The following is a 144,179-nucleotide window of genomic DNA, read 5'->3' as shown; positions in this document are numbered from 1 at the left end:
TTTGTGAACAGTGGCCTATATGGAAAGAAATCACATTGCAGAAGTTCATGGAATTCTGTCCCCCATAGAAGAGACCCCACATTTGAGCAGAGGAAATACTCTTCTCCCTGGGCAGTGGCAGAAACAACCTGTGATGAACTGACTATAATCCCACTCCCTGTCTCTCCTGCACTGCTGGAGGAGAGGAGGTAGAACCCAAAATGAGGGAGGGGTGGGGGGAAGGTGCATTAAAGCTGCACTGACTCCAATTGGTAATAAATTCAATTAAAATCTGGTTTGCCCTTGATAGTAATCAATTTGTGATTTTTCCCTCTTCTTATCTTAGCTCTTGGACCTTTCATTGCATTTTCTTTCCCTTATCCAGTTGTGGAGGGGAGTGATAAAGCAGCTTGGTGGTTCCCTGGCTTCCAGACAGGGTCAGCCCACCATAACAGCATTTGTAGAACAGTGGCAATTGTGATTGTGAATTTTATAGAAAAATAGCAACCCGTATGTAGAAATTTACATTTGATTATTGCAGAAAGTGTTCATATTTACATATAAAATTATGCAGAGATAAATGTGCAGTAGAAAAAGCTGGGACAAGATGAACAGGAAAGGAACTGAACTCCAGTTTCTTATTTTAATTTAGTAAAACTAAAACTTTCTACAAATATAACAAAACTAACATATCTCCTTCTTCATGTTTTCATATTCCATTTTCTCACATATTGGTAATCCCAGAGCTATAGACAGCTGAAATGTCCGTTTAAAACTATCTGTTCATAATTTGATACTACCAGAGCAAGCAGCACCTGCTGACTCCCAAGGTACACCAATAAGTGCAGTCTGCAGGCTGAAACAGCTGGCACCACTTTTTAACACGATCAGGATTTACATCTAAAGTGTAATTGGTATTAAATTATGTTTCAGTAAGTACTTTTCATCATGTGACCATCTGTTTTTGCAGTTGCAATTTTGTGCTTCCCTCGATAGCTGTCCTCAAAAAACAAACAAACAAACAAACAAAAGAAAATCAATCCCAAATCAACTGAAGGTCATGCTGGGTATTCTATAGCAAACATCTTTACTGAACGCTAAAGAACACATTTGCCTAACATGGTTTAGTCCTGATGGGCAGCTCAGCACCACACAGCCATTTGCTCACTTGTCCAGTGGGCTAGGGAAGAGAATCCAAAATGTAAAATTGGAAAAACTCAAGGGCAGAGGTAAAGCCAGTTTAACAAAATAACAAAAGCTGCACATGTAAGCAAAACAAAATGAGGAATTTATTCACCTCTTCTCATGGGCAAGCAGGAAAGCCAGGCTCCATCACATTTAACATGTAACTATTACTTGGAAAGAAAATGCCATCACTCCAAACAACCTCCCTTCCTCCTTCTTCCCACAGCTGCACTTTGTGTCATGTGTCGCAGCTGTGATCTCTCTGAAATCCTTGTGCACCCCCAGCATGTGCAGTGGTGGAGCAGCATGAGAAGCAGGAAAGGCCTTGATGCCTTGTAAGTACTAGATAATTAAATAATGAAGACATTTCTGTGTTATCAGCACTGTTCTTTTGACAAATCCAAAACATTACATCATACAAGCTAAATTAAGAAAAATTACTCCTCTATCCCAGCCAAAACCAGTAAACCTAAGAACAGACATTGGCTTCTTAAATATTAGTAGGGGTAATATTTAAGTAACATTACTAATATTTTAGTAATATTACTAAGGGTACCATTAATATTTCACCAACAGACCCAAACAATATTAAGTAACTAAGCTGAAAACTGATATCTGAAGCTTACCTATTCATAACATCAGAAAATTTCAAAAAACCAAAATCCAGAACATTGGCCACAAAAGGTTGACAGACGGAAGTGGTCTAGTATTACTTATAAATTATTTTCTGACTATGACCCATGGATAATTTGGATATGTTATTGGGAAGTGGAAAACATGAATATGAATCCTCTTAGAAGATGATTTCTGTTACTGGAAAGAACTACAGTAGGTTACCTATTGGTCATCCAGAGTAAAATTATTAATTGGCAGTACCAGCACTTCAAAAGAAAAAATGTTTTTCTTATTTTAAAGGCAAGTCATTTGCACCAACTCTAAGAGTAGTATTACAGAGTAAAGGAAGTTCCAACACTCTAAGGTTTGAAGGGAAGATCACAACTCTAATTATGTCTTAGAAATTTTGACAAAATTCTGAAACTGAACAGAAAAAAATTGAAAACCCAATATATGGGTCAGTATGTTAGATCACATTTATTTAAATATAAAAAAACATTATATTTTTCCCAATGTTCTTTATTCTCTGGAAAAAAAAAAAAAGAGTATCTAAAATAATTCACTTTTTTAATGCAAAGCAGAAATGTAGTTTCCTGTACAGCTTCCATTGTTTGCAGATGACTAAGCTGGGAGCATGTGTCAATCTGTTGGAAGGTAGGGCTCTGAAGAGGGATGTGAAACAGTTGGATGGATGGGCAGAGTCCAGTGGGATGAGGTTTAATAAGTCCAAGTGCCACATCCTGCATTTTGGCCACAATAACCCTCTGCAATGTTATAGGCTGGGGATGGTGTGTCTGGACAGTGCCCAGGCAGAAAGGGAGCTGGGGGTACTGGTGAGCAGCTGACTGAACATGGGCCAGCAGTGTGCCCTGGTGGCCAAGAAGGCAATGGCATCCTGGCCTGGATCAGGAATGGTGTGGCCAGCAGGAGCAGGGAGGTCATTCTTGCCCTGTACTCAGCACTGGTGAGGTCACACCTTGAGTGCTGTGTCCAGTTCTGTCCCCTCAGTTTAGGAAGGACATAGGAAGGCTGTAGTCAGGTGGGGATTGGTCCCTTTCACCAGGCAGCACTGACAGAACAAGAAGACTCAGTCTCAATCTGCACCAAGGGAAATATAGGTTGGATATTAGGAAAAAAAAATTGCAGAAAGAGTGATAAAATTCTGAAATGGTCTGCTCTGGAGGTAGTGGAGTCACCATCCCTGGGTGTGCTTAAAAAAACATTAAATGTGGCACTCAGCTGAGGTGTTAGGGCATGTGTTGGACTCAATGACCTTGAAGGTCTCTTCCAACCTAGTGATTCTGTGAAATTACTTCACACAAATTTTGAAATTATTGTATTATTCCTGACAAAGAAACAAATAGCTATTCTGCTCTTCTGCAAGTTGGAAAAGGGAAAAGTTCTATCAGAGCATTGCACTCCTGTTCAGAGTGAGATATTCTGAGAGTAGCTAACCAGTGACAAAGTCTTGCTAGCTGCAGACAATTTGTGTTTTGAGGCAATTTTGGTGGTGCTGCAGACTGATGCAGACATTCCATAGCAGTAATTTTGTGGTAGCTCTGGTCTGATCCCATGGACTGAATGTCCTTTAGCAACTGGAACATTAAACAGTACTTATTGTTGAATCTTTTAATTTGATTTTAGCCATGACAAGTGGTGGCAGTTGAGGGATTTTCTTTGAAAGTACAATTCTGACACCAAAAAGAAAAAAAATATAACCAATCCATATATATGAAAATACCTTTAGTGCTCCTCTTATAAAGCCAGAATTTTCTTACTTTTCCTGTATTTTGATTTTTAGTGTCTGTAGCAGTATTCAGAAGTTTGTAAGTCTGATTAAAGTTGAGCTATAATAAAAATTGAAAAAAAATATAACTAAAGTTTAGAAAAAGAAAATAATCGTTTTACTGAATTGCTCTTTAAAACCCTATAAGAGGAAAATTGCTTCATGTTTTGATTATCGAAGTTTTAAAAATTTTTATAAGAAAACTTGGCTGAATCAAAGACTGATGGCTCAAAACATGACAGAGTAGTATAATCATCATAATGCCTATTTTTTATTGTATATTCTTCACACCACATTTCAAAGCTTCCTGTGGCAACTACATTTGTTATTTGCACAGCGGACATCTTGCCAGATTTAATTATAATCCACATGCAATTACGAGATAGTTGTTGAACAAACAGGAGAATCTCAGGGAATATGTAATCAAGTGTTTGATTTTATTAAAAGTTGGTTGTTAGGGCTAGTAAGTGATTATTTTCTTTATTTCATTACTGTGGTGATAACATTTCTATCTCCCTACAGTGAAATGTCTTTCATTGCCTTCTATAATGGCTCTTCTGCCACTTTTCCATTCTGCTACAAAGTCTTTAAAACTAAAAAGAAAATGTAAACATTTAGATTGCTTTAAAAAGGACCAAGAAAAAAAGAATGTGCAAATATAGAAATAATCAAGTCCCCAAGCAACAAAACTCATGCATGATTTGTCATACTGTATGCTCTCATGAGGTGCTTTGTTTGGAATTCAGCCTTCAAGACTGCAGAAAAGGGGATAAACAGAATCTTTCATTCAATGGCTAGAGATACTCAGGTAAGGAAAATAAATGTCTGCCTCAAGGTCATGACCACTTCTGCTGAGAACTAGAAGAAATAGTATTTGCCTAGTCTCCTCTTCCCAAAAGTTACACTTTGGGGCTTTATACTGAAAAGCAAAACGATTTGTAGTATTTAGTTTCTCTCTTTCCGTATTAGTATTTACTCCATCAGAAAAGTCTCCTGAAATGCTGCAACTTCTAGGCTAGCAGAAAATATCCCTTGAAGTTTAAAAGAAACATTAGAAGGTTGTTTGGTAGATCCAGATTAGTTCAGAAAACCTACATGGGTATTTATTTTAAAAAAAATTTGCAAGTAGGTATAGAATGACTCATAGAAGGTTAAGGGGTTGGAATGGACCTTAAATATCATCTAGTTCCAACCCCCTGCCATGAGCAGAGACACTTCCCACCAGACCAGGTTGCTCAAAGCCTTATCCAACCTGGTTTTAAACACTGCCAGGGGAACTCACAACCTCCCTGAGCAACCCATTCCAGTGTCTCATCATCCTCACAGTAAAGAATTTCTTCCTAATATATAACCTAAATTTTCATTTTTCAGTTTGTACTCATTACTCTTTGTCATTTCATTACAGTTCCTGGTGAAGAGTTCCCCTCTGAGTTCCCTACAGGCTTCCTTTAGATACTGGATGGTGCTATGAGGTTTCCACACAACCTTCTCTTTTCCAGGATGAAGCGCTGCACGTTCTTTAGCCTGTCTACATAGGAGAGGGGTTTCAGTGCATTTTTAAACATCTTGGCTCCACTCTGAACTTGCTCTAATATTAAAATTAAATATATCAGTGTTTGATAAGTAAACCTGGTTATAAGCAGACAGGCATTACTGTAAGCATCACTTCTGTGATGTTGTCTTGCCTTTGCAATGCTTATGAAGAATAATTTTCATTGCTTGTTACAAATTGTACATACATGCATTACAATGGAATGGAACCCTGCACACAGTGTTATTCTGTCCTAGGTGCAGAATCCAGTGTTTTGAGTTGTGAAGTTTTGTCGTATTATTAGGAATGTACATACAAGTTGAGAACCAACTCCTGATCCATAAAGCACAAAAATATTTTCCAGTAGCGGCAGTAATGTTCAGGGTTTTCCACAATGGACTTATAAGTGACTTGCAGTGGATTAACATGGTTTTAATTTTACATAAAGACTGTGAATTTTAATTCTTCAGTGAATTTTTGAATTTATAACAAGTATATTCTCAGTTCTACACAGAGCTGCAGAACAAAAACTTAGTCTACATCAAGTTAAAGGCAGTTTACCCACCAAGTAACATGATCATTTGGCTAAAAAAACATGCAAAGAAAAATGAGTCTCAGCCAGATTTAAGGCAACTAATTCAGGCAGGAATACTATGAATGAGTTACAGAACTTGTGATGCACACTATTCACTGGCTCCAGAGAGATGTATGCATGCTTTGGGAAAGGGGGTGAAGTGTATGCTTTTTACTTTATGCTAGGGGTGGGAGTGAGATTAATGTGAACCACTCTCCTGTCAAGAGGTTAGGTTGTTGAACTGAAAGAGTCTTCCTGAGGTGATGGTTGTAGTCCTCTTTTCATAATATTGTACAATGCAATTTGTGAACTAACCAAGTTCTTAACAACAGTTGAAGAATTGTCCATCCACTAGAAAACTTCCATAACTACTCTGATAGCAAATAAGGCATTTAATTTCTATTTTGTTTATTCATGTCCAATTGATACCCATTTATTCTTTTTACTTGTTGTTTAAATGGCTACCATATCTTCCTAGTGTTTCTTTTTTCTGCTTTTCCAGACCCACACCCAAACCCCATATATTTAGATTGAACAGTCATGTTCAATCACAAACAGTCGTGTAAGAATTGGATTGGACCTCCATTTTCCAGGTTTAAAGAGCTAAAGTTTTTATTTATTCCATCAAGAAAACTATCCATGATCCTTATTATTTTTAAAACATTCAGTGCACTAATTCCAGTCAAAATGCAGCTCCCTGAACAGAGGTGACCTTGGAAGTTTTTCCCTTTCTTGGAATGTTAGCTTCAAGTCATCACTCAATCACTGACTGAATCATATTGTCTATTAATTATATAATTAATTCCTTTAGCCAGGTATTTCATTAATCATTCTCTTTTTAGTATTTTTCCTCCTTTTTCCCTTAGTAAATCTGAAATATTTTCCAAATTTCCACTTGCTCTTGACCAAGGTCTAACCACATTTTCCAAAACTACTTTTTTGTCCAGCTTCTCTATTACAGTTTTGATATTTACCTACACAATGTCTAAATATGTATCACATTTTATTTTAGCAACCACTTGATAAATGAACATGCCAAAACACTGTGGAATATCTGGGCTCTACTATTTATTGACAGCATTTGTTCTTAATATATTGTTCTTATATATTTTTGAAACTGCAATTCTGCCCTGAAGGTAATTTCTGATATCATGTATTTCTCTACTAAATTCATATCAAAACCTGACCTTTGGGAAATTATAAAAGCTTTTACTCTTTAGGCTTCATCTGAACAGTGTTGGGAGCTTTAAACCAGGGAAATAAAATAAAATTTTAACAATGATCTTGGGTTTCTTCAACACGTGCACAAGCCTAAGCAAGTTGTAGAAATTAGCTCAGTGATAGAACTAAGCCAGACTGCACAAGTCTTTTCAGATTTCTTTATCTTTAATGAGGAACTGGACTGTGAAGAATGCAGTGAGGTAGAGGAACTTCTAAAGACATTTGTGTCTTAGTACTCTATTGTTATTCATATCCTCATCTTATTCAGGATAGATCACTAATATTCATAATTTCACAACATTTATTTTAGTGCTGTACCGTGTTTATATGGCAAAGTTTTGGTAGCAGGAGGCTGCAGCTGCATCCTGTGTGAGAAGAGAATATGAGCTACCCCTGTGTAGGGCACAGAGCACTCCAGCAGGTTCCAAAGCAGAGCCACCACTGGCCAAAGCTGATCCCCCTAGCAATGCTGATGGCACATTTCTGATAATATACCTAAGAAAGGGTAAAAACCCTGTGTGATAGCAGTGAAAGAAAATGAACAAATATTGTACCTTATATTTTTTTAGCAAGTTTCTTTGTCTTTTAGAAGGCTGATGTAAGTTTAGAAGAGGTTTCCTAAGCCAGCAACAGAAAGTGTTTCATTAAAGGGAATACCAACATCTATGCAGGGGACACCTGATCCAATTTGTATTTCTTTAGAAAGCTAGCTACAAAACATGGAGTTTAGATTGCAAACACAGCCTCAATTGGCAAAATTGAGAACTATCGCTGACTGTGCTAAGAATAATATATTAAAGCTAGTCCCATAGATTCCTGCAGTAATTTGTCAAACTTAAGTATGCAGAACTCTAATTATAAAAATAGTGAATTTCCTTCTAGGTTCCCTTTACCCAGCCATTATATTGGTTTGTATGTGAAATACCCTCAGTATATGCCACCATTACAAAATACATTAAAATCTCAGGAAACCAAATATGCATTGAAACTTGGATAACTATGATCAAAACCTAATGACTCACATATGGTTTCCAGAAATGCTCAACATCTAGGCTGAACTGAGAAAAGACTGACTATTTGAAAAATGGCCTCACATTTTATCTTCATGTATTTTATGAATCCTTAAAGGAAAACATGATTCATTTCCCCGAGCAGCAATTAGCTCAGGATGTCATCTTCATATGATTATGTTTTGCTGCAAAGGATAAGATGAATCTGACCTTATATTTAATTCTTTTCTTTGCTTGTATCCATTTGTTTGTCCTGGTGTTCTCTGTCAATGTCAAGTTGCTTATATAATTTTTAGTATCATGTGTGTTTCTCTGAATTAGGATTTCAGTAAAAAAGCTATCAGCCTATGGGAAGAAAAACCAATCTAGCTAAAGTCTTGTGTTTACCAATATTCAGAAACCCTGGGCAGCCTGTCAGATATATTACTTCAGATTTAATTCAGTTAGAGAATAACAATGTGTGACTTAAAATTAAAATGTGGTATTCAGTAAACATTAGAGTTTGTCAAAAGTTCTTATCCCCATAAAGGACAATGAACTCTGTGTCTTTGTGGATGTATTTTAAGCTGGAGAGAATCATCTTCAGCCATCTTCAGGACATTTCAGATTTGAAAATATGACTAAAAGAATAAAACCGACACCTTTATTTGAATGAACTAGAGCATCGCCTGTGTCTCTCCACCACTCACAGGGAGCTGAGATCTTTATCATACCCTGAACATCTTAATTTCTAGAAATTTGTAATGGAGTAAAATTGTACCCACATTTACTGTGGGTCATTTAAAACCATTCACCTTTCTTGCCAAAAGTATAACTTGAGAAGAACTAATATTCTTTGTGGTGATCTACGGTACCAAAAGTAAAAGAAAAATCACTTCAGATACACTGAAAAGACAGTCTAATACAAATAAGATATACATAATTCAAAGCTGAATATCAAGAAAATTTGTATTTAAAATTCCCTAGATTTTTTTCACAGCCCCTGGAGGTAACTTTGCTGCATGGCTCATTATTTAGAAAAAAAAAAAAATGTAAGAGGTAAAAAATGGGACAGAATACACAATACAAACAAATCCTCAGATCAAAGTCCATGGTGGATGAAAGATTCCATTTTCTAGATTAACAAAGAGGAATGGAACGCCTTATGTTCCTGAAGACAGAACTCTCATATTGGCTGAACTTTTCATAGAGCATATAAGCTCTAGGTCCTCAGGTGTAAGAAATCAGGGAAGGAAGGCAAAAGACCAGCATATCTGAGTCAAGACCTGCTGGCTAAACTAAAGGGCAGAAAGAATTGCACAGGTAGTGGAAGAGGGGCAGGTGTCCTGGTAAGGTTCTAGGGATACTACCTGCTTGTGCAGGGATTAGGTCCTGAAGGCAAAGGCTCATCTGGAGCTGATTTTGGCATGGAATGTAAACAATAATAATGATGGCTACTACAGGTATGTAGGCCAGAAAAGGAAGGTCAAAGAAAGCATACTTCTTCTATTGAACTAAACTTCATTAAATAATAATTGTTATTGGCTGAATTAGAAGTGTTGCAACAGTGACATATTTAGTCAATGACTTTTTTTTTTTTTTTACTTTTAGAGAACACACATACCATGTACTTTAACTATATAGAACTTCTATTCTTTGAGGAATTTATAAACCTGCTCAGCTTATAAACAAGCGCTCACAAAAAATAAAACCTTGATTTTTCATGTAAGCTTAGGATACTAGGTTTAATAAATGGATTTTAGGTGTAACAGCAGTAGACGCTCTCTTCTTGGATCAGATTAGAAGAGAGCACTGCATGTAGTTAAATACTGGTGTCCTAATGACTTTTCAATATATTTAATTATAATATTCTATTCACTTTATGTGCAAACCTATGTTTAAACATCAGTGTCAAAAGTAAATCTATGATCATCAAAAGTTACCTTCTGTGTATGGATATTGCAGAATGATTGCAAAAGTCAAATTTATGTTTCTTGAAAGCTATCTGATCTCATTTTAAATTTCAGTTCTTGGCTTATCCACCACCACCTGTGGTGAGGGTTTCAATGTTTAATTATCTTCACTGCTAGGAAATCATATCTTATTTAAAGCTTAATTTTATCTAGCCTTAAATTCAAGGCATTGGATCATGTCATCCCCTTATGTGCAAGACTTAAAAAAGGATTGTCATTGCTTATACATTGTAGATTGTGACCAAGTTATGTTTCCCATACTTTCTTTCACAAAATGACAAGTCTCACAGCTAAGGCCTTCTCCTGATATTTAAATACTTCTTAAATTTCATCTGTTGACTCTCTTCTGTATTTCTTCTTGAAGTTTTGTCATCTCAATCAGACATAACATTGTAGAAACAAGCTTTCCAATTCTCTTCCTCTTAATTTTTTTTAAAAACTATTCTCTGAAAGGCTATAGTAATCTTTATACCAGCTACAACAGTGAACATGGAATTCATGAGAAAATGACCATTTTTGAATACACTCAGATTCTTCTCTGAGTTGCTGCTAACCTTGCCTGAAGTTCCCTGCCCTAAAAATATGGTTTATGTTCTTTCCACCAAAAACTTTGCTATATTAATATTCTTCTACTAAAATATGTTTGGCTCAACAGTGCTCATTTATTGGGATAGTTTGGATCACACCATAAAATTTATAACTTTTTTTTATTTACTGGCCTATAAATGCATGGCACATGAAAATTTTATTGCGGAGGCATTTTATAAACTGGGTAGCAGTGAAGGTACTGGGAAGGATAAAAGAGCAGTGCCAACAGTACCAACACTGCATTTGGACATCTATCAGCAAGACGATTTTTAATCTAAAAGTACTGACTAACTGAGTTGAATAAATATATTAAAAAAAGATTACAATGTCTTTCTAATTAGATACATTTTGTCTTCACATTGTATTATACACCTTTATAATCTGTCCAGAAACAAACAGCAAAAAGAAAAAGGTACTTGATGAGACCTAATTTTCATTAAATATTTCTGAAAGCATTAACAGTTATTTTTCATTTTCATTACTTTGAAATAAAAATTCCTAAATTTCTCTTCAGTTATTCTGGTGTTAGGCTAATCAAACTGGACTTCCTCTGGACACCATTTTTCTATCACCTGTGCTCTGTTGTTTTTCTTCCAAAGAATAATATATAGAATAGTTTTTTCAACCTGTGGAGGACTTGTATATTCTACCTTTAATTCTTTCTGTGCTCTTTCTCCCCTTATGAAGAACACCATATATTTCATAAATGAAGGTGAAGGTGCAACTATTAATGGTGAAAGGTTGGATTAAAAGGTGTAATAGATTTGCAAAAAGTAACAACAAATAAAAGAATTTTAAAATAGTAGTAGCATATAAACGATCACTGAAAGGAGCTTCAGGATATCTCTGAGTCCTACTTTCTGCTTGAAAGGGTATTTTCACCAATGATTGCCACTCAAGATCAGTTCACCCAGGCAAAATCTAACCAAAATTCTAATTTTTACTAGACATTTTAGATGAGTACTTATAGCAAATGCTTTCTAGCCAGGACTTGAAAACCTTGAATTATGTGCACCTCCACAATCTCTCTGGCTAGCCTGTTTCAGCACTTATGCACTCACTTGCCAGTGAAAATTTTTTTTGTTTCTTAGTGTCCAGTGTAAACAACACAAACCACAAAATTTTCCCATTTCTGTTTTGCTTGTCAATAACAAGAAGAGTTTGGCTTCATCATCTTAATTTCTTCAAGATTTATGTAGCTTTTGCCTTGTCCCCTAGCTTCTGCTCACCGAGTTAAGTAACCCTCTTCCTTAATGTCAGGTGCTCAGGGTCTTAACAACCTCAGCAACAGAGCCTGGACACTCAACATCATTCTTACATCAGCCTGGGTATGAGGAAGTGATTTTACCTCAGGTATGGCTTCCCCAGAGTTATGAAGAGAGAAATGATAAAAATTCCACTTGCTGAACTGAAGTTCAATCAGTTTCTCTTTGCAGAGCCCTGAGATTGACCAGAGTGTCTCTGGATTAACACTGGCATTTTAATGGTTCCGTCTCACTCAGTGTCAGGACATTGCTGGGCTCCACTGAGGACTGCCAATCAGTCTAATCACTTAGCATTGCCTCTTAGAGTGGAATAGTTAATTCAATTAACAGTCAGTTTTAAATCCTGTTTACATGGGACTGCTTATCCATCCCAGTTTTTGAAATTGCCAAAAACCTCACTTAAACTATGTCTGCCTTGCTCCATTCATTAAATTAACCAATTTCTTCTTCACAGATGTCCTGGTACTACATATGTGTTGTACTATATCTATCAGAAACATTGTGAGATAAACCATGCAAGTGATTTACATCTCCTTAGAAGGGCATGTAAGTTCTGATAGTCCATTACAATTGAAAGACTGCATAAATTTAAAGAATATTTCTACATGCATTATATGTAAGTTCATGTGTCTCTAGGGGATATATTTATATTTTTAACAGTCACCAAGAATTTCCTTTAAAATCAAAGAAGAAAAATAAGCATTCTGGAACAATTTTTCTGATCTGCCTTAGGTTTCTACATTAGAATCAGAAACATCAGGCCATAGAAAGTGTCTGTTTCTCTCTTTCAATTGCAAAAGGAAGATTCCACAGAGGATTTTGGGACAGGTGACATGTACATGTTGGTCCTAGGTATCATCCAGGACATGTCATGATGGATGTCATCCATCAACTGTGACAATAAAAATTTTCTTCAAAGACAGTGGAAAAAAACCAAAACCACAGTCAAATAAGCAACACTATTAAACAAAAAAAAAAAAAAAAAGGGATAAGGGAGCAGAAATAAACCTTCCCTGCGACCAGTAAACAAAGACAAAAAAATATACTTTTCTTGGCCTTGACAACTTCCCTAGTCCAACAACCACTCCATCTAAAAACCTATTCTAAACTAACTGCATCATTTCCACAGCATCACACTCTTGTTACTCTGATTTCTTATAGTAGTATAGCTCAAGACGAGCATGCTTTGATCACTTGCAAATTTTGTGGAGCCAATTGATTTTTAAAGCTATAAGCATTATTGTGAAATGTTTAAGGACATTTCACTAATGCTGATCTACTGAATTTGGTTTGCTCTATAGTATAAATTTGAAAAATAAAAATAATGAAGCAAGGTCTGTAAAGTGGGGGATAAAAAAAACAACACAAGTGTTACTTGAAGCTATTTTTTAAAATTACAATCTAGCCATATTTTTATTTTAAACAGACACTTAGAATTTCCTTCTACTAGTAGGAATAGCAAAGCAAGATGGTTAAGTGTACTTTAGGATATGAGGGTAAAAGGCAGTTACAGTGGCATGCAGGTGGAATGTTATGAACTGAAGAGAGACACTGCAACATTATGAGCTAAAGAGATTGAAATTGAAACCATTTAGGTCAAAGCAGTTTTCCACAGGAGTCTAGGCAATTATCTTTGATGTATGCCTACTCTTTAGTGGTCAGAAATTGGAGGGAAGAATCCATGATTCTCTCAGTTACTCATTTAAAAAGCATGACAGTCTATTTTTTCCCTTTTATTTCCACTTTTGCACTTATCAAGGCAGCAAAGTTGTCTTAATCCTTCAATGTTTCTAACTTGAAGCAACCTGCTTATAAAAAAGAAGTCCTTAGCACTTTCACACCATTAATTAATACAACTTTTAGCCCTGTTTTAAACTTACACTCTTTTTAGATAAATTCATAGTAATCAAAGTGAAGAGGAAGTAATGGTTTATTCAAAGTATTTCTCATTATTATATACTCAGACTAAACCAAAGGGTAAAATTTTGGCCTTTTTAGAATGACGGAGAAATAAGTTATTATCTTAAAGAGCAAGTAACAATACAAAGACTATTATTATTTACCATCTTGTAGTCTATATGAATTTTCCAACAGCTTAATGAAGAGACAATAGCACCTCAAGTTGATATAAAAAATGGAAAGAAAAAAGATCTCAGTTTTTCACTGAACCACTAGCTGATCTCCACCATATGAGAAATACTTGGAATCCAAATAGCAATAGGATATGGTCTGTTGAAGAATCAAAGATATTTTGAATTTGTAGGGTAATTTTGTTTTGTTTTGTTTTGTTTTGTTTTGTTTTGTTTTGTTTTTAATAACGTATTAAAAACTTGTTCACCTAAAAGACAATGAATAAGTGAATAATCATGCTGCTACATTTTTACTATGCTTTCACTGCAATATAAGCATTCCATTGCAGAAGGACAGTTTTTAGTACCATCATTAAGAAGTATTGTACAAACAATTTCCCATATTACATTTGCAATATTGAATATGTAATGATGGGATGGCTACTAAATACTTTTCCCAGAACTGAGCAACAGGCAGAATAAATGACAACGTAAGGCTAAATGACAATTAGTATCCTAAATGTTGACATTTATATAGTAAATAAAAGCAGCAGCATCCTGATTTAAAGACTTTGGTGCATATAGGATTTACACAAAGTGCCAATATACTTTGATATCCTGCTAGAATGTTTTTGAAAATTATGTTCATCAGTTAATGTTGATGTTAGAAAGAGTAGAACAATTCTTAATCTTATCCTGTGGTTTCTATTAGTATCTAAGATTTGTGTCTCTATTGCTGAAACAAAAGGTGCAATGCATCTGCATATGGTGAGTTTTGATTACTGTAGATTGAGGGTGCATGCACATACATGCTTTGATTAAAGCCTCCAAATTTTGTAAGTAGTCAGAGCTTTTGTTTGTGAAAGAACAACAGTTACATTAGCTTTCCAATGGTTAAGCTGGAAATTTATAGTTTATAAATTACTGTTTCAGATGGGAGGCAACTTCAGAAAAAGTTTATAAAGCAGGAGAAAAAATGAAATCAAAAACAAGGACAAAAAAGACATAATTAGTATAAAGGATGGGGACAGAGTAAAAAAAATATTGCAAATATGTAAACAAGTTTGTTCATTTCATTGAGGAGATAATGGTAAAGGGAGAAAGTAAGAGAATAAGAGAAAAGCTTATAAATGATGAGGGAGATTAAAAACAATGCTCTATTTTTCATCACTGTGTTAGAATATAGGTAACACTAATACATAATATATTAAAGGAGACACTTCACTGTGGCACAGTCAGTGCTTGTCAGTCTTTTGCAATCCTTTGGACAATCCCACACCTAGTGTGTGGCACACACATTGGCTGTTTTCACAAACTGCCCCCAGAGTTCATTCATCCAACAGCAAATTTACAGTAAAAATGAGAACTCTACAGTCTCAATCCAAACCTTACCAAAATTAACAGGAACAATTCAAACAGAGGTGTTCACAGAACTTTTCTAAAGTATTTCCTGGAAGAGGCGGTCAGTGACAGACTCAAAGCCAGATAAGAGCACTATGTCTAAAGAAAAATCTTGATAAGTCCTTTCCTATATAGTGTCATGAAATGTATTTCTAACTTGGAGGGGTGGTGTGTTGGTGGTGGATGATCAGTTTCATTTGGAAGCATACATTTGCAAAAATGACAAGTAATATTAAAAAGGTAACATATAAAGGATTAAGTGGATTGAAAGTATATATATTGCCTGCTAAAAAGTATATTTTATATTTTTTTCATTTGTTTAGTCCTGCATTGCCATTTTCCAATATTTTTAATAAATAAGGCTGTATTTTAAAATGTAGACTTATATTCCCTCAAAATTCCTAATAAACCAGAGGGTTATATTCTTAATTAAAAAAAAATCAAATTATAATGTATGTCCTGTGCATTTTGCTAGTATATCTGGCAGAAAGATTAAGGTCCACAGAGAAAAGAGCATAGAGGAATGGTGACAGACACATGAGGATGCCCAAACTGTGCCCTACTCTATCTTTCAACTGTGCACAGTGGCAGAAGCCCTGGAGGACCTGAGGTGAAGAGGAGAATGTGTTCCAGGGGCACCTAGGGAGAGTTTGAGCTCCATTGCTAGAGGATCCACACTGCACCTATGGGTGCACAAGTGTGTATATTCCCACTAACAGACCTTTACCCTGAGCAGACAGAGAGGGGAACAAGATGAACCATCGGTGCTGTCTGTGTTTGAATGCTGACTGCTCCTGTTTGTGCTGTTCTGTGGGGTGGGTGTGTGCGGCTCCATAGATATGTTTTGGTGTGTTTGTGCCTAGTGGGACGTGCTGGACCCAAGGATAATGATTTGTGGTATCCCTGCATCCACTTGACTACCAGATTTGTGATTCCCTAGCACATTCCTGAAGAGCAATTTGTAAAGGATTATTCAGGGGATGTTCAAATTTTATGAAATGTTGCATGAAGGTAAAGTTCTGACCAAGCTTTCAGAAATTCTTTGTACATATGGTTAGTGTGTTTGCACAGTACCTAATGACATTTAATAAAGCATATCAGAATCTGCCTGAAGCAAGGATCTTCACAACAAAAAGGCGGTCTCGGTGATAAAAAATATACTGATTAGGCTTTTCATTTTGTGACAACATGAATGTACAGTCCAGAAAGTTCAAAAGTTCATGGAGGTAGACTAGGGCTAGAATCTTTTAACTATAGGATAGAAAAATTAATTCAAGCAATGAAATAATAATTTTAATTATAAATAAATATGGTCAGAATTTCTAAACAGTTAAAAGTGGAAAGTCTACCAAATTTGATGAAATTGTGGAAAAAACTATATACGAAGTAAAAACATGCTGATATAATTAAATAAAAATAAACATAATGTGCTGCATTATCAATTACTGTGTCCAGTTGTTGGGCCATCAATTCAAGGATATTTTTGTGCTGGAGCAAGTTCACAAAAGGGCGACAAAGCTGGTGCAGGGTCTAGAGAGCAAATCCTCTGAGCATCTGGTGGAGCTGTGGTAGTTTAGCCTGACAAAAGGAAGCTTATAGGTGACCTTACTCTATAACTACCTGAAAGAAGGCTGCAGCCAGGTGGGGGTCTTCTCCTGGGCAACAACTGACAGGATAAGAGGACACAGTTTCAATCTGCACCATGGGAGGTTTAGGTTGAACACTGGGTGGAATTTCTTCATGGAAAGAGTGATTAAATGTTGGAATGGACTGTCCAGGGAGTCACCATCCCTGGGGGTGTTTAAGAAAAAATTGGATGAGGCATTTACGTTATGGTCCAGTTGACACAGAGTGGTGTTCGGTCACAGGCTGGACTCAATGATCTCAGAGGTCTTTTCCAGACCAGCTGATTCTATGATTCCGTGATACCGTGATAGGATGCTTAAAAACTATTTTCTCCTTTCCAGACTCTGTTACCTGGTGTTGTGAAAGACAGCAATGTTCCACAGAAACATGTATTAACACTTTTTGACCTGTACAGCTTCACTGGAAAACACTCTTTATGGAAAAGTAGTGCAAGCTGAAAAGAATCAGAAGTGATTAAGAGAAAAATGAAACTTCAGCCTACTGCCAGATTTCCATGAGCTGTGGGGCTGCTAAAAGAAGGCCTGCATAGTCAGTATTCATATAGTATTTTGCTTCAAATTGTACAGTTTGGAACTGGAGTTTTGGATTAATTTATATTCAGTCTCAATAGGTAGACTGTTCCTGTCCAGAACTTTCATCAAGACATCATAAAGATGTGTACTAGCCTTCCTCACTAACATTTTCATTTCCTCACTAACATTTCCATTTCCAGGGAAGGAAATTTCATACATATGTACGTATATGAAAAAGTGCCCACTTCTCAGACTTTTCTTTTTATCACACATGAGCCACACCATTGTCAAAACTTTAGTAGTAAAACTACTTTTACTTAGGAAAAATGTTGGCTTTGTTTCTTTTAGAGAGAAGAGACATTTTTACCCTTAACTTCTCCCAGCCATTCCTTACAGTCTGTAGGTGTAACTACTGGTTCCCTATACTTCCACCTATGTCCTATTTTTATTCCTCGCACATTGCTCTCCTGCCCATTGGAGAGAAGGACCTCAAGTACTGGTCTCATAGAAGTAACAGTGTCACCATACACCACATGCACACATGTCACAGTAGCATTTTAATGTGCATTATGGGCTGGCATTTGTTCTAATTTTTGCTTATTTCTAACTGCTTCCTTGCTTTATTCATAGAGGGCATCATACAGTTCATTCTTGTAACAGACCTTAGCATCAAATCTACTTAGGTTAATTCACTGAACTGTTAACTCACATGCAACATAATACACTGAATCTTAACTGTGGAAAATAATCCCATTCTCAGTAAAGCAAATAAAGAGGCCTAATAGAGAAAAAGTATTTAATCTTTAATTTAAAAGACATGTAGTCAGAAATTTTATTGTAAATATTGTTTTGAGTAATACTTTCAAAACCTACTCAGACAGTTAACACATAGTCTCTACTAGAAAGAGGATATTAGAGATACAAATTTATATTTCATATTAAAACTTTAATTCATGTTCTCTCTTATTTCTAATTTAATACAGATAAAATCTTTGCTGTCTTGGGAGGATTTTATAAAACACTAATACGTTCCTTGAATTCAGTTTTAAAGTCCTATACATTAGTTTACTAACCAGGTATAGGATTTTCATCAGCTTTCTTCCTCCAAGCTGTTGATAAATTAAATGGCCAATAAAACTCTAGAAAGCTTTAATAATAGTATGATTAGGTTAACATTTTAAATGCAAAATAAATCAAAATACAAGCAAATCCAGCATCTCCTTCCAACATAAAATATTGTTTCTAATTTAAACTTAGCTCTGTTTGCAAACAATATTTTCAATTTTACAGTAAGAGTATTTGGGATAACATCTGTACCTCCATGTATGTATAAAAAAGAAGTATCAAATATAAAAATGTCATAAATAAGGAACTTCTAAACCTGTTAAAATTTGTCCCAATATTGAGTGATAGATCAGTATTTGCAATCACCACTTTCATGCATGCGTGTCCATAAGTCCTTTTTAGAATATAAAACGTTGAAACTTCATCCAGATTTCAAACTCCTAGCAAAATGAACATGGCCTCATGACATAATAGGATTACTTTCATCAATGTCCACACCACCAAAAGAATCAGTAAGGACTTTTTCTACACTATCTAAATTTGGCTTTTCCTCCTACATTAAAGAAAATTATCACATTTTTATGAACAGAAGTCTTCATATGCTAGACTACTTCCAAATCTGACTGAATGGCAGTTGCAGGGTCTGATAGGCCAATATCAAAAAAGGAAACTCAAGGAATAAGTGAATCATGGGAAACTCAAGAATGACCTGGAATAATAACAGGATAACTGATCCTGCTTCTACAACACATGCGTTTATTTCTTTCCTTTTAGTTTGACCATGAGGTCCCAACTTAATTATGCTGGTCTTTTGTCTTCTGTGCCCAATATCTTGCCCTTGAGCATTGCTACCTCACTTGCTCTGTGTTGGGCATCTTTAAAAATCTGCCAGCTCTGTTCTGCCTGCTTGTTCTGTGGGCACTAGCCCAGACAGTTCTGTTGAGTATATCCTTGAAGATCTGGAAGAGGTCCTGGCTTTTCTCTTTGTCTGACCCATGCCCCTTGGCACTGGGAACTCCACCAGTGTATGTATGTCACTGCAGCCCAGGCTGCTTTCAGCCTCAAACCCACAGGTAAGTTACCTACACTCCTCAGTGCAACACAAAACCATAAATGTGCATAAAAACATCTGACCCTTGGGGTCAGTATCCTGTTCCTGCTAGTAGGGCTGTTACCTGGCTGAAGAGGTTATCCTCCATGTATGCTAGGAGTCTCTCATGCGAATTCTACCCACAGGTTTCCTAGGTTTTACTCTTCCAATTCTCCCTCTGATCCAGGTGGTAGGGGAGTGAGCAAGTGTGCAGCTTGGCTGCCAGCTAGGCAGTGCTGCATAATTCAATGAGAGTGTAATAGCTATTCTTATTTCTTTGCACATATCTCCCAAAAATAGAGGATATTTTTATTTTTCCAGTTCTCTAAATTAAAGCCTATCAAAATAAATCAGCTGAATGAAATACAGCAACTCCATACTTGTCAGCTAATAAGCAGGAACTTGTTTAATTTATTAAAACATTAGAAGCAAAAATATCTATTAGTTCTCCTCCTCATGACAGTGACTTTTAAATTGAGCAACAATTACCAATTTTTGGTTAAATATGAAGAGGAAATGACAGATTCATAATGAGTAATCTTATTTCTTATCATAACAAACCTCTTGGGATCAAAATTTTTGGTAAACCAAAATTTTAGGATTTCAGTTGATACAGCTACCAGCATACTGCATACAATAGAGGTCAACATACTTAATTAGTTTTTCTTCTTTGTCTCTCTCATCATGACGGTAGAGAGATCAAAACTGAGAAATCTACAGAGACAAGAAAGACATCCTTTGATGTGGAAAATAATCCAGGGATGATGCGGAAATGGGAACTGGTATGGAAAGATGCTGCTATAAAAGATCAAAAGAAATAGGTCCCAAAGAGAACTGGCTGAACAGTAATTGGATGCTTCCTTCTGAAGGGTGTGATTAATGGTAGCAGAAGTATAAATTTACCTTAGAGCTCTTTCCTTGTGAGCTTTATGTACATATAGACATATTTATATATATGCATGAAGTTATTGCAGAGAATTCCAACGTAATTTGTGCCATACTGTAGAACTATAACACTTTAAAAAAAGGAACCCAACATATTACATGCACAACATACTCTACAGAGATAATGTATTGCTTCAAATGGTAGCAACAGTATTAAAAACTTCAATTGTTATCAAGATATTGATTTCATAGGGATTTATAATACTCCACCATATATAAGGACAATTAAAAACCAAAAGGCTATTAATGTAAAATTAACTCCTGCACAAAAACTAGAGAAATCTAAAATTATGACAGATTAATAATTAAGATGAGAAACCTCTACAGACATCAGTGCTTTGGGAGAAGTTCAGAAAGGTGAAGCTTGGATGCTCTAAACAGGATTTTGTAAGGTAATGTAATTAAGTTCTGCAGCAATGTTTTTAACAAAGGAAAATTTTCATTTATATTTCTAATTATATTTGCTCTACATTTTAAAGCACAGCTGAAAAATACCAGCTTGCTAAATAGCTGAATAATTTTCAGGGTCTAAAGTATCTTTGAGTAGGTGTATATTTCTTTATCTTCTCTTTTGTTGGGATATCAAATGTTGCAAAAAAAAAAAAAAAACAAACACAGCATTATACTATAATCTTTGTATTACAGCCCAATTTGTGATACTTTTGGTAATTTTTTGAAAGAAAATGCCTAGGTATATAGCTTGGTTTTGGTTGCATGCATTGCCTTAGTTGCATATTAACCAATTCCCAGAAAGCAATCCAGATTTAACCAGAGTAATTCTTTATTTGATTCCCTCACTTGGATGCAATTTTCAGTTATGAATAACTGCTTTTCTTACACCATTCACATATAACTGTGTACTGTTCTTGTATAGTGTTTTTGAGTTATCAAATGGCTTTTTGAAAATTATTATCAAGGTTTTATAACATTTGTCTTCTCTTTACTTGAGAAAAGACACCAACAACAGACAAATGAGTAAACAAACCCAATAATTAGTGTAAACCTATAGCAAAACTAATGCAAGGAAAAACCTTTATAAACTTCAGTGAGAGTGAGAGTTAGCATTATAAAAGAAGGACTTCTTCAGTCTAGTATCTGGAAAAGTATAAGCAGAATATTTTTTTATTTGCTAGACCTCTTTTAAAAAGAGCAAACCTAGTAACAATAATTGACTATCCTGATCTATTTTAATTGAAGCAAGAGCAAGCAGTTATCCTTGTGGCTAACCAAATACTGACCTCATCTTTCTTCAAAATAACTTATTTATTTCTTGCAGGATTTGAAAAAGAAAGAACACAGTTGTTTACCGGATTATATTTGAGAGAATCCAGTTAAATGGTGAAAACGAAAAGCATGATCCACTGACTTACTTCAACAAAAAACCTTTAACTGTGAAGGGATTTTTTTTTCCTGAAAGAAGTTATTAAAATTAAATAATTTAATATATAGACCAACAATCTAGTAGATACTTTATAAAATCCAAGTTTGATATAGCTATTATTTCCTGGAATTTATTTCATTCTTACATCACCATTGAGCTGGAAAAAAAAAAATTCTGAAAAGCATAAAATCTGAAAACCCCAGTACTGGTCAGTGTCTATGGATTGGCTAGGGTGATGATAGGAGCAGGTCCTTGACTGTGCTCAAAATTGATATGCATTTCCCCTTTCTCCACTTTTCTGGTTTCAGTAGAAGAAATTAAAAATAAACAAACAAACAAACAAAACCCCTCACTAAAGCAAACAAACCCAAAATCAAAACAAACAAACAAACAAAAAAACTAACCAAAAATAAAAATCAGTATAAATCTTCTGTCAAATAAAATGCTGACTTCCATTCCATACTATAAACATAATTTATGTCTTCTACATGATATGGTAGCAATGAATGAGAGACAATAATTTATGATTTTGATTTTGTCATAAAATATTGATCTACTTGGTCGTCAGGTTTTTTTCCCCTTCCTGCTAGACTTAAACACTCAATGCACTTTAAAACTTGGATTTACATATGGAAAGTGTGAGAATAATGTCTTGAATTTCAGGTATCACCACAAATATAAGAAAATTCATAGCAAATTAAAGACAAAACAGAAAGCTAACTCTTCCAAAACTCTGAAATGCTTGCAAATAACCTAACCTTTGTTGAAACTCCCTAGTTCATTAGGGTGAGCAATTTTTGATCCAGACACTGTTATTTATAAATGTATCTGCCCAGATAAAAAAGATTAGAATAGCCTTCCTTCCAAAAGCCTTATCCACCAGAATAAAATTGTGAACACCCCATCTTACATTAATCAGGAAGCCACTGAAGATGAGGTATAGCTCATCTGTTCACATTTCTGTTGGAAAATATGTGGACCACTACAGATTTTCCTTTCTTCCTGTGAAAGAATAAAAAGACAGAAAAAAAAAACAAAACCAAAAAAACCCACAGTGCTGCTAGCAGAAAAGGTTTAAATTCTGCTTTAGGGATAACGATCACTAGTTTATCCTTTCTTATATAAAATTTCATTCCAAACTCACTTCGGGTTATAATCTCATGTACAGTTTTGCTATTTTCAGGTCCCACTGTCATTTCCTTGTGATAACTTAAACAAATTATTAATATATGGCCATCTTCTTATTAAATGCTTCTAACAAGTTAGCAAACTCTGCCTATTATCTACCTAGACAAATAGTCTTTGGAATTTTTAAAATCATGATGAAAAAAAATTCAGAAATCTCTTACTATTTTTTAGAACCTTACAGAAGTTCAGGTGTATGAAGTGACCATACCTCAGAAGTAATACCTCTGACACTGAGACACGTAGTTTTTCACCAATGGGTTAAGTAATATTTGTGTCATCTGTCAAAGTACCGTTGCTTTACTTTATCAGCTTTCCATTTTGGAATAGCCAAAAGCTGTACAATTACTCCTGGTGATTTGCTAGTTTTTCCCAATGGTAAGTTATTTCCTTAATTGTTTTTTTCCTCCTTTCATAAAAAACAAGAATATCTAGTTGCTTAAGAATTCCTCAACAAAATCATGACACAAAAGTTATTCTAAGACAAGCTAGTTCCTCAGAGTGTAAAATTAATTATAGAGAAGTCCTGAAAATGTTGTTTTGTTTTTTTTTTTTTTCCTATAAGGCGTTAAATGGAAATATAGGGATACCTAGTTTGTTGTGTAGCCCTGTGCAGTGATTGAAGGACACAGACCATGCTATGCAAGGAAAAGTCACTTTATTACACTAATCACCAGTATTTATAGTTCTCTAAGTTCCGTACAAAATTTTCCACTTTGCCCGTTCCCTTAGCAACACAACCTTTTCCATTGTCAAGCCCCCGCCGCATTCCTTGGTGCCAGCAACGTCCTTGTTGCATCTTCTCTCGTCAGAGCACTCAGAGACCACACGTGATGTTTTTCTTCACTTTTGTCCTTGTCTTGAGTTTATCTCTGCCACTGTACCAAGGCCAGCAGCGCTACCCAGCTCAGCTTCTGTAGATGTCTGATCTCCCACAGCTCTGCAATCCTGTCACTGCTGATGGCAGGCCATAGGTGCTCTACCACCTTGGCATGCTCTCAGGACTGGTCTTGTTAGGCTTGATCTGTCTGAATTTTATGTGCCTGAAGTCTTGTTTAACTTGGTGGAGGTGGGATGACAATTTCTCTGCTTGAACGGGTATCTACGGATAATTTGCATTATTCTTGCTTATTTTTATAAACATAGCAGAATTTTACAGCGATGATAAACATTAATATGCGGGTGATATTTACAGATCTTAACACAATAATGTAGTATACAGAAATAATGCTCTGGTGTGTACAACAGAAAGGGCCCTGACAAGCTGAGAGAGTACAGACATGCAGTGATAAAACATGGGGTATAGGTCTGGCACTGGAAAGCCCACAAAAAAAAAAAAAAAAAAAAAAAAAAGAATTCATAAAATGTCAATTAAAGAAATGCAAAAGAAAGAGGGGAAAAATGGTTTAGTGGCAACAAAGATAAACAGTATCTAAAATATACACAAATCAGATATAATAGGGAGGAAAGTGAAGTAAAAAACTGTTAACAAATGCATGAAAGTGACACTAGGTTGATCCTAAAATGTGGAAGAAAGCATGTGCATCAACCAGAATATGTTATCTTATGAAGAACTCTAGAAGCATGTTGTTTCCCTCTCCAGCAGCTGAAACTGCTGGCTTTAAGGCCTGGGAGAGCAATGAAAAGGTGAGCATAACCTCAGGAAAAGGAATGGTTACTATAAATATGCAAGTTACAATTTTAATGCTATGATAATTACTATTGAGTTCTTCTCTGTAGGGAAATATTGTAAGTATTACTATTTGTCTTTATTTCTGTAATAATTAGATCTAGACTGAAAATTATTTTTCAATTAGATTTTTAATATTTAAATAGTAATGATAATAATACCAATAATGAGTTCTTAGCTATATACATTAGTTGTGTTTTCTGTTTGAGCATAAACAAGATTGTGGGAACAGTTGACTTTTGGCAGAGGTAATCTTTATGAACAAATTGTTTTTTCTAGTGAAAGCTATATTCCACTAATAAAAAAATAAATTTGAATTTCTAAGTACATTGCATACATCCTCCTGTAATGTGTTTCAAACAGAACTTTGACTTCCTCAGTAAATACTTGTGTGAAAAAGGAGAAAAAAAATCTTAAAAATAAGAAAAAACAAAGAAAAATATTATTACTGTTATTATTTCTCAGACAGCTGTTTCCCACCTGTGTTTTGGAGAAATCAGTGATGCTGACAATGATCTGGTATGACATATCCCAAGTTTCACTGAATTTGAAAATATTCTCCCTACATATTTTTAAGATCCTCATTAAAATTACTGTTAATTAATAATAAAAGTTGTTAATAATTAAAAAAAATAAAGTAAAGCATTACCTTTACTGTTCCTTATACGATTTTCAAAAATAATGTTTTAGTTAAAGGTACTTTGTAACATGATGAAAACTAATCTTCTCTATTAAAATTTCTGCTAAAATGGCACCACTTTTGTGGTAGTAGATTTGCTGACACCAGCTGTACTCAAACCTTTTTTGGTGAACTCGAATGTTTTTCTGTGGGACCTATGTCCTGCCTTCATGGCAGCTCAGGGAAGCAGCCTGAAGGACAGAGTGCCTTGAAGAACCTGGATAGTTGTTTATGCTGCAGCTGCAAGGGTGAGTGCAGACATTAGAAATTTGAATGACATTTCCTAATAGCACAAAGCCAGGAATTTATACCCTTCTTCTAAAGCCATTAGTCCTGAAAACCTGATGGATTCTAGCTGTTAATCAGCCCAGTATAAGTGATGTCATCTTTGCAGTGAAGACAGCAGCTCTGCAGGCAGCACCTCAGGAAGAATGATACCTAAGGCAGCTGCTGCATTATCATTCAAAGCAACCAGGTTCACACAACACTCTCTTTTGGGATATTTCTAGAAGCTTTAAAAATTAGAAAAGAGATGAGCAGTTGAAGTTGGCTTTGCATGCCACCAATGAACAGAGAAAGATATATAATAATTAGAAGACTAAGTATTTCAGAAAATGGAAGACTAGTAAGTGAAATTCTAGTAAATGCCACTCACATATGATGAACAAAAATGAAGAGGACATCTGTATGTTTTTGTTGGGTCATTCTTCATGGAGCAGCAAAAAATCTCTTGCAATACTAGCTGAAGAATTACAGAAAAGTTATAATAAAAAAAAGTTTTCATATTCTCTAGTATACAAAGCAAATATTCTAAGAAAACAGCAATAAGATGTGCATGTGTGCATGCATGTATGCATGTGTGTGTTTGCATCTGGGGAATACAAGTCTTCTGCAGATTTCTAAGGAGGAAATAAGATATCTTTTGAGAGATAAGCTTGCAGAACCAGAATTTAAACTGAATAGTCCATATTAGATTCTCTCTCTATATATATACAAATTTAAAAATGGAATTTCCAAGATTAGTTTAAAAAAGTTTAAAATTAAAATTATATCTTTTCCCATTCTCAACTTTTAACTATAGTTTTATTCATATTATGATTTGTAATGCAGTTTTAATATGGTAATTACTGAACATTTTTATTACACATCTATTTTCAGATCGTTTGGAATCAGCGGTATTACAGATATATTGGTACAACTGTACAGAATCTCTGGCTCCAGGATTAAACTATATAAGAAAAAACAAAGAAACAAAAAGAAGACAAAACTGAAAAAGTTAAAAAGCTATCTATGAAGGGTATGTAAAAAAAAAAAAAAAGTGAAAACTGAAAAGAGTAGAATTTGTTTTTCTAAATATAACTTTATCCACCTTATCCAAAAATCTCTTCTTGTTTTTCCCAGGAATTTACACATACTCTAAATTTTCTTCCTAGCCTATGTTCCTCTTTATGACCCTTGTCTTTCACACAAAAAACATGTATAATCAGTGCCTCATGTTCACATCAGCTATTTTAAATCTTAGAATTAAATCTACACTTCCATCACCCCAGCATATGACCTGTTGTTTCAGTAAATTATTTCTTAATAGTGTTTGGCTGGTGTTATATTAATTCTGAATGAAAAGACTGTTATAACACAGACTAGACTCAAATTTAGGATGTCTAAGTAGCTTTCCACAAAATAATAATGTAAGACAGTAAAATATAATTGTTTTCATTATCTGTTATCATTAACATTTTAATCTCCCTCAGCTGTTTGGGAAGATAGGACCAACATTATTGCAGGTTTAAAAACCATGTAAGTAAATCTGCTTGCAGTAGTTCCAATTCTGGATATGTCTGTCATTCAAGCTGACACAAGTAACAGTTTTCTGGACCATAAAGCAAAGTACTAGCTCTTTCCTAAGAATTCTGTTCTTCTATGGCTGAGTCTGAAATAAAAAATTCTGCTAAGAAGTTTGGCTCCTTTGTTAAAGCAAGATGCCACTCTCTGTGGGGTAGAGCCACCTCATGTCTGTCTCCTTCACTGACACCGTTTGAGGAAGATCGTGTGAACAAAACTATCAGAGAATTCAGACAGAATTCTGTGCTTAATTTAAGATCTCTGGTCCATTCTTTCTTTCAGGTGATAACTTTGGTGAGGGCTGAGTAACAAGCACTTTAAAAATCAATGCATGATAAAAATATTATGAATGACGGTAGAAATTAGGTTGTTGTCATTTTGCCAAATGAATATTACAGGTGGCTGAAGGCAAAGATGCATAGCAGGATTAGGGGATTGCCAAAAATAACATAAGTGCCTTGTGATTTATTCCTAGAGTATTTCTTTACTGTTGCAAATATTGGGACTATGTAATAACTGTCATATGAGTAAGTTCTAAAGGTATTATTTTCAGTTTTAAAGTGTATTTTCATAGCCACCATTTCTATAAATTTTCTCTCATACTATTAAACATTAAAGCAGGGCTGCTTCTCCAGCCCCCAAAAAATTATAGTACCATACACTCTTGAGAAAGAAAATGTGCCAGACATTTTAAATACTCTATAAACAGGAAATAGAATGTGGAATGTGTAGTCTCCTAATTCTGACCAACAGTGAAATATTATCTTATCTTCTTCAAAAAGTGACCCAAAATATTTTTTATTACCTACCTCAGCCTATAATGCCTTTGCTCGTGATCTTGGAAACACCCAACATTTTTATATTAGACTCTTCTTCTGTCAGTACTCATATGGCTTCAGAAGGCAATTACATATCACTCTTTTTCTAATTTTATTAATCTGTATAGTTTGCAAAGTTATGCTTATGCTTTTTGCAAGAGAAATATTTTTCTGTAAAAAAGCACATTAGAAAGAAAGTAGAAAGTTAAGTGACGAGGATTTTTTAATACACAATCAAGGGAAAACAGTATGGTACACAAGAAAGAATAAGTGACATTTCTTAGAACATATGCACTGTCTTTTTCCTGCACACACATATGAAAAGAACTGCAGGACATCCTGTGCCCAGCCAAGAGTTAGAAATGGGGACACTGCTGTTCTCTGTTCAACAGAAACAAAGCTCAGTGATAGAAACCATGATGAGAGTAGAATTCAACACATTTTAGATTCATATTGTTTAAGTACTTTTTCCTTGCATTACATTGTGTTATACTAGAGTAAAACCCCTGAAGGAAGCAAGGAAATATCTCATTTTTCAATGTAAGTCATGGTACTGGAAGAGAACAGCAGAGTAGGAAAAAAGTTTGTATTTAAAATATTTTTAATAATCCACTTCTCTGAATGAATGGCCATAGTTCTTCTTTGTCAGATTATCATATTTATAGTTTTAAGTACAAATTAGGTTTTGGAACTCCTTAGAGGAAAGCCATATCTCACTTGATGTGAGAGAATTATCTTGTATACTGCAATAGTACAAGTGCTACTAAAACTGTGTATGTCAGGACAGCAATAGTAAATAAAACACATTCCAGATGAGATTCTATTTCTCCAGCTATGAAGTGGGATTTCTATCCTTTCATCCATTAATTTTAATTCTGTTTGTGCAGTGTGCAATAATTTTTGTCTTTTGACTTGTGGGAATGCAAATTATCATTATAGTTGAAATTCTAAAGTATATTCTGGCAAGAGATGAGCATGTTGGGTGATGTCTCCAAATTCACATACTCAGGAAGTTTAAAATATATTTATTAAACCTATCTTAGCAGTCCGAAGGGATATAAACTTTTTTTCTTAAAGGAAATCAGAGAAATTTCTATCTGTATCCTAATGTTGTCTTTCCTGGAACACAGAGGATCACTGTCATTACCCTAGTTAGAAAATAGGATTTTTTTTTCCTTTAAATGGGTCAATGTTTTGTTTTTGTTTTTGTTTTTGTTTTTGTTTTTGTTTTTTCCTTTTCTGGAAGAGAAATGTGTATGTGCTAGCTGTAGAAATTATTCTGTAAAGCCAGAGTCCTCTATTTTAGATTGTCAAGCTGATTTGTCAAAACAAAATTTCCTATGCCTGCTGAGTAACTGTACACTCTTGGGCTAATATTTGAGAAATTTATTTGGCAGACTGGTCTGTAGACAGTATTGAAAACAGTAATTCATTACAGCCATCATGGGCAAGGGGGTAACTAAAGTACAATGAAATGTAAGTAACATGATACCATGTATGATGTTCCATCTATGTTTCTCTTTCTCAACAGAGTATTCCCAGTACACAGGAGGAAAGTCAAAGTAAAGGGCTAATCCTGGAAAGCTGAGAGCATCCACTAAATAAAATGAAAGTGTCAATCATCTCTAGGGGAAACACACAGACTTAGCTGGGATCATGTCTTCATCCTACAGCCCTCTAAACTTTCTGAGGGAGGACTAATTCTAGTAATCATTGACATATAAACTATTGCTGTAAACCAGTGAAGGCAAGCCTAATTTCCAATTCTTCCATGCATATTCAGAACTTTGTCTTTTGAAATTGGAATTAATTAGAACTGGCAAAATGATCAGTGACAAAATATCCACAAAATCTCATTATTATAAACTAACCATTTTGAATGTAATGAGTGTAAAAATAGTTAAAGACAGCTATAATTTTGCATTTTCACTTGTATATTCAGAATGCCAGGGTTCAGGCTCAGATTGTCTACTCTCACATGCAGTCCATTTCTTCTGCAAAGCTACCAAAAACAGCAGCCACAGACCTCCACCCAAAACTCATGTGCTTTCTCACTGGAAACACTTCAGTCTTTGTTCCATGCTTCTCTTCTTCATTTTCTCTGTTAAAGTATCTCTTATTTAGTCAGGATCTTATATTTACTTCTACACATACATTAATGACTGTTACAACCATCTTGCTAGGGACTACTTAAAAAGAATTTTGAAGTTCTCTGATTGAGAACAGCAAAATGGTAATAAGTCAATGACTCTCTTTATTCTGGTATGCAACCTCTACTCCAGTGGAGTCTAAAAGGGGAAGACCAATGAAGAAAATCCTGAAAAAATGTTCTAATTGTCATTTAAAACAAAAACTCAAAAGAAATCTTTCTCTCTTTACAAATAAGCTTTTCTTTTTCTCTTTCTTTTTCTCTTTCTCTTTCTCTTTCTTTCTTTCTTTCTTTCTTTCTTTCTTTCTTTCTTTCTTTCTTTCTTTCTTTTTCTTTCTTTCTTCTCTCTTCTCTTCTCTTCTCTTCTCTTCTCTTCTCTTCTCTTCTCTTCTCTTCTCTTCTCTTCTCTTCTCTTCTCTTCTCTTCTCTTCTCTTCTCTTCTCTTCTCTTCTCTTCTCTTCTCTTCTCTTCTCTTCTCTTTCTCTTCTCTTTCTCTTCTCTCTCTTCTCTTCTCTTCTCTTCTCTTCTCTTCTCTTCTCTTCTCTTCTCTTCTCTTCTCTTCTCTTCTCTTCTCTTCTCTTCTCTTCTCTTCTCTTCTCTTCTCTTCTCTTCTCTTCTCTTCTCTTCTCTTCCTCTTCTCTTCCTCTTCTTTTCCTTCCTTCCTTCCTTCCTTCCTTCCTTCCTTCCTTCCTTCCTTCCTTCCTTCCTTCCTTCCTTCCTTCCTTCCTTCCTTCCTTCCTTCCTTCCTTCCTTCCTTCCTTCCTTCCTTCCCCTACTTTGTTAATTCTATTCTTTATGAAGACTTGCTTTCTTACCAAATTTAATTAGAGGAAGTATTTAGACTGGTAACATCTGAATTAAGCAAGCTGTGAATATGCCAAAATGACAGAGGAACATGAAATTAAATGAAATGAAATATGCATAAGTATGGAACTTTCCAGTTTCCAGATACTGTTCCACAAATACTCTATTTATTGTTACTCATCATATCCTTTTCTAATTCTGAACATTGAACTACAGCATCAAAGGGCTCTTACAGGACATATTCTCACCCTAATCTAGATTAATGTAAAAGAGGAGAACTCCATTCTTAGGCTTTAAGCAGGTTAAAGCATACAATAACTTATGAGTGTTCAAAAAACTCATGAGGTTAAACAACCTAAACATAATTTTATTGTCTTGTTCAGAGAGGTTCATGCTTTTGTCTGTGAATAGTCACTAGGATATGGGAGGAAAAAAGAACTGTTATTTGTCAAAAAAGATAAAGGGAATTAAGCTTCCTCAAGGGTATTTGTGAAGTTGCTGATGTGAAAAAATGTGTTCAAGCTATAAAATTAGCAAGAAAGAGCTTACTTAGCAAAATAACCTCCCAATATTTATCTAAAAATATACTATAACTAAATTAGCACAGAACAACTTTGTTATTAATTTTAAATTAAATTCTTATTTGGTCAATTTAATATCCATCTTAAATACTGTTGGTGCATGACTGTTTGAACTGGGGGGAGGGGGAAAGGATAAAATAAATCTGTAATGAAAAGTTAGGGACAAATATAATGAACTTGAAAGATCATTATATTAGACTCTCCTTCAGATGTGTACATTATCAATATATATGTGCACAGAGGACAAAGTTTTTTGTGGCAACTCAGAGGAGTAGTTACTGCTGTTTTAAGCAGCATCAGGAATATTTTCTGGAATGGTTTATTTAGGTCATTTTGACTTAATAAAGAAATGCTGTTTCTATATTGCTATTTTCATAAGTGGAATGCTGAAACTTGCTTTCGCTACCTCAATTAAAACTAAAGGAAACATCTGGAAGAGCTTCTTTGTAGAGTTTTTTATTTAAGTGCCATGCACTAGAACTTGGAATTATTGGGCGACTTGTATTTGCTAAATTGGAATATTACTGCATAGTCACGTCACCCATCAACTCAATCTACACCAAACAAGCTTAACTATAGGACAAATTACTAATTTGTCCCTTTGAGAATATTTTCAATTTATTTTTTAAAATTATTATTTAAAGAAAGAATTACCTGAAGAAATCAATAAATACATATAGTATTTTTTCTGATTTTTTTATCTTATAAAATCATTTTTTTGTCAATTAAACTCATTAAAATATCTTCAGACCAAAATACTATAACTGCTTTTTTCAAGGCCAGGATTCTAACTTCTCTTAGTGATTGTTGCATCAAAGTCTAAGTATGTAAAGGAGCTAATCCTTTTTCTTCTTCTGCATTTTATTATTTTATGTGCTGTATTCTTTCAAAACCACAGATATCAGTCACCCATCCTTTCTACAATAGTGTAATGGGACAGAAGGAACAAGAGGAAAACGGATGCACTTCTACATGGCTATCAGCCTGTTTATCCCTTAGAGCTCCTAAGGGTATACAACACAGGTCCAACAGCGCAGCACCTCGGCCTAATTTCTTAGGTCAGTCACATCTCAAAAATCTCACTGTTAAAAAACCCCAAACAAATGAGTTTCTTTGAGGCCAATTGGCACGTCAAAGAAACCTTGAGGATGCACAGGTTCATTCACTTTCTTATCTACTGAAAACTAATTTGCCTTCCTTTCTTTTTTTTTTTTTTTTTTTTTTTTTTAGCTTTGAAGAATTAGGAAAACAAAAAAGAGAGAGAACTCTAGAATGAGATTTTTCTGAAACAAGTTGTCTAGCTGATATATTATCTCAATTTATTTTTAAGATCTGTTTTCAGCTGTGATATTCATGCTACATATAAAGTGGCAATTAAAAGAAATTTATGTTGTATCTCACTAGGTAGAACTTACTAAAGAACAAGAAAATTATGCTTCAGTGCTTCCCTTGAGGATTAAAATTGCCTTAATGGTCTAAGTTGTTTATGATGTACTAAAGACAGAATCTGAGCTAAATGAGCCTGGACAGAATTTTTTTTGAAACACAAAGAAACCCTATTCCTAGATTTATTCTGAAGAAATGAAATGCTAGGAAATTCTGAAAGTTGCATGGGAAGTAAGGTAAGAAAATGTCCGCTGATTATGGTATATGCTTGTAACTGTATTTACCTATGTAGTAAGTGTCAGAATGCACAAGATGTACATTCAGAAAGTTAAACCTTTAAGTCAAAATATTCATACACACCTGCATGGAGCACAAATCTTCAAATTTCGTCTGACACTGAGAACTGCAGATTTTCCCAATTCTTGTCTAACTTGCTTCAAAGAGTTAAGACATCTTTGACAACTATGAAGATTTTACAGATTGCATAAAGAACAAAATTTTAGAGGTTTTTGGGATTCATTGTCATAAATGAACTTCTAGGTGGTTTTATCTGGGATCATTTGCAAATGGTGCTGAATGACTGAGATTGAATATTTTCTAGATTTAAAAATAGGTTTTAATAGAAAGGAATCAGGTATAATTTTACAAAATTTACTTCATCTGTATATAGACAACTTACCCTTGAACTACATATAAATAATGATAAGTCAAAACTCTTGGAAATACAGAAAAAATGAATATATGCAAGAACACACTGTAGAGTCTACTAAAATTATAAAGAAAAAAAGAAAAAAAAACTGAGTGCAATAGACTCCTTGATTCTGAGTCAAGATATATTGACTATCTACCAAAATCCAAGTTAAATATTTCAGACTATCTTACCTGAATTCAGCATGAATTAATTTTATGTTTATGGAGCTAAGACTTTCATTGCATGTATTGGAAATCAAGATGATTAATATTAAAAATATTTTAGAATAAAAATATTAAAACATCAAATGCTTTTTTTTAATAACTGCTACTAGCTCAGAATTTTAAGAACCTTAAAGTTTCCAGTAATAATACATAAATAAATATATGTGGCTTAAAGGAATTCTTAAACGTATTTTAACTTATGCTGATGTATAAGAGTGCAGAAGAAAGATTTTTTTTTTCAAGAATTCTGTCTTTTAAAAGCCCCACTATCTCTTATGTGGAGGTGTGTGTGTGTGGGGGGGGGGATGTTTTATCTGTTTCATTTTGCTGTGATTTGATTTGCTGGTGTTTCCTTTTACTCAAAAAGTCACCTAAAGACAGGTTATTTATTTTTCTATTTATTTTGTATGTAGGACCATTGAAGCACACTGTCTATTTTATCTGGTGCTGAACTGCTCTGTCAGATTTCTGTCAAGATTGGGAATAATCAGGCAGTAAGCCAAAGAAATGCTTTTGTTGTAACAGCTTTTCTTTGTAAATGACTTTGAGAAATATCACTTTCATTAATAATGGAATAAGTCAAAAGAAGGAGCAAAGAATATATACCAACTTAATGAAAGGGAAAATAAAATCCCAGTATATGGCACAGTGTCATACACCTCTGTTTGGGGTGGTGTTTTTGTCCTTTCTAATACAGAATGTTCACTCATATTTGCACCTCTAAAGATAAATAGTTGAAAATATTTTACCTAAGGACAAGCTCACAAGCCAATTCTCCAATAAAATGAAAATATCTCCTGATTTCCCACAAGCAACAGTTTCTTGCTTTACAGAGTTTATAAAAGGAAAAGCTACAGAAAAGAATGGAGATGACATCTGTGAAGTATAATTGAAATTTTTAAAGAAATCTTATTAAATTACACTATTTTTGTAAATTGCACTGAGAAAAGTTGCTTAAAACACAAATTGATTCCCACAACCTCATTTAATTGTGTACAATTCCAAAATCATAACAAAGTTCTTTAAAGAGCAGATAGCATTTAAAAATTACCCTAAAAACTAAAAAGCAAACAACACCCACAAAAACTTCAAAAAACAACCAAATTAAAAGACTCCAAACAAATAAAACAAGAACAAAACCCACACAAACATAAAAATACCCACACAAAAAAAAAAGCAACACAAAAAAAAAAAACCCAACAAAAAAAGACCCAAAAAACCTACGTATCTTTATATACAGATACACACGTGTACACTTATTTTAAAGGCAGACAATATGGGGCATAGTTTTATTCTTTGACATGAAATCCATGTATTGTGTCCCTGTTTAATATTTTCCAGACTGTGGGCCATTCTGCCATGTACTCAATTTTCCTTGGAGAAGTTCTGTTGATGAAACTCTCCCATGAATAACAAATCTGATGATGAGCCTTTACATTAATATTGAAAGTAAAGCTACAGTTGGTTTGTATTCACCAGCTCCGTTCACTTTCCATGGCAAAGTAAAATGGTTCCTTTCTTCCTATGAATAATAACAAGTGAGCCTGAGAGCTCAGTCTGCTCAGCCACTGCACTTTTCTTTTTCCATAAATCAATTTCTTATATGTTTATGAAAATACATATATTTCTCTAGCTTAAATATAAGTCAGTGTTAGCTATAATGAAATAATTTGCATCACAACAGAGCACAGAAACTTTAAACTGTCCTCTCTAATCTTAGGAAAGCTACTTGTATGTGTGGTGTGATCCAACAAACAGCAAGGAATCACAATTTTACCTAAAATTTACTGATTATAAATATTTAAATTTTTTTAAGTACCCATTACTTTTCCGCTAAAAAACAAAATAAAAAACACCCACAGCTCCATTTAAGCCCTTTCCAATTAGAATCATATAATTCACATCTGAATCTGTTTTATTTGTAGTCCTTTGTTAAATTGCTCTAGAAAACAATCTCCCTTTAATCTTCCCTTCTCAAAGCAGAGCAAGACCAGTTCTTTGTCTCTGTCTCTCCTCATGTACTGCAAGAACTTAATTCCTCTAAGCATCTTGGTGACCTACGCTGGAGCTATTCCAGTTTGTCAACACCTCTCCTGTATAGGGAGAACAGAGCTATGAACAGTATCTCATATGTGGACTTACCAATGTTGCATAATCTCTACCTTCAATATTCCAGGTATGCTTCTGTTAATATGGCACAGAGTGTAGTTTGCCTTCACCCCACTGGAACACAGTTAAATTGATACAGGAGCTTTTGTTTCCTAATCCAGATACATCTTTACTCCAATTATGAATCTTTTTGATAAGTTTCGTATTGCTGCATATTTTATTCTCACAAATAGTGTTTCCCATCTAACTAAACTGAGAACATCCATCATGTCTTTTCCCCTTCCATCCATTACCCAGAACTTTTGGGTTCTGAAGATTTTGCCTCTATGTTTCTTTTCAATTGCAATTATTGCAAATTCAGAGTATTCCTAATTACTCGGTGAGTTTTATAAAGTGTGATGGAAAGCATACTTTCTTTACCAGATGCCTGAAGGGTTGTCTTAGCCCAGGAATGCATACTGAGGAGGTTTGATACTGTCTCATGTGACTGATAATTTCTTTTATGTGATTTCTTCTACCCAATTCTGTCTTGGAGGCATGAAGAAGATTAGAATTTCAAAGACTATTAGAAAGAATATTAGAATAGAGGGGAAAGGAACTTATATTCTTTTATGCTTTTTCAATAATTTTAATCTTATTTCACTTATCAGAATGCTGAGAAAGACAGTGCACTAAAGTCCAGGTAGATAACAGCCTTTCCTTCACCCACTGAGTGTGTAACTTTGTCACAGTAGGAGATCAAGTTCTTCAAGCAGGACGTACCTTACAAAACCCGTGCTGGCTGAGCCTGTTTGCCTGGTTATCCTGCATGTGCCACATGATGGCACCCAGGACGATCTGCCCCTCTGCCTTTCCCTGAACTGAGGTCAGGCTGAAAAGCCTGTAGTTATATGGATCCTCCTTCCAACATAGCCACCAACTCCCATTCAGCTGGTACACTCAGTCAGGACTGCTGGTAAATGACTTAAAGCAGCTCAGCAAGTTCTTCTGCCAGCTCCGTCAGTACTCTTGGGGGATCCCATATAGCCAGTCAGAGACACCAAAGAGAAGTGGCAGAACAGATTCTTTTTGAACTTTTTTTTCCACTTGCTTCAAAGTAGGCATATTTGGAAAGCTGAAACCTACTCATTAAATAACTAAAGCTTCCATAAAGACCTAAAAATTAAGAGGACTTTTTCATTCTTTAAAGAACATCTATAAAAGGGAAATAAATGTTGCTCTTTAACTTTTATCCAATACTTAAACTGTCATAGTATTTACTTTAGAAATGGAAGATCTGTGTTCAACAAATGCTTCCTCCTGATAATTTGTATATACTTATTTCTGATGTGAGAGCCAAAACAAGCAGTCAAAACAATAGAAGCACTATAAAAGAATTATAATATTACAGGCAGAAATTTAGATCCACATTAATTCCCAGGTAGTGAGTAATTAAACAAGATTTATTTTAAGGGATGGCTCACTTGGATTTAAATTGCATTGCAGGACTCTGAATATCTTTACAGACTTCAGTTTTTGTCTAGAAGTAGAAAAAGAAGTCAGCAGAAGAAAATATATGCAAAACTGTTTTTCTGAATGACATTTCTGTGTATAAGTTCAGGATTTGAAAACTCTATAGCTTTGTTTCTTTTTTAATGTCTCCTGTCCATTAATTTCTTTAGTCCATCAAAATATATGGATAAAACAAGACATTCCATAGCTTTCCCAGGCAATTATCTATAATTTCAGATCATGCTTTGATAGTTCCCTTGTTTATTGTTTCTCAGTTCATAATTTTTTTTTAAATTACAGAAGAGTACAACTATTAATCCTTTCGAAGCAGAACATATGTGGAATGAAAATATACCTTCCTCATGTTTAAATGTTTTCTATATGGAATTATTCTTATTTTAGAAGACCTGAGAAACAAGTCCTTTTCTTCTCCCATTACTTTCATGCCATTGTCTCATCAAAGTGTTTATATTATAATATTTTAATAGAATAGAAATATTTTTGTAAGTATGACTATACATCAGCAACCTTGGAAACAGAAAAATTCTTGCTGTTTAAGAGTATCTTAGATTTATTTATCATACAAAAAATGACCACTTTATTAGATGACTTGCTATGACGATAGCCAGGGGTATGAAAAAAAAAAATCCTGATGTTGAAAGGAAAAGCTACTATTCACTTGTACCCATATTTGGGCAATTCATGTTAAACTGCATAAAAAAATGGAAAATTAATTTTCTCTCTGTAATTAACAGAGAAACTTTAGGAATCAATAGACTTTTCTCTAGCATCTATTTATCAGGGAATTAAAAAACAATAAACCCTAAGTTAATGCATTTTCCATAGACAGAGTATATTTTAATAAATAAATTATGTATTTGATTTATGATTTGGTGTGTTATTATTTTTTTATTGCTGCTTTACTTGTTTTTTCTTTTTTTCCCAAAGATGAAATCCAGCTCAGTTTTGTTAGAAAAATAAAATTTTTGCTAATTGCTCCTCCTGTCACATTCAGAACTGAAAATTGTAAATTCATTATAGAAATGCTGAAATCTGATATTATTAATAAAATTACCCAGTTAAAATTCATGTAATGTTAAATTAGATTTATTACCTCTATGAAGTAGACAGGTATTTGCAGTTGAGCCTTTACTTCAAAATTTCCTCCTGATTTTCTTTCAAATCTGGAATTTATAAATTGGAGTCATTAAAAAAATGATTAATTGAAATAATGAAGTTATTATGAGTGCCAGAACCAGTGCTTCCCTGGATACTGGTGTGAAGGACATGTCTAAGTTCATCAGTGCCTCTCAAATTGTTTGCTCACAGAATTGTTTGCATTTAAATATATTAGGATACACCGTGGCTACCTTAATGCTGATTTACCTGCTTTGTCCAACTGGGTTTGGATCCTCCAACATTCATTTTTCTTTAATTTCCCTTGGGAAGCTGACTAATAGATCTGAATGTTAGCAAATATTTCTTCATTTAGTCTTACCTGTAATTTTGTCTGATTATATTGAATTATTCTTACTTATATCCACTTTAGCAACTCTATTCATTTTTTATTTACAACCTATGATAAGACAAACTGCCCTTATAAACTCTGCTTCTTTGGTCATTTTTTATCTGGAGTACACATTACAAAATCTTTTTAAACTTTTTTTTCTTAAATCACTGAAACAGTTATGTTCAGTTTGGTTTCTTGGTGTTTTTTCAATTCTTAAAATAGGTTTTTAAGATCATCAAATGCTCAAAATAATGCAAATTGAAGTTCTGTATGCAAACATTCCATTCAGTAAAGTTTCAGTTAGACAATTTTGATTAATTCCAACAGTTTTCTAGGAACAGTGTTACTTTTTCTAATGTGTAAACTTTTAACTGAGGTTATCTCTACAGCTGACTTGCTACTGTTTCCTTAAATCTGGATATTTGATTTTGTTATCTTCATTTCCTAATAGAAAGATACATTGATGGTGCACAGGATTTTAGAATAGTTTTCAGACCTCTGAATTTCATCCAGAACCTTTAACCTTCTGCCATGTTACACACATGTTTACTTCCCACTTTTATTTAGCATATTGTGGTCAAATGGGGCAACAGGCAATGCAAATCTGTCAATACATATGACCTTTATGTCTCTATAAAATGTCCTTTAATTACATGAGTCACAATTGTACAGTATATATTTCCAAATATATACTTTTCAACTTTTGGAAAAATACCCTGCATCCTTGAAAGAAAATTAGGAAATTTTTCTTTTTGACAGCAATATTGTTCCATGTTCTTTGCTGCATTCAATTTATTGTCCACTTCACTTTGATGACTACTGTAGTCCTGTAGTACTGTTTTTTTCTTCATTGAAAAATTCAGGCAAGATAGTCTGATCTGTTTTGTGCTCGTTCCTTTACACTGATTTTCTTTGCATTCTTCTACCATCTGACTGTACTTTAGAGACCCTTATGTGCCCCAGCTGAATATTTGCTTTTGATTACTTTACTGTATATTAAATATATTTCCATCTTGCAGTTACTCTTTTCTATGAGTTCTAAATGCTTTCATAGTCACATTTGTCATGTTCCAGTTTAATTTATATGCCTATGCAGAGAAACCCTAATCTCTCTTAGTTACTCTATTTTCCCAGATTCTCAGGGGCATCATTTTAATTATTATATCAGGGATATTCAAGAGTAACATTATAACTGTCAGAACACGTTTTACAGTTTCTATGCGTGCAATACTCTGGTAGAAGTCAAGAGTTGCAAGAAGTTGCCATTTTTGTTCGTCCATCAGGCACTGCCAAAACCTGAATTCTGTTTCCTGAATGCCTGACAAAAGGCAAGGTGCTATTCAAAATGTGGCAGTTGATGCTGGGGAGGAATAAGGTGTTTAGTTTCTCTCTAGATGCCATATCTGCACCGAGGTCAGTCACTTCTCAGCAGCTGTGGTGGAATCACCCAGGGCTGTCACTGGAGGTACCAATGCCTTCACTCCATCATTTTACCTGCAACTCCTGTAGCTGACAGTCAATTAAGTAAATCAAGGTCGTTTCAATGACTGGTTGTGTAAAACACAGGATACAGGACACAGCTAAGGGTATTGCATAAAAAAAATATTATTAATTGATAACACTGCACCTTATTACTGATATAAAAGAGACACTATTGAGAGACTATTTAGAGGCAAAATTGTAACCCAAATGAAATTGCTAGTTCATTATGACATAACCACAGAAAAATAAATCAGCTTCTCAGATATTTCTTTAATCTATAAAGATTGTTAGAGTTCAGTAAAGGACACAATATATGCACTAGAAGCAAAATTATCTTGTCTTACAAGATAGGCAGCTTTATTTTTAGACAGAGAATGCATGACTATCACCTGGTCTCAATGAGCTTTAAAAGCAAAGAATGAACAGAGCTCAAGCGGGAGAAAAATGGCAAAGAATGAAGCTTAAATATCTTATTTATCATTGAGCATCTTAAACAACTGTCAGTAGTATTGTGTGACTATGGTTCAGTTTTAAGTAGAAACATTTGTCTGACTAAGGAAGCATTTGTAATACAGAATAATTCCAAGTGTATTCAGAGCTATATTTATTCATATTTTAAGTAATTTATCTAACGCCTGAAGTTTAACAGATGTTAACTCAGCTAATTCAGGATTTTGGCAGATTTCACTGTGTAAGTATTTAGCATCAGTGCCTGAATTTATTATTCCATTATCATCTGTGAGGGAACAATGAAAAATAGTGTAATAATTTCTGAGATATATAGAAGTTGGCGCTGAAAAATGAATTGATGAATACTGTTTACATCTCATAGTACTACAGATTTGTTTTCCAGAGATTCCATAGTATCTATGTTGCACCTGAGAGCTTCAAGAGGAATAGATTTTTGCAGCACCTCTCTGATGCTCCTATTCAGAACAACACCCCTGATATTTTAGCATCAAAAATTTCAAACACTTTCCCAAAGAAAGGGGTGGTTTTGATGTGGCCACAAATACTTTTCCTGTTTCTCTCTGGAATGTATCTTTACAGTCCTTCATAAACCAGCTTAGACCATGCTGTGAGTAGTAAAATTTAGCAGAACAGTGAAGTATTTTTTTGGGAAGGTATCAACAAATGGCAAACTGACATCTGATTACTACAATAAAAGTTATTGCTCTGCTTGTGTGTGGGGGGGGCATTTGAGTCCCTTTAGCTCCTCAACTGCTATTATTTTGGTCTTTAAGGTCTTCAGTCAAGATATAAACAAAACAAACAAACAAACAAAAAAAAAAAGCTTGAAAGGCAAAGTATGTGAAATTTATTTTTGAGATGTAGGGGCTTAAAAGAGTATGTTAAAGTACAAATCTTGTTTCACACCTTGTTTCCAAGCCATCTTTGGATACAAAGTTTAAATATTTTTTTTCATTACTTTTTGTGGTCAGATGTTAACAGTGCTCGAAATTCTCTCCCTTCTGTTTTCTTGGGAATACTTATAAAATCATGGTCCATATGACCCCGCAACAATTAGCACCAAAATTTTGCAGAATTTTAGACAGGTATTTCTACTCTAATTGTGCTGGCAAAATTCTATATATAATAATTTTGGTTAATGCTATACACATCCATTTCACTCGTGACCTTTAAATAAAATGAAAAATGGGTAGAAATTTAAGAACTATTTTATTTAATATATTTGCTAACCAATTTTTTTCTGTATTTCAAACACTTTTTAAGTTTGACTGGAAAACAGTACTAGATCGGGAAAACAAAATTAGATAGCTAATTAGGGGTAAATTAATCCTATGTGATGGAGATAGGACAATTCAGTTAATCATATTCAAACAGCTATTAGAGGGTGAGCTAAATCGATTTTCAAGAACCATGTACTTAACTCTCTAACCAAGTATTTATCTATATTCTAGAAACTTTTAAGAAGTTTTAAAATATTAATTATAGTTAAACTTATTAAACTCTTTACGGCCTTGCTTATTCTTATTTTCCTTTCACAAACCTGCTCTCTTATGAAAAGGACTAGTTTTTGGTCCTCAGAGTCACAATATGTTTATGAAAAATGTTGGATATTTCTGAGCTATGGGCTTCACATATGTTGGACAGAACTGTATCCCAACTATAAAGACAGAACAAGAACTTTTCTTATTTAATTAGGCTGTTCCATAAGTAGGGGCTTTTAAATGTTCCTGGCATACAAACTGAAATCTATTGTTCTTCAATTTCTGATGAAAGCCAGAAACATTAATTTTCAATTACAATATGATTTACTGATTTCTGCATCAACAAAATGATTAAAATTTGTCTAGGTCAAAATTATCATCCCATAGGAAAAGAGAGTAGGGGCAAGAATAGAAAAACACTGTTATCTCAGAGCTAATACATGGGAAAACAACAGAAAATTGTACTGAGGAGGAGGGGGAAAAAGAAAAAAAGACATATTCCTCAAAGGTGCATTTCTTAATAAATCACTGATGAATCTGGTGGATATGATACAAAGCTAGTAGTTACTTTGGAAGGACTAAATGTCACCAAAAGAATGATGACATCTAGAATGGTAGTAATAGAATTATTAAACTGAGTAGGAAGGTCAATATGTAGAATATGCAAAAGTACAATATGTAAAGATTAATAAGAATATATTTTATTACAAAACCAGAAAAATGTCAGTAATAATCAAAGAGGAAGTAGAAAACCCCAAATATGTTGATTACTCCTCCATTACTGAGATTTCAATATGAAAAATAATACAAGGATGGAACATCAAAATATATTGTGTCAGACTGATATTACAAAGAAAGAAGGGAAGGAGTATCATACTAAATACTTGCTAGGTTGCTATAAACTGATCATGAGTGTAGTTGAGAGAGGAATTGATATTTTTCAGCTGTCAAAGTACTAATATTGTGGAACAGTCTTCCAATATGACAGAGTATGAGGGCAGATAAATAGTTCTGAGGCAAAAATCTGATGCATTTCTGAAAAGGCTGTGATTGCTTATACCTGAAGACAATTTTTCATGTCCTCTCTTGTAATATTCCAATGACCTCGAAGTGTTTTCCTTCACTCTCTCTGAAATGTTTTAACTATTACATAATACATGTTAAACTAACATGAATTATAATTTCTTAATAAATAAAATGTTCAGTGTAAAAAATTCTATGTGAGGATTCTTCTCGCATAATTTTAGATATTGGATTTTCTTTTGCTGCCCCACAAAACGCAATTGACAGATGAGAATATGTCCAGAATATGAATCTGGATAATCCTGTCAAGGCATCCCTCTTTATGACTACAGACTTTAGACATATGGCAGTAGGCCCCTGTGAACAATTCTTTTTCATTTTTTTTTTACATTCTGTTCAATTGCATGTTCACATGCTCAGTAAAGAAGTTCTTCCTTATATCCAGGTGGGACTTCCTGTGCATTGGTTTCTGCCCATTGCCTCTTGCCCTACTGCTTGCCATTACTGCACAGATTCTGGCTCTTAGCTCTTGACACCCTCACTTCAGGTACTCATACAATTGATCAGGTCCTCCCTCAGTTGTCTCTTCCCAAGACTAAACAGGCCTGACTCTCTCAGCCTTTCCTCATAAGAGAGATGCTCCAGTCTCTGAATCATCTCTGTAGCCCTCCACTGGATCTGCTCCAGGAGCTCCATGCCTCTCTTCTCCTGAGGAGCCCAGAATTGGACAGCACAGTCCTGATGTGGCCCCACCAGGGCTGAGCAAAGGGGAAGGATCACCTCCCTTGACCTGCTGGCAAAGCACCCAGGACACCATCAGCCCACACGGTCCCCAGGACACACTGCTGGCTCATGGACACCTTGTTGTCCTCCAGCACCCCCAGGTCCTTCTCTGCAGAGCTGCTTTCCAGCAGACCATCAGCCCCACCCTGTGCTGGTGCAGGGGATTGTTCTTCCCCAGGTGCAAGAGCCTTCTTTTGCTGAATTTCAGACAGTTCCCTGCCCAAATTCCACCCTGCTGAGGTCCTTCTGAAGGGCTGCACAGCACTCTGGGCTATTGGCCACTCCTCCCAGCTTTGTGTCTTCACTGAACCTGCTGAGGAGGCGTCTGCCCTTCATCCAAGTCACTGATGAATAAATTAAACAACACTGGGCTCAATATTGAACGTTGGCAGATACCACTAGTGAGAAACATCTAATTACATGTTGTGCCACTGGTTACCATTCAGCTAATCATACCCAAGTAGCTGCTAAAGGGTGAAATAAATAGGTTTCCATTTATTCAGTGTCTAGCTTACATGCAGACATTAAAAATATAGGAATTTTTATCTTTGAGACTGTGTTTTACTTTGAGTTGATGCAAGATGGGTAATATGAAAATCCAGCTGGCTGCAGATAAAGCACAACACTGTCCTGGATAGAATGGGCTCAGCCTCACTGCACTTGTGCAAACTCAGCTTTTCATTGCAATTTTGTACTTCACTTCATGTCCCATTACCCCTCCAAAAGGGCCAGATTTTGATGCATGTCCTTTGTCAGACTATCCATTCCTATAAGGGTGCTTCAGTGCAGTATTTCAGAGAGCTTTAGAGGTCTGTGTGAGGGTAGCTGTTCTGACACATCTAAGTCCATCCCTAAAAGGCAAGGGAATTCCAATTCTCTAAAGACAGAAGAGATTAATCAGATTAATGTTAAAGAGGGAAGAAGTGGAATTTTTTGTCACTTGTCTATGCAACTGAATAGAAAAAAACTTAATCCGTTCTTATAACTATCAGTATTTATTTATGAGGTAGTAAGCCTACAATGAAACTGAACCTGTTAATGAGATTTCAGTAATGTAAACTTCACATAGTCTGTAAATATACTTCAATGATTCAGCAGCATTCCTTACTAAAAGTGATGATTGGTTTTACGCTCTAAAATGACTTCTACTAAAAATGAATGCATATGACTTTCTTTTTTTATTTTAAATCAGTATCAGAATACATTTTATTCCATGCACAATTTTCAGTGCTTTCCATCTTAGAAGAATATAAATGAAGTAAAATGAAGTAAATTGCTTAGCTAAATATTTCAATTAAGAAAATAAGTATTTATAAGTATATATACTTATATAGAAGTATATAAATATATACTTACATATAAGTATACTGATTTAAAAATAGACTCAAAAATAAGATTTTTTTATCACAATTACTGTGAATTAATCAGAGGAAGAACAGCATATTCTACTAACAAATATGAAGTTGAAGTGCATACAAGTAGCCCTGGAAAACTTGAACACTGAGAAAGAAAACCCCTTAGCCCTCTCAGTAAAGGAGATAAAGCACCAATGAATCTGTGTAAAAATAAATGGGAAGAATCAAAATTTAACATCAAAGAAAAACATCAGCATTGCTTGTGGACTTGTTTGTATTAATAATAATTCATGGTAGAACTGGCTGTTTGTATTTTGGTGGTTTGCATTTTTGTAGTAAGACACTCATATTTTAATTGCATTCTTATAATATTGATTAACCTCACCAAAAAATCTAATAATTGAATCCCCATAAAAGGAAAGAGTATGACCCAAAATAGACCCAACATGAGTCCTTCTTTGGAAGGACAAATTTTTAGTCTTGGTTCACACCATGGCTGGCTGTCTTCAAAGTATGATTGTATTTGTGTGGAAAATAATGCAGTTAATGCATTTTAATATATCATATTGACATAAACAAGATAATAGGTCAGAAAATAAAGCCCCAAAAGTAAGATCTGATGTCAACAAATTACACATTATGATATTGCAGGGCTAGTTAAAGTTTTGCTCTTTTTTGTGTTTCTTTAACAGTACTTAGCCATAATTACATCATTCAATCTTCTACCTCTAAAACAAAATCATATTTGAAATATCATGCTTTAATTTTAATTGACTCTCGGATATATATGCAATCCCAGAATAAGTACATTTCCAGTGCTAAAACAACCAAGTAATGTGGTTTTAGTAGCGAGGGAGCAGGTTGAAATTTATTTACTTGGCTAAATTCCATCACTCTTAATTTTAATCACTTGCAATTTATGGCCATACTACTCTATCAGTCTGTATTCTCAAGCTATTGGTTTATTTCTGAAAATTTGACATACTTATTACTCTACCATATTTTGGGATATGTATCAACATATCTTTGAATTTTTGTCAATGTTAAATAAGAACATAATTTTATTAAAAATTATGCCATGCAAAATGTCAAAGAAAACACACATTAGCCATAAAACTGCTAACTGAATCAGCAAGTGGTAAAATGCTAGGCAGGGAGGTCAGTGGTCTTCAGAGCAGAAAATATTTCAGGGCTTCACAAGAGAGTAAAGCAGCTTCATGGACCAATCATATCCCAATTATTTTCAAACCAGTGAAAAATGTCTTTACAAAAACATGTACACATGCAGTACTCAATACAAATTTAATAGCACCAGTAATTTAAAATAAGATTTACTTTCATAATCACAAACCTTTGTCTTATAGATCAGGAATTTATCAATAAGTTTTCATTTGTGGTGATGCCCATCAGTTAGGTGGAGTCTTACAATATTCAAAACAAGTATTCTCTTTCTCCAAAGACTGCATTACTTAAAGAACAGCATTGATTTTTGCCAAGAGATATACAGAAAGACTATCAATCAATGACAGCTTTGCAAGAAAGCTACTAGTAAAACCCTTGGTTCTCACTTTGTATTCCTTGAGGTCATACATTTATTTAAAATTTTTGGTTCTTTGATGATTGAGGGACAGCCACAGTTAGAATCAGTCTTAGTCAATTTTTATTGTTGCATAAATGTACTAAAGGGAAAAAAAAATGAATAAGTAAAAAAAATGTCGTTTTAAAGAAGACCTTTCTATGGACTGGACCACTTTCAGTTTATTTTCACTTAATGTGTTTTCCTTTTATTTCTTGTCATTGCTTAGGAATGGTACTCCCCAATTTAGTGTTCCCACTGAAACTCTCCAAACCACGTGTCACTTGCACTCCCCCTTTCTCTCCCTTCCCCTCCTGAATCCTCCCTCCATCCTGGGACCAGTGCCACCCCATCACTCTCTCCATCTCAGGACCAGCCCTAGCCAACCACCGTATTCACCGTTCTTGCTCAAAGAAAGAATCCTTTCACCCTGGAAGAGAGGCCCTTCCCCCATGATGTGAAGTGTATAGAATAACCTATGTGTCCTGCCCATACCTTATCCCAGCTACTGCAAGATTTAACCCTTGACCTGACTGGAAGCAGGAAACACCTTTATGCACATTTTCTTTCAAGCTTAATTGTATATTTTAAAATAATTGCAACTTTCAAAAACTGGAAATGCTTATGTTGTTTGCTTGAGGTAAATTATATCTCTACTCTTCATGGCTTCCTTTTAAGGTGAAGTTATGGAGATTTTAACACCATTAAGCCACAAAAATCATGTAACATTGAAGAAGGAACTATTAAAGTTCTGATTTTTATCTGAGGACAACACTTAGTTCAGTACAATATAGCATTTTGCAATGCAAATATTAGGATTTGGAAACTGAGAACTTGCAGAGACTAATAGTGTTCACCATCTATAAAACATATTGACATTCAAAACAACAATGCTTTTCTCAAAGGCAAAACACAAAGCCAAATTATAAACAAGACCAAAAAAAAAAAATCTGAAAAACCTCCCCCCTGTATTTTAAGATAGGTAAACAACTTCAGCACTTTTAAAAAAGGCAGACTCTTGCTTCAAGAAAATGTCTATATCTTCAAATGAAAAATTAAACAAATTCCAGTCATGGGACTTTAGTCTGACATTATCCAATTTCCAAATTATAGGTTGTTCGTGGTTAAAAAGATACAACCTCAAGTCACTGAAATAGAGAAAAATGCATATTTCCCAGATAATAAATGAAAGAAAATAAGTAAAAAATAATAATAAGCATATATGTTACACTTGTTATTAGCAGTTACAGACAGATTTTACCATGTACTTGTGAAAAATGTCTGTATGTACATGCTGAAACAAGAGATGTGAAAATTTGTACAGAATGTGGTGAAGGTCAGATGTATTTAATCACTCAATGACAACAACAAAGAGAGAAATTTATCTTCTAGTCCTTGGTATTTCCCCCTAAAAATGATTAGGTTTTTCTTTTCCTGTAAAGAATAGGTACCATTCCAAAGTAAGTAATTCTGAAAAATAAATACATTTTAGAAAACAAAATATTAATAAAAGAGTAATTGTTTAAGAATTCATCTTCTCAGAAGCCATTATGAAAGGGACTATATTTGTTCAAATATCTCTCACCTAAAAGACATCAACTAAATATTACGAAAATACAGAGTGTTATCTACTGCTAGAATTACACGACTATAAAAGTATTCCCCTCTGAGAAAAGCAAGTAAGAGGCTGAGTAATGCTTTTGTGTTGGTCATAAGGTTCCACTTAAGAATTCCAAGTATGTCAGGCAAGGAAGCCGATGTCTTTGTTGCGTTATGCTGCATATGCTACTTTCTGCATCTCATCTCATTCATACAAAATGAATACTAAATATTAAACTACTACAGAAGACCTAAAGGAGTCTCCCACCATGATTAAATAGTCCCTGCAATAAAATTTAATTTAGAAAAGGCATGACTCAACTGCCATTAACAATATTCTCTAAATCAGAATTTTTAAATAATCAATGACAGAGATGGACACTGTTCTCATATTCATAGAAGAATAAGAGTACCTCTGCAAATAGTTACTGTGGAACAAATTACCCTTTAAACATCCTTACTCTTGTATTAGGTTGCTTTTCTTCACATTTTTTGGTTGTTGAAGGTTGGAGGTAATGCTTTTCAGCACAGTACATCCTATGATTGATCTGATTACACAATAAATGTTTCAATGCCAGCAGCACAGGTATTTAATATATCCCATTTAATTTCAGAAAATATATAACAGTTATGCAGAGGACATGTCAATTTTTTCGCTAGGTTTTAAAATAAATGTCCTATTTCTTCACAAATGAAGAACCACAAATATATAAGAGCATATTTGGATAACACTTCTGGGAAATTTTTCGCTATTCACAAAACCAAAACAGATGTATAATTAGAAAAGAATAACTACAATTATATTGGCAATTTGATAAATTTTTGGGCAGGTATCAGATTTTCTTGTCAATTAAGGTTTACACTTAGTGGTCACTGTATTTTTCAGAATCTAGACCAGAATATTTTAGTTTTAAATACCTCAAGATCTTGGTCTTCCAATCCTTCCCTTAAGAAATTTTTCTATAATCTTGTCAAGAGATAGGTTATGCTTATCACTACCAAGTGACAGTGCTTACAGGTATAACATGATACTCTTATTTATGACCTAAAACGATCTCCACACAAAGATAACTGAAGTGGAAAAAATTCTCTTAAATTCAATTTTTGATGGTGAGGCAAATAACAGAACTGACTGTGGAAACTCCAGACATTTATTATGTTTGCTTTGAAGCTTAACAGCAATAATAGTGCAGCCATGCTTATTCACTGCAGTTTAGACTTCCAATTCATTTTATATCCAGCATTCAGCAAACCTGAGCTAAAGACCAAATCAGTTATATCAATTTACATTGCATTTGCCTTATTTACCTTACCTTTATATTTAACTTATTTATAGGTTATATGAAATGTTGTATACCATACCCTATTTATGAAGGTATTCCTTCATATTCCAGAACATTCCAGATTACAGGCTATCTATATTCCACAAATTACATGACAGAAGAATAATTGGCTAGACAGCAGTTTGTTCCCCTTTCCAATAGAGGATATGGGAAAGAAGCCTGTTTAGCTGCATGCATGTGTAAGATTGTCCGCACATCTTAGCCAGGTGAGATCCCTGGGCAATAAATAATAGGTATCTGAAAAGCTAAGAGTGAAGGAAAATATATTTTTTACATCTTCATTTACATGTATTGTTAATGAATGCTGTATCAGAACAGTATCTTTAGAAGATATTTATGAAACTTTGCACTGGCTTCTGACTCTTCATGAAATAGAATAATAAGAAGGGACAACTTTCTGGCAGCTATGTTAGTTTTTTCTGATGTTAAAGTAAACCTCTAGATGGTTTAATCTTCAGCCTGTGGTGTTTAGAAAATAAAAAAAAAATTAGCTGTTTGACAGCTGAAAGATCTCTCTCTACTTAAGAGATGCCCTGTCCTCGTTTGTGACATAGCATAGTAGCATAAAAAAAAAAAAAATGTTAAATTTATTGATGAGACATTTCCAAAGTCATAGGACCATTTCTCCAGATCAGCAATGGTGTGGCCATGGGGGCAGCAACTGCACTGCCTCCCTTGAGCAGAGCTCTGCCCTGTAGCACTCAGCAAGGAAGCAGTGCCGGGAGAGGGAGGAGGACTAAGGTTGGGACAGAGCCCTGTAAGTGCACAGTGAAACCATGGTAATGGGATGGTGGAGGTTGATCTGGCTCCAGGGGCAGAGCACCCTCTAAGACTGACACACAGGGCTGAAGGAAACTTGGAACAGGCATTCCTGATGACAAAGGTGTAGCAGTTGGGTTTTGTTTTTTTTTTATCTTTGGTGACTGATTTCTGCCCAACCTGCCCTCCAGGAGAAAATGCATTTTTTCAGGCAATCTACTTTACCTTTGTGTGAGACAATTACCTTTCAGTTTGAAAGAGTTGAAGAACATTTGAGGACAAGCATCCTTTCAAACTACATAAGCCCATGTATTTTGCTCTTTTGTTTTATGGCATATTTAATGACATTCTGTTATCTGGTTTTTTTTTACTTATTTCTGTTTATGTTACAGAACATCAGACTCCATCAACACCCATTCAGGGCTGAGCAAAGTTACTCAATAAATCTTGTAAGCCTGACTTCCATTTATACACATTAATATAGTGTGGTTTTTTGTGGTTTTTGTGTATTTGTTTGGGTTTTTTTAATTTGTTTTTCTGTTTGTTTGTTTTTGGGGTTTTTTGGGGGGAGGGGTGGTGGGCATGTATATATTTTATTTGACATTTCTACATATTCATTCACCTTTATATCCAGCATGTAATTAATTGCCAAATTTCTTTTTACCTACTTCACACTCTGTCTTGTACATTAGAAATGAATATACACAATCAAATACAGCTCTGATTGTTCTGATCAAATACCTTACCTCCTCCATACAAAGTTGTGACCATATATCAATAGAATAAAACCTAAACAATAGAAATACCTCTCAGATGGAAGAATGTAATATTTTGCAAGAAGAAAACACGTTTAAATATTCTGTAATTAAAATAGCAGTGGTGATAAAAAACTTGATGAAAATGAAAAAAAATAAAGTGAGATTCTGAAACAGAAAAGAAAGAAATATTTATCTTTAGTTTGAACTGATAGAAAAAGAATTACCACACACTGAAAATAAATTCCTGCTTGTCTGTTCATCAGTTGTTTTGCTTCAAGGCGTGAACCTACTTTCAAAGACTTATGAATATTATCTAATGAAATTAAATAAAATTAAAATCTTATTTTCCTGAGGACAAACCTCATAGTGCTTTTACTGAACTTTTCTACTAATAATTTGCTCTGATTTTCAATTATGGAAGTATAGCTGAGATGAAAATGTTACATTCTATGTTATATGCACGGCAGTATTGTTTTAGAATTTAAATTATGGGTGATCAATAAGAGGCTTGGTACTCCAGGTTCCCTTATTAAAAGACATTTTTAAAACCCATTACGTATACTAGTATTACATAGAATAATGTTCATGAATAATGTCAGTATTGTTCTTTATGTTTTTCCAGATGAATCATATTGTGACATAAAATATCCTTTTACATTATTTTGAGAAAATGGTCTTGTAGCTGAATCTGCCAGTCACCAATTAAGTGGCTAGCAAACATGAATTAATTATTACTTAAATTTTTAAAAGTGCTTATTGAAGTAACTTTGTTTTGTTGTTGATTATTCAGAAAAAAATCACCTAAATGATAACTAAGTAAATTAAAATGTTTTGGAATATGTGATTTTATTCCCTATACATGAGAAATAACTTGACATTAATAATGATTCAAAGAAAAACTTTCCTATTAAAGCAGAACAATTTTTTTCTTGGAAATAAATTTAGGATTAGCTTTTCAAGAAAATGTTTTAATGTGTGAATTTAGATGAAAAATGTAAACATTTAATTTTGCCTTATTATTAAATAAAACTTTCTGAATACTTTCTGCAAGAAATTCTATTATTTAGTGTTTTAGAGAAGGAAGAAAGAAAGAAATGTGGGAATGTGCCCTCTTTAAAAATGAGCAACTTCACTTCCTACATTTGTTTTAATTTCATTCATGAAAAAAAACAAACCAACAACTCTGATTATAAAATTACAACAAATAATTTGTTTTTCCACAAAATTAAGAGTAAAATTGAGGAAATATTTATAATTCCTGCAGACGCACTGTATACAAATCTACTGCAAAAAGTGCAGATATTCATCATAAATCACATTATGAGTAATATTTCCTATTATGTCTGTTAAATTGAAAAATTATTTGCAAGATTTGTATGGCCTAATTTACTATTTTTTTTGTTCTTATACTGTCAGGGTAAATCAGAGAATCACAGAAAATTCTGAGTTGGAATGGATGTACAAGGATCATTGAGTCCAGCTCTTACATATTTGGATCAAACCCACAACACTGGCAGTATTACACCATGCTTTAACCAAATATGTGTGTGTGTGTGTATATATATAATATAAACAAATCTGTGGATCCCAGTGAAGGGGGAATTTCAAAATTTCAATTTTATATGTGTGTTTGTTTGTGCATACTGCTATGACTAAGACAGAGAAGATAAATTTCAGAGCTAAAATTTTTTGTATTTTCTTTATAAGTTAATTATGATTTGAAAATAAGTGAAGGCAGTAGCCTCAAAAGGTACAGTCCAATTAATGGTAGGAATAAGCCTACAGTATTGGTATGACTATATATTGTCATAGAAAAATAAGTTTCTCAGTCTTTTAAGTAAAAGTGCTGCACCTAGAGAATGAAGAGCTACAGTTTGGGTTTTTTTTTTAATTTATGGGGATGTTAGCACAGACCCATAACTATGATCACTTACTTGGTGATTATCATTTTGAAACCATTTACAGCTCTCCTGCAAGGAAGCCCATTATTCCCTGAAGAAAAAAAATTAAAAGGAAATATAAATTAAAATTTGAGTGTTATATCACTGCCTCAATCTTTCATTATGCAGATGGTTGTGTAGACCATCCTCCAATAACCTATATCAGAAAATGGTCGGTATTTCTCTTTGCCGTTTCTGGCCCCTGGTTTAGGACTTCCTTTGTGAATAGGCATTTGTCCATGCATAACAGCAGTGTTTTAGTTCCATACAAAATTAACCAGATTGAAAGTCAAGCCAAATTGGTACATTTGTCAACATAAATATTTTGACAAAGAAAACTTTCTTTCTTCTCAGTTTCTTCTTCATTTCCTCCAAATGACCATGTTCTTTCAGTCATATGTCCAAGAAGGACATAATTACTTTTAGGGATGGGAATTTTTCTGGAACATTCTACAATGTTTATTATATACCATATAATTATTTATATCTATTTGAATTAGTGCTCATATATGACTACTCTGTATTATCATCTAATCAGAAGCTTATTTATATTTTCATATATAGCAGGTGTATTAATCTCATTATTTCACAAATAAAATCAAATCCCATGACCTCACATTTTAAAAAACCTCTTAATTAGTGTACATGTATGAGATAGCATCCTGTGCATATAATCTTATGATTCAAGAAGCCTTCTCGAATTATTTTGCATGTTGTGGATTTGATGATCTTTGGTTCCTTGTTTTATTGGCCTAGACATTTAAATTAGAATTCAAATCACATTTATCTCCTATTTTAAGTTTCCAGGTTGATTGCATACAGAATATTTTCGTTTATTTATAGCTGATGAACATCCAGAACATGGCATAGAAAGAGAGCTGGCCAACATCTATGTGTGGTTAGGTGGAGGATGGAAATTATCACTTCTGGCTAAATGAGAAGGTCTTTTTCCACTGCAAATATGTTCTTATATAAAGGGCATAGTGCCCTGGTGACAGCTGGGAAGGAATAGCTTCCAAAAAGACAAGATAATAGAGCTCAAACAACTGAAGTGCTTCCCTTGATGGAAGCAGGTGTCAGAAAACCTGGGAAGAGAGGGTTATTTCTTACATGGGAAAGAGATCTGAATGCATGAATTTTTGTCCTAGTAAAGACTGAGAGTTGATACAAGGCTTTTGACTTCAAACTAGAGGACATACTAGTGTCAGTGATATATTGACAAGTCTCTCTGAAAGAGGAGGAAGTTGTTTTTCAACTACCAGTGTTAAGTTTCATGATTATCGCATCACCATTTTGACGTTTATTGAGTGGGCCAAATATTTCAGTGTAAGCCAGGTGGAAAAATATCTGGGTTGTGGTAATACAATTTCTTGATACAGAAACAATGAGATGACTAGGAAAATATTTCTGCTAGTTAGCAGTAGTAACTATCAGCATGAGCTACAGCCATGTCAACAACAGGAAGGTGGATGAATTTAAGATCATGAGAGAAATGAGGTGGGCTAAGAGAATTACTCTCCTGATTTCAGAAGAGCTGAAGATTTTCCAGAGAACCAGTTGGTGAAATCACATGAGAAGGTCTGTGCAGGGTGAAAAGGCACAGGAAACCTGTCTGATCTTCCTGGACACCCTCATAAGCACACAGAAAGGGACCATTCCGATATGCAAAAGGCAAGCTGCATGGGGAACCCCTGACTGGTAGAGATGTAAAGAAAAAAATCATATAAGATGAAATCTGAGATATGTGAGAGGAACACAGATATTTTACCCAGGTGTGTAGGGGTGAAGTTAGATTTGGTATGGAGTATGAGAGACTGCAACAAGGATACCTGCAAAGATATTGGAAGCAAAGAGAATCTAAAGAAATTAGGCCAAAGGTGAGAAGGATGGAAAATGCAGTGATAAAGATACAGAAAATTACTTTTTTTTTCATAAACCTGGAGAAAACTCCAGGGAAGTCCTCATCTAGAAGTATCAATGGAAATCTTCTGATATAAGTCCTTGAGTACCCCACAGCCTTGAGTACACTGTTCATCTGTGTGTGAAACAAGTCTGGCTAGATGACCTGCAGAGGTTCTTTCTAGTTTATGTCTCGATTCTACTTTTATTCCCTAAATTATGTTCTTTTGTGGGCTTTTCCCCCAGTAATGGATAGAGACTTTTTGTTGAGTAAACAAAATTTTTAGGGATGCTTCATCTGACCTCACATGGATTGACAACTTCCTTGATGATACCTGCCCCAAACATTTCTTTATTTGAATCAGTGCTTTTCCATGCACATTTGTTTTCTGTCTTAATTTCTGGCTATAACATGTATGTAACTGCAAGATGTCTTTTCTTTTAGCATTCTTATAAGAAATTGGTTTCTTATTGCACAGTCTAAAGGAATTGAATGAAAGTGTTGCTACAGTCTAATAGAAAATTATTTTCAGAGAAAAATTAGCACATTTGTTTTCTCACAGTTATATAACAGGTTTTATCCTTGTTGTCTCAGAAAGCTCTTTACTGATGTTAATGGCAGGTTCTCAACAGAACAAGGTCAGATCTTTTTAAATAAAGGTGGAGGTGAAGGCAGCTGTATTCCCTGAGCTACTTGAATAGTCTTCTGTGCATGGCATTTTGAAAGCAAAAGCAATTTATAAATTAATGCCAGGGTTACTGAACCATTCAATGGTCTAAGAGCCCCCATGAATTCCAATTACCTCTCTTTCACAAACTTATCCCACAGCTGTTAGTATGGGGTCAGTACAGTGAAATTCATCGCAATCAAGGTGGGACAGGTCTTACCTTTATTTATCTTTGTCATTCATAGGTTTTGCAGATTCACTTGACTGCAATATATTTTTGGGACGAGAGCACTGTTACATTACTTGAAATGTGTGCCAACACTCAGGCTGAGACAGATATATCTCAATGAATGGAAGCAGGACTCATACACCAAAGCCAACTAAGGCCAATGGATTTAGATGTGTTAGTATTTGATAATAGCCTTAGGTTTTACCTTATAAATAATTAGATACTTTACTGTAAATGACCCCAACCTCCTGTCAGCAATATAACCTCCATAATTGGGAGAATACATTCTGTTCTTTTTTTTACTATATTCTTTGCATTTCTATTGTAAGATCTTATAAGATAGGGAAAAATAGTAATTGAAAAGTAACCAAAGTAACCAAACAAAAAAAACCCACCCACACTTTTGGATGATTTCTGCTAAAGAGTCCTGTTTAGTGTAATTTCTCAGTGTAGATCCTCACACAAAATGCTGTATCTAGGTGCATGACTTAAGGGATAGGTACATTGAATAAATTAATTTTGACTGTTTGATTGAAGGCAGAATTCTGAGAGGAGATTTTTGAGACATGAATTATACCCTCCCTGGAAAAGCATAGGACTTTCAGGTAAAGAAGGAAGACAGCATGTTTCACCTGAAGACCAGAACATTTTCTGTGTTCTATCACATGTGTGTATGTCAAATGTATGAGAAGCTGGCTGTTCTATAAGAGGGAAGAATAGGTTTTGCCCTGAGCTATCCATATATTTTGTTCATTTTTCCCCCCATATATTAATAAGCATATTGAGAAGAGCAAGTCATTAAATTTAATGTGAACTTATTGGGTACTTCAAAGTAGAAAAGTGCTGTGCTGCTGAGAACATTATACTGCCATCCACAGTGCACAAATCCCACAATTAAAATGCTAATTAACAATTTTATTTATAAGGAACAAAGCTATTTTGTTATAATCCCATTTTCCCTGCTCTCTCCAGCATTATGGATTGATAAATCAGTGAAACAACAAACCAACCCAGTTGCCTGAAGAATTATTGAATTTTTCTGTCTCCACACCGATCTGATATACATCATGAGTACAACATTAGCCAAATTAGGCAGAAACAACATTGAAACATTTTCCTTTTTTTTTTTTTTTTGTTTGGTTTGGGTTTTTTTTTGTTTTGTTTTGTTGTTTTGTTTTTGTTTTTAAAGGGGTTTTTTGTTTTGTTTGTTTTGGGGGGTTTTTTGTTTATTTGTTTTTTGGGTTTGGCTTTTGTTCATCAAAACCTGTTGGGAGCTTAGTTGAAATCATGTCCCTTGGTCAGTTATTGAAACCAAAAACACAGAATACAGTAAATAGAATTCAGAAGTTTCTGTTCTGCAGCAATTAAATATAGCATATATGTTTCTTCATCTTTCTAGAGAGTTTAAAAAGAAGAAAAAGGAAGAATCAAAATGCTATATACATTATACATATCAATTATGTAGAGAAACATATAAGTATGGTTGTACAAAAGTGACATTGTAAATATATTCTCATATTTGTGTCTCAGAGTCTTATAAGATATGGAATTACTTTTAGGTCAATTTATACCTAAAGTTAGTAACATATGGAATGGAATTCATTACAGATGTTTCTCAATCTTTTTTCAAAATGCAATAGGAGAAAAAGAAAAAAAATATTATGCTTATGCATGTGCATAGTAACCACAGGAAAGTATATCTATCTTTCATACAGGAACTCAAAATCATGTGAAAATGTTTGTTGATCTTTAGGAGGTTCCAACAATCGGAGAATTCTTCAAACAATTAGAATAAAATGCATGTTTATGCAGAGTAGAAAAAGAATGTCACAGACAGAAAAGGCAAGAGTGATCCACACAGCCAAGCTTACAAGTCTTGGGAGCAGTTGTGTTTGTGAACCACTGAACCTGAAAACACTGAAAAGATGAATCTATTTTTCCTAGTCCAGGATGGTTTATGTGCCATCAGTTCTTTTGTCATTATAGCATTTTGTATTTAAAGCTTATGTAAATAGACCCAAAGCCTGTGTGCCTGCACCAAGTAATTGATACCCATCTATACAAACCTCTTTATATTGAGTCCATGAGAAGAAGGAAAGCATGATATTCTCAACATTCTTATCTTTCATCATAGATCCTTACAACCTCTAGTACAGGTTTGTGTTCTCTGCATGCAATTTATATAGTGGATATTTTGTGTTCTTTCTTTATGTCCTGCATATAGTTACCTTGTAAAGCACACATTTCCCCTCTTCAGGACAGGTTCATGCCTTCATTTTAAAATGTATAGGAAAATGGAATCTTTGCTTGATCCTTAATGTAATGAGCACATCATGAAAGACTCAACACTTACCATGATTATCCCTTTATGCAACCATTTTACTTAGCTCGAATATGAAGACATATTTTCTAGATTCATGGAACTTCAGATTGGGTTTTCCTTCTTTATTTTGTTCTATCAGAGCAGATAAGAAATTCCCAACTGAAAAACAGAGAGGTGGAAAATATTTCATAATGATAATTTCAATCAAGTGCATGAATGAATTTCCTTCAGAATACTATACCTGTATGTGTGTAGTAAGTAGGATGAGCCCGAAATTGCAGACCAAGCTGGTAGCTATAATTGAAAGGGATACTTTATCTGTCTTGAAATGTCATACCTTTCAGAATGTGTTCTGGATGACTGCAGGTGGGCATATGTTCTACACATCTTCAGAAAGGACAAGAAGTTCAACCTGGGAAAATACAGGCTGATCATTTTTACTTCAGTACCTGAGAAAATACTCCTGGTGTACATTTCTGAGTATGTGAAAGAGAAGGTGACTAGGAAGAGTTAGCAAGTAGGTACCAAGGCTAAATCACACCTAATAAATCTCACTCCTTTCCATGATGTAATGACTGGGTCTGCAAATAAAGAGGGAGACACAGATGTCATTTACCTTGACTTTTTCAACACTTGGAAGTCTCTATTTACAATTGGAGTTCCTCAGAAGTGTATCTTATGGCTTCTGTTATCTTTATAACCGATCTGCAGGAGGAATAAGGAGTGGATTAACTTGTAGTGAAACAGACTGAGGATTAACTGACTGGGAAGGTGCTCTGCTGAAAAGGGCCTTGGGGTTGAGGGGTCAGCAGCATGGCAGTAAAGAGAACAGCAGCCTGGGTGTCACCAACAGGAATATTCAACTCCCCTTTTACATTATTACCCCCTTTTATGTATCAGGTTAGAGTGCATCTCAAATGCAGTATCTGGTTCAGAGCCCCCCAGTGCAAGAAACATGTTGATAAATTTTACTTAGGTCAGTTCGGAGCCACCAAGCAGCTCCAGCACATCTCATGAAAAGAGGCTGAGGGATCTGGGCTTGTTCAGCCTGGAGAAGTCATGGTTTGGGGACCCCCAAACCGCAGGTCCTCATCTGTAAAGTTATAATTAAGATGGATTTGTCTTTTAGAGAAATTTATGGCAAAAGAATGACAGGTAATTAATGCATTAATACAGAAATTATTTGCCTAGACCTAAGGGTGAAAAACACCTCTATAAAGATAATGAAACACTGGAACCTCACAGTGCTCAAAAAGTGGTGTGTTGTCCATCCTTCCCATCTGACATAATTCTCCATATCTTCTCCCTGAAATCCTACAATCTTGGAGACTTTCAAGGCCCAGATGAACAAAGCCTGCAGTGATTTGATCTGCCCCTAGAACTGGTCCCGCTTTGGGTGAACAATGTTTATCTGAATTCCCTTCCAAAATAAATTATCATATGCTACTACATAAAAGAAGAAATGAAATGTAGTATGTTGTGAGAATTTTTGCAGCGCTTGTGTTATAATGGATTTTCAAGGAAAAACAGAGCTTTCTCTTAAACAATTTATGCTGCATGTCCATTATGAATAATAATAATAAATCCAGTACAATTTCCTTTAAAGTATTAATTAATTTGGCCTTTGAGTATTCACCATAGCTTCATAGTAGTGATTTTGCACTACTGTCAAGACATATTAACAAAATATATGATACAAAAGTGCCTTTACTACTTTTCAGAATTTTTAGTTCTTACTACTTACAAGATGTGTAAACCTTCTTAGGTCTGGATTAATAGCCTTCAGTTATATGAGGTGAGTGATGAAGGACAATTCATCATCTTGACACCTGGATGCAAAAACAAAGGGATTTCTGTAAAAAGGGGCTGTAAAAGATGCAGATGGACAGTAAATGTAACAGCTGGAGTGTTGCTAAGAAGTATATCCCTAGATGAAGAAAACAAATTGCTCCTTCTCCTTACTGGAGAAGGATTCTTTATTTGAGAATCAGAATGTGGGGTCAGGAGCCACATTAGTATTCTGGAAGAATCTGCAGGACATCTCTTCACACTGCACTCAAACAGACTTTTCCACCCTCCGCCCCCCCCCCCCGCCCCCCGCCCCCATAATCTCACAGATATCCTTTCCCTTATTAATCTTATAGATTGTCTGAAAAAATACCAGGAAGGAGATAAGTCAACAGGTTACTCAGTAGCAATTTTCAGTAGTCTAGGAAAATTCTTTTGCATAATAGCTGAAGATATCTTGTGCTTTTGGTGAAAAAAGTGATAACTTATTAAGATTTTAATTTATGGTATTTTTTCTTATGCTCGATATCTGTGCAGAAGAGATTGCTTTGTGTGTGATTTGAATCTTATTATCTTAGGCATGTATTTTTAGCACATGCAAAAAAGGAAAATCTTTTCAAATTCTTTTAAATACAAAATTAACTTCAGCACATTCTTTATTATGAAAGATCTAAATATCCATGTCATTAGTAGTCTTTAATGACTATAACTTGATGTACTGCATGCCACTATAGCACTGTTAATATCCTAGTGTCTCCTGTGGAGAGAATCCTGTCTCATTGCTGGATTTATGGGGTTTCCTTGAAGATATGAATCACAAGATGAGACTTGTCTTCCTGACAGAAGTTTTCTTGCAAATAGCTTTCCCCTTTTTTCAATTTTTCATCGTCATCTAGCATGGCTGAGGAATTTTGTTTCTATTGGGGAGAAAGATAGTTCATCTTTGAGCTTCTCTCTGTAAAAACACATTTAGAATAACTTTGAAAGCACACAGTTCCTTGCTTCGGGTTTAATGCCTCTGCCCCTTCTGAAGAAACCATAAATTTAATGAGATACAAGAAGACGTGGAAAACAATACCTGAGACAACAAAACAGAGGGAGAAACAGGGAAAAAAGAAAACATTATCTCACTGTAAAGTAAATAAATTGCCACTTGCTGACAAAACTCTAAAATATTGACTAAAGATGATCAGATACAGTGAAAGGCTAAGGTGAATGATTTAAATCTCACAGGCTTTGGATCAATAATAATTTGATTATGTTACCTCAAGCAGCAAAAGAAAAATTTCTCAACATATGAATAAATTGCAGCCAAATTAGGTGTGATGAGTGATTTAAAACTTTGGTTGTAATTAAATATTTTTAGTAAGATAGAGATTTAAGATAGAGATTTTCTATCAAAAGGAGGCTTAAGACTGCTGGTTAGTTTTATAGGAAAAATGTATGTGTTGACAGATAACATTGATTTTTTCCCATATGAACTGATTATAAAACCGTGAGCTGCAGGTAGTAACAGTAATAATAACACATCTGAACTTACACTCTGATCTTAGCTGAACATCTGTACCACTGCTGGAATTAAGGTGCAGAATTATTGCCCTTCTGCTGCTTTCAAACCCGTGGCTTTTTGGGAATTCTCTCTTGAACAAATCTACTAATGATTTTCTGTGAATCTTTCATTTGTTTAGTTGCTTCAAAATGCATCCATGAAAATGCTTTAGGACACATCTTTGCAAACAGTTATCTCATTTACTAAATATATTCAAACATATATCAACCACATTTCATATTTACTACTCTTCTTCAGAAAATGCTTGATATCTATTTTTGAAATAAACTTCATGCTCTTCACTTAACTTCCCTCTGCCAAGTATTATATATTCTTAGAGAATTCTTATTTTTAAAAAAGAAAAAAGGGCAATATTTTTCCCTGCTATGAGTTATTGTGCATCTTTTTAGACTGTCGACCTCTGCTGAGTTTTCTCCACAATTATGAGAGTATTTTAAAAGAAAGAATTTTCTTTCAAACTGATCACCTGCTTGTAACCATCTCAATAACAAAAATAAATAGTTTGTGAAATGGCAAATAGTAGTTGACCAAAAGAACATGATAATCACTATCATATAAATTTAAATCATCATTCAAGAAGATAATCTAAATTCTGTTGTCTTTCTTTCTTTCTTTCTTTGAAAGAACTGATTTTGTAATGTATGATTGAGCATCTTTAATATGTTGAACCTACTGTAGGACACAAGTAATATAATTGGAGTCGTCTTTGATATGTTAAGTAATGGAAATCCAAAGTTTGCTTTGCCTTAACATGTGCTGGATAGCTACATAGTGTGCATGAAAAATCATATTTGGGCTCTAGCAAATTAAAGCAATGTGTCACTTAGGCTGGAAGACTCAGTATTCCAATAGGGGTTAAATGCTCTGCTCCCTCTTCAAAGCTGAAAATAAACAATTTTAGACCAAGACTTGAAGCTTATAAGGAAGTTAAGTAAAAATGAGGTAATAAAATCAATATGCATAGTCATGATTTATGAATTAATAATCCATAAATTCAATAATTTATAATTTGACATAAGAATTAGTATTTATACACTGCTATGAAAATGTCAATATTTTACTGAGTTTAGTCAATTACTTTGGTACATTGTTTGTTTGCTTTTGTCCTGGCCTTGAGGTAATAATTGTATCCCAGTGTGTTATTTCAATTTACTTCTTTACAACCTATGAAAGCATTTTCCACAATCTTTTTCAGTTATTCCAAACTGATTCAGGAGTGAAGGTCAAGAAAAAATGTATCCCTTGGAGTTTTACACAAAGAGTAACCTGTGTGTCTCAGTTGGACTTCCAATGAGACTAACCTGCCTGGATTCTACAGATTTTGTTTTTTATGAGATTTGGATGCTGAATTGAGTCATTATTCCTTTACCATATAGAGTAATCAGACATATCTCTTTAGGCAGTAAATGTGTTTACAGCAGAGGAGTGCTTACTGAACTTTGATGATGTTTGTAGAAGCCAGACAGCCCGGTGTTTCTTGGTGGCAATTATGTATATGAACCTTCTTTGGTCCTTTGAACACTTTTCAGAATTGACACAGTGAACAAACTGAATTTTGGTGGCCCAAAAAGAGCTCTTTGTAACCAAACTGAAATTGGTTCACATTAAAACAAAGAAAATGCACAAAATTATTTCTTTGATACTAAACTTGCAATTAAGCTTTTATATAACCAAGAACTATGTTTTCTGAGTGTTTCTCTGTTTAGTTGGAACTAAAGGTGTAACAGAAAACCATCTGAAAGAGGTTGTTTATACTATTCTTGGCCTATCCTGAGCCTTCATGGAAGGAAGATTACTCAAAAGCAATGCTGAGAGAACACCTTGACTACATCTGCCCAGCTTTAACCTACAAGATGGTTTTGATATGAGTTGGGAAAAGAAAAAAAAACACAAATAATGATTGTGTTTGGCTTATCCAAAAACAGTAGACTACATTTTCTAGGCATGCACAAGAAAGAAACAGAGAAGCAGAAATGAAACTCTTAGAAGCAGTAATCTGTATAGAACCTTGGGCAAAGGAGACCAGAAGCTGGTAACAACCTATATAACTAGAGATAATGATAATGATAATAATGATAATAATGATAATAATGATAATAATGATAATAATAATAATAATAATTTATATTCATTTAGAGACACATAACAAAGCTCCCCAACAAGCCACTGTTGGTTTATCCCAATGACTTAACTTAGAAAGCAGTGAGTAGTGAAAACAACAATCCCTTGGGGAAACACATCCACAGATTCTGTCACTGCTCTGTGCAAAGGCCAGGGGGGAAGACAGGATGTGATCACTTCGACCTGCTCAATTCCTGTCCCATAGACAATTTTCGCAGATGATCACATCAACCTGAAGGCTGCTCAGCTGAAAAGACATCCTGTATTTCAATAACACTTTATATTTAAATGCAGGGGAAAAAAATAATGACATGGAGTTAGAAATTATATTTATTTTTAGATAGCTTGTTATAAATATACACTATTATCACTCTCATTATGTATATCAGATCTACTTGTTCTTTCATTAACGTAAAAATAGAACTAGAATTTGTCATGCATTTATATTGACAGCCATCTCTTATTTTAACTTACATTATGAACTATGATATTTCAATCAGAGAACACCTGTCAGAAGCCAGCACAATGGCATCCTTGATTTATTTTTCTTTAAGAGAAGGAAGCATGTGAAAAATGCAGCAATAGATTTAGACCCTAAACATTTTCATACTGATTCTGGTCCTCACATTTTAAAGAATATGTTCTATGTACAGCCCTGACCTTCCAACACAAGGCTCCAAAGATAAGCAGCTATCTAATATACAACAGTAAGTGACAGCTGAATTCTCATGTTGGCCAGTAGAAAAATATCCTAGTGGCTCTCAGAGATGCTTGTTTTTGAGCATTGTTACAAAACAAGGATTACCTCCTTCCTGTACAGGGAAAGCAGAATTTCATTTTAAGACACCTTTATTTACTCAGATAATATATTATTGGTTCAAAACCTTTACTGGTTTATGAACTATAAATTATACACAATATGCATGCACAATTCTATATTACAAATTTGAACACCCTTGATCCTTCATGCACACCTTAGAAATATTTTGTGAGTTCCTAGATGTTACTAAACCCTTGGAAGAAAGAAACTTAAACCATGTTATCATCTCTTGTGGGAAAAGGCTCCTTCAGCAGTGCTTTGAAAGGGCCATGTAGCTTGAAAATCTTAGCTTCTTAAGAAAAAAAGTCAAGCATGAATGTGACACTTCACCCTTATCTTTTAAGCACTCATCCATGAAGAAAACTAGGATGTCCATTCACACTTGTGGGGCAATTTCTCTACAGAAAATATAGTTTAATACAATATAATCTGAATTCCAAAATATTAAAAATCCAAAACAATCTCAGGAAAAGAAGTAACTAAAACCCCTAGGGGATGGTCTCAGCATTTATTACAGAGAACTGCATAATGGTTTATGACATGGTGTAAAGTAAAATAGTTCCATGAGGAAGCTGTGAATGCTTCCTTTTGCAGTGTTGGAAGGTCAGAATGTTTTGCACGTGCAGCAGTGTCCTAGCTGCATTTCCTTTTGGGCAGGATGTCCTAATATTGCTCTTGAAATGCCTATGCTGAAGGATTGCTTGTACCTGTAGAAAGAATTAGGAGACTTGGTTTCTGCAGGTATGTTGTACTGAGCTGCAGCATTTAATGTATCTGACATGAGTCCCCCTGAAGATTATCAAATGGTCTCTTTGAGACTGTTAATTTTTACATTAGGTTCACTCTACATTCCATTGCTCCTCCCTATGGTGGATGTCATTCACCTGGGACAAGAGGTGTGAATTTAATTATCTTTTTCCAGAGGAGAAACCTGAACTGAGATCTAAATGAATAGGGTACAGTATTAAACAAGTGTTGCAGTATTTACAGATGCAATTGGCTTTTGTCCGAAATTGATCTGCTAGATTGGCTGAAACCAGTTAGATCAACTTTGTCAAGAAAGATCAGCTGAATGATACTGTGGGAAAAAAAGTACTAGTCAGACCTCAGATGTTATTATAAACTTCTGTTTGAAACTAAGGAAGTTTTTATGTGACATTTAGGGTTTTTTTTTTTTTTTTAGTCTTATGATTCTAAAGATATCAATTCTTTACTTAGGTCCCACCTTTGTGTATCTATGTCTTTTAGCTAATAGATTTAGCTGTCTTTTTGTTCCTGTTCAGTAGCATTTTTTGATTGATGAGTATTTTTAACATGGTAAACAATAAGAATATTTTCTTTATATTTAAAATGGCAATTTCTGATTTACGAAAAATACTATTTGCCCTACTACCATTTAACTTGCTTTTTCACATCAGTGTATCTTTTGCTCCCTAACATCTCTCCCCTTGTTTCCTCTGAGACAACTTCAAGTCCCCTTTCACTATGATATATCCTTTGGATGAGGCTGAATTAGACCAGTAGCTGATCATTATTCATGTATTTCTATTTATTAGGCTAAAACCAGGAGTTGTATTATGTTGATTCAATGAAGATATGTATTTATCACTGAGTGAGGAAATACTTCGGGTTGCTCTTCTGAGAAGCCATATTTAATTGGTTTCTAGGAATTTTTTTAATGAATTTGGTTTTTATTTTTTTTTGGTGTGGGAAGTTTAGAGGTTTCTATTGTTTCTGTTTTTTGTATGTTTGCTAAAACTCTTTAATATCAGAAATCATTCATATCATATTTCTTTTATCAACAAAAACAATAATATATAAGTGTCCGAGGAAGAGGTAAAAATTGTGTCAGGTATTTCACACTCCCTGTAGGAAAGAATAAATTCACAGTGCTGTCCAAACACAAATAACAATATCATATATGACATATCTAAGAAACATTGTAAATTTAAGTGTTAAAATCTACTTTTTTGAAGAAAACTGCTAAAATTATCCTGAACCTAATGCCTTAAACATACACTAGTGGAAACCACTACCAAAAAAGTATTGAAGGTTTTTGAAACAGATACATCTATGACATTTTTAAATTCACTGATGATTAAAAATCAAGTATCCAGCCACACAAATGTCACCAAATTTGCAGATATAAGCAAGCAAGAAGAAATTTTGTCTCACTTCTCTGTTCCTGCAGTTTTTATTTGCTTTATACTTTCAAATAAACAGGGCATGACTACAGGGCAGACTTTCCATTGTCTCTTCTATATCTACAACAAATTATGTTGTGTTGCTTACAGGATACTCCATTTTTATTCACAAGTGCATTAAAAATTTGTTGCTCTCTGTATGACCTGTGAATAAATGATGTTTCTTAAAGCAGATTCACCGCAGGTTTTGACATCATTATGTTTTTCCTTGATAAAATGCAGGCAGTTCAGAATGTTGCACCAGCCTATTCACTTCAAAAGCTGCTTTGTATGCTTTTGAGTTTGACAATGATCTGTTGGTTCAATTAGGAGTTCATCATAGCCCCCATAACCTGTGACAAAATCTTCAGTTTTATAAGCTAGACAGAAGAGCACAGAAGTCACAGCGACTTCTATAATTTCAGAACTTTCCAGAATAAAGTGGAAAAATGTATTAGAAATTTATGTCTCCCTATCTTCTATGAAAAACAGTTACTATATTACAAAAACACTCTCCAGAGTTTCCAGTAGTTGTCTTTGTACTTACTGAAGTGGGGGGTTTTATTAGATGTAAGAAATATGGTACAGAATATGTTTAAGTACTCCCAGCTAGAGATCATGAAGTTCCCTTGAAAATTAACCTCACCTATCTTTAAATGCCTATAGCTGATTTCTACACTTCAGTTAGCTTTACAGTCAGTGAAGGAACAGGAACCTCTGTGGAATCTCATACTGCAGATATTCAAAATATTTCACAGGAGTCATGCCCTAGAATAGTCAGTTTGTCTCCATTCCCACTAATGAAACACTGAGCTGACTTTCTCAGAAGTAGGTGTAGACCCACTATAGACTTCTGTGCATAATACTTTTGCCAAAATATAAGAATCTAAGGCTGTTTTTTTAAAAAAAATAATTTAACCTGCACTGCCTCCAGCTGCCCTCCAAACTCCAGCCCTGGTCCTAAGGTGTCTGTGTTTGGATGGGCAGATATTACACAGAACCTGTGAGAAAACGATTTTATAGTTGAGGAACACCTGTAGGATAGACAGATCCTATGGTGCCTAAAATGTCATGGGAAGAAAAAGTTTAGGCAAGGGAGTTATTCCAATGAAATTAGGTGAGATAAAGCCATAACAGGATTTATTTAAAGGAGAAAGTTTGGATGAGGTTGGAATTGTTATAGAGGCATATCAAATTCCTAGCAGACACATGTTAAAAACACTTTCCCAGAGTTTATCCCCTTATCGTGGAACAAGGTGAGATATTTCTTAAGAGATTTATTATCCTCTCTCTTAATAATTCTTGTAGGGTTATAAGAAACCTGTAAACACACTTGCACAAGAAATGTGATTCAGCATTGCTCTTTCATTCTCTGCCAGCACCTTTCTCTGCTACCTGCTGTGTAGAATGTTCCAAGCAAGCAGATAAAAGATATTTTTGAGACACCCAGATATTTTGGGTAGCCATTTTAGCATTTGTACTTTTCTGACTTAGGAAGCTTCTTATATTCACTCCTTTGTTTATGTGAAATATGCATGGATGGTTGCTCTGGGGAACTTCCTTATTATGTCAATTTCATTTTTTTGCTTTTCCTTCTTTTATTTGTTTTTTGTTTGGGGTGGTTTTATTTTTAGTTTTTTGGATTTTTTTGGGGGGGAGAATTTAGTGAATTTTCATGACAATTTTTTTGTTGTTTTTCGGGTTTTTACTATTTATTTAGATGTGGTTTTTATGGGCATGTTTTGTTTTGTTCTGTTTTTTCAGAAGGTATTCTTTCTTACTATAGAATTTTCTAGTTGGGTCTGGGAAGATTTTTTGGTTTGGTTTGGTTTTGTTTGTTTTCTTGTGAGTTGTGGGGTTTTTTTTTTTGTTGTTGTTGTTAGGTGTGTTTTATTTTTGTTTGTATGTTTTGTTGTTTTTTTTTTTCCTTAACTTGCGGTTGGCTGTTTATTTATCTACCTATTTCCATTTTGCATGAGGTTTCTTTAGATCTTTAGTTAGAGAGGCTGATAGAAGGGAAGCTTCTAGCAACTTCCCACAGATGTCATGCCAATCCCCACCAAAACCTTGGCACACAAACCTAATACAACCTCCTGTGTTTTATTTTGTTCTTAATTGCTTTGTTTTCCAGTGGTTTAACTCTTTCCATGTGGCAGTTTGTGAGGCATTTGTTCTTGGCTTTTTTTTCTTCCAGATTTTTATTTAAACAAGGACTGGGAGAGTTCAGTCATAGGGTTGAACCTTTTGGTTTTTTGTTTGTTTTTTTATTAATCACACCATGACCACCCCCTGCAGTTTGTGGGTTTTTTTTATTTATTTAATTGCCTATTTGCTTCCTTTTTTTTTTTTTTTCTCAAAAAAACTATTATTTCTGCTGTAAATTGCTTCTGGATCTCCATAGGGTTTCTGCAAACCAGTTTTTTTTGTTGTTGTTGTTGTTGGGTTTTTTTGGTTTTTTTGGTCAGCTCTTCCCTTCTGGGAGAACAACTCTTGACTGAAAAGGGTGGATGCTCATATCCTATAGCTGACTTGCACAGAGTGTATCAGGCTCCTGGCCAGCTCCAGGGTTGATAGGTGTTTCACTAGTAAGGAAGAGTGCATGTAACACAAGAATTGTGGCTGGCAGTGACAGTGAAGGGACCCAGAAACCCAGAAAGGTCTGGACTCACACTGTGCTTGAGAGATGGGTGATATCACCTCGGTCAGTGTGACAGAAGATGTGCTCTGAATGAGGAACTGAGTCCTCATGAAAAGGAGGTAAGTGACTTTGTGACAGAGGATGCAGGTAAGGCTGAGGTGCTTGCTGTCTTCTCTGACTCAGCCTTTATTAGAAAGATTTTCCAGGTCTTTTTGTCCAGAAATAAGGTTCAGAAGGAGAAGAACTTTCCAATGGTGGTAGAAGATCAATTAACGTTCATCTTGAGCATTCTTGATCCTTAAACTTCCACAGGATTTAATAGGATACCTCCTGTTCAAAGGGATAAACTCATCTGAGTCAAACCAAGATCCTCTAAGGCAGAAGAGAATGGACTCTGAAAGGAAAGCCTGGGCATCTGGGTTGGCAGAAAAATATTTTGGGAAGTGAGCTTAACAGTCATCACCCAATGCTTTCAATAAACCGTGGAGAACACAGATGGAGAATCAGTAGGGCCTGGTGGAGGAACAGAAGACAGTAATCTGGTGTCGTAGCTGTTTATAAGAGGCGGTGTGGAAATGTTCAGTGTGATTTTTATTACCCATTGGAACAGGCTGTATGAGTACCTGTCCTCAGACATTTTCTAGACAGCTGGACAAAGGCCTGAGCAACTTTATATTAGTTCAGTGTGAGCCCTATTTTGAGTATGAGCTTAGCCTTCATTTCCTACTTGAATGTTTCTAGATGGAGTATCATTTAATGGACATTTAGTTTTCTACTTAATATCTTGGGCTGTCATATAGTTCAGTCTGAAGATTTGATGAAACTATAAAATATTTATTTTGGACTACCTGAAATTAAACATTATATCTTTAAACACCTCTGGGCCTCCCTTGTTAATTTGGGAGCTCACTGGGACTAGTAGGATAGTATTAGAATAAGGAGAACAAAACCAATATGGTTCAAAATTCCTTTTGCACATTCTTGGGAAAGCTGTATGAAAGGAACTGAAACAATACTTTCCAGTTGTGCTATTGATTGGCTCCTTCATAAAAACTACTTGGTCCTTCAGTATTAACAAACTGACATGCCCTCACTGAATCCTTCTCATCATCTTAATTGCACACCAGACTCAATGAATAGAGTGTCTGCATAACAGGAAAGCAGAGCTGCAGTTTGTTCAACACAAAACGTAATTATATGCCACAAGTGAGGAAGGACACCAACTATTTATTGTGCATTCTGTTTATTTGCGTTTTTAATTCTGTTTTCTGCCCCACCCTACCCCCACTGAAGCTACATCATAACTGCAGACTGGGGACAACTCAAACATGATTTCCAAAGGTTTTTCACAATCATTAATTTTGCAAGATTTCCCTATCACTGCTTATTAATTCCAATAACATTTTTGTCAGGACTTTTAAATTCTGGAATTACTTCTGTGTCCAAGAAGTATCATAAAATTTGGTGCTAGCAATAAAAAATGGACATTTTACACGATGATTGCACCTTGATTCTGTCATTTGCAGTAAAAAAAAAAAAGAGTTCATCCTATTAAGTATCCATCTTTTTTATTATTTTTTTTTATTCTGTTAGTTTTGCTTTTTTTCATGAATGCATTTGAAATATTAGCCTAATAAAAGTTCTCTTTAAGGAAGTTGAAGTAGACAGGCACTACAGTAAGGATAGATATTTTGATCCATGGCTAGCCAATTTTAAGATAGATAAAAAATAATTTACAAAACGTGTGATTATATGCAATTTTATATTTCCCAAAGAGTCACTTTAGTTTTTAGAAGACAAAATGAATTAATAGAACATGGGCTAGCAAAAAAATGTCTAGTAGACTAAATGATAACAAATTTAAATGATTTTATTCCATAAGATAGTGGTGAGACATTATAGTCTGGAAATCTTATGAAACTAACTTGAAAAGGGTTTGTTCCACAAATTTTAATTGTAAGTCAATGTAGGTAAGTGTAGATTACTCTTCTTCGAACACCAGGTGGATTTATAATCATTCAATATTTACCCAGTTATAAAAATATAGACCGGAGCTAAAAGGCAAACACAGAATTATTGGAAACAGCTGCTCCAGTCCACCTTGTTACCAGCTAAACTGGTGAAAATGTCCTACAGTTTAAAGAAGTAGGTTTAAGGTTATACAATTTTGACATATAACATATTTTTCTTACATTTCTTACATTTCCAATGTGTATTTCTTAAATGATTTGCTGTTATATTTACACTGTTAGGGGTTTCAGCTAGATTTATTATTTTGTGAAACTGAGTATAATTTAACTAGTAAAGCCACAGAAATAATATGATCAGCATGAAATAGTTCATAACATAACACTGATACATTTATATTTAAAGCTTTTTTTGTAATTTTGTTCTAGAACACATAGGTCTTCATGGCAATGGAACAACAAAAAGAGCAAATGCATGATCAGCAAGAAGGCAGTTCATTAATTTTTTAAAGTATTTTTGTTATATTATAGAGCTTAACATAGGAAGTATATTAATAAATGTAAAAATTTAAAGGGGCAAGAGATTTAGAATCAAGAAAAGATAACGTAGAACACAATGGTTCTTACTTTTAATGTGCTTTTAATCTCTGAAAGAAACTCAAATGTCAGCAATTCAGAGAATTTAAAAATGAATACTTTTATGAGAACCAGCTTTGAAATCATTGTGAAAGAAATGAGAATTGACTCATCAATGACTGAATTGACTCAGCACTTTGTGATAAATAGTGAAGACTAAGAGGCATTCAGCATAGCTAGAAATTCATATTGTTAGAAGTTCATATTATTTTTGTATCCTCCATGTACCTGCTATGAAATAATTTGTTCTTTGGAGAATGGAATAGAAAACTACATGGGACAAATCTGGTGGTCCTTAGAATATGAAAAAAAACCAAAAAAATAGCTGTCAACTCAAGTGGATCATTGGATGACATTGGTGTCTTTGAACACTGAATAAAATTAGCTAAGATGAACCTGGGAAACACAGTGAAGATTCAGTAACTAATGTTCTCATTCCCATACCACACAGCAGTACTTCTACTCTACACCTGGGTTTTGATTCTCGTGATCAGGAAAGATTTAACTGTCCACCTACGAGATTTCTGTCCTTCATTCAATTTAATTGAGCAGCTAAATACTTGCATGAATATCAAGAGGTTTTTTGGTTGGTTGATTGCTTTTTTCTTTTCTTTTTTTTTGTAAAAGAGAGTAAAGCATCTAAGAGCATTTTATATTTTTTCTATGTTCAAATGTCCTGAAATGAAGTCCACAGAAAGATTTTATTGCATTTAATCAAGATGTGCCAAATCAAGAATGATAATTTTCTTCTACTTTCCTGCTTTAAGCACAGAGAACCTGATTCACACTAAAAATACTATTTTCCTGCTATCCTTTAAAGCACTGTAAATTGATAACAGATGCAAATAGGACACATTCCTGACTTCATGGAATTATTTTTATTTAATTATTTCTTATAACTATTAAATACATAGCAACAGCAATGATAGTGATAATAATTATAATAATAGAAAGTAATAATAATAATAATAATAATAATCATGATAATAATACTAGTAGATTATTTCCCTGAATTAACCCATTCTTTAAGTTTTATTAAAACGTAGCATACAGTGTACACAGCTTTTTCATTTGGTAACAATTTCTTATGAAGTGAGGAGAATTGTATTGTGTTCATTAATATTTTGCTTGAAAATCCAATATGGTTTCTCTTAATATATATTTATTTTTTTCACTGCTTGTTATTGAAGATGGTAGGAACTAAACTTAATGAGGCAATCTAATCCCTCATCAATTGATTCCCATGTGGTTTCAATCCTAGAAATTGTCTGGTTGAATGTAAAAATATATCTGATCCATGATAATGAATTCTAACAAAGCATGTAAGAATAAAAAGTTTTCATAGTAATAGTATAAAAATAAAAATTGCAAGCATTACCTTCTTCAGTTTTCCCTCCTGGATGCTTAAATTTTAGTGGTTAAAACAGTGATAATAGACATTGTTTATAGTTCTACTGCCAACCCAAGTTATAAATCCTCAAAGACTTATTCAAGAAAAATAAAATCAAGCTCTTGAAATCTTAAGTATTCTTACTGAATAAACAACCAAAGAGAACCATGACTACTCTCAGCTGAAAAGAAAACTGAAAAAAATCAATGTGAATGAATAATGCTTATTTAACATGAGCAGCAAGCATGATGCCTATAAAAATGCAAAAGCCTTGAGCAAACAATGTAGCAAAATAATATTTTGAATATAAGAGATTAGTAAGTTTTCTAAAGTCTTTCAAATATCTCTTGGTTCTCCATAGAAAAAAAGTGTTTAGAGATAAAATAAATATAACTTCTGCATTCCACTAAATAGAAATGAAGTAACAGGCATTTTGCTTTACTGATGTTTGGTTTCCATGAAAAAGAAAACTTGTTCCAGAAGATGCCTTTTTAGGACAGCGACTCTAAAGACATTGGCAAACTACTGATGACTCTCGTGTAATCATGTGACACTGATATATGCCTGAAACATTTCTGACAATGCCTCTTACATCTTACATCTCACTGAGGTCTCTAATACATAGCAGCAAGGCGATACTGGGGGGAAAAAAAAACGTAGTGGAAACCAGCTCAGCAGCATAAATATCTATATAACAAGTTATTGAAAGCAAGAGGTAATGCAATGTCATGTCCTTGAAATAAGAGTAATTGTGAATTTGCTTTTCCCACCTGTTAGAAAATAACACAATGTTTTCTGTTCATTGTATATACAACCTAACTTAGACTACTCCACACAATGCACCAAGAAACGTGGAAGTGTTCTTCAAGTTTGCCAGTAAATTAACCAGATGTCTCAAAAATCTAGTGTGATAGTTTTGTAATAACTAGAGGGCGTTTTAAAAAAAGATCATGTGTACATATAAAAACACTTATATTTGTTTGCATGTGTATATGAACACATGCAAAAATTGTTCAGCTTGAAATACTGTTCCTAAAAATATGCATATTCTCTGCTTAGATCATGAAAATACCATTCAATACTTATTTTGTAAGATGTATTATTTGTAAAAGTCCTTGTTAAAATAAGTTATAAGTTAGCTTTCTCCCTTCCCTTCTCCCTTCCCTTCTCCCTTTCTCCCTTCCCTTCCCTTCCCTTCCCTTCCCTTCCCTTCCCTTCCCTTCCCTTCCCTTCCCTTCCCTTCCCTTCCCTTCCCTTCCCTTCCCTTCCCTTCCCTTCCCTTCCCTTCCCTTCCCTTCCCTTCCCTTCCCTTCCCTTCCCTTCCCTTCCCTTCCCTTCCCTTCCCTTCCCTTCCCTTCCCTTCCCTTCCCTTCCCTTCCCTTCCCTTCCCTTCCCTTCCCTTCCCTTCCCTTCCCTTCCCTTCCCTTCCCTTCCCTTCCCTTCCCGCCCTCCTCTCTTCTCTCCCTTTCTTTTATATTTCAGTTTTGGATATTATAGTAATTCCCTACATTTTTCTTTTTACTTTTTTCCCCCTTCTTTTCCCTCTCTAGAGGTACATATTTTAGGATTCCTTAGGAAAATACATTGCTAGATAAGTATAATTAGTCTATATAATTCTCTGTTTTCTTTAAATAAATTAAATTTTCACTAAATAATGAAAGATCACATCACTAATTAACACAAGTACATGGTTTCCTTCCTCCCCTCCCCTGAACCTCTTTTCTTTTCATTTTTCAATATCAAATTCAAGAAGCAGAAGCATTCATAGACAAGAAAAGTATGAATCAACTGATATCTGCACCTACAGGTGTCATCTTGCACTGCAATTATGTGAGATGGGGGAAATAAGAAATTCAAAAGGCAACTAATCTATTCTACCACATGAATCTATTTACAGATCAGAAGTATCAATACCTGAAAGACCAATTATTTTTATTAGCTCCAAATATCATTTAGCATGGCCAACTCAGGTCTGGACCATAATGGTCTCTGGAGAATGTGTCTCAGGATAAACAAGATTTTTCAAAAGCATCATGCTTCTGTTATCCAACAGTTAATAAGAAGTTTTTCAAAACTATGATAGCTGTTGCCTGCATTCAGAAGAATATCCAGCTAGATCCACCACATGCTTTTGATTTAACATAGAAGAGATATCTATAGGTCTACTATTTGTTGTGGTTACTGAGAAGAATGTCACATATGAATGGCTTTAGATTGATCCTCATGTTTAACATTTTCTATTGACATTTGAAACATTTCTGTCGCACCCTGAGTTTTGCAATGAGCCCTTTCTCAAAAAATGTTTTTTTCACCAGTAACTACAGACAATGTAGGTGTCTTACTCAGTATTATATATTCTAATCAAGAACAAGGAATCTAATTTTTAGATAAGTGATATTGGGTATCACAGTGAGATATGTTCTTATTTTTATTTGCCTTTAGGTAAGTATAATGTGTTAGATTACAGAATTTTTTCACAAGATCTATAGTATCAGCTGAAGTGATGTTAATGTAACAGAAGAAAAGGTCTCAAATTTTAACTCAAAATACTACATACTTTCAGGAGATTAAAAAAAAAAAACAAAAAACAAAAAAAACCCAAAGAAATTAAAAGGAAAAAAAATATAAGTTAAAGGCAGTCAATGAGTGAACTGAAAAAAGAAGAAAGTGTTCAGATGAAAGCATTTAACTTTAGAGGAAGTCTTGCAGGCAAAGCTAAGATTCCCTGAAACTATTCATGCCAAACCAACTTGTCAGTAGAAAGAAAACTATTTACAGGCACAGGCAGCCTAAGTATGGTGAGGGGCATGTTAATAGGAAGTGACTTTCCCTGCCATTATTGATCATGCTAATGGCTCTGAATATTGTTCTTCAGGCTGATGCATGGTGCATGAAAAGAGGATGGTGAGTCCTAATGCAGCCAGCAGATGAGACATCCCCCACTCCTTAAGGTGCTTTAGTATGTACTTTCTGATTCTACAGTAAAATTAATCTTTTACAGGGACTAAAATGAGGAAAAGGATTTGTAATGTTTGCTTCTGCTTCTCTGTCATTGTCTCATAGATTAAATCAAATCTACTGCCTACTGAACAAGGTCATTTTTTGCCAGCTTAGTGCCACATTACATTAAATTCAACAAACATATAACAGCAATTTTATGATGTAGTACTAGTTGTGTCAGAGGTTCACAACTAAACTCTCACTTTTAACAATGAGTTCAAAGGGTGCTGGTCAAATATTGCTTCTGGTCTTAACTTGGCACATGACAGACATCATCTGGCTGTGTTTTTCCAAAGCATTAAAATAATAATTTAAATAGTTATAGATACAGCTCTAACTATGACTAAAATTTGCTGCTTCCTTTCAGGTTCCTTTCTCTTCTAAACCTATTTCTACTTACTGTAACTAGGCTTTAATGTAAATATAACATCTAGGATAAACTATATATAATGTTATATCAGGGTTTGAGGTGCTGGAGCACATTTAAACAAGAGCAAAAATGTTGGTGAAACATCTTCTAAGGAATGGCTTGGAGAACTGTGTCTGTTCAGTCTGGAGAAAAGAAGGCTCAGGGAGGACCTTGTTACTCTCTACCAGTATCTGAAAGGAGATGTCTGAAGGTGGGGGTAAGTCTCTTTCCCCAAGTGACAAGTCAAGAAAAGTGGCCTTCAGTTGCACCAGAGGAGATTTAGGTTGGATGCTAGGGAAAATTTCTCTCTCAAGAAGGTTGTTCAGCATTGGAGCAGGCAACACAAAGACTGGTGGGTGGAGACACCACCACTGGAGGCATTTGAAAGAAGGATGGATGTGGCATTTAGGGACATGGTTTAGTGGTGGCGTTGGCAGTGTTGTGTTAACCATTAGACCTGATGATCTTAAATACATTTTCAATCTAAACGGCTATGCAATTCTACTTGGACAAAGTCTTCACATGGAGCAAAGAATGAGGACAAATTAGATTGAGAGGTGTCTACATTGTTTAAATTTTAATGTTTTCAGGATTATTAATTTCATTCTGTTCTACAATTAGCATTTGTTTCAAGAGACCTATAAAACAAGAATATAAGTGAAAATATTTGACTGAACGGGACTTTCATAAGCTTTTTCAGTATACTTTAGTGATTTTTTTCATAATGTTATTAATATTAATAATCTTCAACTCACATGTTTCTAATATTTATTTTCCACTTCATGCAGATAGATGTCTATCTAAGAATTATTTCATCTCCTGTTAATCACTATTTCATTGGGAAATCACATTAAACTGTTAATAATAATGTGTTTTATGCTTATTTTCAGGATAATACAAGTTGAGGTAAGTTTGGTAATGCACAAATACCTAATGACTCTGTAATTTTAAATAGTAAAATTTCAGCACTGAGTCAGATTCCCAAGCTCTAGAAAGACTTAAGCACTTGAGTAGTTATATACACTTGAAGTTTTCCTATTGGCTAGCTCTATATTTTACCTGTATTTGAGCTGTGTAAAATGGAGGCATTTATTTATCAGTATAGGAACCTAACTGCTTCTCCCTCTTTTCTTACAGATACACACCTTCCTGTACATTAACTTCATTAAATACTAAAATGAAATGAAACTAATTTTCTCACTTCTAATTGATCTTGAGTACATATGTCTCAGCAGGGATCAGGCTGAGCCTGTCCATGTAGCTAGGTCATTGGGTTTGACTCTGATTAATCTCATCTACACTGAATTCATCTGGTGTAAAACAAGGGTAATAGGATTGCCTGACCTACACTTGAAGATTATTTTGGAAAATAATACATCCCTATAATGATAACCTACATAGACATCTAGACACGTGTCAGGAATGAGTGGTTTAAGTCACTTCATGCAGAAGGGTCAGGATGCAAAAGGGAATAGGTTCAAAAAAGTAAGGGCAACCCTCCTGTTGTGTCATGAGATTCACAGGGGTTTCCCTTGCCAAACTCAGACTTGATCCATGGTTAAATTCTAAAGGATTCAGCAGTGCTCAATCATTGACTAATACAAAATCATTCAATAGAATTTATTATAAGCACAAGCAATGACTCAACTATAGATCTGAGGTAACAATATTCATACTATGGTATATATAAAGCAATTCACACAAGCATACACACAACCACAGAGTAGTAAATACAAAGTTATACCTGTTAAAAATCTCCCATGAGTTCAATGAAATACTCAAGCTGGATGTTTTTGCAATCTCTCAACAGGCAAAAATTGTTGAGTCTTGAGGAGTGGAGATAGCTGTCCAGGTCCTGTCATCAGCTTTTGACAATTTTCCTTTGAGTAGCACAACCCTGAGAGTTTGCAACGTCTAGTGGCACTGCACTTGGCGGTGCTGGGGCAACCCACTTCAGTCTAGGAAAGCTCAAAGGACCTCACTTAGAATTGCTTTAGTCATCAACAAATCTCCAGGATGATTGAGGCAAGGGGGGGATGATCCAAGGCTGTCAGGGGATAATTATATCTTTTCCTGCTTGGTTCACTCCTGGTTCAGACAGTGCTGACCCCTAGTATTAGTCACATAGGAGTTTCTGATAAGGTCAAAGGAAACTACATTGCCTAACTTATTTCTCTAGGCTGAGAGCTAACAAGAATTCCTGAGATCATATTGCAACCTCTGCCAAAAAGCAGCACCACAACAAATATACTCTCTTCAATCATTTAGTTACAGTTTAGTCAATAGATTATAAAATTGTTAAGTTCTATCAGAAGGAGAGTCCTATCAGAGACATAGAAACAGAAACCCTTCTTTAGCTTTCACAATTCAAAGAGACTTTGTGTAATGTAGCCTCATGACAAAGGTAACCAATGGCCTCCTGAGCTGCATTAGGCAGATCACTGACGGCAGGTAGTGAATTCTTCGTCTCTGCTCAGCCTTGGTGAGAAATATCTGTACTGCTTGGACTGGCAGACAACCTGAAGTCCAGAAAACAGCAAGAGGATGATTAAGAGGCTAGGGCATCTGACATAGGAGGGAATCATGAGAGAGATGGGGCTGTTCAGTCTGGAGAAGAGAAGGCTCGGTGGGATTTTACCCACATGTATAAATACCTGATGGAAAGGACTAAAAGACATTAAATCAGCCTCTTCTCAGTGGAGTCCAGTGACAGGACAAGAAGGAACAAACTGAAACAGAAGAAATTTGACAATAAAAAGCTCTGTTACTGTGAGGGTGGTCATACAGTGTAGTGGACTGTGAACTCTACATCCTTGGAAATAAGCAAGGTCATATCCTTGCACAACCAGCTCTAACTGATCCTGTTCTGGGCAAGAGGTTGGACTAGTCAAGCTCCAGAACTGTCCTCTAACATCATCCATAGTATTTTTGTGAGAATATTTTCCCATCAAATATAATGATTCTATTAATTGGCATTAATCTAGTAAATTCTTTTTGAATTCACTGCAGTCCTATGTGTGGTTCATAAATTTTTCTTCTTATTTTTTCCCTAGTTGACAGCTCCCAGTAAAGTTATATTTTTCTGTGCAGTATGTGTTTAAAGAATCTGTTCTTATGACATTTTGATTCTTCACAACTTTATTGCCATAAGTATTTAGTTTGTTAGAAAATATCAGAGATTTTAGTGGTAAATATAGTTTGTCATTTTTCTGTGTTTGTCAGTGAGTCCCTCAGGTTTACATGTAATATGAAAAAAATTATGCCATACAGCACATAAAGAAGCTCAGCATAGAAGTTTGAAAAAGCTAAATTTAATGAGAAAAGAAAAAAAAAATTGGGGGTGTGGTTTACTGGGATTTTTTCACATACAAAATAAAATTATTTCATTACAAAAATCCACTGTTAAGAATGGTTTCCATAAGTATTTAGCAGAGAATTTGATTGTAATTTTCTTAAAATATTCCTCTAGAGAGCAAAAGAAAATAATACTTTTCTAAGGAAATTAAGTCAAAAAGAAAAAGTAGGAAGAGAAAACATAATGAGTCATCAAACATATATTAACACTGGCAAAATATTTTTGTGCTGTTCCACCTTTTTTACAGATTGCATGCTTCTGTGGCTACCAATCGACTTTGATTAGGAAATTAGAAGCTCTTGCTAATTACATGTAAAATGAATCTTGGGTGATAGGAGAAGATCATTCTTGGTGACAAGAGCAAATCATCGTCGCACAGTGATGTTTTCAAGAGGAAATGGAAGTTAGGAACTTCATGCAGGAAGGTCTGATTATATTTGTTTCTGGATGACGATCCACAAAAGATATTTAACTGTTAATAGATAATTACCTGTGTTTTTTACCCTTTCTCTTCTACAGATTTTAACAGAGAACTTGAACTTTGATTACACAAAGATTAGTATAAATAAGAAAATAGTGTTTACCTGTTCTCACAAATCCACTCCTTATCTGGTTTTGCTTTCACTAATAGCTTTGAAATACTGTGGATTTTAGTGAAGTTACCTATTAAATCTGTGTGTATTTGTGTGCATAAACAAACTTACATACCTAAATATACCCTTAAGTACATAAGTTTATACAATATATGTAATATACTTGTGCATGCATATATATTATTTTGATGTGATTGTGTATCTATAGAAACATTTTAATGTTCGATAAATTAGATTGAGTAAAAATGTTATTAACTGCATCCATTTCTCAATTCAAATAGGAAATGCAGTGCAAACCCATAATTCCTTTTAAGTAGGGTAGAATGCATATTGGGAATAGAAACATCAAAATGATGGACTTCACATTTGTTCATTGACTGTGCCATTGGCTTTTTTAATCTCTGTTAGTCTTTCTGTCTGAGAGTAACATGATGGGGTACAGAAAAAACAAACACATATTTTTTGTGTTTCTTAGATTTATTTTATTGTAAGATACGAGGGTTTTAAAACTTTTTCCTATATTTATTTTATTTTGGTAGGAAAATTATGATTGTTTATATACATTTTGCTCATAATCAATTACAAAGATATTATGACAATCCCAACTAGAAATTTGTAAGAGAAAAATAAAGTCTTTTTATTTCTCACGATTATTTCTGAAATAATTATGAATTTCCAATTAACACACAGCTAAATAATTTTTTATAGCAAATTGTAGTACAATCAGAAAATGCAACATTAGGAACACACAGTCCAAATAAAATAAGAATTTTGTCACAGAAGCTGAGTTTGGAAAAAGTACCGTGGTTTGAAATGGATATCACACTGAACCAACTTCGTTGTATTTAACCCCACATGAAACAAAGCAGTTCTTTTATTAGCTATTTGAGATTCTATTAGCTCCCTTGACTTCAGTGGGAGCTGACTGTATCTCAGTGAAGTAATTATCCTCACTCAGCTAAAAGAGCAGAAGCAACTGACTGGGGAGAGGTGCAGCAGCTGAGGCTCAGCATTACTCACACAGCAGGAGTGTGGATGAAAGGCACCAGGCACCATCACAGAAGCCACTCAGCCACCAGGTCAAGATAAAAAAAAGAAAAACTGTTGGCAGTAATTCCACCTTTCCCTGAGGAATAAAAAAAGCAGCCATAGATAGCTTTCAGGAAGGATGACAAAAACTTAGTGAAGTGAAGACAGTAGAACACCTGCACTTAAACTACAAAGAAAAGGAAAAGCTCAATATGTGTTCAAACCAAGGGATAATATACTGCCTTAAGGTATTGTGCTTATAAACTGCACAGTAATGTTGCTAGGTATATATATATATGTTATTTTAAATACAACATGGAAAAAAAAAGGCGGAAAATTATAAAGTCAAGTTGTATATTTTAAGGGATAAATATAATCCTCAAACGAGTACTTTAAAATGTGTGTAAAAAAATAGTGTATAATTTATAGTTTCTACAGAAAAAAAGTTCTTTGTTTTCATGCCTGAAAGAATTATTTCTGTACATTCTAAAGAAAATGTTGTGATATTACCTAAAGAAAATTTACAGTTAAATCAGTAGGTATTGATAATTTCTCTTTAGGATACATCAATCTGAAAATCTATTGAATAATCAGTATGATAAATTTTATTATGAGTTAATAAAATCTCCCCTCATCTAGTGAAGAGTAAAACAAAGTAAACAAACTTAAGATTGGCTAGCATACAAATTATTCTGAAACATCACTAGCTACACAGAATTTTGCACCGAAAATAACAGTGATGCCACAATGCTTGCAAAAGGAAATGCCATGTACTGTCCCTGAGGAGGAATGACATCTTGCTCCAGCAAAAACTGGAGGTGTCTAGAAAAGAACTCTGCAGAGAGGAACCTGTGCATGTTAGTGGACAATGTGTTGGGCATGAGCCAGAAATGTTCCTTCCTGAGAAAGACATCCAAAAGCCTCCCTGGCTACCAGAGGCACAGTTCTCCCAGCAGAAAGTGATCCTTCCCCTCTGCTCAGTCCCAACGACACACATCTGGACTGCTGGGTTCAGTGCTGGGCTCCCCAGCACAGCAAGGACATGGAAAAACTGAAGTGTGTGCGGCTATGGGCTACAAGGATGATAAAGGGCCCAGGGCATCTGGCAGGGGAGCCAGGATGAAACAGTGGGGTTGTTCAGCATTGAGAAGAGAAGAGTCAGGGAGATCTTAGAAATGTGCAAAAATACCTGCCAGGAGGAAATAAAAATATATATTCCCCTACTAGGACTTGGACAACTTTTGGGATACAGCTGAAAATGATTGACAGGTTGTTTCCTCTATAAAGTAATACATTTAACTTGCAACAAAACCACTCTGCAAGCTGAACCTGTGGAAATCACAAATGGATTTATGCAAAAAATAAAATACAGTTCCAAATTTAAAAAAAAATATAGTTTAAATGCATTTTTCTCTTGTTCAGTTTATCCCATGGTTCGGGGTGAACATCAACATTTAATAATCATTGGAAAATGCAGAACACCAAGCTCATTTGTCACAGAAAATTTGTCACTGCCAAAAAAAGGCATCAGTATGGAACGATTTAAAATTGTCTGAGAAAAATTTTAGTTGAAAAACAACAAATGTGACACTTTCACCAAGGAAAATCAGACAAAATATCACTCCTCATATGGAAAGACAGAACTGGAGCACATGTGTACTCAGTGTGTGATACAAAGATGACTAAGCTGTCAGCAAGCTAGTACTAAATACCCAAAGCATGGCTTCATGCTGAGAATGATCTAACTTTGAGTCAAAACCATCCTGCCAATCACTGAAATATTACCAATGATTAATTACCTAGTAATAACTTGAGAACATGTCGCTAGTCCACAGCCAAAAAACAAGGAAGCTTGTTCTTCCTCACATTTGGCCTTTCTCAGTCCATGACTGTGCCTGACAAGTGTAGAATATTCCCTGACTGCCAAGGAGGTCCACCTGCTGCTCCCATATATCATCTTCTGCTGGTTTACCTCACTCTCCTGAGGTACACACACAGTACTGGACTGTACACATTTACCAAGGAGATGAAGGTGATATCAGATGCAAAGCTGAGCTGAGGATAAGGGCTGGATAAAAAACAGAGAAGCAATTCTTCTACCACAATGAATCCACCACCATCATCAATCTGCTGTCAAAGGCAATGCTATATAGAAATGCCAGTGATGATGTTGAACACCTTCTGGATTTCTGAGCTCAGTGTGTGCTGAATACTGATGATGGTTCATTACACCTAGACACTGTGGGCAAAGCAACTTACCTTAAAACGAGTTCATACACCTTTGCCAATTCCCAGGTTGTTGTGTCTTATAGTTCAGACTGTAAACAACTTTGTGGCAGCAGCTATCTTTTATTATATTTCTGTGAAATGCCAAACACAATGGAGTCCCCAGCATTTAGGAGTTCCAACAATGAAAAGTAGAAGTTAATACACATTCTTTTATTTCACTTTTTCTACCCACAGCCTTTTTCAAAAATACAATAATATTATAAACTATAAAAGGAAAGATTTATCAAGTGCTTAAAACATCCTTATATGAACAAAGCTGAAGCAACACAGTTTGACACAGAATGTCTTGAAGGTGCTTCTGCATGGTCATTGCAATAGTGCAGTTTTTCTGATTGCTGCCACCTCTGTCACCCAGTCCCAATCTCTCCTCTCTCCTGCAGTCTCCAGAATGACAGAAGCTTCCATGGCAGCAGCAAATGGAGAAGCTGAAAGGTCTGTATGATTTTTCATTTGTACTCTTATTAAAATGCCTTTTTCTGGAGGGTTGACATTGGCAGGATGCCATGTGCCTACCAAGCTGCTCTATCATGCCCCTCCTCAGCAAGACAAGATGGAAGATATAAGATAAAAAAAATTTGGCGTTAAAGTAAAGGCAGTTTAATAAAGTGGAAGCAAAATTTGCTCATGCAGAAACACAGAAAAACAATAGATTTACTTTTTACTTCTGTTAACAGGTGGTGTCAGTCTGCTCCTCAGCAAGCAGGGTTTCACTATGCATAGTGGTTTCTCCCGAAGACAAATATAAATAATGAATGCTCCTACCCTTCCTCCTTCTTTCCCTTAGTTTTCATATCTGAGCAGATGCCGTATGGAATGGAACATCCCTTTGGTCTATTTGGGTCAACAGTACTGGCTACGTATTGTCCCAAAATCTTGCTCACACCCAGCCTATTGGTAAGGGGGGACTGTTGGAGAGACAGCCCTGATGCTGTTGAGCACTGTCCAGCAGCTGCAAAAACACTGGTATCTTATTAGCTCCTTTCTAACTATTAATGCAAAGAACAGCACTATGAGGGCTGCTGTGAAGAATATCATCTCAGCCAGACAAAATGCAACTGCTTATTCAATGTTATCCCTTTTAAACTCTGTCCAATTTTAACTCAAAAAGTTTTAAAACACTACCAATTATAGGGAAATTACCCCACAAAATCTTTTGATCGTATTTAGGAGACACTGAAGGTTACTACAAAGCCTGAGTTGCCATATGTGGGTGGATGTCTTTTTGTGCTTGTCAAGAAGCACATTGTGCTGGAAAGGCTAAACCATTGACAAATTTGGATTCACGGATATAGGTTTCTCTGGAATACTGAGGAGAGAAAAAGAGAAAACATGAAAAAAATATACAAAGAGCCCCACCCTGAAAAGATAGGAAATTAGTAATAATATAGAGATACCAGAGGCAGTATATGCAGTAACCCCATGTTGATATCAATTACTTAAATTACTTGTGCTACAATCTTCAACCTACTCATCTTGAAAGCTGAAGAAAAAAAATCTGTATATATATATATATTTCATAGAGCTATAAATTCAACCAAATCCGAAGGTAATATCGTTGGTTATTTAAATACTAACTAAATCAGAGAAAGTTTTCAGTGTAGCTACCTATTTTTTAACCAAAACAGATTCTTCTTTTGATAGGATGTAGGTTTGAAAAAGTTGTCTCATTTGTTTGATTGTCTTCATTTTCAATTAAAGGAAGTCTGAATCTCTTAGTTGTAGTTTTGTTTATTTGCTTATTTGTGGTAAGTTTTTTGGAGGGTTTATTTGTTTGTTTTTGTTTGTTTGGCGCTTTTTTTCTTTGGATGGGGTGAGTTTGATTTTATTTGTGCTTTTAAGAGAAATTTTTAAAATATGGGAAACCACATGTCCTTTATAGAAATTCATGTGCAGTCTGATTTGAGCAGGTAAATGAAGAAGAAGAGACAAGGAAAAAAAAAAAAATTCTTCCTTTTTACCCAGTTCTTCCCTAGGGAGAACTATGGTCAGAACACAGTGTCCTGAGCTGGTAGTCAGAGATATGCTGCTAGTATTAAATAACAGTGATCTAATCCAGGCTAGTCCCAGAAACTCACAAATTACAAACATCTGAACTATTTCCAGAAGCCAGAGAAGTCATTTGCCAAAATTTGCTTGTTCTTTTCTCTGCTGAAAAAAGGTGACCAACACAGCCAAAATATCAGTCCATGGCCACCAGGAGCTTATAGAAATACCCCAATACTGCTGAAGATAACTGTTAAAGATACCTGACAGGGAAAAATTATTGCTATGTTTCCTGGGATTTATCAGACTTGCCTTCAGGTAATATCAAAATTTACTTTATTTAAAGTAGTCAAAATTAGGTATGTGCATTTTTATATTGACTTTTTTTTAGTGCTTCACATTTTTCTATTGCTATTTCACATTCCTCTTCCTTGAGTGAAGACATGGCGAGTGTTTCTTCAAGGCCATTTTACTGACACCAGGTATTCTGTTCACAGAATGGCAGTGCTCAAAGCATTTATGATGTGAGCCAGATGGTACAAAATCAAGATGATGCTGTGAATTTTTCCAGGATTCTGTATTCTATGCAGCAGCTGATCTCTATCTTAATAACTTTCTAGGATTTCTGGTAAGCCTCAAATCCTTTCTCAATAAGGGTGCTTACACAAAACCTCAGCAGTCACTTTAGTGTTTCAGTTTAGAGCATATAAAACCATATGTGCAAATCCATGTACAGTTTTTTCTGCCATGCATTTGCTTTCTTTCCTTGGCACCATTATCTCTAAAAGAAAGTGTCTGACCTGTTTTCTCTTTACATCTCCCAGACCAAGACACTCTATTTCACGCACAAAGCTAGCTGAATACCACAGGAGTCACTTAGCACTAGCAGAATGGCCTGATTTGGATCTCTGCCTACATCAAGACATTTAATTTAATTTCATCATTTACATTTTTCAGCAGACAGTAGTGTAAGTAACAGACCATCAAAGGGAATGTTATCATGCTGAAATTAAAGAACTCAAAATGCATGTTGAAGTGGCTTTTTTAAATACAGATATAAGGATTTACAATGAATGCATGTTATAAGTAATGTGTGCTCCTGTTATATATTTAAAGAGAGAAAATGAAATGTTATTCTGGTTTACAGCTCATTTATATAAATAGGTAAAAAAATGTATTTTATTTCCATAATTTTAACATTTAATTCTCTGTCATTATGCAGCAGTTGTTACACTAATACTTTTTATTTTAGAGCAGTCTTTTACTGGGGTTAATTCTTCAGTAATCTTCATCAATAATAAAAGCAGCTTTAAATAAGATCCTATGCTCTTTTGGAAAATATGCTGAGATAGCACTGTGTATTGACCTACAGTTAAAGTGAATTGAAAACTGTGGTTTAGGTTTGCTGATTCATCTCCCTCCACTCCATAAACCTGACAGCTGTGTTTGGATGTTGATGAGAGTTCCATCAACACTTTGTGGACAACCAAAGGTATGGCAACTTCCAAATTTTTCATTCTATGGGATTCAGGATTAAGTAGGGGATCCTCAGAAAAGCCAAATTTCGAGGTAAATAGTCTCTCCTTTGCTAAGTGATTTCAGTACCCCTAAATCATCTTCTAGCTCAGCAGGATTGTGAAACCATTGTGGAAGCTTATTATTCATTCTGTGAAAACCTTTTCTCTCTAACTGTGTGCTTGCAACCTGAACTGTTCTTATACCTTTTTTATTTAACATTGTGCACCTGTCTTGTGCAAAAAATTACCATCCATCCTGACATTACCTATATCTTTTAAACATTTTATGTTTCCATTAAGGCATAACATCTTACATTTTGTCCCTTGGGCAGTATCAATACAGATTATGTTGAGTTTCTAATCTGAAATTATCCTTGAATTCTTGAAGAAACACAAAAGAGGAAAATATTTTGCATCCACATCTCAGTGTTAAAGGGAGGGTTTATCGTCATGGAAAAGTTTAGGAAAGGGAAGTCTTCTTGCATTTTGGGTTATCTGCAAATGCAGCAGGCCTGAGGGCCACTAGGCTTCTCCATGGTAGTTGGCATATTATCTGTCTGTCTGAATCCCTGGGAGACCTTCACAGATAATATTTTTGAGTAACCAATTTGCCACTATAAGTCTGGCAAGATACCAGATGCACAAACAGCATGTCTACATTGTAAATCTGGTCACAATAGTAATCCCAGATGCAAAAATAGTGTGAGTTCCACTATAAATCTGGAATCATCTAGTAAGCTATCAGATGCACAAACAGTGTGATTTATTGATCGTGGTGACAGAATAAGGATCAGAAATTGCTGTTGGTAAGTACACTGATATCAGAAAGCATAGGCAATAGTATCACCATGGAATAAAGATGGATTATTTATTTCACTGGGATATTTTCACTGTTAATTCTTTAATTTTATTATCATTCCATGACCCTCTTTCTCCAAAATAGTCTAAAAATGCAACAAAGAGAACAACTTGCTGAACAGCAAATGCGAGAACAGGCAACAAGGAGAAAAAACAGACGGAATATCATATACCAACACAGTTTTTTTAATGTCCAAAATACCATAATTACCTAGGTATGCTCCGGTGCAAGTCACCTAGGAGACCAATATTTTTCAAGTTCTTTAAATTGTTTATAATCTCCTACATAGTTTACAGAATGTACAATAATTTCATCAATTTAATTAGTAATTACCTTTGCTGTATACTATTGCCTAATTTGCTATGCTCTAATAAATCAAAATTGAAAAATATCAACTTTTTAACTACAGGATCTAAAAAATTTAAAAATATTAAAGCATGTTCAATCATATGTCTGTAAGGTAGATGCTGTATATCAGGTAAATATGAAATCTCTAATTATTGGTTGCGACCATGTTGTCCATACAGCAAATCGTGCCTGGAAAATGGTTTATGTCTTCTAAAAATAGCTATGTAGGGCTCAATTAATTTGGCAAAGGTGAATCTGTAGTGAGTGACACTTGAGAAGCTGGGTATGTGGCAACATGATCAAGTTTAAGGCAACCTAGAAAAAGTATATGTTTTTATAAATAATGTGAATGGGACTTAAGACACTGTCAGTTTTATCTGTTTAAGATGGTCATGATACAGCAGGAAATCCTAAGGATCTTTAACATACTATTGCTGTGGTTAGCTCCAATAAAAGTGCAGATGACCAGGGCTTAAGGCCATGGGAAAATCATTTGCAATAAGAATGAGTAAATAATCACCCCCAGAATCCTCCAGTTCCATAAATTGATCATTGCCAGAAAGTTGTCTCTTTCCCTAATTGCCATTGTTTCCTTTTTGCTGCAAAAATTTTATTATTCCTAATTACCCTTCCCTATTGGATCCCCTCCCTAAATTCCATCCTAATTCCTCCCCTTCTCCAAGTTTATAAATACCCCTGCCAGCTCCTAACACTTGTTTTTTGCTATTGTCTTTGTGCATGGGGTAGCCACCCTGTACCATCTTTCCTGGTTCTTTCAGTACAAACTGTTCAGTTTGCTGTTCGTTGTTTTCTAGTATTAAAGCTTTTTTGTTCCCAAACAATCGGGATTTTCTTTCTGCATAAAGTCACCAAGTTCCATGAAGCCACCGACCTAATAGCTGGCCTAGGATCATCTGGAAGTTTCACACTTTAGGAACTTAAACTCAGATACCCACCAGACTCTCAGGACACTAGCTTTTGAGTATTTAGATGTTGAAATTAAGCACCTAATATGAAAGGGACATGCTTTTAATATAACTTAATTTTTTTAATCCTCTGTGGATCAAAATATTCAATTTCACTCTTAGACATTCTGCACTCAGGAAAACTGAACCTACCAAGCTGATTTATGGAAGACATGGCAGAAAAGTAACGAAAACTATTTTATAGATTGCATGAAGTAATAATAGAGTAATTGAACAAGGTGAAAAATATCAACACTTCTATAGAATATAATATACATAAAGTGAAAACAGAAATTGTGGGGTTTTATAAAATTATTTCTAGTCTGGGCAGAGGAAGAGAACAAGAGCTATGTTCTTTGAAAAAAAAATAAAACAGGATTTTATTGAACTGATGACTGAATATCACTACCAATATTTGCTTAAAATGTCATAAATAAATTAACCATGTAACTGTTTTAATGAAATTTATCTCTGACCTGACTTATGGTATATAAATCAGAAACAGTAAATACACTAAAATTAACTATAAATGAGAAAACTGAATCAAATAGAATCAAAATTCTGGTCAATGAATTCTATAATGTTTTACTTTCCTCCTCTTCATATTGTTTAATATGAACTTACGATCGTGTTTACTGAAGTCAAAATTGACACACATAAAATGTGTTGAATAGAAACTAAATTATAGTTTATTTTTTAAAAGCATTTCCTCAAATGATGGTTAACCTTTTGTAGTACATGAAATAATTCTAAACGCTGTAGTCTGTTGATAGTTAGTTAGCAGAACTCGGACATGGCTCGACCGAGGCCCTGCGGTCAGAAAAAAAGTGCTGAGAGGCATGTAGACACAGCAAATCAGCATGTCCTTGAGGCAGGAGTTATACAATAAGATAGAAGTCTAGGGAATAACAGATAGAAGTCTAAGGAGTAGCGGATAGAAGTCTAGGGAGTAGCAAATAACAATCTGTGAACAAAAACACTGTTAGGAAAGCAGAGGGCGTAACTATCTCACGCTTGCTGAAACCAATCATGTAAGGGAAACACACAAGAAGAACCAATAAGCATATGTCAAGTGTGATTAAGCAAGTATGCAAAAAGTATAAATGTTAATGCTAGCTTTAATAAAGTGAACAATGCTATACCAATCATATTGGTTGGTTACATTCTTCCCTGGCCAAATTCCTCCGCAGTAGTCTACTATTTATACTAAATAATATAGTGCTTAAATTCCAAGAAAAATTGTCACTTGCTCTGTAGGTGCCATAATATTGTTTTACTCCTGGGAGAAACTTACAAACAAAATAGATGAGGGAAGAGAGCACAACTAGGAGCAAGAGGAAAACAGAAAACATTATGTTATTTTTCTGAGTTTTTTGTATTCTAGGCTAAATTAAAAAGAAAAAAAGCCGCTATTGATCAGACAAAAAAAAAGTTAGTTACACTAAATATAAAGTGACAATAGGAAGGGAAGACGAAGTCATTAGAAAGAGGAAAATAAAGGATAAACTTTAAAATATTTATGCTTATATAAAAAAGCACATTAATGTTGTAATGAAACAAGAACAACATTTTCTACAATTTCAGAAATGAATCATAGAATACCTCACTGTACTAGCGGTTTCATTCACTGGTCTGTCTTATTTTCATTGATTAAACTGCCAATTTTTTAATTAGTATTTATCTTCAGACTGAGATACCTTAGTTAATGTTTACAAGACAGATGTCTGCACCTGCATATCACCATGTTATTTAGGTGTATAATCACAGATGTCTAGTGCCATTTCACATGCCCGGGTTTGTATGAGACTTCAAAATGTGACAGATAGGTTACACACTTTATAGGCTAAGCTCCTGATTACTCATATTTGTTCTATACGTTTATCAGGGTGAACTTCATCAGATCTGTCATAGAATTGTAGAATCATAGGATAATGTAATCAGAGAATTATGTAATCTTTTAGGTTGGAAGGGATCTTTAAAGATAACTAGTTCCAACTCCAGTGCCATGGCCAGAGACATCTTTTGCTAAATCAGGTTGCTCAAAGTCCCATCAAACCTGTCCTTGAACACTTCCAGTAATGAGTCAACCACAAGTTTTCTGGCTGACTTGAGCCCAATCAAAACCTTCTCTTATTAGGTTTCAAATAATGTACCCTTTTCAAAGCACTCCAGCCCTTTGTACAAAATCTCTCTTCATCTTTTTATAAACTCCCTTTATACATTAGAAGGCCACAGTAAGGTGTCTCTGGAGCCTTCTGCTCTTCAGATTGAATATCTCAACTCTCTCAGCCATTTTGCACAGGAGAGCCCTTCCAGCCTTATGATCATTTTCATGGTCCCCTTCTGGACCATCTTTGACAGGTCCATGAGTTTCTTTTGCTGTGGAGCTCCAGAGCTGGATGAAGTGCTACAGCTATGACCTCACAAGAACAAAGTGAGAAAAGGAGACTCACAATTGGAGATTGCCCAAATGCTTTTGCAGGATACTTGGTCTTGCTGGATTTGGTGCAATTCTCATGGTTCCTCTCCTCAACGCTGTCAAGACCTTTCCACATGATGTTCCTTCCCTCGAGCAAACCAGCTGCACCAATTAACTTGGTGTCTGCCACAAGCAAACTTGCTGAGAGTGTGATCAATCCCAATCTCTGCGTCATTACACTAACTGGGTTGAATGCATTGGAAGCATTCAATAATTTTGAATGACTAAATATTATCAGGTTAAAAAACCTTCGTTTAGATGCATTAGTTTGGCTATAAACTTTTATAAATACTGAAGAGTTAAATTAGATGTAGATAGTTGGGCTTTGTGGTTTTCTAAGTTGTTAAGGACTATATATTGTCAGTAATGTGAAAAAACAGTGAAGCATCATTTACCGTTATTTAATCAAAACTCACTGTATTCAGTCCAGTCTTTCTTATTCTTCAGAACTCAGAAAAATTTTAATATTAATCTGAATTGTCTGTTGTTTATCAGTCATGCATTCCTGGCTGTCCTGAAGTTTATTTGAATTATTATTTCCTAAAATGCTTTATATTTATTTATTCATTAATGCTAATAAATAACTTAATCAATCCAGGAATAACAGGTGCTTTTGATTACTTTTGTTTTTTAATGTCAGCCTCCATGAATGTGCTATTAGCTATTGTGATCTTATTTTTTTTAGTACCATGATAAAACACTGAGGTATATATCTATTTATTCACATTAATTTAATAGTGAAAGACATATATTTTAATTTATATCCTTAGTAAGAACTGTTTATTTCAAAAAGCAAAGAACTTCTATAAGAAGGATTTAACATATAAAAAATGGAATCCTAAAGCATTCATCTTTTCATTTATGAAAAAAATTCCAAAACTAAACAACAACAAAAAACAAACAAACAAACAAACAAAATACAGGCTGAAAAGAAAACACCTATCATTAACAACAGTTTTGTCAATTTGTAATTAATTTGTAATTAGCCTGGTTGTATTGTAATGCAATTAGTACAATGATCTGCACTACTAAACTTGCCAAACAAACTCCCTCTTCATCATCTGTTACCTCTTGCTAACGATTTCTTAAAAGTTTGTATGGAATAATAGTAGACACATTTGTAACAGCTGAAACCAGGTTTTCATACTTTTTATTGAGTAGTATTTTACATGAAAATTATTCAATACCAGATAGAAAAATAGACTGATTAAAAATGTTTAAACCATTTGTATGGTGTTTGTTGTACAAAGAAATATGGCTGAGTATCTATTTTCTGCTTTTTAAAATTCTGCTGACATTGAGGTTAATGGGATTTCTTGGCTAAGACCAGAAGAAAATGGATTTACAAAGATTGCAGGATATCATTGCTTTGCTATGTATTTCAAAAGCTATTCATTGCAGCATATAAATGTGGTTATGTATCCACAAATATTACCACACATAGTTTGATATTGAAAAAGCCTCCAATATCAGGCATTGCATTCTTATATAAAACTTTACTGGTGAAATCTGAATAGGTTTTGCATGTACTTAAAAGTGCAGACACTTCAATTAAATTTATAAAAAGGGGGGTTGGTGGGTTGGTTTTGTTTTGATTTTATTTCTTAATTCCATGGAGTCAACAACACTAAAAAGTATCCACACTGCCAAGTCCACCACTAAACTATGTTCCTAAGAGCCACATCTCCACCACTTTTAAATACTTCCAGGGATGGTGGCTCAACCACTTGCATGAGGAGCCTGTTCGAATGTTTGTCAATCCCCTTGATGAAGAAATTTTCCCTAATATACAATCAAAATGAGGCCATTTCTTCTTATGCTGTCAGTTTTACCCTGAGAGAAGAGACTGATCCTCACCTTGTTACACACTTCTCTCAGGTAGTTGCAGAGATTAAAAAGATCTCCCTGAACTTCCTTTTCTCTCAGCTAAACAGCCCAAGTTCCCTCAGCTGCTCCTCATTAGACTTATGCTCCAGACCACCTCTGATGCTTTTCTTTGGACATGCTCCAGCACCTCAATGTCTTCCTTGAAATGGGGGGCCCAGAATTGAACACAGGACTCAAGGTGCAGCCTTACTGGTACAAGGGGAGTACAAGGGGAGAATCACTGCCCTGCTGGCCATGCAATTTCTGATACAGGCCAGGAGGCCTTTGGCTTTCTTGGCCACCTGGGCACAACTGGCTACCATTCTGTTGGGGGTTGGTTCTCTCCCTTTTCCCTCTGTGGAATTTTCCCCATTGTCATGCTAAGATACCTGTTGACTGGGCCCTGGTGACAAGGGGGGAGGGGAGAGAGAAGAGAAACCCCTCGATATCCAAACATCCAGAAGAGCAAACAGAAGGCTCTGGCTCGGCCCATTTCCCCCGTGGAGTTCGGACGAGAAGGACGATCGCTGCCTCAGCCATTGCTGCCATCCCAGCACTGGGAGCCATCCTCACTGCTGTCAGACCCTGCCCTGCTGCCTTCTCGCTGTGAACTACCACCATCCAGCACTCTGCTGAGTTTCGGGACCCACACCGTGAGCGGAGGGCTCTCTCTCCATCTCTCTCTCCCCCTGGGACAGCGCTGCCATCACCCCCAGCCCTCCTGCGGCTCTGCGGGACCTGCCCGCCCCCAGCACCGGGAACTGCAGCTCAGGGAAAAGGTGCCTGCAGCCAAAAAACACTGGGACTGAGTTACTGTTCTGTTTGGGGGTAATTTCTTAGCTGTTGTTGTTCTTGTTTGTCTTGTTAGATATACTAGTAAAGGACTGTTATTCCTATCCCCACATCTTTGCCTGAGAGCTCCCTTTATTTCAAAATCATAATAATCGGAAGGTAGGAAGGAAGGATCACATTTTTTCAGTCCAAAGGAAAGCTTCTGCTTTCCTTAGCAAACACGTGTCTTTCAAACCAGGACACATTCAGGTGACTATTGACTAACACCCACAAGGCCCTTTATACTGGGCAAATTTCCAGCCACTTTCCCCACAGCATGTAGCACTTCATCCGGTTGTGATCTAAGTACAGGTCTTGACGCTTTACTTTGTTGACCCTCATGCAATTGGTCTCTGCCCATGAATCCAGTCTGTCCAGATCCTTTTGCAGAGACTTCTTACCATCAAGCAGATCAACATTTGTAGAGGAGATGAATCCCTCTGCAATTAGTCCTGTGACAGCCCCCTGGAACCTCCTTTGAGATAAGGAAAACTACTTGTTTAGAACAACTCATGTTAGAAAAATGCAAGCTCTTCTTCTTATCTTTTTAGAATATTATTGGTTAGGTTTGGTTCTTTATAATTGGTTGTCCCAAACAAAGAAAGATAATGTACTTGGCCAAAATGTGTTAACCCTGTTTTCCATTGGTTTACTTGTGATCCCCCAAACCCTATAAAAGTACATGTGTGATCCCCCATCTTTGGATTTGTAGCCTGACCCCTTCACAGACGATAATAAGACCTGTGGAAGAAGTCTGAGCTGCTGTCCCGGTCTTTTTATACCGGCTGGAAACTACAGGTTTGTGTGAGAAACCATGAAGCTGAGCACCTGAAAGGCCAGCACTCACAAACCTTGGAACTTTCTCCTGCCCGACAACTGGGCAGGGAACACAACAAAAGGTTACAAACATTCCTACTCAACCTGTTTCCATCTGCAAACTGAAGGTGCATTTGACTCTCTCATCTTGATTATTGGTAAAGATGTTAAATGTGTCCCAGTACTGAACCCTGAGGAACACCCCTAGTAACTATTTGTCAACTAGATTTAACTCCATTGACCACCACTCCCTGGGCCTAGCAGTTCAGACAGTTTTTTAACCAATGAAGAATCCACCTGTCTGTGCCATGGGCAGCCAGTTTCTCCTGGAGAATCCCGTGGAAAATGGTGTCTAGGATATTTCTGCAGTCTAGGTAGGCAGCAGCCACAACGGAACTCAAGATGAACTGCTCCCATAACATTCCCCAGGGGTCAGCCCGACAGGCATGTTTGCTAGATACTCCTTCCAGAACTTACTGCAGATGAGTCTCATGTTTCTTAACATTCAGACTACCAGGATCTGCCTGGTTAACCAAGAATGCTGGAAAATGATGGAAAGTGGCTTGGTGAGTTCTTCCAACAGCTCCATCAGTAACCTTGGGTGGATTCCGTCTGGTCCCATAAGCTTGGATATATCCAAAAGGTACAGAAAGACTGATCACTTCCCTTTGGATTATGGGGGCTTCCTTCTGCTCCCCATTCCTGTCATCCAATTCAGGGGGCTGGGTAACCCAAAAATAATTGATCTTACTACTAAAGTAAGATCTAGCCAAAGAAGAAATTAAGTACCTCTATCTTATGTTTCTCATAGCATCCAATAAAGAATGGAGATTGTTCATAATCCTCCTTTATTCATTAATATACTTAAAAGAAAATAATTTTGTTGTCCTTCATGGCAGTAGTTAGACTGACTTCTAGTTGAACTTCGGCTCTTCTAATTTTGTAATGGCATAGCCTCACCTTATAGTGCTCCTGACTGGTGTTCCCCTTCCTCCAAAACTTGTAAAGTCTCCTTTTTCCCTGAGCTTGAATCACATTTTTTCAGCCATACAGGTCTTTCCCAATGGTTTATATTTTGACACACTGGGACAGCCTGCTGCTGCTGTATTTAGGATCATTTTATTCCAAATGGTATATTGAAATGTTTTTTTTAGAACATGTTGAGCATATAATTTTACTAAGAGATACGCATTTAGAGGAATGCAGAAATTATATCACCTTCTGATGTAATTGGTATTTCCTGATTTTTCTTCAGGTATCTATCTTGACACCAAGAACTCCGGTGCTAGCTGGTTTGGGGTTTTTTAATAGTATTACTCTCATATTTAAATTCTTCACTTTAAATGCTATCTGTACATTTACTCAAAAGATGGAAAGCAAGATTTTTTTGCTCATGAATAAAATTCTAGACACATGCTACATCTGCAGATTAGTAGTAAACTGAGGAAAAATTGTTTACCCTTAAGATGTAGTGAAAGAGCAATGGGGATGGCTAAATATCATTGACTAGTGATATTTTAGTTGATACAGGACACAGAACAGTAACTTAGGGCTAGAGAGAGAGATACAGGACTGTGCAACACTGGGATTTTTTTTCTGCAGCAGCTCAGGGCCAGGTAGGACATCCCAGAGTATCTTAACTTTCACTTTTTACTTAGTCCCCTGAATTGCTCACCTGCGTTGTTTGTCTGTGCTTTAGAGGTAGTAGGTTTCTTGTTTAATTTGAACATCAAGAGTCAAAGGTGACTTGAAAAAATTATGGGTATATTATATTTCTGTTTCCCAGCTTGTGAGCCTTTGATAGCAGTTACCAGTAAACAGGTATAAATGAGTTTTTAATGCTCCAGTTGGCAACAGCTGACCCTTCAGATGGTTGTATAATATGTTTTCAAATAATCTCCATAGGGCTATGGTTTAAAAGGGAGGACTACATGGCCTGAGAGCAACTTCTGATTTATAAATTTTTCTGGAAGAGGATTTATAAGGAAATTTGATATCATTATGAAGCAGCTGTTTTTACCAGGTCTGACCTAGGTCAGAGTGGCTTCAGAGTGTTAATGATTATGTTTTCCTGTCTCAAGCAAATTGCCTGTGAGGCAAAATTACTTTAAAATAGATACTGATAGCATGCTGCAAGTCGTTAGTATGTTTGCTGACCATAAGGTGTTTAATATAATTCCTGAGTGAACAAAGAAGTAAATAATAAAGCTATGAAACACAAAAGTCTTCCCTTTTTGTATGGATTTTGTCGGGAAAAATACTATCAATTATCTTGAGACTATCTTTGAGTATTGCACTACTTTATAGTCCAGTGTCTAAATTTTAAAAATGAATATATGATAACCTATTCAGCAGCAGTTAAAAATATAATGAGATTATTTTTCTTTATGTCAAAGCTTTCATTTCTGAAAAGAATGTCATATTTTCCAATATGTAACTGCCATCATAGAGCAATTTCAAGTATAAAAAATCTAGACTTACTCATGACAGATGGGATTATTTTGGTTTAACATGAAAAATTATTTCTATTTTATTTCTTCCAAAATGACATCTAAAACCTTCTCAATATTTCATTTGTGTATAACCAAAAAGATAGACACAGTTCCTGCAAGTCTGTAGAAATTCCAGTGTTATAACTTTCAAGTCACTGTTGCTTTTATGAGAGGGGTGGAACTTGAAATCACCAGGGGATCAGATACTGGATTTCCATGGGAACCCACCATTTTGCAGCATTACCATTTCTTCAGTTATTTCTGAATTCTTGAAACTTTCATGCATTTATACAACAAATGTTTTCTTGAATAAACATTTAGAAACTCAAATGCCAGCAAGGTACTATGAAAATAATGTATATTATGTATTTTATACTCATACTGTGTCTTTTGGTATGTCTGGACTTTCAGCTGCAAATTTTTCAGCATTTACTAACTAAGTCAGAATCTAAATTAAACTGAAACAAAACAGTTGCTTTAATTTAATCTGTATTCTATTTTCTAATTAGAATAATACAGCCTTATGTTGTGTAAAAACTGACAAACTTTTTTCTAGGAAAATTTATGGAACTCTATCAGCCAGAGTTTTGTGTGCCTGATATTATTGTCATGCTTTCCAAATCATCCTGCTGAAATCTTCTGCTACAAACAAAATGAAACATTACTTTGTCCCAAATAATTGGCTCCAAATTCTACTTATTTCATTTTCATGCTTGCAAATCATAGTAGATTCCAATAAGTGAATTTTTTTTTACTTTCTTCAACCCTTGCCTCACAAAACTAAGTCTAAACTGTATTATGTGATAAATTGGTTGTGCTGACCTTGCTGCAGCTGCTGTTAATTCAACAAGTGAACAAAAATTCACATAGAGAATATAAGAGCTTGAACTAAATCTCTGCAAAAAAAAAAGTTTTCATCAGGCCCCCAAAAGGTTGTGGTTGAGGCATTGTTTAAAAGATTTATAGTAAATTCATGTTCAACTAAACATTACTATCTAAATTGCTAATTGCTATTCTTTTTTATCATGTATTCTTTCCTTCTCTTACCTTTCCCTCAGTCACTGTTATATATGATTCTGCCTTCTCTCTCAAGGTGTGTGGGTCTCTTTAGTAGTATTGTCATTTCTGAATAAATAATCCAGATAATAATTTCAAATGGCTTCTTTGATAATTATGCTCCTCTTCACAATGTACATGTCATAAGACTTGAAAGTGAAAGCATGCAGCAATGCCACATGCAAAATCTCATATTTGTGTCCAACAAGTGGTTGTCTTCATCTCTGTGTTTGATGGCAGGAGGCAGTCATTCATACTGAATGGTTACCACCCCCCTTCAGGAAGGGCCTTCTTTATTCTTCATTAATGAGGTTTTCAAGACAAAGCTTGTTTTTATTTCCATAGCATTTATTCTGTCATGGAAAATAGAAAATGGTTTCATTTTATTTTTATTTATGTTTTGTCATATTTCTTAGCAGTTGTTGCAAAGAAGAAAGAGAACACATAAAGGTATATGCTATTCTTCTTTTCTACCCTTGCTTCAGTAGGAGGACAGTACAGAGTTTAAAAACTAATTGAACATAACAAAGTTTTCAAAATGGCAGGCAAGTAAATGTTGGCAAAACTTGAAAAGATACGGAGGAAAGATATTATAAAAGAATATTCTTCTTTGTCTCTATTTCTGTGTTTTCCTGAAGAACATTTGGGCTTTATAAAGCCTCCTTTGTCTTACAAGGAGACCATGCACTCTTACCTTAGCATCACAAATAAACTTCTACCATATTTTTCTTTTATTGTTCAAGATTGCAGTCTTTCCATTTATTCAATCTAAAAGCACACATCATCACTGAAGAGGTTTTCATTTTTTTTTATTTGAACATTTGCACTTTTTAAACACCATGTATTTTTACATTTTCCGTGTAACTTCCCATGCTACTGAAAATAGAATAGTTCATATTCTGTCTATGTTCTAAACTGTGAAGAATAAAATAGCATACTGTCACAGAATAGGAATTTACGTATACAATTTTTTCACTATTTTTGATGAAACTAATTTCAAAAGTAAAAGAAGCCATTGTTGGCCTTTAGGGACAAAATATTTTCAGCATTAAAGAGAGAAACGTCTGCTTCAGTAAGCCTCCTTGCAGGACAATATAGAACCCTGCATTTCATGCATGAATGACAGCCAAGGCAGGGTCACAGCTCTGTCCATCTCCCATTCACAGGTCTGCTCTGAAGACACAGCATCACAAAGTCTCATCCCAAGTTTAATAATCACGCTCTTGCCCAGCATATGTCTGTTTCTATTTATACTTGATTGTGAATTGATAGAAATGTAAGAGAATATGTTATTGATGAATGTATAGCCCAAATAATTTACACAATGTCAGTCCCTTATTTTTCCTTGACTTTGTCGGTCTTCAAGTGTGACTTAAAATACCTCAAATCTAGAGTTTGGTTGGTTGGTTGGCAGGAACAAGGAAGAGTGAAAAGCAACATGTTTAAATAAACAATATTTGATTACTTCGAAATTTTTACACTCTTCCATTTCCATATAATCCACAAAATCACATGCAATATTCTGTAGCTATTGATTAAATAAATTTGTCTATTTTCATATATGAAGGCAAAATAGCATGAATAATTCAATTTTGGAACCTTGAGTGTCATTATTTTTTGGGAAATTATTTTTAGATATATTTAGCTATTAGGTCATACAGATAATAAGAGTATATTTGTTAAAAATTGGTTTACAATTGCCACAACTCTCCAAGAGATAGTCCTTGTGATATTTTATCACAACTTTTATTAAGCCAGGGATGTCCACTGACAAAAGTAATGCAAGGGATAACTTTTACAAAGACAATATCTCATGTTAATTAAATAATTTCATATCAGTTAGATTTACAAGGAAGAACATGTTCTTAATGATGAAAAATAGTCTGCTTTTAAACTGGCATTTAGGCAAGACATTTATTATCAAAGAACATATACATTATTTTGTGTATGCTTTGCTTTAAATCCCAAAATTAATTACATTTAACAGAATGAATAGTACAAAAATTATTAGTGTAATAATTTATGCACAGTATAAATCTAATAATTTTATTGTTCAATTAAACAATTTTTAAATTAACTTAAAGTTGATTTTGGTCAGAGATAATGAATGCAATGGTTTCTTAAAGAAAACACCCAACAAAACTTATTCAGTGATTAGATGTTCAAAGTATTAATGAGATTGTCAGTATTAAAATGTTGTCAGTCTTTCTCAGTCTGTGTTATTATTTCTGAATCTTTTAATATACATATATATTATGAAAATTCAATGTCACACAATGTTTATTTTTGTCCATTGCTAAAGGTAAAATATTCGGTAGATGTCACAACTGTTGCTGTCACATAACTGCGTAAAATCAGGATGTAAATGTACAAAGCATTAGTTATGGCTTTGGATTTTTCTTTTTTGCTTTGTTTTGCTTTGCTTTCTCTTTTTTTCTTTTCTTTTTTTTTTTTTAACTGTCAATAATTTAGTCTTTTGCGGGGTCATGGACAATTAAGAGACACTTTCTACAAAATTTCATTTTGGGAAGGAAAGACTGTGAAGAAAAAGAGCATACCATATCTTTTTGATCAAAAAGCATTTTTTTGCCAACTGAATGAAGTTGTCCATCTGCTTGCACCTTGAATTAATTCTGAATCCTTTCTTTATGAAAGCATAGACTGTTGCTATTGGAAGTGTGGCACTGTCAAATACCTTACATTTCAGCTTCACTGAAGATCCAAACAGGAGGAAAAGGTGGGCTAAAATGTATAAATTTCTTCATCATTATCACTATGGTATTTACTAACACACAACTCTATAAGCGGCAGTTGTAGATAGGTAAATGATACAGGACAATATAAATCATCCATATGAGATTTTGCTTCCCATAGGAATATAGTAAAAAAAAAAAATTGGAAAAGCACTAGTGGTAAAGCAGCAGATTTCTTCTGATGTTGCCATTGTATACATTAATATGCATTTTTTTCCAGGTTTGCTTGAAATACAATTTGATGAATGACATACAAACAGAAATTGCCCCTGATTTGTATATCAAATCTTGTTTGGATTTTCAGAGTGGGGAGGTTGTCCCAGGGATACATGGGATAAAAAAGTCTTAAACTGCTCTTTCTATCATCATCCTATCAATTATGGCACTTAAGGCTCTGTGTGCTTCCCCATAGATTTTAATACCTCATAACTATTAACATGTATCCACACTTTTTAATCAAAAGGCTTTCATGAACATTACAAAACTGATTATTTGATTATTTGATTAGTTACAAAGGAAGATCAACTAAATACAATGACAAAGTTTCAAAAGTGATGAAGATATTTTCCCTTTTTATTTCTTAGCTTCAGAAATCTTGAGGGGCCTTTTAAAAATGTAATTCAAGCTTAGCATTAGACTGCGTATTTTTTTTTTTTTGCATAGGCACTGCATATTTATCACAACTTTTCTTTGCTACAGCCCAATTCTATGTCAGTCCTTGCAGCTGCCTCCATCCTGTTTATCATATGATTCATTCTCAATCAGTCTAGAGACTTATAAAAAACAGGAGACAGAGACATTTTATGCAACTGATCTTGACAGAGCCTGGCCCCAGTGCCTCCACTGCTTACTTAGTTTGTATTGTCTGTGGAAGGTCGGCTTTGCCAACCATATCCAGGGAATAACAACTTTATTTTTCCCCTATAATTTCTGTCCTGTTATCTTTTAACCCACAGACAATTTCCCACACACTTTCACTTACTTCAATAAGATAGTTGTAGCAACAGGCATCATTAGCAACAATATTTTTTAAATAGTGTAGGAGCCTTGGAGAAAACCCTTATATGAAACACAGAGTATGTGTATTTAGCTACACCATATTAAGGTAGTTACTGGTACATGTTAAACCTGAAACATGTGATCTTTATACTGCAAAATGTGGCAAATTCTTTAAAGAGCAGCTTTTAAAGACACAAGTGTATTTACAAGTATGTTTAGAAAATTTATCAAAATGAAATAAATAAAAGAAAATCATTATCTCTGTATGTTTACAAGACAAAATACATGTAAAAATGGACATACTCAAACACAATGTATACTCACATACCTATCTAGAGTAAGTGACTGCATTTTAGTGAAATAACACCTGAGGTAGTTATAACTGGACTAACTTGGATCCCAATTTTTTAGTTTAGTGAAGGTGGGATAAACTTCATCACAGGCAGTTTTGGTCTTTTTCTTGAAGAATGAAGTGCTGCTGAGGCTGGATTCTAAGCAAAACCAAAATTTCCCATTGTGATTTTTTTGGTTTTTTTTTTTTTTTTTTGCTTTTGCTACCTGAGATACTAATAACTACACAAATAAATGAAGAAATAAAATAAAATAAAATAAAAAGAACAATTATTAACACAAATTTCTCCCAATCTTTGATTCAGCTGCATTCCAGACATGTAGTGTCTGTCCATTTGGTGTATGGTGGGCAAATGTGTACAAGTTTGGGTCAGATGCAGAGACTTATATCTCAATTCCACTCTGGTTATGTTTGGGACTAGGTCACAACTAATAACAGCATTGGGGGGTTTTAGCCAAATTTTAATAACGTGTCATTTACATATATTTACATGAATTTTGGTTGCCCAGGAGCACAAGTAAAAGCAGTTTGTCCACAGCATGACTAAAGCATACCACGTTTTTTTCCCCATGGGTTAATTTTTATTTCAAATAAAATATTATAATGTGTTGTTATAAAACAGTCAGTACCCCTTTAGTCTATCTATAACATTTGGGACTATATGTCCTTAAGTCTTCTAAGAAACAAATTCTGTATCTTGCTATATAATTTCTGTATCTAGCCCTTTTATTTGATCACACTGTCCCCAAAAAGGCAGTCTACATATCTTGTAGTGTTATTCTGCCTGTAAGGACTAGTAGAACATGCAGTTTCCCTTCTTTTTGCCTGGATAATATTTCAAACTTTTGTCTAATCAAATGCCATGTGCACACATTTGGAAGTGTAAGCAAAATTCAGCTCATTGACCTAATTTCAAATATATTAAGATGCAGCAGTGATGACCAAGGAAGTTGCTAGCTGCTGGTCTGTGAATTGTCTGCTATTAAGATGTACAAAAAATAAAGTTTTAAATTATTTTTGGTTTTCATTTAGCCAGTATAAGCTAATACACAAAAATATACTGTATTAGCTTTCTGAAGAAAGAAACCCCCAGTTTTTAATCATGATATGTTAGACTGAAATAGTCTCAAGGCTTCAGTCTTTAATACAGGAGAAAGAGATGACTTATGTACAAATGTTATGCTAATTGGGATGCATTACAAAGGCAAGAAATTACAATTTAATGAGATTTTTACTATTCCTTTACTACATTTTGATGGAAAAAATTGTGTTTGTGAAAACAGAATAAAATTAAATATGTTTCTGAAATATTTTCAATAATTTAAACTTGCATTGAATATATGGATTTAAAAGGCATTTAGGGGAAAATCCAATTACAGCCATAAGAACCTAGAAATTATTTACCTGTCTTGCATAGTGAAATAAAGAATTTCCTGCCAGTATCCAAAATGTACAATAAAATGCATTTCTTGAGCAGAAAAGATCTAACTGCAAATTCTGCCTTTCACAAAGATTAGTGGAGGCCATGGATTCATCTGGCCGCATGAATATATCTAAAATACAGGTTCTTGTATTTGGACTTGTCACCTAAGTAACTTAAGCCACCTTTTCCTCAGATAATTCTGAATTGCAGGAATGTAAATTCTTAATGTTCATTTGACACATGTGTAGAGCTCTTAGTCTGTGCACTCATTAAACAGTGATGTTGAAAATAAATTAATGTTAGAGAGAGCATCTTAACTCACATAGATGTCCAGCCTTCTTTGGACATTGTCATATCCAAGTGCTGGATTGTGCTGCTTAAATATCAAAGGATTTTGTGGGGATTTTCTTATCATGGTGATTTTGTCTCTAGTAGTTTGTTTTGGTTTATTTTTTCTTTTTTGTTTGTTTTGGGGTTTTTTTTTCTGTTTATAGGAGAGTCTGCACTGGATGCGCTCCTTCAGGAAACAAACAACCCGAGGAGTTGATAATCTCATTTTGAACTGAATAAATGAGCAAAACAAGGCAAGTTAAATAGAAATTAGAAGAGTAGCATGTATTACAACAGGAAATCTTGTTGAATCACCACTTTGCTCATGTTCACACTTCAATGAAAAATTATTAAGAACATCAATGTATCAGTATGATTTAGAAATTTTACGGGTACAATATATTACAATCACATGTAATTGAAAAATAGTTTATGTATTATTGCATTTTAAAGATATCTAATTTTCAAATGTTAAATAAATATTTAAGTAATTATATAATTATATAATAATTATAAATTATTATATTAAATATAAAATAAAACTATTTAGACATACTATATATGCATGTCATAGATTATTTATAGCTATGTGTGATAATATACTATTTATAACTTAAATTACATGAAAGGAGTTTGCCTGGCGATGAGCTAGTTTATACTGGTTTGTTTTCCTTTGAGGATTTTTGATTTGTCAGATTTTTCTTCTCTATTAAACTGTCTTTATTTCCACCCATGACTTTTCACACTTTTATTCTTCTACCCATCTGATTCTGTCCTTGATTCCTGGGGTTGAGTGAGAGCAAGAAGCTGTGTGGTGCTTAGCTGATGACCATAACACAAATATACCCTTAGGACACTCTCATGAAAAAGCATTATCAGAAAGAAATGACTAAGTTTTGTACAATAAAGCTCAGAAAGCTCTTTTTCCTCCAGGGGAAACACTAAGTAATGAACACATGAATTGCCATTATTATATGTGTTGCCTTGCTGTTTCCACAGTACCCATTGTTTGTGGAGTTGTGTATCTTAAATTGCTAAATCTTTTTATAAGACTTTACCTTCAGATTACTGACTCAAATACAGCCCCAAATGGTCCTGAGCTGTCATCACCTGACACCTCTTCAATAACATATGTGGAATAAGGTAAGACTAATCACTACCATCTCTTTCACTGCATGCCGTTCCCTATAGATTTCCATCATACACGAGGAACTGGAAGAAATATGTTTACCTTGCTTACCTTATTGAACATTTTTGTATTCTGATTATTAGATGGAAGGATAACTTAATTCACCTTAACAACTAGAGTGTTTTGGATTTAATGATGGGGGGAAAAAGTACCGAATGATGAGAACAAAAATGAGTCTGAAATAATTTTGGTTCAGTACAGTGTGGATGTTTATGATTAAAAGTGTTTTTTGATTCTTCAGCCCCTCCCAAGAAATGTCAGCCTTGCAGAATTATAGTTTAGGTTTATGCAGAAAGTAAGTTACTTTTAATTTTCCATTGGAATATTAAATTGCCCTGTTTTGTAGAATATTTGTAGAGTAATATACATCTGCATTTGCCTATATAACAACATATTGCACCTGCTAAAGAGCAGACTTCCTTCACATAAAGGAAATACCACAAGATCTTCACTGTGCACAGAATGGTTACAATTACATTGCTACAGAGTTAGGCAATGTAATATTTTTATTCAACTGTGTTACTTCAAGTGTTACCTCAGATACATATATCTTTGGTAATCAGACAAAATTTTGTCTGGTAACACACAATCCCCACATCAACAGTCCTATTCTATTTTCAGGCAGATGAAATATCTCCATATATTTGAGTTCCCTTATGCTGAGTGGAGATCTACGCAATAACGCTGAAGGAAAATTAGAGGGAAATGCTGGTCAGGATTTGATCCAGCACAGGTGCCACCCTCAGGACACGTGTCAGGATAGCTGCTGCTGAGCACTGATTTGGCATTATTACCTTTTTAATTTTAATTAGTAAAATACATAGGTTGCATCAAACAAGGGCTTATTAATTCCTTAACATAGGTTTTCGAGTCTATACTAACTGAACCACAGTCCCAAAATGTTTTGATAACATTTGAACTACGTTGCCTTTTCCAGGCAGGAGGCACTAAATGTTTTCAGAGCTATGAATCAATTGTCACATTTCAGTGCCGTGGCTGCTTTTGTGAAAAATTGGTGTCACATAAGGCTCTCCCTTGTGATAAGGTTCACTCCGCTTTGTAGCCTCTAAATGTTAAAGGTTTTGTATTTTTTAACAATGTGGAAATTTTGACACATGAATTATCAAAAGAAGAAAATGCTTATCAGATGTATCCCTAGTATTAATATAGGATTGATTTATTTTACAAAACATAATAATCAAGCATGAATTTGGATTCCACAAGGTATCTGAAACATCCTGTGGGTCTGGCAGGTATGACATGGGACTTCAAGGAGACTTGCAGAGCTACATAGTGACAGCTGAATTAGAATATTAAATTAATATAAATGTTGATTGGAAGGGACTTCTGGAGGTCACCAAATCCAACACTAACCTCAAAGTATGACTACTGCTAAAACTGAATGAGAGCAGACAGAGCTTTTGTGGGTATTCTAGATTAGTCTGAGGTTTTTCTCCCTCATGTCCACTTTGAACCTCTTACACGTAGTTTGTCACTATTACTATTATCTCTTATATTTTGTCTAACTGAAAGAGAGATAATTCTTCATCCTGCAGGAAGGAGTAAACAGTCATCAAAGTTCATACATCACTACTCATAGCACCAGCTCCATACCAGACCCTGAACTTATTTTCTAAGTGAACAGCTGCAGATACTAGAGCATCTTTTTCTACTGCCAATATTTTTAATTTCCTCTTTTCCTGGGAGTTTTGCCTTCCTGTGGTACTTAGATAGCCTTAGCCATGCTAGCTCATCTACGTGCAGTGGATGATAGGTATTCCTTCTGCAGGTTCTCTGTGAAGTTCCTTTCAAACTCTTATCTGCTTTTCTGTATTTCACCTCATCTCACCTGGATGAATTATATTCCAAGATTTTTGGAAGAAACTAAACTAAAACTTCCAGTATGATATTCAGATTAACACATGCTTTTCTAAAATTTTTAATGTTTTCTTTTTTTTTTATTGAGATTCCCACATGCAAACTTTTAGTTTGAAACATGCACCAAAATCATGTAACATTTTGGGTAGATGTTTTAAAAATTAGAATGCTTATTGTTAGTTGTGAAAGGTCTATTCTGAGGCCTAGGCTTCAAGTTAAGAATTACAAGAATCTGAAACTCCACATATCCCAAATACTCTAAGAGGGTTCCAAAAACAATTATAACCCCCAAGATGATTTTGGTTATTTTTTTGTTTGTGACAACATTTTGTATCATTGATCTATATCCCCATATTTTCATTTATCCTGTGTAGCAGTAGATACTAATGAGGCTTTCTATGAGCAAGGGAAAGAATTGCAATGACTATTCTGAAACTTGAAAATATTAGCTTGATGCCTCAGGGGCATCATGTTGAGCTATTTCTCATTACTTGCAGGACTGCCAGTAATCCAGCAACCTTGTGAAGGCTGGCCAACTACAGCAGTGAATTCTGCCAGGTAATGTGACAAATCAAGTTGTATTTTTGTAAGTAGCCTTGGTTCCTAACTAAGATTTAAGAACTCAACAGATCCCCATCAACCTACATAAAAAAAAATATTAAGCTCTGTGACCTTGATTTAAATTACTCTGAAACTTAAGGGTGTTTTTTTGTAGTTTTGGTTTGGCTTGTTTTTTTTTTTTTTTTTTTTTTTTTTTGCTTGGTTTTGTTATTTCTGGGTTGTTTTCCTTTTAATTTGTGTTCTGCCTTTGGTTTATTATAGTGATTTTCTAAAAAAGAAAACAAAACAACTCTCTCTATGTTGATCCTATGTCCCATTTATATTGTTCTAGATTATCCCTATGACATTTGAATTCTTTCCAGCTAGAGGGGAGAGAGAAGGACACTGTGTTTCTGTTTTTGGAATTATATACTAGTTATGTTCACAGTAAAATAAGTCAGTGGTTGAGAAACTTCTTTTCAAAAACATTGAGCTCCAAGTATGATGTCCTAACATGGATAACCAATCTCTTTAGTTGTTCCTGGACAGCTGTTTTCAGGAAACTTTGTCTTACATATGTCTTATATGTGTCTTTTCTAATTAAAAGACATTATGGGTATTTTATTCATAAGAAAGTGCACACATCCTTCAGAATTAATTAATTACTTGAGGTTTTTGTCCTCTTGTCACAATGAGTGAAGATTTATGTAGACATATGACTATCTTGGGCCACTGGTTTACCTTGACCTGGTAGAAAATGCCTTTTGCTATAACAAGTTGTTTTCATGCCTGATGGACTGGACTTCTCCAATGGAAGCTATATCTGGTTTTGATCTTCTCAAGGCAAGATGTGGACTCTTTCCCCTTAAGAACGATTTTCAGTACAACAAAACCTTTAAACCTTTCTATATTAATTAGAAACAGAAGCAGAACTGTGTCAGAAAACACTCAAAACATTCATTAGTGGATGCAAATGTAAAGAAAAATAAAAGCTTCCATAATGAACAGAAAAAAAAAAGAGTCTGTGTCATCACTGAGCTATCAGAATAGAAGAATGATACTAAATGTAAATAGTTTCCTAAATTATGTATTATATGAGATATAAGAACCGAATAAAAATACCTTCTGAAATTAAAATGAAAGAAATACATAGACAATTTAGCCAAATATTGAGGTAGTAGAAAAGAGAAATTTTCTCTACAAAGATAATGAAAACATACATTTGATAAATGCAGTTTGAAAATCAAATGCAAATTCCAAGTCAAGCGCATTTACAAATAAACAAAAAGGTGGCTCATTCATTCATACTCTGAAGCATTTGCAACTAATTTATAAAAAGGAATAACTAGAGGGCCTAGGGAACTACATATTAGTTAAGTTTGCACTTACACTGATTACTGTTTTCTCTATAAATACATGAATGACAAAGAGGAAGGACAGCACACCTTATTAAATATTTACCTTTTGTACCCAATTTCTTACACTGGTATTTGAATGCAGACTCTGGTTCATACCTAATATGTAGATAAGATGACCATGTGCCATTGGTTTATTTTTCTTTTCTGTCTTGACATTCATTGAAGTCCCTGATGAAAAACTAAGGAAGAAAAATAAGTATCTAAAAGGAAAGAATTCCACTGAACTAAATTACTAAAGAAACACCCCAAAATACTGTTAACAACTGCAATGATTCTAAAAACCCCATGAGAAATGAGATAGGTTCACCCTTAGAGATAAGCGATAGCACTATCAAAGTCCCTTACTGAAATAAATGAATTAGAAAAGGTGTGAAACTATTCCACATAAGATTGCTAATAATGAAAACAAGCAATATTGTTACCTGTGATAACACTATTCAAGAATATGAGGAAAATGAAGAAGTTCTATTTGTTATGGTAGAAAATGTAATTCTAAGACCTTACAATTATGTTTTATCTTTCTTAAAAGGAACAAAAAATGGACTGAAACTGATAGTATCAGAATGGGTGACTGGAACACAGAGATCTCATAGAGATGCCTTGTTGATGTCCTAGTTGATATCAGTAAGTGTTAGTGCTGTATTGTGAACAGAGATGAGATCTCTGTGCTGAAGTTCAGCATGACTTATAGTCCCCCTGTAGTGCTATATTAATCTTCCCATTGTTAATTGTGTAATTAGTATTTTTTGAGAAAGCATTATCTGTATAATTCTAAGATGCTTTCCTCCAAAATATTTCCTACTGCTTACTTTAAGAATACCAATTTTTATTTCTTAAGTTTAACAATAATTTTGTTTTCTCTGTATTAGTAGGATCATCTTAAGATTTTTGTTGCCTAAAATAACTATCTAAATTAAGTTTATCCCTCCTCAGTATGCCAATGCTATTTTGTACCTGATGTGCTATGCTATTCTGTTGAGATTTTAATTTATTTTCTTAAGAATTTTTAATTAAGATAGTTGCATCAGGACAATAATTGTACTAGAAGATAAATAGATAAATTTGCCTTAAAAAAACACTTTCTCTTTTTTTTTTGTTAGTAGGCTATATCCTCTTCCTTTAGATTGCCATGTTCAATTCCTAATGAATTAACGGCAGTGATGGAACTTACATGTTCAGAAAAATCCACTTAAATTTAAAGTTAAAAAATGCTTATACTAGGTCATAGGTAGTTTGAACTTTGCGATTATTACAAAGAAAAAATAAAAAAAACCCTGATGCTCAAAATGCAACTTGTTTTTTCTCTTTTGAAAAGCATTTCTTTCTTGGTTCAATCAAAACTGAGTTCATAGATCTTCATGATGTTTTTATATTTTTTTATAGAAAAGAATTTAAGATACAAAGGTAGAAATTATTTAAAAATAATTTTTCTGTGTAATGACAAGTCAATTGCTGGAAAATAATTTCAAGATATTTCATCCTTCACTATAGAATTTTCTTTGTTGGAAGATGTTTAATATTCTCTTTTGGATTTCTCAAGCCAAGTCTATATTCTACATGTAAGAAATTCCAGGGCACATGGTATCTTCCACAAATTCTACATCTATGGGACTCCAGAGATACATAGGAATATTTTGTGCAGAGAAAATACTATTGTACTCCATCAGTTAACCTGGATTTTTGATCTAAAAGAATAGAATAAATACTACAATAAAATCAGAAGTGGAAATTTGGTGAAGCAATATCTAGTACAAAGAAATGGAGGTCAGTATCGGCCTGAAATAATTTTAATCCAGTTCAGGAAAAAAAAAATGCTATTTTTTGCATTTTTCTGGTCAGAAATGAAAATATCATTTTAGTAATCCAAGTGGATACTACTACTACTACTACTACTAGCAGCAATAATAATAATAATAATAGTAATAGTAATAATAATAATATTAGTAAAGGATTCATGGCCTTCCTCTGGATTTGCTCCAACAGTCTATGCTCTTCCTGTGCTGGGGATCCCAGAGTTGTCCAGAACTCCAGGGAGGATCATAATTCATGTCAGCTCATGCCATCATCTACTTTCATTTTAATAACATTATAGTGTTTCAAACAGGCAGAGAACTCTAGAGGGTTTTGTGTCATTACAATTAACTCCAAGTTTATTAAAATTTAAATAGCCCTAGACACCTAAATTTAAGCTGAATAAACTTCCACCGATAGTATTGACAAGATTTTTGTTGACCATTAGTGAAAATCATGTGAACAGCTAGAGATCTTCTTGGTTGCTTAAAGCTCCTGCTGCCTTTTAAAATACCCTGATGTAATCCAGCCAAACACAGATGAGTGTTATATTTCTCATCCTCTCTTAGTTATCACTGGATATCTCAAATGTTGCACCAGTCAGGCCCTCTGCTGTCTTTGACTATATCTGAATTTTACCCTTATTACCAACATTTTTACACCATGGGATTTCTCTACACTAAAACACAGCTTTGACGGGTTTGCCCTGCAGTTTTTGATTATTCACAGTGTTCTATCTGGAATACATAGTGGCTTGCATGTGATAACTGTACCACACTGGGTGCAAACTTCAATCTGCCTTGACCCTAAAGGAAGGGGCGGCCGATGTCATGATGTAGTCATCCTTCTACAGTTGTACCTTCTTGAAAAGGAGAAAATAAAGGCCACAGATTAATTTTCCTGAGTCTCTGTTCCAATATTATATACATTGTACACAATTTGAGTTTATTTTTTTCTATGCATTTTGAAATCAAAATCTGTATCCCAATAGTTAAAAAATATGCTTTGAACTTCCAGGTCATCTTGCATGTTAAATCCTGCATGTGTATGTGTGGCTTTCATAGGCATATGTTCAGATTGCTTTTATGAAAAACAAACATATAAATCTTTCTTTTCTAATCATCATCATCATCATCATCATCATCATCAACAACTACAAAATGCTGTGACTTTACGATAGTGATAGGCATTCTAATTAAAAAAATCTCTTACTAGGACAGTGTTATAGTCTTCAGCTTCTTCCTGAATCCTACAAAATTAAATGTTTGTTTCAGAGCTGTAAAAATGTCCCAGAGTCATGAGTTCTCTGGGGTGAAACATCTATCATTTCTATGAATGCTTTTGTATAATCTTTTCAATTAAATGCTGTCTAAGTACGCTTTAAACCTCTCAGGCTGCAAAGATTTTCTTCTCCTTTACTGGTAACAGATGTATTGTGGATGATTAGTCAAAATGACAGTAGAAACTATCTAAGTGGAATGATTTTATTTTTTTATTTCTTTTTTTCTTTTTCCTTGTTTATATTTTCTGATGTTATAAATGTTGTGTCAAGAATGACTTACTGCTGAGAAGAATTGCACATTAAATTACTTCTGCGCCACATGCCACTCACACAAACTGCAAAACATCACCAGTCATCTTTATTTGGGAGGATTTTTGGCATCTAGGTTAAGCTAAATCCTTTATGTAAAAATTTGGTTTTGCAACTACTAATGATTGTAATTTTTTTTATTTTCAGAATAAGAAAAAGGCCTACTGATGAACTATTTTCATCTTCTAATCTTCTCCATCATAATATGCATTTTTAAAATTCATGCTAAGTAGTCAGTCACAACCTTAATGGATCTTAATACTTGTCATTTATTTCATTTGCTAGCATTTCAGCATTCATGTCACTTTAATATCCATAATCCTGTCCCCAGGATACTAGTCACACCTCTCCTTGATAGTTTCAGAGAGGTGAGAGCCTGTTCATGCAGCCATAATAACCACCTTGCATCCATGTTAACAGGCTTACTTGCAGGGATTTTACTCTGCATTGATGATTCCACTCATTTAAAGGACCATGAAAGATTAAATACCACTTGTTGCTGGGTTTATATTTGATGGAAAAGGGCCTAATTCTATAAATCTATGGAGATGAGATTCAAAGAGTCTTATTCAAAGAGCCTTGGAGGTAGTGGGATGGATTTTGAGGGTGTAAGTTGTCCTGTGCCAATATACCTCATCACAGTTCCAATTGTGGACCATCATACATCCACACGGCTGCTGTTTCCCTCTCCATACTCACTGTAATGCTCACTGCTGGTGTTACAAGCTGCTGTCCGTGTAACATCTATTACACTTCTGAAGGAGGCATCTTGGACCAAATTAATTTCCGTGTTGCTGCTTAGAAATTGTGTTTCAGATATTATGGTATTTCCCTCTGTCAAATTCATGTTACTAGGCAGAGATCCTAAATTTGTACAATTACAACTTGCTTCATTAGCAGTTTTAATATAAATGCATTTGGGATTAAGAGTGGTGATGACCTGTGCCATAGTTATCATACTAGGTAAACAAAGTAGAGGTTTCCACTCAGTGTATTTAGCTTCTTGATTTATGTGCCCAATTTGGCTCATTCTAGTGCTGATTTCTTCTATGAGAAGGATGAGCAGTCCTTCAGTGCCTAACTTGATCTTCAGTGGAGATGTGTTGGCATCATTCCCAGTATCATTCCTGAGAAAGTAAATAACACAAGTCTCAGGGGGGGTTGACCAGCCAGATTCCCCATTAAAAAGAAGGAAAAATCCACTATGCACTAACTCTATGCTTTGTACCACTGCCATTAGTAGATTCCGAAGTGGTCCATGAGATTTAATTAGAGTCATAGGTACATTTCTGATCTGTGGCAAAGTTATAACAGGCTGGTTGCAATACTCTAGGATGTTTTGCTTCAATGGAAGGTGGAATACCCAATTCAGGTTTTGCAAAGAACATTTGGTGAGATCATACAAAACATTTAGTTGGTAAAATACCCTGGAAAATCCAGTGTCCTACTAGGTCATGTGTGGCTTAAAGGTTCTTTTCCAATAAGTAATTAGCCCTTTCTCTGAATACATTTTTCTCATGGCAATACAAGTTGTAGAATGCACACAGAATTCCTTCCAGCTAGACCCATTCTTGTACCTCCTTATAGGAGAAATGTGTCCCACTATAAGTTTGTATGGTATTACGAAGGAGTAGGATCAGCCTTGAGAACCAGGATCAGCCTTTTGACCTTTAGTTGCCATGAGTTGCCCAGAGACTGCTACTACATCTGTGAGGGTCTATCAGTATCTTGTAGTGGGTCTAAGTGACCTGATAAAATCAATTTACCAGATAGTCCAAAAGGCTTTTCCTTTACTGTTTTGTGTGGCTGACCTTTGCATGGTGATCTAATTTTAATTTTATTCTACACTGAGGGCATTCTTTAAGAATATTTTCATAATTATTCCTGTTTAGGGGCCAACATTTGCCCTATGCAGTAAAATACAGACCTTCCTTGTAAGTGTGACCTAATGTGACTGAGCAATCATAGAAAATCCAGGTATATGTTTTTTTCCTACAAGGTCCCCATTAACTGTTGTAATTCTTCTTAGGTTAGAGCATCTGTATTAATTTTATTTTTCTTAAAGCAGAGGAACTGCTGTGATGCCTGCTATCCACCAAATATCCCAAAATTTTACTTTTTTACTTACTCTTTGACATATTTCAGGTGTAATTTCAATTTTTTCTTCATTTACTGCTTCTCATACTTCTCTTACCTTTTTTTTTTTTTTTTTTTTTTTTTTTTTTTTTTGTGGGAATCTCCTCCATTTAGAATATAATCTATGTTTTGGCAGTTTCACATTTGATGTTGCACCATCAGTAAAAATACAGCAAATGCAGCAATGAGCAATCATGGATGAATGCTTGCACCTCTGAGGAAGCCTGTTAAAGGTATATTGAACTTTTCACTGTGTAATGGCAAACTGCACTTCATCCTGTTCAAGTGAAGGACTAATGAAAAATGTGTTTTAAAACCTAGAGCAGGCATCCAAGCATGAGCAGCTCCCTCTATCAGTGTCACTGTCTCAGCAATATCTGGAACTACAGCAGTTAAAAGAGCATTAGCATCTAATTGTTTGTAATCAACTGTAAAATGCCACTGCCCAGTTCACTTTTTACTGGCCACACTGGTAAATTATAAGATGAATGAGTCATTTTAATGATGACTTTTTTTTTTTCCCAATATGTCAACACTTTGTCAGTCCCTGTAAGTGCTGCTATTGGCAGGGGTTATTGTTTTACTTTAGTAACTTTGGTAGAAGACAATATTGGTGTCTCTGATAGATTTATAAAAATTATCCCACGTTCTTTCACATTCTATTTGTATCCCTGGCAACCTAGTGCCTCTCACTCCATAAAATTCTATTTGGGAATTTCCTGGTTTGCCCACAACTTAAATTAAATCCTAAAAGGCTTGTATCAGCAGCCCCCTCGAGAATTTCAACCTTAAAACCTTTTTCCTCTGAAAGCCAGATGGAAAATTTTGCTGTGGGATGCTCAGGAGCTTTAGCAATAACAATACAATACAAGCCTTCCCATCCAGCACCCATAACTCACTAATTCCTACACAAATCCACTGCAGGTAGCTACATCCATTGGCTGCACACATCCCTCTTGCTGCTTAGGAGCTGTGGTGTTTTGGACATGATCCTCCCATATTCCATTCTATAACTTTGCTCCAAAAGTCTTGAGACTGTCTGGAAGACCCTGAATAAGAAGGGTTAATCTGGCAGGATTTATAGGTGCTAACATAAGAGACCTTGTAAACCTACCCCTCTCACACAGAGCCTGAGTACCAGCTGCTTTCTGCACAGAATCTGTGAGATCAGAGCATCCAGTAGTTTTAATAACCACCAGGTCTCCCCTGCCCTGCAGATATATTCCTCCTATCCTGCAGATACATACCACCCATGCAGCTAAAGAATAACCATGATCTCTGGGAACTGAGGGTAAAACATGCCAAAACCCCACTAACCTTCTTCAAGAAGAAGAAGAAGAAGAAGAAGCAAGCTTCTTCCTTGCTCCATGAAATCCAATCTCCCCTGTTCAGGGAGACTCACATACATATTTAATCTCAGATTATTCTGAATGCCTGGAAAAATCAGAATTTCACTAATTCTGAGGGAGAAGATGGAATTGTACACATTGCCTTATGAATTTCCTTTTCCCCAGTTATCAGCTTCAGTATAAATTAATGGTTGTGAAGGGAAAGGATAAGGGAGAGGGACAGAGACCACAATAACATTTTCTTCACTACCATCCCAAATGCTCTTGTACCAAGTGTCAGAATCCTCATAATGGGTAAATTTGTGGATTTAACTAGCCATTCCTGGAGAGAGCAATTATTTATAACAGATGTAATGTTTCTTGCAAATGTTTGACAAATTTTTCTGCTGTAGATAATTGCTATTTTAAAATTTCAGTTTCAGCTACAAGAGAATCTATATAAGTTTCCAATTTTTTTGTAATTCCTTATTTACAAGCCAATGAAGCTTTTATCACTTTGCTTTTTTGATAGAATCGTTGCAATTTTTCCTAGAGGTGGAAATTCTTAGGCTCTCATTGTGCATGGTCAACATGTATCTAATAAAACTGATACTTTTCTCTTTTCTAGCTTTTAGTTTCTGTTTTGTTAAATACTGCTCAATACAGTCTATTCAAAAAATGTAATATTGAAAATTTTTGTCTTTTGTTTTTTGAAAAGCTTTTCAAAAAGACTGGAGCTTCAGCATAATCTCTACCCACTCTTCCAACAAATTCTACTAGTAGTTTTTACTGTATCGAGGTTATACATATATTTGTAAAATCTTTCAAAAAATGTAATATTGAAAATTTTTGTCTTTTGTTTTTTGAAAAGCTTTTCAAAAAGACTGGAGCTTCAGCATAATCTCTACCCACTCTTCCAACAAATTCTACTAGTAGTTTTTACTGTATCGAGGTAATAGATATATTTGTAAAATCTGTATCTTCTATTTAAAGAGTAGGCTGGATTTTATTATTAAAATTTTCTTCAAAATGTTTTGGTTGTGTGCATGAATTTTCTTTCCTTGTAATTCCACAATTAGATGTAAATAGCAATCCTAAAAATGGGACTAACAGAGCAAGATTTATTCACAGTATGTGTATGGATGGTAACTTAATAAAGCATTCTTGTTCTGACACAGTCCCCAGTTGCTAAAACACAATTTTTCTTAAGACACTGTTGCACCTGGGACTGAAAAATTATATTTAAAATCAATGAAATAATCTGGTGTTCAGGACAGCAGTATCTAAAAGATTGTCCTAAAAGAAGGTTGGGTAAATGAATGCACTAGCATTGACTGAGGCTCAAGACTCAAAACTCACAGAAGCAGTAAGTAAAAGGATGCTCCTGACCCTAGTATGATAGCACCGTTTTGCTTTTTTTTTTTTTTTTAATTATTATTATCAAAATGGTCTGTGTTTTCTGTGTTTTCCAAGGACCATTTCCATTCCTTTCTTTCACCCCTTCTGTGCAAGTCTCCAGATAGAACAGGGGGTGTGCAAAAGGTATTGCTCACAACACCCTCGCTTTAGGATTTGGATTCTTTTTTGAGGGAGGACTCCACAGCACCTGATGGTGACTTAAAGTACCACGACCCCCCATTCTCTGTGAGATGGTGCTCCATTCCTGGACTGTGTGTACAGAAATTTCCCTGTGGCCCAGTGGTGCTCATCCACCTAGTGGCTCACAGTAAAAAAGGTGCTGCCTGGAGTCAGGCATGTATCCAGGTGTTCCCCTGCATCCTTCCTATCTATCCCTCATGAAACTGAATCACAGGGTCACTAACCTTTGTCTGTAATTAAAGAAGAGAGATGGTTATATCGTAGTGATTCTGTACTGGACACACTCCAGATGCCAGCATCTTTTTAAGTGCCTTTATAGGCAATCCCATCATCTATCTTATGTATTTTGAGCCAATAGTCTAATATTTGTTATAATGCCCAAGTTAAATATAACCCTATCAACCCTTGTTGGATGGTCAAAAGTTTCCTTCTGTTTGACAGGGAAAGATTTGAGGACACTGGCACACACCAGCTGAAATACATATGTAGTAACACATCCCCTGGTGTTCTTCATATTCTCAGTACATTTTCAAAGTCTGATGTCTTGTTTAGAACTGTTTAGATTCTCTTCCAGACAAGTTAGAATCAAAATCAATTTCAGTAGCAGGATTTAGTCCAAGCCAATAAAGCAGTGGAAGTTATGGTTCAGTTATATCACCATAGTAGATAACAGCACCATTACAAACTTTTCTCTACTTTTGTAAGCAAAATAATATTCAAGGTGTTTTTACAGTACTATCTGCTTACTGTATTTTAGAATTATTTTATGCTAATAGGAAACATTACAGTAAATAATATTTAAAAATAGTTTTACATTATTCTACTTTAAAATTATTTTAGCATCTGAATGTACACTAAAATGTTATCAAAATCCTCAGGTGCAACCCATTGATGTCTATAAATAATTTAGCAATTTCTTTAACTAATTTAATTGGCTAAAAGGTATGGTCTGACCTGTAATAATTTTTAAAAAATATTTCTCTAATTTAAAATTTAAAAGCTTTTAAAATGAGACTCCTATTTGATTTTAAAAAATGAATTCCTATTATCAGATCTTCTTGTCAATGACTGATTTAAGCAGGCAGACTATATTCAGTTAGGCATTAGCTGAGTTTCCTCACGATGCTAAAAATATCATGGGTCTTCTTGAAGTCAATTTTCAAAGTACTTTACCTCTTATGAAGGCAAGAGTACTCTCTTACTTTTCAGGTGATAAAATTAAATTAAACTTATTTGAGGAGGAGACTCTCTTTGTTAGTATGGAAAATATTATAGAAACATTTTATACTTTTAAATGGATTTGACCCTCTGCATTTTCACATCTCATTGGAAAAGTATAACAGTAGGAATATAACTGTTGAAGCATTTGGCATTTGTCTTGCAAACAATAGCAGGTGTTTAATTATGCATTTCAAAAAGACCATTGAAATTTTCCCAGCATAGGTGAGCAGGTCACACCATTAGAAAGAAGCTTTTAGGGAAAACTGCACATATTGTTTTTCTTTTCTGACTTACTTTGTTATACTTCTGAAGAAAGAAATGTAGAAAAGGGAAATATTAAATCAGCTATTTAAAAACTAAAAGCAAATAATTGAAAATATTTTCTTTCTGCAAAATGTTCAGCAGGAAAATTTGTTATTCATAGAATTCTGAATTTTTCATTACAAGTCATCTGATTTGAATAGAACTATATAAATGTAAATGAAATAATTACTTTTATATGAAAGAACCCTTCCCTTGACAAAATGTAATTTACTCACCATACAGAAAATTCTAGGAAGGTACAGGAGCAACTGATTTGGCTCAGAAGAAGCACAGAGTAGATATTAAGAAATTACTAAAGGCAGATTTCATGAACTCTCATAATAACCTCAGAAAATACAGAGAATAATAACATCTTTCACAGTGATCCATATTAATGAAAAAGAAGACTATGAAATATCAAAAGTAACTATGTAATTTTGGACACAACACAGTAAAGGCACTGTCTTTTTAAACTGGTTAGAAATTTTTTGAGCTTCTGAGAACTTTGTGGAACACTCTACATGTGTTGAAGTTCAATGTCATGTCACAACACAAGTGGTGAACACCCAGCTAATTAGGTAAGTACTCATCTGAATCTGCTCTTCTTCAGAGACTTGAGGTGAAAATTTGGAATCTTGATGTTTGATGGCTGAAGTTGCCATTTATAATAATCACTCGATTTATGATATTGTTATATATAAGGTAGGTAAAATTCAGCAAACTTACGTTAGAATACTGATCACTCTTTCTTTGGCATGTGTCAGGTAAAATGAGTTACGTTTCTGTTTTGAAGAAGCCTTTGAGGTACCTTGGGTTTGGTCCTAAAAATTAGAAATTGAGACTTTTAAAAACACATACAGAGTGTCAGGTTCTATTTTCATAGAATGAAGAAAGCATTCATAATACTTCAAATTCTCATTGTCAAACAATAGCTTACAAGAAGATTTCATAACTGAGTGCTAATGAATTTTCAGTTATTGCAGGGATGGGTCTCGAGCTCTGGATTCAGGAAGCAGAGAAGGCTGTAGAAATTCAAAGCAGCAAAAAGCAAGCAAAAGGATGTATTAGTTTTTTCAGGTTACTGTAGGTAGCAAGTGTCAGATTCAAAAAACTGAAAAAAAATGCTAAAAACCTTAAAACAAAAGCCAGTTTTCATAGCTAAGTCTTACAATAATGAAGTCAAGACTATTTTGGCCTTTGATTTAATTAAATTTTTCTTTCTGTTGTACTTTTAGATTCTTTAAAGTTCAGGTAAAATTAATCTAGAATCATACTAAAGCATATATAAATCTAATTTAGTTCATTCATATGATTGCATGTACGGTATTTGAAATTAAATATTGAGGAAAATTTATGTAAAAAAATATCTTATTGGGAAATTGTGAAAAAAAAATATTTTTCAGTTGTGATTTTCTTGGTAAGAACATTAAAAGTCATCTAAACAAACTCTGCTACATGATCTTAACTGGAAATTTTCTGTAGGTAATTTGGGGATTGTTTAGTTTTATTACAGATTTTAAAGGAAAAAAAAAATCAATTAGTGGATGAATGCCCAACGGCCGGTACAATCTCCACTGCATTTTTTCCCAAGTTTATCAGACAAAAATATTTCTGAGTAGCATTATGTGCAGTATTTGGCAAGCACCTATTTAAAACAAGTTTCATTACTGTATTCATATAATTAAATGCACCTTCATGGGGCACATAGTAAATATTAATCAGCAAGAGCCATTAAAAATGATTGTAACATGCACCAATTCTGGTTTCTATGTTTGTAGCATACTATAGTATATTTCTTCAAAGTTTTTTTCCCTCTTTTATTTGTTTGTGGGTTTTTTTTTCCTCAAACTTGAATTTTTGAGGAAAATTTTGAATTTTAAGTTTCTCTTAGTGTTTTTTTATTTGTTTATCTGTTTGTTTGATTTTTATCTCTTTTTGAACAATTTCCTTCAATTTTTCCTCACATGCAGGGCAACTTACTCCTTTCTGGATAGCTGCTCTCTAGATAGATTTTTGTATATTTGTAGATTTACCTACCAAATGAGTGTATTTCTGCTAAAGAAGAATGGAGGATACTTTCAATTACCTTTTGAGGTTATCAAAAGAGCATCTCCATAAGCTCAATTTTTGAAAATCATCTCAATTTTATTATGAATATGAACACCAGACATTTGGATCAGCAAGTCAACAGCAAATTTAAGCTACTAAAAATATTTTGAAAATTTTTCAACAGTGAGAAGTCATGAAAAAGATCTTCCACACCCCACTGAAAACAAAGCTCTGACAAAGAATTTTGTATGTAATTATGTTGATAGTTTAACACTTCTTAGAGGCATAAAAAATTTTGTTATGTTTACAATTTTGAAGACTTCATGGATATTGTTTAATTCTAGCCCAAAATCCTATTCATATTTATTGAGGTTACAACTAGTGGTGTATAGAAAACACTCATTTATGCACACAGAAAAATTATAATATGTCTACTAATTTCAATTTATGCCAGACAGATGCTGGAAAGCATTGTTCATGGAAGGTCCCTTAACTGAATTTTTTCATCTGACAAGTAACACAGACACATATCAGCACCCTCTTAAACCCTTTGCTCTGAGAAAATGAAAGGATGTGATTTCTTTCATATAGATATAGATTCTGTGATATAAAGATTCAATTCAGGAAGCTTAAGTTGGACATTGTCTTCTTGACTTTGTTAAAAACTAGGTCGTGCATTAAAAAGGCTGCAAACTGAAGAGATCTCTTGAACGAAAAAGTAATGAAGATGTAACAGAGCAGCAAACAGGTGGAATCTGTTCTTAAAACTGTCTTTGAAGGGCAAGGGTGGGAGCGGGGCAGAGTTCATGTCTTCTTACCATCCTATAGGTTTGCATGTTTTACCTGGTGTATGTTCAAACTTGTTCTTTTTTTTTTGTTTGTTTTTTTTTCTTTCTTTTTTTTTCTTTTATCTTCTATACTAAGATCCAAATGTAAAAGCTGTACATGGAAACTTACATGCTATCTATAGCAAGATTTTCTTTACTGTTGCAAGATCCAATAATTAAGCTTAAAAACCACATCGTGCAGAGACACATATTCTTAAATACTACATAGCATTAGGCATATAGAAGGTAGATTAACAGATATTCAGATACAAATTAATAAAAATAACAGCAACAATAACAATCATAACAAATTTCTCTGAAAACAAAACCATGCCATATGTAAAAGTTTCCCTATGGAGCAGCTAGTATGATACTGAAGGCAAGCAGTTCTTCATAATGCAACAGATCTGTGAAAATTTTATCAGCATTATCTTAAAAAGATCAACTGTACAGCCTAATAGTAAAATGGAGAACATATTTGTCTTTTAACTATCCAAATCTACAGACAGCTAGTATTTGTGAACATTTCATTTTGTTTAAAAATATAATATCATTTCCCATCTGAGAATTGACACATCTCTCAAATCTTCTCTAACCACATGAGGATATTAAGACTACTACAATGCTGATGAACTTTCTTTAGGCTAGAATGTCAAAAAGCAGATCTTCTGATTTCTTTGCTGAAAAGTGGTGGCTGATTGACTTCAAATTACCTTTTTTTTTTTTTTACAATGGACTGGTAGTACAGTGACAGCCCCTCTGAACATTCAGTTCTAATGGGTGCAGTATCAGAATCTCCTGAGAAGCCAAATGTCAAGATATTTTCTTTTTTTAGTTCACTGCTTGCACTTGGCACTAACATCCATATTTCTTTGGGTTTGTTTTTTTTTTCTTTTTTTTTTTCTCTAATTTATTTTGATGGAAGGGTAAGCCAGCTGGAAAAAATAATAAAAAAGAAAAATAAGTCACTAAGTCTAAAAGCATGTTCCTACTTTTACACAAAATCTATGCTATTACATCAGCCTGATTAAAGCCTTCCTAGGCAACTCATATTTCATTTGCATCACGTTTCACTGGATGCTTGCTTGCTTTTATTAATAGCCTATAGCTCCACCATTGCCCTTTATAGGCTTCTCAGGCTCTAAAAGTACTGCTTTCACAGCCAGCCTACATTAGTCTCAGAGAAATCTATGAAAAAAATACTTTTCCAATTGCCTCATTTATCTACTGCTGTAAATTTACACAGTGCTTTCAGGGGAGACATAATCTTCCATCTTAGTTTCCCATAGGCAAGGGCTTGGTCTGCACTTACAAGATTTTACTTCTTGGACTGTCAGATAGTGCAATCCTTTTTTAACCATTACAGCCACAGTAATAAAAAAGCTTGTATGGTGGCACTTAGTAAAACCACCCTTGAAACAATATTTGTTGAAGCAAGCAAACTTGAGCTCTTGGATGCCTGTCTGTTATCAGAATGAATGGACTAGGTGCCTAAATAATGTAGATGACAGGACTTATTTAGCAATACATTTCCCCTGAGAAGAAGTCCTAAATTTAAGTGGATTTTCTGCAAAAGTTTTATCTCTGGAAACATATGAAACAAAGCCACTCAAAAAAGAAATCTAAGCTCATAAAGGCCAAATAGAAGAAGAAAATGCCCACTGACAAATAAAGAAAAATAGTTAAAGGAAACTTCTGTTTGGCTTTCAGTCTTATGACATACTTCCATTCCCTTTTTTAACCTACTCTTTCCAGTGCACTGAAAGTTGGTATTCCAGGCCTATTTTGTCCCTCACTTCACCATACTTCCCATTCTTTATGCACACTCCTGCTTATTCAACTGCTGCTTCATTCTGAAAACAAATTTTCAGACAAAACAGTCTCCTTCCCTTCATAACCTGGTCCTGAAATGCACACTAAGTGTAGCAAAACAGTGCTGAAACTACGATGTAAAAGCAGCATTTGAGTTGTTTGTTCACTTACAATGAAAATGTCCAGCCATTTACCTGCGTCTCTACTCTCTGACATGTGCTTATTGCCACTTTGCCACTACCATTTGTGGACAGACCACTGCCATCACAGGGAGTGGTGAAAACCAGTGGCAGTAAAGTGGATGAGGGGAACAACACCTGTGCTTTAGCCTTTTCTGAATGTGCAGTCCCACCAACTCCACGGCATAGAGGTGGCAGGTGGTGTAAACTGGCTATGTCCTACCTCCCACCGCTGTGCAGGATTTGATCCGGAACGTGGTGAACTTTGTCAGCCCCGTGACAGCCATTGTGGGGAGAAAAGTACATTGCAAGAAATATATTTGTAGCAATTCAAGTCCTTCTCTAGAGCAGAAGAAAGATGGTGGGGACGTTATGAGGTAGGAAAATATATTGCTCAACCCAGAGCATAAATAGAAAATACTCAAAATTTATCAGAACATGTGCTTAATTACATGTTACTGTCTTAAGTTTTGATGCTTTAGTACCCAAGGAAAGCATCACTTGTGAAGCATCTACAGGAGTACTGGTAAATCATAAAAAAAATAATTATTTCCTTTCAACAGTTGGATAAGAATATATTATTTGCTATTCTGTGTTATGTGGTGTACATATTGTGCCAATATGTAGCATTATTCATCATATATATATGTATATATATATTGATACTTAGAAGCTCTTCTTACCTTCTCTGAGAAAAGAAGTGCAGTTGTCACATTTGAAATTTAAAGCTTTATTTTAGCAATGATACTATTTTGCATGTAGACAAGCTCCAGGAGGCATATTATGTTCTCTAAAATATGTTTAAACAGCAGCTTAGACTCACTTGTAGGAAGAAGTGGGCAAACTGTTCATAGTGTATAATACACTTGACATATATAATTTTTTATTTGTAAATTGTCTCTGAGCAGCATTTGATTTATTTCCATATTCAGAATTGCTCAGCTGTAGCTTGACCAACTGCCAGCTTCTGAATTACTCTTATAAGATGTGTATCATTTTCTTTTATGCATGATGGAGTCACTACCCTGATCACATGGCATTATTTCTTTTCTCTCAGTGGATAGTTACAGCCAACTTTCAAAAAAACCCAAAAAAACCAACAAAAAAAAAACCAAACAAAAAATAAAACAATAACAACAAAAACAACAAAGACACTAGATTCACCAGAATGACAGAAGAGCAGGTGTCAGAAGCTGGAAGAGATGTGGAGGTGGCAACTTGTCCAGTTCCAGTCACCTTATTCATGCAGGACCACCTGGAATCATTTACAAAGTTGCAAATTCTTATGACTGTGGTATTTTTTAGTTCATTGTCTAGTTTCCATTTATCCCCCCCCCCCCCACCCCCCCCCCAAGTCTTAATCATTTGCAGTAGGGCATTATGAATGAAAATGCTGAAAAAGTTGCTACTTTATTTCTGGGTTTTTTTAAGCTTAAATTTTTTTGGTTATAGTTTTAGTTAGAATGTTTTAGGAAAGAGAAGTATATAATAACAGAAAGAGCAAATGTCTTTTGCTTAATATAACATGAATTTTATTTAGAAGATTTGCATTGTGATTTAATAAATGTGGGATTTTTTTATATTTTTTTCTTTTTGCGCCCCAGTTTAGCTACTTCAAAACCAGAACACTCTAGTCTTTTAAGCAATGTGAAACAAACTGCACATTATTTCTTGTATGTTGGATTCATTGTTAAATAAATTGAAAATTTAAGTAAATATTTTGTCAATAAGCCTTGGGAATATTTGTAATCTTTCTGTTATGTGGAAAATAAACCCTAAGATAACAGTAAAAAAAATATTTTATTTTCAATTTCTAAAATTCTATTAGTATATGTTCAGTAATTTCCTGAGAGACATCATAGCAATCTAGTTATTCAAAATTATTTTTACACATGTGTTTTCTCTATCTAAAGAGCTTTAATTAGATGTATATTTAGCAGCTATTGTATTCCAATAGGAAGTGTTGATGACTGTACTGCAGAAGCAGGAATGTGTCTTGGGGCAAAAATTCATGAATGTGTTTACACAACTAAATAAAATATAATGTCCCATAGCTACAGGATTACAAGGTCTAGACTTGTATCTCTCTCCGAATCATGGGAGATTTTAATTTTTTGTTTTCCATGAGTTGTTACTGCTTCCCTTTTCCTCATGCTTAATAAAGAGTGACTTGAGGTGACTTGAGATCATTCTTTTCTTCAGAACTCCACAACAGAATAATCCATGGGGAGAAATTTTCTAATATTTTTGAAAGCTAATCTTTTCAAGCTCTGAAAACATTCCTTCTGTTAAATATTCCAGTACTGAAGGAAAGCTAGCTCCTAGTCAAATAATCTTATGGCATTTTGGAGCCAACAAGGTAGAGTTGCTTAGAAGTCATGGGTTAGAGAGTCATTTGATTGATCTGGCAGGGTTTCTGGATATATTTTTAAATTAATAAAATTGGAATGTCACTGACTTACCGTATATTTGCAATGAAGTTTTCCTGTAGCAGCAGCAGCCCTTGTGTATACCACTCACTCTGCTTTAAAGAGGCTTTTTTATGTAGCTGACAGGTTGAGAAATGGGGGGTTTATTTCTGCTGTTTTATGTTTCTGCTTTCATTTTTGGTTTATATAATTCTGGAAGAAACAGCATAGTGTTTGTATTGCTTCTATAATGTTAAGAAGCCATTCATTCTTACTTTCCAAGTTTCGGAATGGTGCCCATTAAAGAAAAATCAAAGGCGGTGAAAAGGTCAGTCTTTCAAAATGTAAATGCAGGTGCAAACCTCATGTTGTTAGCCATCAGTCACACTGATTTCAAAAATTCAGTTTGGTTTCAGTGTTGTGCTTTAATAAATTTGACTTTGACAGACAGTCGAGATTGATTTAATGTAGTTATTCACCACATGCAAGGCAGCATACAAACATGTTTATTTCCTCTTGATATAGCAGTTTTTTGATATGGGCTGATGTAATCATGCCGCCAACTCCAAGTCTTCTGTTTGTTGCCTTGGCAGCAAAAAAAGAGATTGATAAGACACCTAGGGTTTCTTACAGTTAGCAAATTTTACCAGCATAATCTCTAAGTCAGTAAGGTGGAAAAACTAATTAATTTCATACTGTATTCTTAATAAATAAAGCTTACTGAGGGAGTGCAAACTTGTGGAAAGAGAAATTTGCTATAAAAATCTCAACTGAAAAACACTAGGAGACACCACCTACCACTTTTTAGACTGCAATAAAATAGGCTAGAATATATAATTAATAACTCAAATTTTCACCAACAACCTTGATATTTCTCAACTTTGTCTTTGCACTGAGTCATGGTTCAGAACATATATGAAACATACAAAAGTTCCTTTAGGATAACCCTCTTGTATGTACTTCAGCTTTGTTAATATTTGTTCAGCAGCAGAAAAAACACATGACAGTCAATTGTTAATTTTCCTTACTTCCTGCAGCACTTCTTTGAAATAAAAAATAATAAATTGGCCCTGAATAATGCACTACCATCAACATTAGGAAAAAAAATTAAATTTAAAGTGTATTTATTTTCTGTGCATTTTGTCAGTTTGAAATTCTTTAAAATTACCTCAAGAGGATTTTCTCACTGTGTGAGGTACAGGAATTTAAATAACTTGACTTTAGTCTTTGAAGATTTGTTTCAACAACAGTTAGGGATTTTTGGTTTTAGACCCTTGGGTTTCAGTCAGTTGCTCAGAGGTTCCTTTTGTGGATAAGGACAGAAGCATGAACTCTGACAGAATGCTTAATCTGATTTATGCTAAACACCAACCATAAGATAAGATGACTCTCAGGTACTGCCAAAATATAAGGCAGCACATTTCCACTCAGAGTTATCTTTCAGTGTGGCTTCATTCCCTGGTCTGATGAGATTCCCTGAGGAGATATTTCAGGTAAATGTATATTAAGTGATGTCCCCTTTCTTTACTAGATCTTCATAGCATCATAGAACCACAAAATCATAAAATGGCCTGGGTTGGAAGCGACCTTAGAGATCACCCAGTTCCAATTTTGCTGCCATCGGCAGGAGCATCTTTCACTAGACCACGTTGTTCAAAGCCCATCCAACCTTGCCTTGAACATTTTTAGGGATGGGACACTCACAATTTAACCTTATTTTTCTTTAGACAGTTCTAAATATCTTCATATGCTTCTTTGTGTTGGAAACTCTTAAATTCAACCATATTGGTCCATTAACCATCAGACCTAGAAGGTTCTCCAAAGGACAAATTATCTGTGCCTTATGATGTGCGTTCCTAATACTCAATACCAATATTTTTTTCCTGGAAGACTCTAGAGGCATGCTCTTTTCATCCAGTAACAACTGGGGAAACAATGGTATTGAAAAATTTGAATGCAGCTGATTACTAGATCATAATCTTAAGGTTCCCCTCTAACACTCTTTATAAAAGCAACTTTGTAACTAGAGTATATCATTCATAAGCTCAATCAACACAAACCAAAGTATGTATTAATTTTGGTTCATCAACTTTTCTCAGCTCTTAAACATAAATGTATGACTGTTAATTGAATTCTGCTATTATTAATAGTGGAATTAGTATTAATGTTACTATATTTAGACAAGGTATAAATCGAATAAAAAATACTTTATTTTAATGTAGATTTTTTAAAGGTTTAATGAATACAAAAATACATTCAATATCTCATGATTGAAATGGTGGAAAAAGTTGTGTTTCCCTGGTTTAGATAGATTGGCCTTCAGATCTTCTGTTTTCTCTCAGTACTCCATTGTTCTAAACAGTGCTACCTTTAGGATTCTTACCAGGAGAGATCTCCTAACATCTTGCTATCTTCTGCCAATGGAGAATAACAATCTCTTCAGTGTCTGTAGTGGAAAGATACCCCACCTGAAAAAGAGATAAAATTGCAAGAGAAATACACAACAGGAGGAAACACTTAGAAAGTTTACATAGCTAGAAATTTGAGAACAGAAGTAGAATCTAGTCCTGCATTATCTATCCTAATTTTGGATGAATTTCTGGTGACAAAATATATTTTCAAATATTGCCTTTGGTTCCAAAATGAAATAAAGATGACAATTTCAAGCTAATTTAAATTTATATTGTGTATTTCTTTTTACTTGTCATAATATAACCCTGGTGGGCAGCTCAGCACCACCCAGAGACTAACTTCCTTCTGGTGGAATAAGGAAGAGAATCAGAAAGGTTAAAACAAAAATCCTTGGGGATTAAGATAAAGGCAGGTTAATAGATAAACCAAAAAGATGCCCAAACAACACAAAACAAGAAACTCATTCACTGCTTCCCATCCACAGAGATGTTTGGCTATCTCCAGGAAAGTTGGGCTCTATCACACAGAGTAGTTACTTAGCAAGGCAAATGTCATGAAGCGTGTACCCCATTTTCTTATTCCTTCTCCATTTTGTAATGCTGAGCCCAGTGTTATATGGTCTGCAAAGTCCTTTTGATCAGATGAATAAATGGCTCCTGCTCTGTGTGTCCCCAGTTGACTCACTGGTAGGGCGTCATGAGAGGCAAGAAAGAATCACAGAATCATAGAATGCTTTGGGTTGGAAGGGACCTTAAAGATCATCCAGTTCCAATTTCCATACCAAGGACAGGGACACCTTCCACTAGACCAGGCTGTTCAGAGCTCCATTCAAGCTGGGCTGGGGATGTGGTATCCACACATTCTTCTGCCAAACCTGTTCTAGCATCTCACCGTGCTCACAGTGAAGAATTTCTTTCTAACCTCTAATTTAATCCTGCCCTCTTTCAATTCAAAGCCATGACACCTTGTTCTGTCACTGCATACCCGTAAAAAGTCATTCTTCAGCTGTCTTGTAGGCCTCCTTTAGGCACTGAAATAAGGTCATTAAGTACTGCTAAAATGCCTCCCTGGACTCTCCTCTCCTCTCCTCTCCTCTCCTCTCCTCTCCTCTCCTCTCCTCTCCTCTCCTCTCCTCTCCTCTCCTCTCCTCTCCTCTCCTCTCCTCTCCTCTCCTCTCCTCTCCTCTCCTCTCCTCTCCTCTCCTCTCCTCTCCTCTCCTCTCCTCTCCTCTCCTCTCCTCTCCTCTCCTCTCCTCTCCTCTCCTCTCCTCTCCTCTCCTCTCCTCTCCTCTCCTCTCCTCTCCTCTCAAGACCTTGACACTGTGCTAAAACTTTCTAGTAGCTAAATCATCCTGCTGTTATCAACAGTGTTTTCATTTCAAATATGCAACATTCTGTCCTCTATAGAGAGGTTGAACTCTATCCCTGACAGGTTTAGTAGATTAGCTTTTGGGTTGTTTTTTCTTCATAAAGTAGGCCTTCTGGTAAAACAGCACATGCAAAGTTGTCTTAAACCAGACAGCACTGTGTTAAGGGGTGGGAAATACATTTCTAGTAGTCAGCTATTCCCTTAAAAACACAAAAAAAGAAAACATAGCAAAACAAACAAAACTAAACAAAACAAAAAACCCTTAATGTCTAAAAAAAAAAAAACAAAAAACCAAAAACAAGACCACAAAAAGACAAAAACAAAAATAAAACAAGCAAACAAAAACAATCCAAAAGAAAAACAAAAAAACCCCAAAACATCAACAAAACAAACCCAACAAAAAGGAAAGAAAAAACAGAAAAAAACCAAACAAAAATAAACCAACAAAAAAACCCAAACAAAAAAAAAAAAAAAAAAGAGAAGAAATACAAAGGAAAGGGAGAAAATCCCAATATTTTCATTCCAAATCATAGAGACCTACTTCAACCTCTTATGAATTTCTGGTATTTTGTTGATTTCAAAAGACTGAATAGCTTATGTGCAGGTAATTCTTAAAACAGCCTTCTAAAATCAAACATTAGTCTTATGCATACCTAATCACAGAATTATCCTCTGAAATGTAAAAAAAGAAAAATTTCAGGACAAAAGTCCTGAAAACAGAGGAGGGCTAAACTTTGACAGTTCCATTCATGAGGAGATTTTTTTTGCTGCTATACCAATATCTCTATAGTTTTCAAAGCAAATAATATTGGAATGAACATAATGATGGAACGAAAATATAGCAGAAATAAACTCCTACTGTGATGCTAACTCCACTGAAAAGTATTTCTAGAGACACAAAGGCCATAGTTTTTTATCTATGGAATTATGGAATGCATCTATTTAGATAGCCCCTAAGGGGAAAATCCCAAATGAACAAGCAAACAAACAAAAAAAAAAACTCACCAAAAGTAAAAATTATTTATCTAGCACATTATGCAAAGTGCTGGGCATTTACAGACACATAGTTTGGTTTTGTTATCCTCTTACAAGGCACTCAAGTGCAATGTTTTTGTTTATTTTTGCACTTGTGTTCAACTTCCAGCAGAAAATCAAAAAAGCATTGTGATGTATTGTTAGGATTCAGGAACAACTGGTAATTTTGACCCTTTTGCTTCCCCCTCACACAATCACTTTAACTGAATGACAGTTTTGGTTGGCTTCTGGTAAGAAACTATACTGATTAAAAAAAAAAAAATAAACAAACAAAAAAACATAAGAATAAATTGTGTATTAAAAAGGAGAATCCCTTAACAGATTCTAAACGAAATCTAGTCAAAGTGTTCTGGCACGAAATACAGCAATATGAAAGCAATAGTATTTTTTAACAATGACCCAAAATATACATAGCTACAGATAATATGCAATTGCTTCAGTAGTAATTTGATGCAGTGAGATACACATTTACATGTTCAGTGTACTTTATGAATCCTAACTGCCTTGCTCCAACAAAAGTGTCCATGATGAAAGTACTTTTTGCTGTCTGGATGGGTGTATCATGAAAATAATTTTAGCTGGTCTACTTAAGATGCCTAGTTAAAAAGAGACAAAATTTTTCTCCTTCTTATCAAGGGAATTTAATTGACATGCTATCTGTAAGTTAGTAGACCCTCTATTTGGTAAGATTAATCTTATGGTCTTCTTGAATATCAATGTTTTAGGAGAGCATGTTCCACATAGGATCATGTGGAAATTGATATCAAAGAAGGCACTTTGAAAACAGCACTTGCATTAAAAAAGTTACAATATCTTATTTCTTTTTAGGATTAATAATACAAAAACTGACCTTTAAATTTGAAGGGAGGATACTTAGGTGTGCTTTGGGTTAACTGAGATGAAAACTACACATTCGCAGCAAAGTTACTTCAGCATAAATTCAGTAAGTCACAGACAGAGAGAGAGAAACAAACTGCAAAACTGCCTGCTCTCTTGGTGACATGGATTGAGAAATTCTATCCTAGAGTCAATGTACTGCAACATACAGAGTCAATCTGCATTAGTATTAATTATATACACAAGGCAATAGTGAAGCTGAATCTGCAGATCCATGGCTTTTCTTATTTCCATACATTCTAGAAAGTCTGAAATGCCTACAGAGAAATCCAGTAAAAGAAATCCAGTGAAAAAAACAGAAAAAGAAATCAAAAAGGATGTCAGTTTTGACATTAGGGAAGTTATAGTGAAGAGGCAATATATCTCTCTTCTGAAATACCAAGAATGGGCAAAAATAAATTATGTGATATTAAAGTTGGAATAGATGTGGAGGAATTATTCAGGATCCAGGAGCAACTGAAAAAATATTTGTAAATGTTTGACAAATTTAAGGTTGCAACTAGACTTCTAATCTTTGGTGTGTTTAATATTGCTCCATACAGGCAAAATGAAGCCATAAAGGTGGAGTTTAAATAAGGTTATGACAGGAATTTAATATTTTTTTTCTCTTTTACAATGCAAAATATTGAATCAGAATTATTTACTGATTAGGTGAAAGAAATGAAAGCTCCATAGAATCTCTGAGATTTTCTTATGGAATCTCAGTTATTTTCTGTCAGCGTACACTGCCAGTTGCAATCTATTTTTTCTTTATTTTTCAAATAACTCTAAAGATAAAAATTGTAATTGCATCGAGGAACTAGAAGTGATGCAGAGGGTAGGAAAACATGTATATTAACTATCATAAAACACAGGGAAGCACTAAGGCAATGCTTTAAATGAATGCATAACAGTTTTACAGTACTAATTTGAATATGTATATTGATACAGTATTCCAGATACTCAAAGCAGCTCCTAGACAGAGCACAATTACTTTAAGTTGCATGCCACGAATTTTTTTAAATTAAATTTTAGCTTATTATCTTTTAAGTTCCTTCAGTTATCTAGTTAATTTTAACTCTGCTTTCAATGTCTAAAACATGTCCAATTTCAATCATATAAACACAAGTTCAAATACATAATTTTCACATTAATAGCTTGCCCATATTCCATAAACTTTAAATGATTTTTCAGAATTTTAAAGTAGTTTCCTGCTAAGAATACAAGCAGGTAATATTTTTTTCCAATTAGTGCCATAAATATTAGGCAACATTCTGGAGCTATTAAGATCTTCAGTTTCCTTTTATACTCCATGTAAAAATTTGTGAGTCATCTATTCTAATATTTTAAACTAACTACTTAATTGATTCATTCCGCTATGATCATGAGAATTGCTAAAAAAAGAAGAGACTATTCAGTGTACCTCATGATGGCAATATCTTTAAGTGGATATATCACCCAGCTTTCATTTGTTGGAAGTATGTGGTAATACAGCAAGAGAAATATGTAAAGTTTTTTCTTCAGTCATTATTGTAGTGATTTCAAATGAATTGATGTAAAGAACTAAACTAACATATAAAGAAACCAAGGTGCACATTGTAAGTAATGTACATAATATATTTCTACTGCTGAATTCTTATTTCACCTAATAAACCAGAAGTTGTCAGCAGTCCATAAACGAAAAGTACTTATTGTCTTAGCTCATGCCCACAGTGCTCAGAGCAGCTTTTGGGAACGCTCTGTCAGTGAAGAGTGGAAAGTGAAGGATGGTGGGTATGTAGGCATTTTACATGCAAAGTGAGTAGCTAAAGGTAAGCCAGGCAGCTAATCAAACATCTTTAAAGCCTGCATTTTATCTGATTGAGTCAACATTCATAGAAAAGAGTTTGGCAGGTGAAAATTAGGGAGAATAGCTGGCTGTCCAAAGAAAATTGCTTTTTCAATTCCCTGTAAATTGTTGTGCTCTAGAACAGTATTAGAAGCAGACATTCAGGCTGAATATAAAAGAGGTTTAAGTCTTTTAGAAAGGGCAAGAAAGTGAGTGGGAAAAGAAGAGTCTTCACATACTATTATTGAATACTACCAATTCTCAAGAAAAAAACACTGCAGAAATAAGATATAAAGTATACACTGATTATACCAATTGTACAAGTGTGAGTGGTATAGCATGTAGGTATTTTCTTTAAAATAAATGTGTCTGTTGCATATTACTGCATATGCTTACTTCTACCCTTATTTTCACAATCCATGTGGTTAAGGGTTTGCTAAAAAATTTAATGCACAAATGCATTTCTATGAAATTTGTTAGATAATACATACCTGTCCAAATTATCTTACTTTGTCTTCAGGTGCAGAAATCACCAAAACCTCAGTAATTAAATGGAGCTGTAAGAGTTTGTATCGACTGACTATCTAACATCATCATATAACTAGACTGAGAATACTCTTAGGAAAGGGCTTGAGAAACCTTTTTCTTTTCTTTTCTTTTCTTAGTTCTGGAACACCAGGTAAAGGTCAAAGACAAAATAAGAAATTGAACATAGAAACTGCTATGCTGTAACTGTAATGAGTCAGTAGTTCAGAAGTCAGTGATGTAGCTAACTGTGTATTTGACAGCCTTCTGAATTTTTAGCCAAAATGACCATGTACCTATTTACAGCTTGGCAGTTCTGGGGAGAATTTCTGTCAGAAAAGAAAGCTGTTACAATTGCTCTTCCATCTACCAATATAATCATACCTTTGGAAACAGTTAAAGAGGTCTGGCTATATATTTTGCTTCACCAAAATTGAAATGAAAGACAAGAAATAATAGAAAATTTTAGGTAATTGTCTCCCATCTGTAAAATAAATATCAAGTCTGTGCACTGACAAAAATAAATTTGGACCTATAGCAGTGAAAATCGTCATCTGACTGACAGAGGAAAAAAAAGTGAGGGCATTCAATGTTGTTTTTGCCTCAGTCTTTAACTATACTGATAGATGAATGTAGTTCCACTGTGAGCAAACAGCAGTTTTCTCTTTGTGGGTGCTGAAATTATAAGGGAGCAGATTTATCAGCTGAATATTCACAATATCATAAGGTCCAGTGGGATTCATACTACAGTACTGAAGGTAGTGGAAATAGTGGGTGTTATGGCTAAACCCCTCTCAATCATCTATCAAAGTAGCAAGGACTCTGGGGAGGTCCCTGCTAACTGGAAGATGGTCGGTGTTATTCCAATACACAGAAAAAGCATGAGGGAAGACCCAGGTAGCTACAGGCATGTTATTTTAACTTTACTTTCTGCAAAAATTATAGAACGTAGTATACTGGCTGCTACTGAAAGTCATATAAAGAATAATGCAATCACCAGGCACACTCAGTGTGGGTTCCAACACACAAGTTGAAGAAGTTATTCAGCAATGGAATGAGCAGGTTGAGCATGCACTGGGTGAAGACTGGTGGAAGGTCAGGGGGCAAGGGGTCGTAGTGAATGGGGCCACATTTGGCTGGTCTAGTGAAAGGTGTCCCTGCTCCTTGTGACAGGGGAGCTGGAATTAGATGATCTTCAGGGTCCCTTCCAAAACAAGACCTTGTATGATTTTATGACAATTCTCCTTTCACCATATTCTACTAAATAAGGTTGGATGTGAAAGTTTCATTTGTAGAACACAGTGATCCTTTGCATGCAGGCCAGAGGAGACAGCTTTTAATAAGAAGATTGTCAAGCAGCTCTACATTTCTTGATCTGAATCCAAATTTTAAAATCAATTTAATCTTAGCTGATTTTCTTTTCTGCTCATTTAAGGAGTTCTCTGAGGTTTGGTTTGATCGGCTTGGTTTGTTTGTTTTTTTCTGTTTCTTTTTTTGTGATATTTTGATGCTTACTTGGTCGGCTTTACATCCAATATGTTACCACACATTGGCTTTCTGCAGTCTTTTTGTCTGCATTGTAATTCTCTCTTTTTGCAGTGTATCAGGGTTGGGGTTTCCTTACTCTGCTTTCAGCAATGAAGAAGCAAGTGTAATTTTTCCTTGTTTTTCTCTAACTCTCTTTTACCTATTTCAGTATCTTCTAGTTAATATAAAAGAAAGGCATGTCATATGCAAACCAGATCAAATGTCTTATTGTAGCACTTGGTTGAATATCAGCTAATTGGAAGAGTTGCTCAGCTGGAGTACAGTGTGAGAAAACTAAATAATGGATGTATTCATTTTATCCTTTCAGGAAAACTCAGTGCAGTTCAGTACATACACTAGAGTCCCTGCAACTTTTGTACCTCAAAGACTGTCAAAGGATTTTGCTCCTTATTTAATACCAGAAACTCACAGTCGGGCTGTGAATTCTGTGCACTGAAGGGTGGTGAAAAAAGTCTAAGATCTCTTCACAGATATCTCTGCAAAAGGATACAAAATTTATCCTCTGTCTGCTCATAAGGTAGCATTCTGTTTTAAGATAAAAGATATATCAGTGTAAATAATAAGGTGAATAACACCTTGCACCAGTCATATGGAAGGGTGAATTCACCCTAACTGAAAACAGCAAATAGGAAGAAAAAATGATAAAAAAAAGCAGTGAAACTATTTAACCTTAAAAACAGCTGAGAGCTTCATTCTCTTATGTTTTTAAAGCACTAAGGTTATACTACATTATAAGAGTATCAAACCTGTTAGATCACTTACTACTCACTGCTAAACATTGAACTTGAGAATTTTTGATTGATTTATGATTTTATAAAAATTCAAGAAACTAATTCCTAGTGTAGTGAGAGGTTTAGATGATTAAACTATCAAATTAAAACAGGAGTGAACTGAAGTCAAGAAAATTTTGATAGATTATTGTGACAAGCATGAGGATTTGTAGAGCTGACACGGGTGGCATAATGCATATGTTAAGTACATGTATAGCATGTACACTCTGTTCAAACTCCCAAACACATCCCATCTTGTAAATATCCAAAGGGTATTCAGATTAAAATTTATAATAATATGACACAGAGACAAAATAATTGCTATACAATTGTGTGCATAAAATACCCAATAATTTTATGCTAATTTTAAGGCAAATTATTAATAGATTTTGAGCTTAAGTTTAGTCTTAAAATTAGATGATCATACCTCAAAATATTTTAATGTCTAACATAATATTTCAAAGTTTCTATGCACTCCAGAATGACCAGATATTTTGCATTGAGTTAAATGAGAAAAACATGAGGAAGAAGGCTTGACGAAGACCGGCTCATAAAAATTAGAATTATTTGAATAATTACTTGAAACTATTTGAATAGCAGCATGAAATTTGATGGTAGCATTATACTTCACAGATAACCCTTTCCACTGAATAAATGCTATTTTCTCAAGCAATATAATACATCATGCATAAAAAAAAAATAGGGATGCAGAGAAGAAGGGTTTGTTTATTTATACAGAATTCCTTTAGGCATTTTCCTCCAGTAGGTGTAATTCTTTCCAAATCTATAGCTATAGTGTACTGCAAGAGATAAAATCCTTACAGTGTCTCAAATTAATTACTACAGTTCACAAAAAGAGCTCCAGTCCCTAACTAAATATATGCCTCAAACCCATTAAACAATAACAAATTGGCCTAGAGATCTAGGCTTTGAGAACAATAAAATTAATATGGTTATTTGAATTATTGAATTAATATGGTAATTTTGAAACAAACTAGTTCCTGACTAAGAAAATAATAAATAAATCTGTGTCTAAAATCCATAACTGGAAATATGTTATACAGAAATAGATAATCAGATCATTTATATTAGTGGAAGCCAGAGTTATTTCGAGTTTAAGGGCTCTAGTGGCACAAAGTACATTAAGAACATTGTGGTTATAGCTTTTCAAGCAATTTGCTATCAGGATTTCCCCATAAGGATTATATCCTGTTTTTTCTGACCAGGGAGATATCAGAGCTGTTCCTGACAGCGTGTAGCCAGCATGTAGAAGATGAGCTCATTAACTGCATCTCTGGAACACTTTGCATTGGCAAATCTCCTGCATGCTATTCCTTGTCAAAGACTTGCATTTTCCTAAATTGTGGGATTCAGAAAGAATGGAGCATTAGTATTCCTGCTTGTCCTTTCCAACAGATCGGTACCCCTGAGGCATAAATGAAGCTCAGAGCAGCTAAAGACACAGTTATATTTATTTGTTCTATCTTTTTTTGTATGATAAGAAAGTACATAAACCATGATGTCTCTGTCGATAAATGTGACTAAAAACTGGAAAGTCCATTTCATACAAATTTGTTTTAGATAGATCCTAGTTCTTCCATTATGGACTTTGTGGATGCCTGTAATGGTTTTGCTTTTGACAGAGTTAATTTTCTTATTAGTAGCTGGTACAGTGTTGTGTGTTTGGATTTAAGCTGAGAATAAACTTGATAACATGTTGATAATGTTGATGTCTTGGCCATTGCTGAGCAGTGCTTACCCTGAATAAATTTTCAGTTTCCTGTGTTCCACCAGTGCAGAGCAGCTTAAAAACCCAGAGGGGAGCATGGTCAGGACAGATGATTTAAATTGAGCAAAGAGATTTTTGTGAGAATGAGTAGTACATGAAAAATGAAACTTTTCAAATATAGAATTTATTTTAGAACATAAAATAGATAAAAATATTTTTTTTTCTGTAATGTAACTTTCAAATAATCAACAGAAATGTACGTTTCACAGAAGTTCAAATACATTATAATTTTTAAAGTTTTTTTTGGTTGGTTGATATTTTGCAACATAGATTATATATATTTATTTTGTTGCATCATCACCTTGCTTGAGCTCTTCTTTGTTTTTCATTAAATACTTTAAAAGCCTTTGCACTGAACAAACTACAGTTAATTCAGTCAGAGTCCTACCTAGAATCTTCGGCAGAAATATGGCATGTGTTTGGGTTTTTTGTAGTTTTGTTTGGGTATTTTAATTTTGTTTTCATACCTGGGCATTGAATTCGTGTTACTGGCAAGTTCTTTCCAATGTATGACTGCACAATCATACCGATTGAATTGACCCATTAGATTAAATCAATTTGAAGCAATCAAGAGATAAACACTTCTTAAGTGAGAAAAGAGTGCAGGAAGGAGAAAGTTTCTTTGTACTTCTTTTTTGATTAAGTTAACCTTCTGTAAAGGAACACTTTTCAATCAAATTAAAAAGGCATAGACTTAAATCCACACAGTTTATAACAAGTACACTAATTGCGGGGGGTTCACATGGCTAGGAATGATAGGAAGAGAGTACTGAGCAAGAAAAAAAGAATTTATGACCACAATTGCATATAGTTTGGAACTCCTAGAAAGAAGTGTCTTAGAATGAACCAATACTCTGACATTATGCATTCATTTTACTTTTTAAAGCAATTACAGTCATTTAATCTAAATTCATAGTGACAGAAGTAGAACTTATATTTTAGCATAATTGAATAACAGATGGGAAATCACACAAATAAAACAAGGGAACACTAAAAGAGAGAACTTCAGTATTTGCCATTTCTGCTGAAACTGGTTCTCCTTTCTTAAGGTATACAGATTGTGTTTAAAAAAAAAAAAAGCCTAAATCTATCTTTTCTTTTTTGTTTTATTTTAAATATTTTTTGTTTTTCAGAAAGAGATTGACCTCCTCATCTAATGAGAAGCATTATTTTTTCTGTTTGCTTCTTCTCAAAGACAGCAGTTTGCAGAGATGAACATCATTATATAATTCAATTAAAAGGAACTATTTTTCATAGCTTTCATGGTTTTCAGACACAACAGATTTCCTTTTTCTCAGTAGGCATGAGGGTGTGGAGCCTGGATCACTGTGGACATGTCTGGGTTGTTATTATCCCATTCACTGGGGGAAGAAATAAGGGATTCTCACTTCTGGGAAGGAAGGGGCCGTGGCTTTCAGAAGAAAAATGTTGCCATTAAGGGTTCATTCAACATTTTGTTCCTTGTCTCTTGGTTGTGCAGCGTCAGTTCAGGCTTGACGAGCAATTTCTGCACATTCATCACTCTAACTGTGTAGAATTTTGTTATTGATATCGTTGCTGTCACTGTTTGTTTTCTTACCTCGGTGTTGCCAGTAAATTGTTCTTATCCTAACTCATAATCTCTGCCTTTTGTTTGTCTCACATGAGGGGGTGGGATGAGGGGAGAGGGAGTGTTGCTCGTAAAGTAAAATAATAATTTTGTGGGGTTTTCCTATCTCTGAATCTGGGATATTTTTATCCATTTCCTGGAGCACTCCTAAAGGCTGGCTACCCAAGTTCTTTTCCTCTCAATGTTCAGTTACCACGAAGACAGTTTGGCTGCAGAAACAAGAGAAAGCTATGATGTCCTGCAATACCTGAGAGCAAAATAATAAAACTGACAGATCCTCCATATGCAGGAAGTGTATCATCACGTTTTTGATAAAAAATATTAGAAATTCTGAGCAGACATTCTATTTGTTTTTTTTTCCAAAGAAATCAATATTTCACTAAATTAAAAAAAAAAAATTCTCACAAAAATTCCAACATAATGTAGCACAAGTTAAGCTCTCTCCGGAGCCTGGAATTATGTCAGAGGTTTGCCTGCATCAAGTCCTGCTCTCTTGTTCCTGTATCAATTGCATCCCTGTGGTGACTTAAGCATGTGTTTTAACATGCACAAAAAATATACCAATAGTCGTGTTGCATGGGTGGATTTCTCTTTAGTAAATCCTTATGCAAATTAATCAGTGTGCAAAATGCAAATTTTGAACGGCATATTTGAAAAATATGTAGCTGTGCACAGAGTAGACACATCTCGATAGTCTGATTTCAGAGAAAACATTTGAGATCATTACAAGATTAAGTGCAACTTCCAGAAAAAGAGTCATCAGGGAAAACTAATAAAAACATTACTAGGGTAAAGAAAGGGGAATCTTTATAAAATAAGTATGCAAATTACTTTCAGAATGAATTTTTGGAACGTTATTGAATCTACCTTTGGGATTTTCTTAGAAATAAATGCTTCAGGTTCTCATATATAGCGACTTGCTGGGATGTGCCGTAGGTAATTAGATATTGATTCTCACTGTCAATGGGTATACCACCTATTATCCATTTCCATGCAATGTGAAATTTATAAAGTCTGAATTAATCTTGGAACTACTTTTAAATAGTTACAATTTAATTATATATTCTGTGCCACTAGGAAAACTAATCCCATTCAAAATTGAAGAGTATGAGTATTTTTAGTAGCTAAGTGGCTCAAACATTAGGAGCAGTAACTGAAATTTGCTCACTGCTGTTTTTCATATGTACAGGTATTTGTATGCTTTCTGATCTCATCATGTTTGGTCTAATTTGTTAGCGAGCATCTGTAGAAAAGTTGTCAATAGAAATAACTAAAATCAATCTCAAATTCATTTTTCATGAAAAGTTATTACGAGATAAATGTCTAGTTCCATCTACAGTAACTATATTTTTTAGAGTAGTTAATCATAGAATCATAGAATATGATGAGTTGGAAGGGACCCAGGAGGATCATTGAGTCCCAGCACTGCACAGGACCATTCCCAAGAATCACACTATGTGCTTGACAATATTGTCCAAACACTTCTTGAGCTCTGACAGGCTGGTGTGGTGACAACTTCCCTGGGGATCTTGTTCCAGTGCTCAAACACCCTCTGGGTAAAGATCCTTTCTCTAATACCCAACATAAATCTACCCTGATGCAACCTCACACCATTCTTTAGGGTTAATGTAACATTAAAAATCTAACAATTTGTTCCTCTATGATCTACTTGATGATACTATTGTTCTTTGTGTTAGGGAAAAAAAGAGAAAAACTATTTTTAAGTAGGTGAATAAAGATGAAGAACAAAGAAAAATAGAGGTGTTAAAAGAAACATAAAAAGATCAGAAGATCTGGTTAAATATGTTGTTTAGCTATAGCCACATATTGAATATTTTGCTGGTACAGCCATAGGTTGATTTTTTTGACCTTGACTGAGTTTATATCTGGATGTTTCTGTACAGAGGAAGAACTGGGTATAGAGAGTAGAAGGCTACAGCTTAAATATGTTTTGGTTTTATTTCCCCCAAGATATATATCATATTGAGCATGAAGCAAGAGATAATCAGCTTTCTTTCGAAGAAACAGGGTGGGTTGTAATTATATGGAGCTAAGAGGACCAATAGGTTCTCAACTTGTTTCCTTTTGTTTCCCTGCCTTGATGAATTAAGGGTATTACTTTTTCTTTCTTAGCAAGTTAAAATTCTTTTACATATTTAAATCTCTATAGGAGTAAGCCTTTTATATGCATGAATTCCTTCGCTACTGAATGTAGTACCTAATTTATATTACAAAAAGTTATGCATCATAAAACTTTTCTCCTTTTCTTAATTATTTTTGTTTTATTTCTGAGTTTAAGGAGTCTGATGATATGAATTTAGAGTTTTAACATAACTGTGCTATTCCCTACAAAACTTTTCCCTTAAGTTTTGCTTAAAGTGGTTAATTGAGAACACATAATTGAGTAAATCACACTAATTACTTTGCTGTCTCACCTAAATGTATGTCAATTAAATTATTTGAGCCATGAGTAAGCTTTTGAAAACAGGTACTTTCTTTTTTATTCTTACAGGATATGTAGTGTATCTAAGTTTTCTTCCTGTCTTTCTGGAAGAAACAGTAGAAGTCCAGAGCTTCCAGGTAAGAAAACAGTTTGCAATGACTTACTGTACCAAAAACGTGCATCCTA

The sequence above is a fragment of the Cinclus cinclus genome, chromosome 2, assembly GCF_963662255.1.
Source record: "Cinclus cinclus chromosome 2, bCinCin1.1, whole genome shotgun sequence".
In the NCBI taxonomy this organism is placed as follows: domain Eukaryota; kingdom Metazoa; phylum Chordata; class Aves; order Passeriformes; family Cinclidae; genus Cinclus; species Cinclus cinclus.
The sequence above is the reverse complement of the archived record's forward strand: the minus strand, read 5'-3'. Positions refer to the sequence as shown.